This window comes from Talpa occidentalis, unplaced genomic scaffold (assembly GCF_014898055.3).
Source record: "Talpa occidentalis isolate TD23 unplaced genomic scaffold, MPIMG_talOcc4v2.1 talOcc4.7, whole genome shotgun sequence".
Lineage (NCBI taxonomy): Eukaryota > Metazoa > Chordata > Mammalia > Eulipotyphla > Talpidae > Talpa > Talpa occidentalis.
In genome coordinates this window covers 103,128,922-103,273,100 of record NW_023605083.1, presented here as the reverse complement: position 1 = coordinate 103,273,100, position 144,179 = coordinate 103,128,922, and the positions used below count along the sequence as shown (strand labels likewise).

Genomic DNA, 144,179 nt, shown 5'->3' with positions numbered 1-144,179 from the left:
GGATTGGTTTGTGTTGGGTCATCTGCTAGGATGATACGAAGAACCATTCATATATTTTTCATATATTTCTCATATTGTTCCTGCATTTTCACTGCTTAGACTTCAGGAAAGCTTGCTTCTAGTTCTTTACTTATGTACCAACTGAATAGTTATTCATGTACACACACACAAAGCAATATAAAAAAAATAGATCTGGTTTTTGAAACTAAACCTAAAGATTGAACCCTTCCTCAAAAAGAATAAAGCACTTGGGCCTCCCCGGTGGCGCAGTGGTTGAGCGCTGGGCTGCGAAGCTGCCCGCAGCCTCTGCAGTGCCGGTTCGATCCCCGGCTACTCCCCAGCCACCGGAGGAGGGTCCCGCATGGCGCGCAGACCTCTCCTGCCGCCCGCTGCTCCCCTCAGCAGTGTACTTCGGTCCTTCTGCCTGCTCTGCTCCCCGCTCTGGCTCTGGTGAATTCTCTCACCCTCCCACACTTCTGACTGTGCCCAGTGCTTGTATAAATAAATAAAAATAAATCTTTAAAAAAAAAAAGAATAAAACACTTATTTTCTTTTGATGTTTTTTTGAAAGCAAACCAGCAACAAAATGTTTCTACCTCTAGGAGTCTGTCTTACTCTAAAGGGAATAGAAGAGGCTTAAAGAAATATATTCAGCAAAATGTGTTAGAGACACAGAGAGGGGGGAAATGAAGGACCAGGCAGAGGGTCCTTCAGTTCTGGAGGTTGGAGACTGGGCTGAGGCGCGGGCAGGCTAAGTCTCTCCTGGGGTGTAGACACTGTCTTCTGCGTCCTCACACGGCCGTCCCGCTGTGTGTATCTGTGTCCTGGTCTCTTCTCATACTGACACGGGTCATGGTAGACTAAGACCCGCTCTAACGACCTCTTTTAACCTTAATCACCTCTCTAAAGACCCCAAACAGTCCATTCTGAAGTCTTGGGGATTAAGACTTTAGTACATGAATTGTGAGGACATACAACTCAGCCCTTAAAAGATGGTGCCTGTTACTCTGATGACTTTGTTCATCCTTAAAGACGACAAAAGGTGGCCATTTACAAAACAATGTATTTGAAACTGAAGAAGAGAGAATACAACAAACACCGCCCATGACTCTTGAGTGTGCACAATTTGGCATGGGGCAGATTCCAGTAGGCCCGGGGGCCAACATCTTCTCTGACGGCCTGAAGAGTTGAGAGCATGGGCTGTCAGAGAAAGGCCTGGCTCTGCTTCGGCCCTGAGCCTTGGCTGAGCCTCTCCAAGCCCTTTGCAAAGTGAGGGTGACAGCACCTTTTGAGTCATATGAAGGGACACAGGGTGCTTTTTCTCAGTCACACAGAGCCCACCTTTAGCGTTCCCTTAGGACTAATCTGCCTTTTTGTTTTCAAGGAGCTAATTCTTTTCTAAATGGTTTTGAGTGAAAACTGATATAACTGAACATCTTTTTTATTTCAGTGTGCCTCCATGGCTTTCTCCAGTTGTATGCGCGCATGCCCTGTTTCAAACAGATCATGACCTGGCTCCCTCCCTCCTTCTGGGCAGCACTTGCTGGGGGCATCAGGCAGCTGGGGGCCGAAAGTGCTGAAGGCAGCTCTGTCCAGGTGCCCACTGCACCCCTGACTCAAGACATCACTGGTCCCAGAGGCTTGGAACTGGGACAGCTTCCCAGGTTCCCAGCCAGCCTGTGGCGCTCCTGGCTCACCCTCGTCACTCACCCAGACCTCCCCATGCTGCACTGGGCATCCTGAGAAATGCTGTGAGCCAGGCTCCTAAAGCAGCCAAGGATGCAAGCACACAACCGCCTCATTCAGCTATCTCCACCCACTCTGGCACGGGGGCAAAAAGCCCCTATGTACAGAGAAAGCTTCAAGGCAATGAATTCTCTGAATGTTCACTGATGGCCCTTGGTCCCCCACCAACAAGGACCTCCATTGACAAGAAGCCACCAACCCCTCCCCGGGGACACAAGACCTTGACAGAGGCAGTCAAGTGTGGGGTGGAAAGCAGGACTTACAAGAACACACTTCAGAAGCGGATGAACGTGCTCCCAGCACTGTCACCAAGTCAACCCCATACGCAGAACCCTGACCTCACATTTCCTGGTTGTAAAGTGGGGACACTAAGCACACCTCCCTCCCAGATTTCTGGTAGAAATGAAGTGAGAAAATGCATCTGGCTGACTGTTGGAACACCAAGAGGTGGAGCACCTCATTGACCTCAGGTTCTCTGGTGAAGTGCCTTTCTCTGACAGGCCACTGGATCCTGTTGAAAGAAAAAGGAAGCCACAGGGCATTCCCTCCCCTCCTGGGCCTGAGAGCAGAGACTTGCCTGTAGGTAGAAATGGTGTGGATCTTATAGGCCCCTCACCCACACTGAGCAGCATTAGCCCTTACGACACAGTGTAATTAAAGCAAACACTGACATCTCCCCCTCTGCCACCAACCGTGTCTGTGTGTGCCTTAAGGTAAGCTGCTCCGCACACAGGGGTGGGAGGTGGCTTGGCCTTTCTGGGTGGAGGCCACCTTCTCCCCATGCTGTCTCCAGTCTAATGTCTTCTTTCTATTAAAGGGAACATTCCCCCCCCCCACACACACACACAGTTTATCACACCTGCCACAATTTGAAGCTCTACGTTTATGCAAAAAGAACAGCGATAATGGGCTTGGCAAGTTTTCTGACTGCAGATCCTAGGGATTTCTCAGACTCCCTGACTTCATGAGGCAATTCCTTATACATTTCTTAAATCAATCACTCAGCAGGGCCTGAAGGTGGAACTAACGCCACGGTGGGTCTTGAGCCCAGGAGGATTAGTCTTGAGCCTTAAGATCTAATAGAGTCTGCTTTGCTAAGTTTTGGACTATTGGTTCTGTTTCTCTGGAGAATCCAGATTAAGGCAGATTTGGTTTTTTAAAAAAAAGATTTATTTTATTTATTTATACATACAAAAGAACTGGGGTGTAAGCCAGAGGTGCGGGGAATGAGAGGATTCACCAGAGACAGAGTGGAGAGCAGAACAGGCAGATCTACTGAAATACACTGCTGAGGGGAGCAGCAGGCCAGGCAGGAGATGTTAGCTGCGCCATGTGGGTTAGCTCCCTGGCCAGGGATCAAATTCATGCTTCAGTGGCTGAAGATAGCGTCATAGCACTGAGATTTGAACCCCTGCATCACCAGGCCCCAGAATTAAGGCAGATTTTGGTACTGAGAGTGAGGTGCTGCTGTAACAAATATCTAAACATACAGCAGTGACTTTGTAACTAGATAATAGAGGCTGGAAACACTTTGACATTCATGCTAGAACTATGCATGTTAGGTGAGATTCTGGTGAGAGCTCAAAAAGAAAAGAGGAGAGTAGAGAGAAGGCCGCGATAAAAAAATAATTGTGAGTAGATGGTGGGCATTCTGGTGCAGTCTCAGACAGAATTGAAAAATGCATTATTGGAAGCTGGAGAAAAGGCTCTCCTTAAAATAAAATAGCAAAAACACAACTGAAAGTAGTTAGTGTTTGGGGGAAGGCAGAACTTACAGGTGATGAGATAGGACAATTAGCTGAAGTGATTTCTAAGCAAAGGGTTGAGAGTGAGACTTGGTTCTTCCTGAATATTCCTGGTAAATTGTAATGAGACAAATGAAGAAAAATAATAAAACAAATTAGGACTTAAGGATTTGGAAAGGTTAGTCTGTCCCTATTGAAAAAAAAAAAAAAAAAAAAAAAACCTGACAAAGCACATTAGGAAGAGAACCCAGACAGGAAGGAAGATGGGTCACTATCAGACTTCATAGCCCCTCCAGACTTGCCACCTGCATCCAGCTGGGAAGAGCGATCCGGAAGCCAATCTAGAAATCATCAGTTCTCCTCAGTTTCCAAGCGAGGTCCTTCAAGCTCATTTCAACAGCACTCAGTCCACAGCAGTTCCACATAGCTGTGCCCAACCACGCAGGACAGGCCAACCAGGGGCTCTCACCCGCTTGCCCCGTCTTAGCTGTCATGTCTCCAGGGAACCCCATTTTTGCCCTGAGATCACCTTCCTGGTGGAATCAGTTGCCTGAGGAAAATTTTTGACAATCAAGTCATGTTTTGACTGGTAAAGGACTTGAAATTTGAATGAATTCTTTAGTGAACTCTTATCTTAAAAATCTACTTAAAATATAAAAGTCACTACTGACTTTCGTATCTTTTGTAAATGTCCAGTTTTGCATAACATGTTGTGCTTGGAGCAGGCACCTTCCATCTTTTCCTCTGCAGGTAAGTGACTTAGAGGGGTTAGAAAGGCAAATGGGTTTCCATTCAAGAGTCTGATTCAGTCTGAAGCTCTGCCTTGAAGAACATTAACCTTAAACCTCTCTGCAGACTGACAGTCCTCATCTATCTCTTTAAATCAAAACTTGTTTTAACCACAGTTACCAGCAATGCATTAAATGATGCATTAACATTTGAAAACCACTCTCATCATTCCACCCCCGCACCAGGGATTCATTACCTTAGAAGCTGGACTCTTAAACAACAAATGGGGGAATGTTTACAGTAAGCACAATATCCAATATTATTATTATATAATTACCAAATAGTAATTCACAGAGAAAATCTATTACCCTATCTGGATAATTCTTCCTGTAAGTTATTCCTACACAACATCCCTACACAAGCCACTGCTGATGCGTGGACAAGACACGTGATCCTCACTGGCCCCTGCTCATCTACTTGCCCCTCAAAACTGCTTTCCCCTCCAAACCTGGGCTTCATTTCCTTTTCTGGATGCCACTTCTGGGAACTTGCTGTTTGCATAATATTGTCTGCCCCACTGGAGTCAAGAATTCCACCTAGCCCCCAAGAGACACCATTCATGATAGAATTTCAAAATGTAACTCTTGGCCAGCTTGCCTCAATCCCCCACAAAGCTGGGGGTGGACATGATTCCAGGGTTTGTAAACATATGAGCAAAGACAGTGTTCCATGAAAAAGGATCCAACCTTTTAATCATTGGGGAAATGTAAATTAAACCCACAGGAGATATCCCTACACACCCACCGGAGTGGCTAAAAATAAAACACTGACTACAGGAAACGTGAGTGAGGATGTTTTGAAGTCAAGACCCTGGAGCAATGCTGGTGGACATGTGAAATTTGCGACCACTTCAAGGAAAGTTCTGGCAGATTCATATAAACCTAAACACACACCTACCACATGACACAGCAAATTCAATCCTAGACACTAACCCAAGAGAGAAGAAAAACACGCCATCCACAGGAGACTTATACAAGAGTGTTCATAGCAGCTTTGTTCATAATAGCCAGAACCAGTCAGACATCCATCAGCAACAATGCAGAGACAAATAACTCTCAACCACAATGGAACAATCAGCCAATACACGCAACAATATGGATGAATCTCAAAAACATTATGTGAATGAAAGCAGCCAGGCACAAAAGAATACTCTGTGATTCCAAATTTGTGAATGTCTTGAACAAGCAAACCCAACCTATGCAGGAAGGAAATCAGATCAGTGGTTGCTACTGGTAGTGTGAGCCAGGACAGAATGGAGACCTTTGAGGTGATATAAATGTACAACTGATGAAGTTCCAGCCACACAGGTGAATCTATATCTCATTGAAAGGTAAAGAAGCTACAAATCAGGAGGCGTTTTAAGCTTTTCTGTTTGTCTTCCTCCCATCCAGCATCTCATTATGAAAATTTTCAAACTTGAGATTGGTACATGTTGTTGTAGGCAATTTTCCTCCAAAAAATATAAGCTATTTTGATTTTGGGGACTACAATGATGTAAGAAAAAATTAATTTAAAAATCTAAAAATAAAATAAATTTCAAAAGTTACCAAGGAAAAAATGAGCTGTACAAAATATTAAATTCTTATTAATGATGTGCATGCCAAAGCGCTTAGGGAGAAGGTATTCATGTCTGCAACTTGCTTTTGCATCACAAAAACAAGCTGGGTAGAGGGGAGAGTAGAGTATACTCATGGACTCGTAACAGTGACCAAATGTTAATGGTAGAATCTGGGTTGTGCAGGTGTTTACTGTGAACCTTTCACATTATCTACAGCTTGAAAATTTTCATAATGAGATGCTGGATGGGAGGAAGACAAGCAGAAAAGCTTAAAATGCCTTCTGATTTGTAGCTTCTTTACAGCGGGTTCAACCAGAGACGTGGGCCAGGAGGATGTGTATAAGAGGTTTGTTACAGGGAATGATTCCTGTCATGTGGGTGATGTCAGGCAGGGTTTGTGGGGTCTTAGGTGAGACCGAAGATGCTCTGTCCACAGCAGAATTTCTTCTTCCTCAGGACGCCTCCGCTCTGCGCTGGGGGCCCTTCTTCTGATTGGGTCAAGGCCACACGGAGTATCTGGTACGTGGATAGAGGTGAGCTGTGCTAACCCCCTTCACTGATAGTCTACTGGTGCGGGATTTCAGTCACAGCCTTATCATACCTTCCCAGCAGTCCTCGAAGAGTGTTTGATTGATCAGGACCATAGCTCACTTCAGCAGACACTGGAACCTGTCACAGCTGAAGGAAAGCTGAGCCGGGAGACTCTGGTCCCTGTTCCCATTTGACTGCAGGAGGCGACATGCCTGGGACATGCCCAGCAGTCTCATCTGGACTCGCCTTTCCTAATGGACTGTAGAAAGCCCAGTTCATCTTAAATAGCCTCCAACCTCCTTGGGTTTGCTTGTTTGTCTGCCTGGCCAGTTACATCATTAGCAAGCTTAGAACCTTGCTTGTAAGATGACCTCGGAAGCCCCCAGAGGCCCCAGACTGTGTCCCCCAGAGACATGAGAGCAGGATGTGGATGGGCACAAGACTGTGGTCTTGAAAGTAAACAAACCCCCTATCCTTGAAGGAGATTCACCTCAGAGGCCAGATCGCTTGTTAAGAAGCACAGAGGGAAATACTCAAAAGCATAAGGATCTTAAACGTAAATTAGAACAATGGTATGCCATTTTTGCAAACAAATCTGGAACACAAGGAGAAGGGCCAACTCCGCAAGGGGCTGGCCTGCCAGTGCAGACAGGCACAGCCCTTGAAGGCAATCTGGGCACTCACGGCAAATGCAAGGCCTGGGGAGCCCTGCACAAAGGTGTCGATGCAACATTACTTCTCATACGGAAGAATCAGCAGTGGCCTAGTAACCAGGAAAAACATAAGAAATGTACAACACGAAGGCGACACGCCTGGGACATGCCCAGCAGTCTCATCTGGACTCGCCTTTCCTAACGGACTGTACAAAGCCCAGTTCATCTTAAATAGCCTCCAGCCACCTTGGGTTTGCTTGTTTGTCTGCCTGGCCAGTTACATCATTAGCAAGTTTAGAACCTTGTTCTAAACGGAATGCACTCCATGTTCAGAGTGTGAGGCTTCCACGCTATTATCAACACGCATATTTGTACATAGGTGTAACAGCATTTCCGTTTTCCCGGGAAGAATGCTGAAAGAATGCTCGATCGAATGCATTTGGGAGTGGGATCATGACTAACTATTATTTATTTTCCAAATATTCTGAGAGGTGGTTTTTGTGCTTTTACAATATGGAAAAGAAATTAGGAAACTGTGTAGCTCATTACAGCTTCTTGTGGTTTGATGCCTTTGGGATCCCTGAAACCAAACTTCAGCTGAGGCTCTCGAAATCCAAATTGCCTTTCAAATTAACTGGCAGGAAACCTTGAATGTGTATTTTGTCTCCAATTCAGCTAATAGGAACCAGATGCAAAGTTTCAATCAAACTTTCATTGTCTGGTATCTGGTAACCATTATCCATTTGTTCGCTGAGCTAAAAATATGCGATTCATCTGCAGTTTTGCTGGTTAATACCTTGGATGCATTAGTAACTGCTAAGATATGCTCTTTCTCTGGAGTGAAAATGAACTTGCAAGCATTAATGTGCGAATGCAAGCAATATCTCATTATTTTTCCCAAAAATCCAATGAAATCTGTCGCAATTGCCATCCCACTCACTGGGGGGAAGTTCAATCTCCATCCTTCTCGGAAGTGGCCCCCATCTCTCCCCAGGCCCCACAGTGGTCCTGGGCCTACACTGAGACAATGTTCTGTAGTGTCTTGTAGATCCCCACATCTCATTGCCTGTGAATGGGTGCTATTCTCCTCCAGGGTTTGTGAGGCCCCTGGGCTGCCCCCCAAGCTTCTCCCATATACGCCTGGGCTTTCCTGAGCTGGGGGACGGCCATTCTCTGGCTTCCTCCTTTGTCCTAAGAAGTCTGTCCCCCTGTGCCTGCACCCTCCTGGGAGAGCCTAATAAACAGTGTCCCGACAGTCTGGTACACATATATAGAGATAAACAGATATACACATATCTACATACATACACACCACACACATGCATACATAGACACACAGATGAACATATATCATGCCAGAGGTGCATACAAACACACACATATATTTACACATATCTGCACTCACATATCTGCACGGACACACAGAAATACACACACACACACACACACTCTCTCTCTCTCTCTCCAGGAAGAAAAGTTTTGCAACTCATTTTCATCCTGAGAATGGCCCAGAGGTAAGGCCTTTTGGGAAGGAAGAGGAAAAATAATACCCAAACTAACATTCTGCTTTAATAACTTACCCCATCATGCTGGTAGAGCCTTTTTTTCTCATTAACATTACAAACTTGCTCATTATGCAGAATATTAAACTCTGGTGAAAATTAATAAGCCCCATGGCTAACCCTGTGGTATACTAACCTTGGGAAAGTGGGTTAACCTCTCCAGGTTCCAGTTTCTCACTGTAAGCTGAATGTCTCACCTTGTGAGACTAGATGAGAGTTAAGGAGACCATGTGAGGGCCAGGCGTCCCATGCCTGACGTGCTCCATGCAGAGGAGTCCCTGACTTCAGTGTGAAACGGAAGGTCACTCAGTGTCCCCCTGGGTGACCTTCGGCCAGTAAAGAAAGCTCTGGGGGTGATGTTATTTGTTTAAAATCACCCAATAAGCTATTAGGAAGTTCATGGAAGAAATGCAGAAGGATGATGGTGAGCAGAGAAGGTAAGTTGAAGCAAAAGGATCATTTCTCTCCAATTAGACCAGCAAGAAGGTAGATGGTTGCACCTGATAAGGCAGAGTAGCTGTTGACCCTCCCAGGCCTCCCTGGAGCAGGGCTTTATACAACACAGTGGAGGCGTTCTTCTGTGATATGTCCCCACAGAGTAAGCCCTGTTCCCCTGTCTACAGTGGATGCTCATGAGGCCTCTGATCTACAAAGGAGGTCCAAGGGAGGGCAGAGCAGCAGGATGGAAGGACCATGTCCTGGAAGACCTTCTGGGGAAGGACACCCACTGGAGGCTCCAGCCTGGGCACTGTGCCATGACAGAGAAATAATTCTGTAGTTTTTGAACCACTTTGGGGTCTCATTTTTTACAGTAACTTTGCCTGAACCCTAATTAGTACAACTTTTTTCTACTGACAAGGATTCCTATTCCTTTGCTCACAGACTGGCTCATTTCCAGGTGAAATTAGCATCTTCTCTGTGATACTGAACTTTCTATGTCAGCTTGGCTGGGCCTTGGAGTGCTCAAATGTTTGGTCAAACATCATTCTAGATATGTATATGAGGGTGTTTGGTGATAAGATTTTAACAGACAGGCTAAGCACAGCAGGTCCCCCACCCCAAGGTGGATAGGTTTCACCCAATCTGTTGAAGGCCTGGATGGAACAAAAAGAACAATCCTCCCCTCAAGTAAGAGGGGATTCTCAGCAGCCTCCCTGGTGGCACAGGACCCTATCAAGCTATCACCAGCCACTGTAGCACAAGTTCGATCTCCAGTGGGCCAGGGAGCTAACCCACATGGCACAGCAGACCTCTCCTGCCTTGCCCGCTACTCCTCTCAGCAGTGTATTTCAGTCAATCTGCCTGTTCTGTTCCCCACTCTGTCTCTGGTGAATCCTCTCACCCCTTGCACCTCTGGCCTATACCCCAGTTTTTGTAGGCATCAATAAATAAATCTTAAAAAAATAAAAATTAAAGGGGACTCTCAGTTGACAGCCTGAAGATTTAGACCTGCCAGTCTTCCTGTGTGTGAGTCAGTCCCTTATAGTCTTTCTCCTCATGGTTCTGTGTCTCTGTGGCTCCTTGACAAACACACTCCTCTTTGCTATGGCCGAAGCACAGAGAAGCTACTCCTTTGAATCAACTTGTGTGATTTGCTTCCTGCCAAACAAGACAGCACAAGCTCTTGACAAGGAATTCTCCTTTTCAATGAAAGGTCATTAGCTGTTGGCCAGAAATGATTCTTTAATTTATGTGAGGCATTTTTGTCATTGAAAATCCAAATTTTTGGCAAAACTGAGTCTCCAGAGCACATGATAAAACAGTTTATTATCTCCAGGCCTAAGAAGCATTTTCAAGCTCATAATGATCATGTGCCTTCCCTGAAAACACTAAGTATTTGAAAACGTAACGGCTCATTTGTGTTCATGACAAGAATATTTGGTCCTTCTTGGGTGAACACAGTTGCTGTGCTATTTTCCCATTGATTTGAAAAACACACTGACAACGAAGACACCAAAGGAAAAATTGCTTCATGTAGGGTGTTTCCATGCCAGCTTACGTATAACCTGCTCAGTGCCCTGGGCTCCGCAGCACTGCCGTAGCAGGATGGTGCTATGACCCCCAGGTGCACCTCACTGTGGTCAGAGCAGGAAGCCACAGGAAACATCTCCTGAGATCTTTGCCTCTGAGCCTCCAGGTTTCACTGCACACAGAAATTTTTTTTTTCAAAAAGCTCGTTTCTATTAGCTGCTGTTTATTAGCATTTGTGTGTGTGTATTCTTTACATAAACTGTGCTATATCTGTATGCTTTGTATACACTATACATACGCCTCTATATGCATTCTTGGGGGTTTTGCATTTCTTTTTGGTGGTTTATGTATATACTGAAACTTTGGGTTTGCTTTGACCACTTCACACCTCAGGTCACCAGGAGTGGCAATTGTCTATGAGGAGGGTCAGGAGAACACAGGTGTCAGAGTGTTGGCTCATTCTATGGTGTTTCCCAAGTTTACACCCAGTTTCTCCATTGTTATAAATCAGCCTGCTTCATGGGGGCAGCTGAGAATTAACTAGAGAAAGGCAGATGAGTTCAAACATTCATTGCACAGAGCCTGGTTTCTAGTAAGTGCCTCCATGTGGTGGGGGATGAGGTTCCTGCTTTCAGCATTCTCTTTTTGTTCAGATTCTGGAGCTCCATGTATTTCTCATAAATTAGGTCACATTCTCCTTGGAGGAAATCCAAGAAGTGGATCCATTCAGGTGGCTGAGAGGTCCTGGCCAGGTGCCCAAGGGCACAGTGTCACAGCTAAGGACACGTAGCTTGGACAGCTCCCACCCTTTTCTAGGAGAAGCTGGAGTCACAGCTATCTTCTCAGTGGCTGTCACAGCTCTCTTCTGGCTCACCAGACACCAGCATCTTCTGGAAGGACATGACGACTGAGGACTGCACAGATAGCTTCCTAGTCGCAAGTGCAGTGGTAATTATTAGAGAGCTTATGACTGGGGTCCACAAGGAACTTGGAAAAAGGCTGAGTTTCTTGGCAATCTCCTGGCACTACAGTTGCAGGTTTGCCTACATGGCAGATGTCCAGTTCCACTGCCATGGAACTTTCCTTCTTTAAGTATTTTCAGATTTTTATTTCTTTTGGTCATCTCTATAGTCCAGTGAGAAGATAAGCTGAAATCACAATGAATTATCAAGCAAAACATTTCTTTCCCAAATCTGTTATTTCACTTTGCTTTTACTGACAACATGCCAGTCTTTCAAAAACATGATACTGTAATTTTCCCCATTGGTTTATTGAGAATACCTGTGGTGAATACCATCTCCCCAGACCACTCCAGCTTACTGAGTTTTATGGCTTGTATCACTTTGTGCTGCTCTTATAAAGCATGTCCTTACATGTTCCATAAAGCTAGGGACTGTCCCTTTGTTTTATATCTTTATCCTTCACCTCCTACCAGAGCGCAGTAGATGCTCAATAAATGCTTGCTGAATAGTGGCTAAATTGTAGATCTATACTCCTCACTCCTGACTCTGTTGTTCTTGGCCCAGATACATTCCAAGTAGGAGGAAAGTAGTATTGGAAGAGGCTCAGGCAAAACCACTTCCCCTCCACAGACTTGTCCCCATGGCCATTCTCAGCTGTGAAGCCTCTATGAGGTAAAGGTTTACCTTTCCAGATCTACAGCAGGAAAAAATAAGCAAAAAGAGATTGAAAATCAAAATTAAAATTTCTATATCCACCTTTATCTATTCCATAGAAACAGAAACACAAGGATAAGTATGCATCCAATTCTATGACATTCTGGAAAAGACACAATGATGGAAGTGGTAGAAAGATCAGCAGTTGCCAGGAGTCATGGGGAGGGAGGGGTGAGAATATGGCACACAGAATTCTTAGGGCAGTGAAACTACTGTGTATGACACATGACGGCAGATACCTGTCGTTAAACATTTGTCAAATTCCACAGAATGTACAACACCAAGAGTGAACCTTAATGTAAATTATGGACTTTGGGTGATTTTGACCTGTCAATGTAAGTTTTCTACTTTAACAAATATACAGTCTGGGGCTTCCCCCAGTGGCGCAGCAGTTGAGCGCTGGGTGGCGAAGCTGCCTGCAGCCTCTGCAGCGCCGGTTCGATCCCCGGCCACCGGCGAGGGTCCCACATGGCGCACAGACCTCTCCTGCCGCCAGCTGCTCCCCTCAGCAGTGTACTTCGTCTGCCTGCTCTGCTCTCCCCTCTGGCTCTGGTGAATTCTCTCACCTTCCCGTGCTTCTGACTATACTCAGTGCTTATATAAATAAATAAATATTTAAAAAAAACAAATATACAGTCTGGTGGGGGATGTTAATAATAGGGAAGGCTGTATGTATGGGGGTAGGGGCATATGAGAAAGTGCTATATTTATCTCTTAATTCTGTAATGGACCAAAACATACCAAAAATAGTATTAAAGTCTTTTTTAATGTAAGGACATAAGCGTGTTTTGCAGCATTATCCATGATGACAAGAGAGAACCCAAATAAACACCAATTAACAGAGGAATGGGTAAATACATTCTGGTTCATCCACACCATAGCCATCAAAAAAGAGGAACCAGAGCCATATTTAAAGACTTTGGGAGATTTCCATGAGCAATCATGGAGTAAGACTAAGTGCAAAACATTTTATTTTACTAACCCATTTGTAAAACAATGAAAATAAGCCCTCTACCTCTGAGTACATGCATGTGGGTGTATATATGTGCAATGAACAGAATCTGTGCCCACATACATACATACATACAATAGCAAAGGCCTTGCACGTGTCCAAATGCATGTGCAATAACATGGACTTGCAAATGTGTGTGTGTGACCAACAGGACCTTGTATGTATTTGCAATGAACATGACCTAGCACACACATGTGCTCAATGAGCAGGGTCTCACACTTGTATACAACAAACATAATATTGCATGTATCCATATGTACAATGAGCAGGAACTTGAACCTGTATATATATATATATATATGTATATGTAATGAATTTGACCTTGCATGTGTACGTATGCAACAAACATGCCTTTGCACATGTACATGTGGGCAATGAATACGACCTTGTTCAGTCCATTGTGCAAGAGAAGCTTCAGTTTACTTACTGCTGTCACACCTGTGCAGGTGGCAGGGAGGGAAGAGGGGAGGAAAAAGGGGAGAAGACAAGCAAAAAACCATGTTTAAAAAAGCAACATTATGATATGGTCCATTAATGTATTAACTTAAAAATCTATGTGTGTGTTTCTACGTACAAAAGAGGGGATTTAGGGCCTCCCCGGTGGCGCAGCGGTTGAGCGCTGGGTTGCAAGGCTGCCCACAGCCTCTGCAGCGCTGGTTCAATCCCCAACTGCAAGATGAGGGTCCCGCATGGCGCGCAGACCTCTCCTGCCGCCCGCTGCTCCCCTCAGCAGTGTACTTCATCAGTCTGCCTGTTCTGCTCTCCCTCCGCTCTGGCTCTGGTGAATTCTCTCACCCTCCCGCGCTTCTGATTGTACCCAGTGCTTTTATAAATAAATAAATAAATCTTTAAAAAAAGGGGGGGGGATTTAACTTTCTATTTTCCTTCTCACATCAGGTTTAAAAGACAACAGCAAATTCCTACTTGTTTTGATTCCTCAGAAAATGCCCTCCCTCCACAAAGTGAACAGAAATTGACCAGATATCATTTCATAAATGGACTTCAGTGACCAACGTAGATAATAAACCAGAATTTGTACAGTCAAACCCTTAATTGCTTTTTGAATCTCATCAGATGAAATTTTCTTTTTCTTTCTAATTCATTCTTTTCCTTGGAGAAACTCTATAAATGTTTAAAGTCAGCATTTCTTTTCATGCTGAGTAAAATATGGTTGCATAGAAAATTGACTCCAGGAAATTAAAAATCAATGCACTTTAAGAACTAAAGCAAAGTGGAAAGGTGGTTTTTGTCTCTAACTGAGATGTCCAGGCAATACAAAACAAGAAGAGTCAGTGTTACAAAAAGAAAGTGACAATGCATGAGAAATGCAAGTGAGTGAATGGGGAAAATCAATCTTGCCTGTGTCTTTTTTTTTTAATATATAATTTTTTAATTTATATCTTTTACATCATTGTGTAGTCCCCATAAATTCCCACCACCAGTTCACCCGTGAACCATCGCCATAATCCCTTGTGCTCTTCTCTCCCCTGTTTTGATTCCTTTTGCCTGTGTCTTATTTAAGCTACAATCATGCGAGTCTGCTCTTTTGCCTCCTTTGAATTTACCGTTTGCAGTAGTAAATCATTTGTTTGTGGTCAAGCCCAAGGCGGTCTCAGCTTTGGGATATGTTTTTCTAATTAAGATCCCTCACTGAATTTCTGACTTTGACCTCATTTTAAAGTTACTTTAGTTTTACAGCTTACTTCAATATCTTCAGTCGTGTTTAAAGAGTTTAAATATGTTTTCTGTTTCTGTGACTAACTACCCAAGCTTAGGGACATTTAAAATAGCAGCTGATAATATGATTTATAAAACATTTTAAGAGACTGATTGCTTATCTCTGGCTCTCACTTCCTAAAGAAGACAGACAGAAATGCTGAAAGTGGTTTGCTTGCCCCACCTGGGGCCCCTGGATTTGATGCCAAAGTGGGGAGTTAGTTGTCCCAATTGGTAATCCCCCTTCTGTGGATAGTACAGTCTGGGCAGGAATACCAGAAGCAGAAATCTGCCCTTGCTCATTCTTAAACATGGACCTCGTTTCTAGAGCTCTCTGCTGTGCCCTTTAATCAAGACAAAGATCTGACCATGCAAGACTGCCCAGGGATAAGGAGTTGTTGCCTTAAATACACAGCAGAAAGCCGATGGCCCTGGCTGCCTTGAATTGGACCAGTGACACTCTGAGAAACTCTTGGGTGGAACCCATGGGGTGGGCTGCCCCCTGGTGGTTCACTCATCTTGGCGCACAGAGAGCAATGCTGACAAGAGTAGACACCCACTCTTGCATTTATCTTAATATCTGTGTCCCCACTAGGGGGAGCATCTTTGCCTATTTTGTTCACTGAGGTATTCCAGCACCTAGATGCTTCTGACTTATAGTGAGTGCTGAATAAATGTTTGCTGGATGAATGGTCTTTGGGACATATAGATGAGTTATGCATGTGACAGCGGACCCATGAGGGATTCTGACTGCCACCAGGGGTGGAGGCAAATAGCCAGAACACCCTGTAACCACCTTGCAGCACCCTGGGTGGCTGCACTAGCACGTGCTTTCAGAGAAATGCCAGATCCGTCCTTCTCAGAAAGACCCAGTCTGTCTGTCCATCCATGATCACAAACCTCCATCTAACTACAAGACACAATCCAAAGATTTCCTGGGATGGGCATATCCCCCAGGGAGGCTCATTAAATAGAGAAATGGATTAACAATAATGTGAATTCCCAGGGATTTCTCTCCATGATTCAGATGAACTAGTATTAAATGGTTGTCATCTTAGTCTTTATAATAGTAGATATGCTCAAATGTTTGTCTTTTGCTCAAGTCATGGGATGCTTTCGCTGAAGTCAACTTGTCTTCTGGTCCCATTTTCTGACCATCCCAATCCCTTGGGTTACTCTAAAAAACAACTAGACCCCCATGTGCAATTTTCAGTTGAAAAATATTCAAGCCATTATCCATGGAAATTTTAGAAATGGACATGTAGGTGAGTCACATGTTGCTTATTGCCAGAGGATCTGAGAACATAGAACAATGAGATGATGTCATCTCCCATGGGCTATCTCCTCCCACACCTCCTCTTGAAACACCATGATTGCTTCCTAGGCATCAGCCACAGAGGCAGTCTTTCCAGATATTTTAGATATCCCACAGCTTGTGCAACCTGGAAACGCTTGCCCATAGCTGCTTCCCAAGAGCACACTGAGTCAGCCCCCTGCCTCCCTCAACCTTCTCTCCCCAAATGTGACAACCTGTCAGAAGCAGGCACAGTGTCAAGGTCATGGGGGTCAGCAGGCAAGTATGAGGCAGATGATCATCTACTGCACAGTCCTAGTAGGAATGTACCAGAACCGAGTAGAGGTGAAGCAGAGCTGGGGCTTCCTCTAAGACATTTACCAAAGACCTGTTGTGATATCACACTTAATTTTAAATACTATTTTCCAAGAATAAACTGAAAGTGTTATCTGTCTCACTTTACACTGAGTATTGTAGCATATTCAAGGTATATAACATTTTCATAAAAACTTACCTGCATACATTGTGTGCCTGTCCTGGTGCTTTATAAACATTCCTCATTCTGGTCCTCAGCAAGACCCTGAAAGGAAAACAAAGGTACTGATAGATGAGTGACTTCCCAAGAAAGGGACAGAGCTTTGTGTCAAATCCTGGCAATTCAAATGTCTAGGCTACAGCACTTTAATTAACTTGGGGTCCTCATACTGCTCCCAGGGTTAGCAGCCTCAGCATCACCTGGGAACTTGATAGAATGAGAAATCTCAACCTCCATCCCACATTTACTGAATCAAAAACCCTGGTGGTTGGACAAAAAAATCTGTGTTTTAACAAGTTCATGAGATGATTCAGATGTGAACAATGGTTTGAGAGTTATTAAACTAAGTCTTGGCATGAGGTTTTTATGACTGAATGTTTCAGGGAATGCTCAGGCAAATAGCAGAAAAGAGTTGTAAGAGGTCTTGCCAGAACAAGTTTTAAAAAAAAGTAGCTTTCCTTTCCAGTGGATTTTGTGCAACATTCAGAACTCTGAGAAGAAAGTACATACTTAGGAACATATCAAAAAGAAATGTATTTATTCTATGGAAATAATATTCCCCTTGGAAAGGGATTTACATGAACTTGGTTATTGATCTGGCTGGCTGCAGATTAAGAAAGGTCAAGAAATCAGCCTATATCTTTTTGTGTTGGGTCAACCTGCCCCTTTCCATCCTGCTCCCATCTTAGTACGCCCCACTTTCCGTCATGCTGATGGATGACCAGAGCGTGGCTTGCAGAACTGCATTGGTAAGGAGAGGCACCAGGCAGTGCTCTTTGGAGACGGTGACTCAGGGGTCACAACTAGAAGATTGCTTGCTGCTCGGTAACAAATGTTGGTATAAAGACGCTTACAGTTTCACGCTGGACATGGTTCAGGACAGACAGTCTCCATGAGAAAGAGTATAAGTGTGCGTGGCCATTCTGCTTTGCTGTCATTCTTTCCTTCACTTTGGTTTCTCAATTATTTGTTAAGTACCTTGCATAGGTTGGATTCCATGGGCCAATACATATATTTTTGTACTTGAAGAATGTATTCATTATCTATTGCTCATAACAAATTACCCTAAAGCTTAGCAACTGAAAACAACTGAAATTGGCTAATTTGCAAAGTTTCTGAGTGTTGGAAATCTTGGAATGTCTTATTTGGGTCTTTCTGGCTCAGGATCTCCTACCAGGTTTCAATCTATGTCCAAGGAGTAATGACTTCCAAGCTCATTCACAGGACTATTAGCCAGAGGCCTCATCACATAGGCTTTTTCTCAGGACAGCTGGTGGTTTGGCTTCCCCCAGAGCAAGAGATAATGATAGAGATAGAAATGATAGAAAAACAGAGCTTCCCTTTCCCCAACTTTGCTTAATTTCAGACAATTGTTCTGCAAAGAGGAAACATCCAGCCACTTTGGAGCAACTTCAATAAGCACTCAAGTCCATGAACACAAGAAGCAGATTAGTGGTTTCCAGGGTCTAGAGGGTTGAGGTGATGGAGAATAACTAGCAATGGACACGAAAGATCTGAGGCAATGGGACTGTTCTAAAATTCAATTGTGATGATAGTTGCACAATTCTGTATACTAAAAAATCACTGAATTACTTAAAAAAAGGTACGTTCAAAACTTCATATAAAAAAACTGTTTACTTATAAAAATCTACTCTGAGGACAACTAAGGAAACAGTCACGAAAGGAAAGGCTTCATGTTGAGATAAGCAACAGGCCTATTTAAGTTCAAAGTGTCACATTATTTTAATAAAAATGATGAGCACAGTCATGTGTAAAGTAGTCTGAAACTTTCCCCCTTCTGAGGTTTCTTTCTCACATCCTGTAAACGAATTCAATTAAAAATAAAACTCCTCGGACCTCCCCTGGTGGCGCAGCGGTTGAGCGCTGGGTTGCGAGGCTGCCCGCAGCCTCTGCAGCGCCAGTTCAATCCCCGGCCACCGGCGAGGGTCCCACAAAAAAATAAAATAAAATAAAATAAAATTCCTCAACACTATCCACCTTCTAGGTACTACATATCTCCTCTGGTCCTAGCCCAGCTTCTCACATGTCTCCATTTCCAGTTCCTACTTATTTGTGCTTTGATTCATGTGCCAACTTCTCTGAGCATGTAGCACTACCAGCAAGATGGGAACACTTCTTGCCATCAGGCTATCACAGATGATTATCTTTTAAAGGGTGGTACACTGTGAGGATTCAGAGCACTTTTTGCTTAAAAAATAAAAAGCAAGTAATTTTGTCTTAAAAATGCAATAAATCCTATACAATATATTTTCACAACAGTTTCAGCTTCCCTCCAGAAATCAGCAAGGGACCACCCTCTGTTTGAGCTTAAGGAAACCACACCAAGAAGAATTCACCGATTTGCAAAAAATACATGAAAAATGCAGGTGGCAGCTCATGGCCCGTCAATGTTCTTCCACAATTCCCCTGAGGGTTTATATTTAGATGATCCGATTGAGTGTAATCGCATGTTCAAGCAAGCTCAACCCAGAATATCAGCGATGATTTACTTCCAGAGGCAATGATAAATCTCCCTGTTGAAATCGTATTGGACTGCTGCTGACTAGGGTGCTTGTCTATTTGTATTATGACTCAAAACTGTAAAGATAGAGAATTAAGTGCTGAGAGATACCTATATCTGTATCTGTACTTCTACATCCATCTCTGTATCTATCTACAACATGCATCACATCCTGTAGAAAAAGATTGATCCTTCTAAAATATTATGGTCATTTGTTCAAGGATCCATATAATGGGGAAAAAAGCAGCTTCCAGGAACAACCCACCTCACAGTGAATTTTCCACTGAGAGAAATAAATTCTGAATTTATTTCAGCTACTGCGCTGGTAGTTCCAGCGCAGAAGCAGAAATATAACCCTAATGGGTGAAGATATATAAGTTGGACTTTGGGAACACTGTGCCCTAGCCTTGAGATGAGGCTAGGAAAAATCAGCTTCCTGTCCATTTATGGTGACTAGATTTGAGTAAGATTGGGGGAAGTGGTGTGGGCAGCTTGGAAGTGGCAAAGTTAATGTTTGCTAAAGTCACAGCCTGACCTATCCCAGGGTGAGTATGAGTGATGTCCTTCCTGGTTACTAAAACTAGGTAATAATATCACAAGAAAAGAAAATTAAAGATTGATATTCTGCATGAATATGGATGCAAAAATTTTAAACAAAAGTTTAACAGATCAAAGTCAGTAATGTTTAAAGAGATAATGCATCATGACCAGGTTGTGTTTACCAGGAATATAAAGTTCCTATCTGAAAATCAATGCAAATGAATATAATGCCAAGCTTTCAAATGTAAAATATTAAAAATAAAAAGCCATATGATCATATTAACAGATATAAGAAAAGTACTTAATAAAATCCCACATCTATTCTGAATTTGAAAAAAAAGCTCCTAAAAAGATAAATGTCAGATGGTTTCACTTATATGCAGAATATAGAGAAACCAAATAAAGGATCAGGAAAAAGACAAAACTTGCAAGTTGACCATAGATCTGAGGCATCAGCAGGGTAGCAGGGAGGAGAGGAGTCAAAACAGGGGGAGAAGAGCAGAAGGGACGGTGATGATGGACCACGGATGCTGTGGTGGTGGGAGAAAAACGGGGGCCACGGCAGAGAGGAGAAATCAAATATTATACAAAAATTAACAAGATGTAAGAAAATAAGTATTTTTTTAAAACCCCCCTAGAAAATTAGGACCAGAAAGGAATGTTCTCAATCTAATAAAGAACATCTATGAAAAACCTACAATCCGGACCTTCCTGTTAGTGCAGGGGCTAAAGTCTTCTCAGCCCTATCAAGCTATCACCAGCCACTGGCATGAGTTCAATCCCCAACCAGGGAGATAACTCACATGGCGCAGCAGACCTCTCCTGTCTTGCCCTCTGCTCCCCTCAGCAGTGTATTTCAGTAGATCTGCCTGTTCTGCTCCCCACTCTGTCTCTGGTGAATCCTCTTAACCCCTGCACCTCCAGCCTACACCACCGTTCTTGTATGCATAAATAAAAACAAATCTTTAAAAAGAAAAACCTACAACAAATCTAATACTTAGTGGTGGAAAACTGAAAGTATTTCCTATGAGAGCAAGAACAAGACAAAGATGCCTGCTTTTGTGACTTCTTGTCAACACTGGAGGGCTGGCCAGTGTACACAGGCAAGAAAAAAATAGAAAAGACATTCAGACTGGAAAGGAAAAAGTAAAATTGTTTTATTCACAGATAACAAGACGATCCATGTACAGAATGTGTCAGACTCTAAAACCACTGTTGAAGCTAATAAGTGATTTCAGTAAGTTTGCAGGTTTGAGATCAATATACAGATGGCAATTCTATTTCTATGTATTAGCAATAAAAATATCAGAAAATGAAATTAAGCAATGTCATGTACAAAAGCATCAAAAATATAAAATATTTAGGAATGATTCTGACAAAAATATGCAAGACCTCTACACTGAACAACTATGAAATATTGATGAAAGAAATTAAAGAATACCTAAATAAATGAAGACATATCCCTTGCTAATGGGCCAGAATGTTCAATATCAATAAGATGTCAATTTGTTCCCAATTATTCTCTAGGTTCAAAGAAATTCCAATGAAAGCTTTATTGGTAGATCTTGACAACAGTCTTTTGGGGGGTTAGAAATTGAAATTGACAAGAAATTGATTCCAAAGTTTATAAGGAAGCCAAGTACTTAGAATGATCAAAATAACTTTGAAAAGGGACAAAGTAGGAAGGCCAGTATTGCCCGATGTCACTTTCTTATTATGCTGAAGTTATCAAGACAGAGTGAAACTGATGTCAAGATAGAAAAATTGATTAATAAATACAATAACAAACCCAGAAACAGACCTACATGTATATGGACTTTTTTTTTTTACAGAGATGCAAAGGCAATCTAGTGGAGAAAGGGTAGTCTTTTGACAAATAATACTGACATAATTGGATATCTCTATACTAAAAATAAAAAGTTTCATTGATTCCCCACACCAGTTATATAACTTAACTCAAAGCGGATGACAAACGTTCTTGTAAAATGTGTGTTCTAGGGCCTCCCTGGTGGTGCAAGGGGTAAAGTCTCAGTGCTATGATTTTATCAGCAGCTACTGTGGCATGAGTTCGATTTCCAGCCAGGGAGCTAACCCACATCGAGCAGCAGACCTCTCCTGTCTCCTCCACTGCTCTCCCCAGCAGTGTATTTCAGTAGATCTGCCTGTCCTGCTCCCACTCTGTTTCTGGTGAATCCTCTCACCCTACCCCTAACACCTCTGGCCTACATCCCAGCTCTTGTATGCATAAATAAATAAAATAAATCTTTTTTTTTTTAAAGTGTGTTCTAGAGAAGCATTTAGGATGCAGGTATTTGAGATAGAAATGATTCAGTAGGGCCTCCCTGGTGGCACAGGCGGTTGAGCGCCACTCTGGAAGCTGTCTGCAGCCTCTGCAGCCTGGGTTCGATCCCTGCAGGCCGGCAAGAGTCCCACATGGCGCAGCAGACCTCTCCTGTCTTGCCCACTGCTCCCCTCAGCAGTGTATTTCGTCAGTCTGCCTGTTCTGCTCCCCACTCTGTCTCTGGTGAATCCTCTCACCCTCCCGTGCATCTGGCCTGTACCCCGGTTCTTGTATAAAAATAAATAAATAAATCTTTAAGAAAAGAAAATAAATGATTCAGTAGCCTGGTGGTATTTCACAGACAAACTTCCTGAGGTTTTTCACAGTTCCGTCATCATGGAGTGAAAGATCAGGCATTTTCATGGTTACCAAGAGACAGTAGATTGTGGGTCCACTAAAGAATATTTGTAGGATTTCTGTTTCCCCAGATCACTAAAGAAAGAAAAGCAAAAGAGGAAAGAAAGAAGGAAAGAGGGAGGAAAGAAAGCAATCCACTATTAAAGGAAGCCACTAAAATACAGTAAGTTGACTGACACTTTATTGCAATACATTTTTTCTATAAAACATAGACCCTAATGCTCTAACTTGAAACTTTCAAACGAAAGTTTTTCATGTTATAGCCTCAAGAAATGCAAGCAATATAATCAAAAGCAAATAAAACTCACTGTTGGATCGATTTATCTTTTTGAAGCTCTGTAATCTGCCTGTGAAGTCAGAATGTGGTAATTGGATTCTGCATTAGCCTTCCATTAAATTCAAATCTTGAAGGCAGTCCAATTTGTGGAACCTGGGGTGAGCCACAGCACATGGTGGGGGTTGGTATCTGAACCAGGAAACAGCAGCTTTCACCCTGACTAAGAGCACCTAGGCGTCTGACATTTCCCCCTCGCCCATCCGGATATATGTCCTGGGGGTTAACATAGAGAATTTTTCAAAGAACAGGAACCTGGAGAAGCAGATGTCCCAAGGGTCCTGAGCAAACACACACTCCACCTCATCACTCTTATTAAACATCTTATGCTGGGTTCTGTGTAAGCAGCGGGGGGCTTCCAGAATCCTGCAGCCCCTAAATATGTGACAACAGATCTTCCCACTTTTTATGACCATAAACTTAATCCTGTCAACAGATCAGTATTCATGTAGCACCTGTGAGGTTAGATGGCCGATGACTGTAACTCTTAACAAAATTTCCATGATGTTCAGTGGGCTTTGGGGGAGAGAGAGTCAACTTTATGGAGTTGACAAAGTAACAGGAGTGTAAGAAACAGCCCTGATACTGGCAGAGAACATGGGCACCATTCACATCTGCAATCTATCTGCAACTCAATTGTTTCCCAAGTGTGAGTCTTCCCAGAACAGAAGTCAAATTTTCTTTTAATTGCATTGCTCAGCTTCCCTTGCAGCGAGGATTCAGGCATATGATGAGCCTCCGCCAGTTCCCTAATTGTAGCAGTTACAGTTTCTGCCACCCAGTACAGGGGACACCCTGGTGGACAGTGATGCTCTGACTGGAGGGGCCTGGGGCATGGTTAGACATTGCTCTTGTGCAGAGTTATGTTCTCTAACCTTACCCAGGATTCTGGGACATGCTACCTAAAACCCTACGGCTATTTTAAGTCAGCCAACCTTGGCTCAAAAAAAAAAAAAATAGCTCTACAAAACTGGCAAGTGAGAATGCTAGTGAAGCAATTCAAGGCAGTTCCTCACACCATATATCAGGACTCGATATTTTTCCTGTGGTTTCTGGGCCAGTTCAACCTCTGTACAGAGAGCATGGACGTGCCTGAGTTAGTGACCTAGTACTGTTCAAGAGCAGCCTCCAGGTTATGGAAATGTCCTACATCTGTGCTGTCCAGGGGACACTAAAGACCAATGGGAAAAGTCAAACAGACAGGTGGATAACATTTGGAGGCACTGCGGGGACCTCACAACTGAGGACCTGGATTTCCCCCTTTGATTTCATTTTAATAAATTTAGGTTTAAATAGTGATATGGTTAACAGCTACCAGCTATGAACTCTCTGGTTGCAAGGAAGGATGACACTGCAACAAATACATTGCTATCAACATTTCCTGGTGGCTGTTGGGCATCTCAGGGGCCGGTGAGACAGAGAATGATCTCCAGCTTTCCCTCTGTAACCATCTGCAGCACAGCCTAGTTCCCTGCCTCCTGGAAGTCACTCTCAGCCGACTGTCCCCTCCCCATCAGCACCTGCCTTCTTCCAGGCCAGAAAGGTCTGCATGATTGGCTGAGCCCACTGGCTGATCTCTGTAGCTTAAGGTCAATTGTGCCAAACAATATAACCCTATCACCAGAGTAAAATCCATCACATTCACTGTCCCTGGAGGTACCTTATAATTCTGAAGTTCTATAGAGGTTGATATATTTTAAAAATCACAAGCCAAAAATGCAATGGACTAATCAATATGCTACTTGGGAAATTATTTATCTCATTGGGAGAAGAGAGTCAGTTTGGAGCATGACTTCATGGTATATATCAAAGTAAGCGTTGGATTATAAAGTTAAATATAGGGCTTCCCTGTTAGTGCAGGGGTTCAATCTCAGCGCTTTCAAGCTATCACCAGCCACTGCCACAGGGACCTCACCCACAGACCTCTCCTGCTTCACCCACTGTTCCCCTCAGCAGTGTATTTCAATGGATCCACTTGTTCTGCTCCCCTTTCTGTCTCTGGTAGAGCCTTTCACCCCCCCCACACACACCCCTCTGGTTTACACTCCAGTTCTTATACACATAAATAAATCAATCTTTTAAAAAATAAAGTTAAATATAAAACTGAGGCATAAAAATATTAGAAAGTAATTGTTAGGTGAAAAATTATCTTCCCTCTGACTGAGGGTACACATAAAACACCAACATATAAGACACATAAAAAAAACAGCAAAAAAAAATGATAGAAGTGAGCACATACTGGTTGAAAAAGACCATAAATAAAATCAAATATGCAATAAGCTAGGAGAAATGTTTGCATCAAATAGGATAAAAGTTAATGGTCATAGTATTCCAAGATCTCACAAATTAAATGAGAAAAAGCTAAATGAAAAATGAAGAAGGGCCAGAATATTCAAAACGAGAAATGCAAATATGCACATAAATGTAATACCTCCAAGGGATTAGAGTGACACAGATCAGAACCACAGAGGGATGGTGGTTTACCTCCTGGATTGTAACTATTGAAAATGCTGAAGATGCAGCATGAAGCCCGTCCCCTCATCCTGTGGCACTTCTAGGACATTAAGTGAAAAAGAAACAAACCTGTATCCACAGAGATGCTACTACAGTGTTATTTGTAATAATCAAAAATCAGGAACATCCAGGCGCAAACTGTGCTTCAGCCATAAAGTATTAGGCAGCCGTGAAAAAGAGCTTGTGAGGACCATGCATGGGGAAGGACTTTTGAAAGCATAAATGGGAGAGGAACCCAAGAGGAAAAATAACTGTTATCTGGGTGTGTGGTGGGGGGTGGCAGGGAGAGGGAAGAATAGGGGGCAGGGAACACATGGGAATATGGTTTGGTTTTATTTCCCCCACAGTGTATAATGATCTACCAGGGAATTCTTAAGCTGGAGTTCTGGGCCCCCTGCTGGTCAAGGGAAATCTAAAAATCCCCCGAACTAATAAATACTGTGTGTGTCTAGTTTTCCCACTTCTGAAACAAGTTCTGAAACAATAAGATCTTAATCTTCCGCTCCAGGTCTGACCACCCGCAAAGCTGCATCATTTTTTGACAAGAAAGCAAAAACACTTTTTATCATGCTTTCCCTCCGCAGCAGACCATTCCAGGTGCAGACGGACCCTGCTGCCTGCAGCCCCACTCCAGGCCCACACACTCTGGTCCTCGGAGCCTCCACGGGGATGGTTAAGGGGTTGTCAGACCTGAGCTTGATTTGTCACAGGAGGCAGCAAGACCATTTATGCTGGACTCAATGCCATCTTGCTTGGTTGTGTACCTTTTCACTATTATTGGGTGGTTTTTCTTTTGTTTGTTTGTTTTTTGCTTTTTTCAAAAGGCAGGAGATTCCCTGGCTCTTCCCACATGCCTGGTGAAATGTGAGAAAAGACACAGGTAGGATGGGAATATGCAGGTTCAGCCCACGCTGCACATCTTCCTGCTCCTGAGTCACAAGCATCGGCGGTGTCACCTGCCTGAATGCTTCACTTTCTCAGAGTTCCGGGCAGGGTGTTCTTTGGGTCTCCTCCTGCTCTAGAAACCCTAGTGGATGGCCCCACTCCTTCCACGCAGCTGGCTCTAGATGCTGAGGAGACGGCAGGCCCCAGGGCCGCCACAGTCTCTGCACAACTCCTCCCAGGGGTACTTTTTATCATGCTTTCACCCCGAGCGCAACCGGGCGTGTAGCCTTTCTCACAGCACCAAGGGGCTCACTTTTATTCTTACCAAATCCTGCTCAGAGTTCAGAGTCCCTTAAAGTTAGAACTCTGACCTAAATTGCCAAAATCATTTTGAAACAGACCCCCAAAAATGACAGATGTCACCACCATTCCCATTTACTTGGTCATGGTTCCAGGTTTTAAATTACTTTTTGTGACTCTGTCCCTCTTGATTCCTTCCAACATCAGCCAGGCCTTGAAGGCGGGCTGTTTCCAGCCTGCAGGAGACCCCGTCCCGCAGTGTACATGAGCTCAGGGAGCCCCTGGGGGGCAGGGCCTACAGTCTACTTGACCAGCATGTGGCAGTCAATTTCCCTCCTAAAACCTACTTTTTTATTTTATAGAAATTTCATATACGATATATAATTTTGGATTTTACAAAAACCTTTAGGTGCACCACTGTATGGGTGATTTTTGTGACGACATAAAGCAAAAAGGAAAAATCCAAAGGGAAGCTGAAATCCCAGCAACACCTGGTGCACAGACACCCCTCCAGGTGGCGACACCTGCTTACACATGAAGGCAACGTCACGGGCATGGGCGCGCCATCCTCCATCAGTAACCAAGCAAGTGTTTGCTATTAATACCTAGGTGCACCCAAGTTCAGTCACTAAGGCTGAATGAATCCTGTGTTAACAATCAATAGAACCCTGCCGAAGGGGCCGTGGCCTGACCTGGGGCCTCTGTCAGACCCCACAGGTATCAGCTTCCCAAGAGCTTGGAGATTCCATAGTCAGAACGTGGTGCCCCCTGTTGAACGAAGAACATTTTAATGGAACCTTCCACGATACAGATGGTGGGTCTGCCCTGTCCTGTTGTCCTTAGCAGAGTCCTTCTGGAAGACTGGCCAGCTTATTGGTAGGCACTCCAATAATGGGAACTTCGAGAATTGCTGTCCCAGCTTGTAGTGGAAACCTTCCCAAGAGGAAGAAATCTTTTTCCAAAAAAGAACCTGTTAGTGACCAGGAAGTGGCAGGAAACAGGGTTGTCTCTAAGAAAAAGAAGAAATTTTTTTCCAAGGAGGAGCCACTCAGCCGTGGACCTGAAGAGGCTGCTGACTACAAGAGCAGCAGCTCCAAGAAAAGTAAAAAGTTGTGAAAAGTATCCCAGGAAGATTAACAGGGGCATCTTCCCCTCATGGAGTGTAGCCTATCACGACATTTCTGACCCCAGTCCCTATACCCCAATAAAAGCCAAAAAAAAAAACCACACAAGAAATAAAAGAGAACCCCTGTCCTCCTCCATCCCTGTCTCTTAACTGAACACACGTGACAAGGAAGGAGCTTCAAAGTGTCTTCAGAGGGCAGCCTTGCTGATTTCTGTCTCTTTTCTGTGTCCATTTATTCAGCGAAATGCTTTCTGGTCTCAGTGGCCATCACAGAATGTTGCATTTGTTTACATCGCTCCCATGTCATGAAGTTCCAGAAACTTCTCCACCCCTGACACTTCATATTCACATGCACAGCTCTGGGTCTGTACCTAAGATCTTTGTCTTGATTGAATGGCAGGACCACCACCCCAAGTGATACGGGTTTTCTGCTGCCAGCTCAGGCTTGCGCCTTTCCAAATTTCTCCAGCCTGGAGTGAATAAAACAGGTCCCGTGACTCTCCCTGCTCTTCCCCGCACTTTGGCACTCACTTGTGTAAAATCAAAATCTGTGCTCAGGCGCCTGGAGACTGAGTGAAATCCTGATGACCCACACAAGCCAAGAATAAATCTGCTGATGTGGGACTGAGCCACTTGCCAGCTCCACCCTCACCAGGAAACCACAGCTCCTGCCACGGTCCCTGAGGCCTTAGGAGCCCGTCCTACTGGTCCACACACCCTGGTAACCCAGGCAGCTGCAAGCCCAGACTGGAGGAGGCAGGAAGAGGACCTTGACCCAGAAAAAGAAACACAGGATCTGAGGCTGTCAAGGAACCCAGGGTCTCTCAGGTTTAATCACCCATGGCCTCAGAATTCTGGTCTAATCTGGGAGGCTCCTCCCCCGCGCCCCACAACTCCCAGTCCTGACCTTTTGGAGGCAGTAAGTCAGCACTGGGTTCTTCTAGTTAAACCTGCACCCTCTGGAGCTAACAAATGAATAATAGCGCTCATCACTGTAACAGCCAACAGGCATAGAATGTTCACTGTGTGCCAGACACTGGCCTAAGTTTGCATGTTTTAGTGATCAATTTAATCCCCAATAGCCCATGAGAAGGGAGAGCTAATGTCCCCCGTTTGATGGGAGGATCATGTAGAAATAAAGGACTCACCTGTGGCAGCATGGCTCCATCCTCTCCATCAGCTGAAAGCGAAGCACATCTTTGGAAAATGCAAAACAAACAAAAAGTACGGAGCTGGAAGGGATTATGCGCAGCGAAATAAGCCAGAAAGAAAAAGAAAAATACCGGATGGTTTCACTCATAGAAGGAATGTAGAGGAACCAAATAAGGGATGAGGGAAAAAAATAACTGTAATAAAGTAAAAATCAAAATCAACAGGTAACCACAGGCCAGAGACATTCTGCAGGGGAGGAGGAGGCAGAAGGATCAGGGCAGGGGAGAGAAGAGCACAAGGGACTATGGTGATGGTGCACGGATGAGCTGGTGGTGGGAATTTCACGGGGAAATCATACATTGTACAACAATGAAGGATGATGTAATATATATAAAAAATTTAAAAAAATATTGACACCCTGTCAATGAAAAGCCACCAAGTGCCAACTGTGCAGGTGCGTGGACGACAGGCCAGACGGGCACCGAGACCTGCATCCTGTAGAGGTCTGCAAAAGCAGCTGGCTCATCATCGGAATGGTGAGATCTGGTGCGCAAGGGCTGAAAGAAAATGCACCCAATGGGCAGCCTTATATGTGACTACCTCTGCAAATAACCTAAGTAAAATATTCACAAATTTAATTCCAAAGCTTATTAAAATAATAATAAACCATGGCCAAATGGGATTTATCCCTCAGGAATGCAAGAATAATTCAAATTAGGAGATCTATTAACGTAATTTGCCATACCTATAAGTCAAAGAAGAAAAAACACATAATTACCCGCAGAGCAGCTGAACCGACATAAAAAACCCAGGAACAATTCATGAATATATTTTAAAAAACATTTAACAGTAAGTAGATCTTTTCTTATTATAATTAACAAAAAGTATATCTTAAACCAAAAATAAGTATCAAACTCGATAGTGAAATGCCAGAAATACTCTCATTATGCACATTATGTGTGCTGGTGTGTGACTGTGTGGGTGGACCTTGGACTTCAGCCTCCAGAACCGTGGGAACAAATGCCAGAGATATCTGGTCACAGGGGCCAGAGCCGACCACACCACACGATGCCAAATCCCTCCCAAGTTCCACGGTCAGGTCCGGAAGCTTCTGCCATCCCAGGTCCACAAGAGGGACTCGAGGCTGTGGGGTGAGATGGAAATCACAAGTGCTCACAGGGCAGGATGGCGGGAGGCTGAGGGGCACTGCAAGACTAAAACTCTGATGGTGGTTTATCTCTGCATGACGCGGGGTGCAGGGAAGGAGCCTCCCAGTATAGACAAGAATCCTGAGGTCACGGGTCCCCTGCGAGACCCTTGGCAGCACCTTGGATGTGGTGTTTGTCCTCTTTTTCCACGAGAAGCACGCTTTGCTTCTGTGATGCAAGTGGCGAAGAGCACTTGGAACAGCAGACAGTTATATAGTCCTCTGGAACTAAGAAAAGTCAGTGGCTGGGGATGTTATTAAAGAAAGTGTGTTCTGGTCATAATAATAATGTGAAGAGCTGGGCCACTCTCCTAGCCTGAGTCAGCACAGGGGGAGGAGTTGTGGGCTGGCAGTATGGGAGCAGCTAGAGGGCAGCCTTTGCCCGGGTATCCAAATGCCCACCACACACCATCCTAAGAAGACCCCAGACAGGGCATTACTGCTGCAGCCCCGGGGGGACCATCGTCCCAGGTTCCTGGGGACCAACACTGAGCCTGCTTCCCAGGAGGGCATAGCTTCACCTTGTGAGAAGTCTGTGGCTGTGGTTAACACACACACACACACACACACACACACACACACACATGGTTTGTGGATCTTCCCATTACAGAAGATATCCACTCACCCACCCCAAGGATGTGTGATTTAAAATACTAGAATTAGGGGGCCTCCTTGGTGGTGCAAGGGTTAAAGACACTGCTGTCAAACTATCACCAGCCACTGCAGCACAATTCGATTCCCCACCTGGCCAGGAGCAACCCACATGGTGCAGCAGACCTCTTCTGTCTCACCTGCTCTCCCCTCAGCAGTGTATTTCAGTCAATCCACTTATTCTGTTCCCCACCCTCTCTGGTGAATCCTCTCACCCCCCGCAACCTCTGTTCTTGTATGCATAAATAAATAAATCTTTTAAAAAATAAAAATAAATACTAGAATTAGAGCTATAAAAGTGCATCAACCAAGTGAAGACCTTAAACTTGCATGCTGTGTGTCAATTATATCTCAACAAAGCTAGAAAAAAATACTAGAACTCGGTGAATTCATCACCTCTTATTTGGGGAAGAAAGTTGCATCCCTGTATGACTTAGTTCTGGGCAAACAGTGACCAGGGTAGCCCATCAAATGTGTCTTTAGTCAACCCGCTGACCCAATGACACTGATGTCAGGGTCCAGTGGAAACAAACCGACTGACTGGAGGAGGGAGACTCAGAATGACTGGGCTGGGGGGATGGTGCGGGGTGGGGGCTGTCCTTGAATGAAGCCAGTCTCAGAGTCTCAGCCGCTGGGACCCCCAGTAACTTCCTGCGCTGCATGCAGCCCTGGGTCCTCTCAGGAGAAGCTTGTTTCAAACTCTCAGTCTAGGGACCCAGCACAGCCACCGGGCACCGGGCACCGGGCACCGGGCAGTAGAAGGGTGTCTGGCATTTTAGGATTCCAGGACTGGATCAGGACACCATTGGAAAGCTGTGAGGAAGGCCTTCCTTGTTAGCCAACCAGCAAGAGGCCTTAGATTTTTATCGAAGGGATGTTATCGAGTATTCAATTTCCTCATATGGACACTTGGTTTGCAATGAGAAAGAAGGCAGGCAGAGAGCTCAACGTGGAAACAGGTTTGTTTTTTTATTAAAGCATATAGATTCTTCAAACTACGTGAATAAATACAGCTGCAAAACGTCTCATTAAAATAAATAGATCTCCAGAAATTGTATCAAAAACAAATAATAGTACCTGAAGAACCTGTATAAATATCTATTTTGCATAGATTTCCAATACTCATTATGAACATACTCAAGCTTGTATGGAGGAAATATGCTACAAATTGTAAAAGTAACTGCCAACAAGGAGACCACAGGGACAAAACAGGGTGGGCGTTCTTCCTGAGCAATCGTTTCTTCCTGCCACAATGTTGTGCTTCCACTCTGGAATAATCTGGGCCAGCGTGGACAGAGCAGGGGCTCCCTTCCCCGTGCCTGCGATGCAGCAGGCTGAGACTGCCCCGGCCCAGGTCGTGGGGAGCAGCGGGTAGGGAGACCCTGCCAGGTCAACCTGAGAAGTTCTGAAAGACGCTGGCTGCCTCCACCCAGTTCTGGAAGCAGGCCAGCCCCCGCTCCCGAATCTGCTTCCGCCCCTTGTCAGTGATGACCTCCCCATTCTGCTTCACCACCACCAGCTTGGGGATGGCTGTGATGTTGTACCTGGTCCTCAGCTCACTGCGGAGAGAAGAGGGAGATCGAGGGTCAGCAACAGACAGGAGTGACCGCCCCTCTGAAAGGAAAGGATCTCCTTTGTGCTAGCCCTACAAGGTCCCGGATGTGGCCAGGGCTACCTCCCCCCATGCAAGGAGATCCCTTCCAGACTTTCCTTCTGGCTGCTGCCCATCCTAAGCCAGAGCCATCCTGGGGAAGTGTCCACAGCAAAGGAACTGTCCTGTATCTGTGCTGTCCAGTGCCAGGCACGCAGCCACGGTCACCACTGAGCTACTGAGACGTGGTAGGTGTGCTTGAGGCACTGAATGCCTCACTGTAATTAACTTTAAGTAGCCACATGTACCTACTGGCCACTGTACTGGACAGTGTGATTCTAAACCCGAAATAACCCAATAAATGTCCCGCTCCACATCTCAAGAGAATGGAAAATGCCAAAGACATAGACAATTGTCGCTCAGTATCCGCAGGGGGGCTGGTTCCAGGACCCCTGTTGATACCAAAAGCTGAGGATGCTCAAGTTCCCAAAGGGAGCACCCCACAGTTGCCACCACTACAGCTTCTGCAGAAGGTCCAACCACTCCCCATATGAAATGATCACCCACAGTGAAAAGGACACAGAGACGGCCCTGCTCAAACTGCACTTGCAGCACCAAGACCCACACTGCAGAGCAGATGCCCTGGACTGCGCCTCAAGGCGACCAGTCAAAGGCATCTCCATACAACTGAGTGCTCCAGACCCAGGCTCCGGGTGGGGCTGCACAGGCCTGCGATTCAGGCAAGGTGGTTGACAGATGTGGCCGGGCAAGTCCCTCCCCAGGTAAGCATCCTGCACAACCCCTAAAACTTGAACACCTAAGAAATTCCCTTTCCCCTAATACTTAAAACAAAAACATGAGGACAAAGAAAACAGCCCACATCACTCTTCACAAAGGCTGCAGGGGTGTGATTAAGCTTCGCTGGCAGTTTGGGTAGAGCGATCATTTCTGAGCCTTTACACTGGGCAGTGAGGGTGAGGGGCAAGCAATGCCCACCCCACCAGAAAGAGCCACGGTCCTTCAGCTGGGACTCTGCCATGCAGGAGGCCCTGGAGGGTTTTGGGAGGGCGGTGAGGGGGTCTCCCAGCGGCACTCACACACATCCCTGAGCCCACCAGGGTCCTGAGTCAGTACCCAAACCCCTGACAGGTTCCTGACACTGTCACCACTGGCCTGAGGACCAGGTGTGAGCAGTGGTGTAAAGCAGCAGGGTCTTCGAGTGTGGGGACCCGGGCCAGTAACAGCAGCAGCAGGTGTATCCCCAGAACTCGTCAGAAATGCAGCCTCTCCTTCCCAACAGTGGGAGTGGAACAGGAGACGCCTCTGGATTGATGCTTGCTCGAGTGTGCCACCCCACTCTCCCAGACTTTCTGCACCCCTCCAGGGATGGGGAGCGGAGAGAGCAGGCCAGAAGGGAAACTCTCCAGACAGCTCGGGCAATGAGGCCTGGGGCTGCTGCTCAGCATCCATAACCCTCCTTGCTAACCTGCCCCCCGCCCCCACTTGCTGGTGTTAACTAGCGGTGTGACTTGTTAACCTCCCCACCAGTTCCTGCATCTGCACCTGTACCTGAGAGGACCTCCTGCGATTAATGTAAGAAATAACTAATAAGCTTAGCTAAGAGCTTGGCAACAAGAAGTCATCAAAAACACTGGCTTTCTTGTTAGTCGGAAGGATCCACCCCAAATCCAGTCATCACAGTTTTTGACCCATGGCTGTACTAACCAGCACAGGTCCTACAAGACTCCATGGGGAGCCTGCCTCTGTGCCAGGAAGGAAGGGGTGAGGATGCACAGCCCGAGACATAGCAACCACACTGCCACCATGAGGGAGATGGATGTGCCAGGCAGCCTGCCAGGGCTGCAGCCTGAGCATGAAGCAGACATGGCAGAATGCAGGGCCAAGAAACTGTGTCTCCTTGTCCCCCTCAAAACCAGCTCCTGGCCATGGGGTGTGTCTGCTAAGCCTATCAGTAACCTTTATTGTTTACATGATGAGCTGCTGTTGTTTTCATCACTGGCAGCATTAAATCAAGCTCTGACTGGTAGGGAGATGACAGGCAAGGGCATTGAGAGGGGAGGAGGTTCAGCACATTTCTTTGCTCCAGTGGCTCTTCAAAGAGTCGCACCATAGGGGAGCGCAATTCCCCACCCTGGCAGCCTCTGCCTGGGGACTCCTGTAGCCTTGGAGCTGCAGGTTCCCCGAAGTCATCTCCATCCCCTCTGGGTGCTGTGCTGTGTCCAGAGAGAGCGGCACACCTTGCAAAGGAGAGGGCCTTGTCTCTGAGCACAATGACAGTTGCCGGAACTCCAGTCCTCTTGACCATTTCTCGGAAGTCTGAGGGCTCACTCCCCTCACACACTACCCTTGGTGCTGCGTGATGCTGGCGCCTCCCTGCATTTCAGGCAGCAAGTCCTTGTCCTTGGTACAGTCTCTTCTGGGTTGCCATGGCAACTTCTGGCTCCAATTTTTCCATCTCGGCCAAGGCTGCTCCTGAGCAACTCTTCCTACTTGTGTCACCCATCCGTCAGGCCTCCTGCAGGTGCCCAAACCCTGAACAATGTTTGTTCCAAACTTAAGGACTGTCAACTTAACACACATTCCTACTCTGGGGGGTTGGCGGGGCACTTGGGCTGTGGCTATGATGGGTCAGAAATGCACTCAGCATCCCAGGGGCATGGAGGAGGAGGAGGTGGAGGAGGAGCTGCCCAGCAGAGAGGCAGGGCTCCGGGGCAGGGGCTGGAGCACGTGTGTGCTCACCCTTCAGACACATGGAAAAGCATGGAGTGCACTGGAACATGAGTTGTCCGGTCTGTTTAGAACGATGGAAAGGGGCCAGCCAGAGACTGGGATGGGAGGCAAGTGTGGGCCAAACCCTGGCTTGGGAGGTGGAGGCAGATGGGGACCGAACCCTGGGTACAGCGGTGACCACTGGAGAGTTGGGGACCTGGGGAGAAAGGCTTGTCCTTGATGAGAAGGGGAGAGTTCAGGAACGAGAGTCCAGGGGTGGTGGCTCCAAGGCCCAGGCATCTGCTAGACTATGCTAGTGGTCCATGGCGCACATGAAGGAGGTAATCATGAGTAGGAGATTGGAGGGCCAGACTCAGAGGTTCCTCCACCTGACCGGGACTGTCAGGTCATGAGGCCCCAGGTGGGACATGAACCGGAGAAAGGGAGGGAATAGGGGGAGAGTGGGGAAGCTTAGCACACACAGGACTCGGCACTCCAGGGACCCTTCTCTACACAAGAAAGGAAGACGTGCCAGTTCTTTGCCATCAATTGAACCTGCCACCCAGAGGTTGAGGAGCTCCATCCAGAGGGTGCTTGGGGGTGGGGGTCATCAGAGCCAGGCAGGCAGGAGGGGGGCTCATGCCAGGCATCCTTGGGCTCTGCCAAGGTTCCAGAGCCCAAGCGGGTACCAGCGTTGTTAAGAAGCAACCACAATATCATGTATATTGTCACCCCGAGGGCTCACAAGCCCAGCAGCAGCACAGAAATTCCTTGATTCTGGGCCTTGTAACAGAGGAAGGGAAGATGGGCAGGATGGGAGCTCAGGCCCCCCACACCCCACGGCACCTGGACAGGGACCTGGGAGCTGGTCGTGTGCCCACTCCACCGCCAGCTTCAGGGGTCAGCAAACACCTGCCTCCCCAGGCAGAAAAGCACCCTTGTCACTGCCTTGCATGGGGGAGGCACTGGAAACTCAAGATCTCTGCAACCTGGAAGACAAGGTGAGAGGTTCTGGGCATTTCCTTCCCACCACTGCCTCTAGCCTTGCCCAGGGAATCCCTGGGAGACTCCGTGGGGTACCTCCCACAGCATCCCTGTTTCTCCTCTCCAGGCTCAGGCAGGTCAGCAGGAATCCAGTGGAGAGTGGATGATGGGAAGGTGCATTCCAGTCACTGCAGAGGGAAGGCAGCAGGGGTCCCCCACCATGAAGGACAAAGCAGGGCTGGCCTCCCAAGGCACCAAGCAGAGTCAGCTTCCAGGCACAGGAGGAGTCACCTAAAGGCCACCTGGGCGCTTCCTATATCCCGTGGCTCTTGGTGGCCACTATTTCTCATTTATTCATGTCCTAGTCCACAGATCTAGGCTGGGGTAAGCAGAATCTAGGGCATAGCTCCAAGAATTCCCACAGAGGAGCCCATTTCCTAACTTGCGAATAGCAATGACAGGGTCAAGGGGGAGGGACAATGAACTTCCCCAAAGAAACCGCCACAATGGATTCCTCAACAGAACAGATGGTCCTGAGCCAGGAGGCTTGGCCTCTGCACCTCTGTGGCACATCTGGGAAAGAGGACACAGACAAAACCCCGACCCACAGCTCGAGCTCCTAGTCAGTGCCATCCTCACCCAGTTTACACTCAGTATTAATTACCTACGTAACCGCTGAGTAAATTCCAGAGTGAACCCCAGTGTGGGCTCTGCCCAGGGCTGAGATCTGTGCCCGATTAAAACAGGGCCACGCCTTTTCACTTTCAAAACTAACTGCTCCCATTCAAAAGCTGTGTGTCACGAGTGCTAAGGAAATCAAAACTCATTTTTCAGCCACCACTGGCCATGACACTCTAAGGAGTCCTGTGGCCCCTTAAGCCGTGGCCACTCAGATTAGCCCCGTCCAGGGCCCAGACAACCAGGGAAACAGGCGCCCTCCCCCGGGCCTGGCCTCTCCTCCCTCAGCATCACCCAGAGTAGAAGAGCTCACGCTGGGAAGACTTACTCTTCATGGAACTCCCCCAAATTAGCTTCTATTCTTAATTGTCTAGAAGGAAAGTTGTGTCCAGATAATGCATTGGGGAGAGGGGGTGGAGAACAGAGGCCACAATTCTCCCTGGAGAAATGCAGTGCTCGCACCCTATAAAGCAGACCCAGAAATTCGCCTCTGAAACGTTAGGGGTGCGGCAGAATAACGTGCTTGTGCGGTGTAACTTAGACTGAAGCCTAAACACTTCCGCCCAGGAGACCTGAGATGCCCACACTCAGCACCAGCGCCCTCCTGCCCTGCCAGCCTTCCCTGGAGTCTTCCACACGCCCCCTCCCCCGCACGTGCTCCTGCTCTTCCTCTTCCCATCCCTCCTCACACCGTCTCCCTCCCCATCCCCATGCCCCCCTCCTCCTCTCCCCTCTCCTCCTTACCCGGTGCCCCCTCCCTTCCCCTCCTTCCCAAATGCTCCCCCTTCTTACCTTCTCCCTCCTCTCCCCACCCTCCCACCTCCCTCAACCTCCTCCTGGTCCCTCCCCAGTCCTCCCTCACCCTCCCATTTCCCTTCTGCTTCCCACCTTCTCCCCCCCCCTCTTGAACCCCGGCAGTTAGTAAAACACTCGGGCCAATTTCTAATACATTCACAATCTCCAAGATCCAACCAAGCCAAGAGCCCTGCAACGCCATGTCTTTGCTAAGGTAAGGGGAGGAGACCCTCAGAGAGAAAGGATTTTTGTCTCTGCAAGAGCCCAGGAACCTGGTTCTTGCTACATGTGCAGGAGCACAGAGTGATCTCACAGTTAGGAAATTCCAGTCATTGGCAGCATAAATTAAGCTGCGGTGGTGGCCAACCAGAGCCCGGGACCCACCCGCACTGGGGACCTGACCCTTCCTCCCAGGGTATAACCCCAGCTCCTCACCTGCTGGCCCAGGTCAGCACTCAGACTCTCCTGAGTCTCCCTCGCCTGCTTGGCAGACTCAAGGTTGAGGCCGCCCCTGTGCCTGTGCCTCACCCCACACACCAAACTCAAAGGAGGAAACCAAGGGGTGGACCCCCCAGTCTAGAGGTCCTCGGCTCGGTCCACAGACGGCAGCATCAGCATCACCAGAGCTGCTTGGAAATGCAGATTCCTGCAGTCAGAGATCCACCCGTGCAGGGGCCAGTGCGGGGCTCACCAGCGGGCCCGGAGATGCCCTGGGAGCGCAGATGCCCCTCGCCCGCGCACTCCCAGAGCCTGCCCAGGAGGCTGAAGCGGACACTACACTGTGCCTGCGCGGGTGGGCCACCTCCGGGGCCAGGGCCCTCCCGGAGAGGCGCAGGGACACGGGCCGCCCCCCGTCCCCACTCACTGCCGGCAGGGGTCGTGGAAGGGCAGCGCCAGCCAGGCGCCGTGCAGCTCGCTCATGAAGCCCCGCATCTCCTGCGCGCTGCCGTCGGCCGACACGAAGACCACCTCGAAGGGCGCGGGCGGCCGCGCCTCGTCCACCAGAGCCGTGTAGAAGTCGCAGAGCAGCGGCGTGAAGTCGCGAGACGGCGCGCACCGGCCGGCCGCGAAGTACAGCGCCACCACCTTGTTCTGCAGCGCCGCCTCGGCCTCCACCGCCCGGCCGTCCCGGGTCACCAGGAGCCGCCCGCCCAGCACGTCCACCATGGCCGGCGGAGCACCAGGACACCTGCGGGGGACGGCGGCCTGCGGGGAGAGTGGGTGGGAGGGTGTGGCGGGCGCGGCCGCAGGGACACCTGGAGAGCGGGGGAGCCGGGGGGGAGTGGCCGAGCGCGGCACCTGGAAACCTGCGGGGGAGGGACACCTGCGGGGTGACAAGGCAGCGGCGAAGGCGGGCGCGGGCCGCTTGTGAAGGACGGGCACCTGCCCGAGATGCACCCCTAAGGCTCCCCTGCAGGCAGCGCTGGGCGCCGGGGAGCTGCAGGACTTGCGCCGCAGCTTGCGCCAGGGTGTCCGCGTGGGGGTCGGGAGACGCTCACAGGCACCGGTGAGCCCAGGCGCAGCGGCGGCGGAGAAAGCGCAGCCACCGCCCCGCCCCGGCGCCAGCCCCCGGCGCCGCGCCCCGCCCCGCCCGCCCGCCCGCCTCGGGGACCCTCGCCGCGCGCCCCCACCCGCGCCGCCGCCGCGCCGCTCCCCCCGCCCGGCCGCGCACCCCCGTCGGCCAGGCTCTCCCGCTCGCTCTAAGGCCTGGGCTTGCCCTTCGCCCCTGAGCTTCGCCCCGGGCGCCACGCCCGGAAACCTCGCCCCGCTCCGAGCCTTCACCAGCGCTCCTCCGACAGCGGCCTCGGCTCCCAGTTTACCCCCAAGTTCCTCCCACCCCGTCCCGCGTCCGGCCATCCTGCCCCGGGGTCTTGCCGCCAACTCCCCAGTGCGCTGGAACCTGAACCCCCGCTGGGAACTCTAGGGGAATTAAGAGAGGAGGAGGGGCTGGTAAGGGAGGTTCTAGCGGGAGGGGCATCTGAAGGCGATGGGGGACCTGAGCTCCACCCAGGCTGGGGAAGTCTTTGGAATTTGGGGGGAAATTGAAGGTGGTTCTTGAAGAACGCTTAATTTGGAGAGCCAGAATATTCGTGTGCCAAAAGTATTCAGAGGACCTGGATTCAATTCTAGTTCAGGTCCCTGCCTCCCTGCAAGGGGAGTTGGGGGTGCGGCAGCTGAGCACCGCGTGGGGTGCAGAATTTAAGGGAAGTAGCGCTCAAAAAATCAAGAACTAATATTCGGAATGCAATATTTTATTTTTTTAAGATTTATTTATGTATACAAGAACTAGGGTACAGGCCAGAGGTGTGGGGGGTAAGAAGATTCACCAGACAGAGTGGGGTACAGAACAGGCAGATTGTCAGAAATACACTGCTGTGGGGAGCAGCGGGAGAGACAGGAGAGGTCTGCTGCGGCATGTGGGCTACTCGGCTGAGGGCAACTTCATAGTGAGACACAGGGCAAGCTAGAAATTAGGCAGTTTTAGGGACAGTGCAGGAGGGGACCTCTGAAGAATTTAGGGAGGCTTCAGAGATAAGGACAAGCAAGGGAAAGTAACCCATTCCACTAGGAAAAACAAACATCCCAGCACCAAGGACAACATTGTTAACGCTGGTCCTGGTTTCCTTCAGGTGGTAAAGGGAGGCGGAGATTGGAGAAATAGAGAGTAGTTTAATTTATGGTCACATTAGAAGGGCAGCTGTTTAACCTCATCGCAGGGATGCCCATCCAGAGGACTGGGCCATAAATTTAAAGATGCAACAAATGGGGAAAGAGAAAGCTGTTAGATAAGGAATGTGAAGATCCCCCACTCAGTAGCAAATTGAGTGAGACAGCCGAGAACTAACCAATCACAGAGAGACTGGTGGAGCTTTAGAATAATTAGGGAAAGAAGGTCTATATTCCCTGAGACACGACTCCACTTTGGCTTCCTTGCCCCTCCCTGGCCTGGTTCCCTGGCCTGGGAGTCCCACTTTATTTCTGCTCCTTTACTCCTCAATAAAATTTTTCTTTCTCTAAACAAACTGCCTCTTCTCGTTGCTCGCCTGAGCGTCTGCGAAGTTCCTGCTGCGGCTTCGTGAGACACCAACCCGTGGGGGTCTAGTGGCTGGGGCTCAGCGCTGCCCTGCAGCCTGGGATCCGTTCCTGGCTGGGAGACTAGGCCTGACAATTCCGGTATCAATAGGTTGTGTCTTAACCCCTTGCGCCACCAGGGAGGCCCTCGAATGCAGTATTTAAAAAATTCCAAATTAATGAAAAAGAGTTAATGAACAAAGCAACAAAATACGCACATGAGGAAAAAGAGGACAGGGCCCACACTGTCCTCAGACGCCCACCACATTCACCTCTCCCTGCGTCCCTACCTCCTGGCCTGGGCAGGCTATGTTCCAGGGAGGACAGACCCGTGGATGAGGAAATAGAGCCTGCATGCCGTGGGGAGGAAGGAAAGTTGCAGGGGGTGGCGCCACTTAAATTGGGGTAGGAGGTGCGAAAGCAGGAGCGTCTGGGAGGTGGCTGCACGCCTGCTGGTCCCCGGCCCATCTTTCCCCTTACAGGAAATGCACGCGCTGACAAGGGTCGTTAGCCGCTCTACCTGTCCTGGCAATGGTGGGGGCATGCCCAGCCGCGCCAGAGCTAGGTGCAAATTCTGTTGCAGGAGTAATGCTGCTCCAGGGAGCCTGCTGCCAGAGCTTCAATTTACTGTCCTCTTCAAAGTTTAGGGGAATTTGTAGAACTAGAGAAGAATGAGTTGTGAAAGCAGTATAAATCTTACATGCAGAGAGACCCCTGATTTGTCAAATGTCAGAAATAAGATGAACAGAATGTAGCTGAACTCTGAATATCATCAAGACTGTATTTCGAACTGTTTTGACCTTTTTTTCTTTTATCACAACAGTGAATGGAGTCGAGAATATTCCTTTGGGGGACAATGCCACACTATCACAGAATTCCCAATGATTTTTTAAAGATTTATTTATGTATACAAGAACAGGGGTGTAGGCGGCGAGAGGATTCACCAGAGACAGAGTAGGGAGCAAAACAGGCAGATCTACTCTCATACACTGCAGAGTGGAGCAGCAGGCCAGGCAGGAGAGATCTGCTGTGCCATGTGGGTAGCTCCTGGCCAGGGATCGAACTCCAGGATAACTTCATAGTGCTGATGTTGCAGAAATAAATTCTAGCCTTTTACCCAGGCCGGGGAAGAACAAGCGGTACTTTCGGAATGGTGAGGCCAGGAAAGCTCTATTACTCATGCATGAGGTCTCAGACCTGGGTAGTCCCATTAGGTCTGAGCACTGGTCTAGAGACAAAGAATTTCTTTGTCATCAACACATAAACCACCTTACATTGATAAAGTTGGTTAGTTAGCATACAAATTCTTGACTCAGGAAAAGGGGAATGATGCAGATCTTCCAGGATGACCTGGGAGATTAATCAGCCTAGCAGGCTGCCAGACCTTGTTTAGATATGCTTATTAAGGAAGCAAACTTGTTATTTACTTTACATTTCCAGGTCAATGACTCTTTAACAGGGAAAGATTTCTTTTTCTTAGCAGTTCCCTTTCACTGAGACTTAATCCCTTATCCCCAGGGAGGCTCTCCCAATGATTTCTAGCAACACTACCTGCCGCATTGTGCAGAGGAGTGGGGAGGGGAAAGGTGTCTGTTCTGAAACAGCAGCTCACTCAGGGAGATGGTGAAACCAGGGCTCTCCAGGGAGCAGGCAGGAGTAAGCACAGTGGAGGTGAGGCACGTGGGGCATAGTGGGGGTGGGCTGGGTAGGCATCCTCCTCACTAGGGACCCTCCTCCTGGGGCCTCCTTCCTGAATGGAAGGAAGGGGACCTTGCCCTCAGGGAGCTCTCATGCTGCACCAGCATTCTCAAGCAGTCTTCAAAGCCCTTTCTGCTGCCTGGGTGCTGTCATTCCCCTCCAACCTCATTCCACTGGTGGCACCTTAAGGAGAGGGGGACAAATGTCACAGAGGCAGAGGAAGCCCAGCACCCTGTCCTGCTTCTGCTGGAACCAGGTCTGCATGTTTCCCTCACAGGAACAGGTGCAGGTAGAGCCTCAGAAACAGGGTAAGGTGAGTCCCGGGGGGTGGACACCATCCATGCAACTTCCTTCTTGGGCATCAGCTAATCAGCTTTATACCAGGGCTAATGATGGCTTATTTGGACAGAGCTGGGCCCATGAGGGTCTCCCAAGACCTGCCCTCCTTCCCCGAGACTCCTCTCCTTAAGCCCTATGAAGTCTGTAGTGACATTTATTCTACCCTGGCACCCATTCCCCACCTCAATTAAGGGCAGTGGCTTCTGCCTTTCCTTCTAGAATTACGGTTCTGGCAGACTCTCCTTGACCAAACTTTAGACAGGCCCATTAGTCCTGTGGGTTCCTATGAGATGGCCACTCATGGGCAACTGTGACCTATTTGCTATCTGCAAATCACATCAGAGCATTCCTTGACTGCCTACAGAGAATAGCCCGTGTCACGAGACAGGCCTGGGGACACCTAGGCCACCGCTGACCTGATTACGTGACTATCTCCATGGTGGTCTCAGGATAACTCTGCCTGTGATAACATCAACACATAAATTTTCCTGACACGAATGTTTCTTGATGTATAGTCACAATGTCCCCTTCTGTTCCTCGTAACCCCTTGTCCCCCGGACCTTATTCCTCATACCATTGTCGCATGATCAGCTTATACTAGCTTGTGTGCGCTCAATAAACGGCACAGGAACTTAAGCCCAAGTAGCAGAATAGCCTCGCAAACCTGCTCCACGACTGCTGTGTCCCTCTTCACATTCCTGTTGCCACAAGTCCTCCTGGGGCTTGTCCTTGTGTTAGGGAGAAAAGGATGTCCTAGAGCTAATTCCATCCAGGCTTTGTGGACTCCACCCCCACCCCAGGCCAAAGCCAAAGACACTGGGAACTCCAAATCCCATCACCACCAAAGGGAAGGTGGCTGGGACCTGAGGGTGGGGTTAAGCAGCCAGGTTGGTATAAAGCCAGACATGTGGGCTTTGGAGGGGTCCCCCATTTTGGCTCTCCGCCAGCTCCCAGCGTCCGGCCAGCTCTGAGAGTGCCTTTGGGTTTCCAGGTCGGCGGATCGGGTAGGACGCATTAAAGACTTGATTTCCCTATTTTCTCCCTGAGTTGTACATTTTCCTTATTTCCTTTTCCCTTGTAAATAAACCTGTTATTAACCTTTTGTGTGTTCCTGTAGTGGAGCATTAATAATCCCTTTTAAGCGCGCGGGTGAGGACCCACAGCTAGGCAACCCGTTCAATATCGGAGCTGCCCTATAACAGCTGGCGCCCAACGTGGTTTCCAAGCTTCACCCGTGGTTGACCAGCCCAAAGTAATTTTTCTTGCGTTGGTCACCATAAAGCGCACTAGGTCTGCAGGACTCGCAGTGAAAATCTTTGGTTCACGTCTTGAAAAGTCTGTTTTTTTCCCCCCACGCATACGGCTCTTGTGGGTGTGGTTTTGACCCAAACGTGGCCTCAACCATAAGTCCCTTGTAAGCGCGCGGGTGAGGACCCACAGCCAGGCAACCCATTCAATATCGGGGCTGCCCTAGAACACTTGGACCCCATCTTCAGCCTCTAAAGAACCCTGCGAAGTTATTCCCCTCCCTTGAAGAGATGCCCATGGCCTGCCCTCAGCAAAACTCCTGTTAAATTGGTTTAGCAGAATCCCTACCTTGATGTCTCCTCTTAGTGGTTTTCCAGCTGCACACCCGTGGCCAGGAATCACAGATTTTCTTGAGTTAGGAGTTGAGGTCAGCTTTGTCCTACTGCAACAGCACTAATAAAATCTATCACCTTAAATGAGTGTCATGCTTTATTTCTCTTGAGCATTTGGCTGACACCCACAGGTAAACCTTATCTGGTCTCAAGGTTTACCTCCTCTCACTACGAGGGCAAGGGCATCCAGTTGGTGAGGTTTTTCTTCCTGGTTTGTAGAGGCCAACTTTCTCTGTCCTCACATGGGGCAGGGAGGGTGGGGGGACAGATCACCTGCAGGTGGGAGAGTGCTTTGTCCCCTTCTTACAAGGGCCTCGGTCCTACTGGATTAGGGCCCCACCATAATGATCTATATGATCTCGGGGCATATGATCTATAATTAAGATATTTGGTCTTCATCTTGGTTCTGGCACAGAGATGCTAAAACCCTTCGAATTTCCTGTGATGAAATAAAGGAGTTAATGAGTAACTTTTGGAAGCACCTGAGGCTGGGGCTGGGCGCCAGAGAACCAACCATGTGGCTAGGGAGCTGGAACTTCAGTCCCACCCCCAGCCTCCCAGGAGAGGAGAGGGGCTAGCTCCCAAAGCTAAAACTTAAGCACGATTTAAGATTCATGCGATGTAATGAAGCCTCCATGAGAACCCAAAAGGACATGGTGCAGAGTTTCCCGTTTGGCTAACACAAGGAGATTCAGGGAGAATGGGGCAGCTGGAGGGGGCATGGAAGCTCCCTGCCCTGTCTCACCCTCCTTGCCCTGTGCATCTCCCTCTGGCTGTTCCTGAATTATATCCCTTACAATAAACTGGCAATCCACCCAATTCTCTGGGCTTGATGAAGAAGGAGCTCTGGGAGAGGCAGGAGAAAGGATTGTTGGAACAGCAGCTGCACAGTCAAAGCCACATGCCCCAGCAGGACAGGAAAGAGAACTGCTCACTTGATAGAGTGGCCAGCAACTCACAGGAAGGGGGACCCTGGTCTCTAGGCCAACAAGTCCTGGGCCCTGGAACTCCCACCTGTGGCCCACGCCCTTAAGTCAGGAAGACTTTTTTTCTATCCTTTTTATAAAAAGATTTATTTATTTATGCATACAATAACTGTGGTGTAGGCCAGCGGTGCAGGGGGTGACAGGATTCACCAGAGATAGAGTGGGGAACAGAACAGGCAGACTGACTGAAACACAATGCTGAGGGGAGCAGCGGGTGAGACAGGAGAGGTCTGCTGTGCCATGTGGGTCAGCTCCCTGGCTGGACATCGAACTCTTGCTGCTGTGGCTGGCGACGGCTTGACAGCGCTGAAACTTTAACCCCCTGTGCCACCAGAAAGGCCCCTAGAAACACTTGATTCATTCTTTTTCCAAATCCCAAAGTTGGTGTTTCTCAAAGACATGACAAGCCCTTTCAATGGATAAGCTGTCCACATTATTACAGCTGTTGTAAACTGCTCATCATTTTCTTTCTTACAGAAAAGCACATTTATCTGCCTGTGGCTAAGCCTGAAGTTGCTACATCTGAAGACAGTGTCCCTCGATGGACAGGACAGAGGCATCCACTAGGACCTCAGCCTCCATGGGGACAGTTCTCCGGCTGATCCACACTTATACACACTTGCCCGAACACACTTCTTTATGGCACGGCCACTCCCTAGGGGCTTCACGGGCTTCTACGCCACTTCAAGGGACACTGATGAAGCCTGGTCCGCCCCGTATAAACTTCTCCCCCAAGTTTTCACTGAACCATTTTGACAGCCACTCATTACTCTCTTGATCCTTCACTTCATCATGTTGTAAATGACAATTTCTAATTCTATCCTCTGTGCTGGGATTTTCCTTTAGATGGTCATTCCCTCCTCCTTTGTTTCCCAGAGGGCAGTTCATGAAGAAAAAGTGGACACAATGGTGAATATTACTGATTCTCAAGATGAGTTGGTGTCCAGCAACCTGAGCCAGTGCATTTTATTAAGTGTTAATATGACCTAATATTATGTTTTAATCCATTACAGTATTTTTTTTCTAGGACTCAAACTAATTCTTGAACCAGTGGAACCCCTTTCCAGTGGCTGCTATGTCATTTTCAAGTGACCCTGTTTTCTAGCACAAAAGGTGGCCCAGGTTCATCAGGAAGAGTTCATATTATAGGTGTTACCACTCAAGTTAATGGTGTTGAAGGTGTCCCCGGCTCTGGGGGACCCATGTTCCCAAGTGTTCCCATGCACAGAGCTAGGAAACATAGACACTGTAAGAGAAAAATCAATCCAGAGCTTGTTCTGATATTCCTAAGTGCAGACTTTAGAGGCTTTAAGATTTTTTATTTCATCTGTTCCAACTTCTTTTGTGAAATAAAATTTTGTTCCAGTAAAGAATTAACCATTTACTTTATTATGCAGTATAAATTTAGTTGTTTAAAAAGAACTACTAGTATTACTACTAAGTCACCTGAATGGTTTTATGAGTTTCCCACCCAATTAAAATGATTTTAGTAACCCTTCACTCACCTCCTGTTCCCCACACCTTCCCTCAGTCTGGGGTAAGCCCCAGTCATGCAGCAGCATGGAACAGAAACAGGCAGCACAGCAGGTGTCCACAGCTACCATGAGAGAATCCCCCAGGCCACCCCTGCTCAGGAGCAGCCTCACCTTATGAGACTGGACTCGGAGACAGTCTGCTCATTGTTTTCCAGACCAATTCTATCATATAGAGATGGCCTATCCCTGAAGGCTTGTTATACATGCCTACAAAACTATCTTGGCCAGCCTTTTTAATTTCAGTTCTTTAACTAGGCTGTTAACTATAAATTCTACTTGTTTAATAGCAAGAGGTCTATTCAGGTTTATTTCTTTTTTTTTTTTTTTAGAATTATTTTATTTATTCATACAAACACTGGGTACAGTCAGAAGCGCAGGAGGGTGAAAGAATTCACCAGAGCCAGAGCGGGGAACAGAACAGGCAGACTGACAAAATATACCGCTGAGGGGAGCAGCGGGCACTGCAGGAGAGGTCTGTCGCGCCATGTGGGACCCTTGCCGGCAGCTGGGAATTGAACCAGCGCTGCAGAGGCTGCGGGCAGCTTCGCAGCCTCGCACTCAACCGCTGCGCCACCGGGGAGGCCCCAGGTTTATTTCATTTTGATCACTTCTCTTCCCAGGAAGACTGTCCATTTTGTCTAAGGGCTTAGTTCAGCTGCATCAAATTGTTTAGTGTTATATCTTTAAAAATATGGATTCTGTCTATATCAGGTCACCGTCTTTATTTGTTATCAGCTTTCTCCTATCAACCCTACCTGATTCTTATGTTAACCAGTGTTTGCCTTGTTCCTCTTTTTAGTTCACTATTACCTGTCCATATCCCCAATACCTTGTCTGCATCCATCTCTGCCTTTCTTTGGGTTTATTTTCTTAGGTTGAAAGTTTACCAATTTTCAATCATTAATCCCCAATATATGAATGGAAGGCTACGAATTTCCATTAAAATACACCTTTGAGAGCACATAAATGCTGTTGGGAATTTTTTTTTTTCTTACTTCAAAATTGGTAATGTTTATAATGAATTCTTTTATTCATGCTTAAGTAGCAAAAAATCGGATTTGGTGTTACGGCTGCTGATTCCTAATTTTGTCACACTGTGACAAAATGTGGTTGTATGATCTCTTTCATGTGATGCCTGAGATTTACCTGGGGACCAGATACATGTTTAGTGTTTCTGTTTCAAGTGTACTGGGAGGAGGCAGAATATACTATTTAAGGCCATAGGTGCAAGAATCCAAGATCATTAACTGCATTGTTCAAATTAACTTCCTTTATTATTGTCTTAATTTCCATCTGACAAATCTCTCAAATTCCCATTGAGGCAGGCTGCATTTTCCCACTGCAATAGTTGACATGTCAGTCTCCTTATATCTTGTACATCTTGTTTGGAGGGAGTGTTATATGCACATTAAAATCACCATAGTCTTTACAAGGTTCTCCTTCTCATCACCAAATAATAAAGTCATCACTTTAGTTCCTAATTTTATCTCTATGATTTCTACCTTATGGTATTAATCTGATGTTCTAAGAGCTGTGCCATTTCTTCTTGGATAGTATTTGAGTCTTTTGCTTTTAATAATTTTGTGACATGGCTTAGCTGCTTATTTTGCAACAGAATGGAACATGAATGTCTCATCCAACCTTAGAATTTCCCTCTTTTGAATGAGTTTCCTCTTCGGATACCCTTACTGATCAGGGTGTACTAGGTTTATTTCCCTCGTCTTATTCTGTGCCATGTGCTGTCACCACACAGTGGTGACACAGTGGTCCAGCCTGTGAGTGCACTACCACTTTCAGCCGCTGTTTGGGCAATTGGGGAGCTCCCTTGCTTTTCTGTAAGCGATGCTGTGTATTTTTTGTTATTCGATTTTATCTAGCAATTAGTTGTTAATTAATGCTTTCAAGGATGGGTTTCTACATGATAGGGAAATGCTGTTTTTTTTTCTGAAAATGTCTTTTCTCCCTCCTCATAAAAGAGGTAGTATTTTTCAAGTAGTGGTTCCCACCAAGTTACGCTGCTCATCATTACAGGCCCTCAGAGGAAGCATTACCCCTCAGGAGTCCCCCTCCGAGGTCAGAACACTGGCGGCCCTCGAAGCCTGGGGTATGTTCGATACCGTGGCCCCCAATGACAACAGACACTGGATGCTGCCATCTCCCTCCTGACAACACCATTCACTCCTCCAACATATAAAAAACCCTGGATTTTATTAAAAGTACTTAAAAGACCTACTTGCACATTACTATTGGTTTTTCTCTTGAAAGGTAGCTCTGGTTATTTCATTATTTCACATGCCAATCAGAATGTCAAGTGTCACTGTCATTCTTGATAATTAAGACTTATATTACCAGCTTATACTACCTATCAATTTTCCTGTCGTTTAACTTCTTGAGTTCTTGTGTACAATTATTTCCTACATGGGAGAGTCCTCCTTCAGCAAGGTTCTTCTGTTGGATAAGCATTGCGTCTCCATGACTCACACCTTTCTGTGCCAACACCCAAATGTTCAGGTCAATAGGGGACATGTGCACTGCAGGCATAGCACAGAATTAAGAGAAACAAGTCCTTGATTGTCACCTAACAGGCAAAGCCAGCAGCAGTTGGGCTGTGCACTGCATGGGCCAGAGGGAACATGGCCACATACATGCACGGGGACATGACATCACAAAGTGCAACCACAGCCCCTGGCGCAAAGGCCCTGGCAAGTGGGTATGTTTCCAATGTCACACCGCTGTCCCCAATCCTCTCCCACTATCCCACTGCCTCACCCTGTCCTCCCCGGGCCCCTCAGAAAGACTGGAGTTGGGCAGTTCCAGCAGGACCTTGCCTGTTCTAATCATGGTGCTCAGATTACTCAGTCATTCCTGGAGGAAGGCCTGTGAGTCCTGGCCACCCCACCCCTTCTATGGACTCTGTTATGGGAGGTCATCCATTCTTTCTTCAGCCACTTTTCAGCTACTTGCCTAGCAAGGCATCTAATGTGACATCCTGCCTGAATTTTCCAAAACATGCCAGGTTCTTCTACTGATGTGTCTTGGCTGGCAGGATGAAGACACAGGGACAGTAACTGATGGTAGGTGTAATGTCACATCTATTGGGTCAGCCCCTCCTGATCTGCCTGGGGTGTCATGCACTCCCCTCAGCAGTCCCGCTGATAGCACCTCAGGAGGCCCCTATGTGGGCTGTCAACCCGTTGTACACAAGAAATCTGGCCTGACCGCCCACCCTCGTGACAGCTCCAACCACAGAGGTGCTAAAGCAGAGACGCCTCCTCTTCCTCCAGAGCCTAAAGCACTGTCCTCTCTTTCTAGACTTAGTCCTGATGAGAGTGGAGTTCCTCAGATACACACCATAACTGGGGGCTGGGGGCCTATGTCCGCTCCACACATGTTCCCACATCAGGGCCTTCATCAGAGGGGCATGCTGGGGGGGCTGTGATAACACCAGGAGGCCTGAGCGTTTTCTGTGATACCCCCCTACCCCCACCCCCAGAGTTGGGTCTCTCTCTTCCTGTACACACCAAACCACTCCACCAATGCCTGACAGCAGGGCTAATTCTCTTCAGCAGCCATCTTGCTTAGAGGATCAGACATTAAAGTGCCCACACCCACGCAGGCCTCCCCCAGGAAAGTGGCCACAGGCGCCACCATCAGCTGGGCTATTTTCAGAAGCAGCAAATGGCCCACCAACAGACTATGCACCAACTAGAAATGCCAATTCTTGTAATGCCATGAGGTCACAGATGCGTAAGGATTCTGACAGGTCATGGATACATGGCCGAAGTGATTGAAAGGCTTTTATCAATGGGAGTTGACATCACAAGTATAAGGGAATTAGAACAGAGAAGTACATGGGGGAGGGGTGTGAGAGGACACGTGATACAAGCAGGGGTGGCCCTCATGGACCTCGTGCCAGCACAATGCACATGACATTGACCACACCGCTTAGATGCTGAAGAATCCCACCTTCACCTTCCCTCTTCTCCCGTCTGTGCACCTCACTTCCCCTGCAGTTTTGTGTGCTGCTTCCTCTGCCCTCTCCAAGAACCCTCAACTAAGCCCTTCAGCCCTCCTGAGTGCCTCTCCCTGGGGGGCCCACCATGAGTCACCCCCAGGTCATCAGGCCAGGTTAGCTTAAAGGACACCTGTACTATGGAGTGGGCATGGCTCCACAACTGCAGCCCACCGGCATAATTCTGCATGTAACTACAAAATGTCACAGAACAGGTAGCATAACCAGGACTTTTGTTCATCCTCCCCTGAAGACTGTGAGCTTCAAGAGGGTTCAGGGCCCAGAGGGACTGGAAAGGCCCCTTCTGATGAAAATGTAGGGCTGAGCAGCAGACCCTGCGGTGACCCAATGCAGTGTGAGCAGGAAGGCCAGCTCTAACTGCCCTCACGAATCCATGCAAGTCTTCTGTGAGGTCTTCTCTCGCCTAACAAGCAGCTGGATCTGGAAAACAGCAGCCTGTTAGAAACTTACTGTTAGCAGCTAAGCTGTCTCTGCCTTGGGGGTGCAACCTGGGGCCGGCCAGGTGCAGCGTCAGGTGCTGGACAGGCCTGCAGGAGGCAAACAGGCTCTGCAGTCCCCGCCAGCCACCTCGTGCCTGTCCACACACAGCTTCCTTCAAACGTCACCTTAAACCTATCCTTCCAGATTCTAGAGTTGCCCATTTCTTATTTTGGCATGATGCCCAAAGATCCCTTTGGTGAGCCAACTCTACCATGGCTGCTGGTCAATGAATTGGAGGCGGGTTTTGTTAGGAGTCGTAGACTGAGTGCCTGAGATTTTCAGGTTGAGGGAGACAAGGGCGAAGGCCTCTCATGGGTCTGACACATGGAGCCAGCACCCCACACTGTCCTTTATATTACCCGTCTCCTGCAGATGAGCAGCTCAGGGCCAAGGCACCAGGGACCAGGGCTGTAAACATTGAGATGGGGCTGACGTGCCATAAAACCCACCCTTTAAGGTAGTGGCTTTTAGTACATCGACAGGTAACACAACCATCACCTCTACCTATGCCCACATTTTCAAATCTCAAGAAAGGCCAGACCCATCAAACAGTCACTCCCCACAACTCTCCCTGCGTGGGCACCGATCTGCTGTGTCTGTGGATTTGCTGTTGTGGGCAGTTCACAGAAGTGGAGCCCAAGGAGATATGCTCTTCGCATCTGGCGTCTCTCACTCAGTGTAATGCTTTTAGGGTTCATCCACGTGCAGCGTGTCAGTGCTTCATTACTTCAGGACTGAGAGATGTCCCGTGTGGGTGTCCCACACTGTTTGCTGATCAGTTTATGGAAGTTTGAGTGGGCTTTACCTTGGGCTACGATGAAAAGCTGCTATGAACATGTGTAACCAGGTATCTGCGTGAATACTTTCCGTTCTCAGCTATACTGCAAGCAGCAGAACTTTACCCTTCTGAGGCTATTTTCCCCAGCGGTGGCCCCATTCTGAATCCCCACCAGCAGGAAGTGAGGGTCGGCTCTATCCCCTTGCACCAACACTTGTGGGTGGGAAATGTGTGACTCATTTTTAAGTAAGTTTCCCATCTTTCATCACACTACAGAATGTCCCCACAAAGAGACATGCAGCAAGCAGCACTAGGAACTGTGGTCAGAGCATTGTGCCTACTGTGTGGAAGCAAAGAAAATCAGCCAGGCCTTGGCAAGTAATTTACCATCTGTCTCAGTCTCCCCATGGGTAAAATGGAGACAGAGGGGACAATTTAATGAGATTAAAGTGCTTTGCAAAACTACTGTTTTCTTTTATTTACTTTGATATAAATCGATGCTACTGAGCTCTCATCAGCAACACGGTGACTATTTGTTACAGCAACCAGAGACGTTATAGTGATGAGGATAGGCGACCAGGTAACAGGAACAATCTCTGGACAGCCGACGGGATGCAGAGACCTCAGTCACGAGCAGACTGTTGCAAGTGCTGCAGATTCTGCCCGCTGAAAGGATGGGCCATTGACTACTTACAATGAGGTCCAAAGAATAATAACATTCCCTCTTCTGCACCCCCATGACTCCCTGTCACTTTCAGTAGCCTCTGTCTAGCGCCTCCCGGGGGAGCCTTGAGGACTGTCCAGGAAACACACTCACACAAGTCAGGTTTGCCACAGGCCTGCAAGTAACTCAGCCCTGATTCCTCCCCTGGTGATTTCTCTTAAGCCATAGCCGGTCAGACCTCCTTGTGGAGGTAAAGCAGTCTTTCTTGGAAGCAGCCCAGGGATATCCCGGTCCTATGGGTCCTGGGCTCCCAGAACTTGGCCTGGACCAGGAGTGTGCACACCTCTACCATCTCACAGCCGATGAGGTCTGTGAGTCTTACATGACTAAAGCTCTAGGTCAGAAGACATCTCCAGGGGTCAGGTGCAGCACAAGCAAAATGGGGTGTCTTCTCCACACAGGTACTCCAGGGTGGCAGCCCCTGAAGCTGGAGAGAAATGAAAGCTCAGGACTCCTCCCACCCTCCAGAAGCCTACACATGACCCACTTGTTTTCAACCTGGGGTAGCTGCTGTCTAGACAGAGGTCCCATCGGGAGCTTTCTGCTCTCAGCTACCTGGACCCCCACCAGCTGCTGCAGCCTGGCTCATGTCCCTCAGTGTACCTTTTCCCTCCCATCTGTGCTCTCACCAGGCCTCAGAGACAGGCCCACTGCGTGTGCATGTGTACACTCACACGCATGCACCCACATGTGTTCGTGCACATGCACTCACACACATATACACATGTGCAGACACACTTGAACATGCCTGCACACCCAACAGCACACTCGCCTATACATGTGTACTCATGCATTCACACGTTAGTGTACATGCACACTTACACATGGACATGTACAGACACAGATACTCACACTTAGGCACTCGTACAACCACATGCACATGCAGACACACTTAAACATGCCCAACCACACACACACATCTATCTTCCATCTCTGAGACTGGTAAAGAAGGAAAAACAAGATTGATTTCAGCACACAGAGACGCCATAACTCAAGGGCAGATACTTCACCTTGGGCCTCACACTTTTCCAACTGGAAGAGCAGACTAGCCCCCCTAATTCAGTCTCCTTAAACTGTGAACACAGTGTGATGCGCTGCAGGGCACGTGCCTAAGAGAGGCTGCGGGGCAGCAGTTCTCATAGGGAGAATGGAGCTCAGGCTGGGCTGCTGTTCTCTTGACCCAAGAGTGCCATCAGAGGACCACAAGGTAGGCAGGCCCTGCCCTGGCAACCTTACCCTGAAGGTGAAAGTCGGAGCATGACATGTAAAGTATAAGCAGCAAAAAGAAAAAATAAAGTGGATCTGTAGCAAAGTCTGTACAGCGAGGGACACCATCAACAAAGTGAAGACAACCTACGGATGAGCATTTGCAAAACATACATCTGAGAAGGGGTTAATGTTCGAAATACATAAAGTCATACAATCCAAGAAAAAATAACAAGTAACCCAATTTGAAAAATGGGCAAAGGACCTGAACAGACATCTCTCCAAGACAGATGGCGAGCAGGCACATGAAGATTGTCAACATCACCGACCTCGAGGAAACAAAACGAAACCACAACGAGGTGTCACCTCACACCTGTGAAGATGGCTGTTATCAAAAGGACAAGAGGAAACAAGCATCAGTGAGAATGTGGAGAAAAGGGAACAAACCCTTGTGCACTGCTGGTGGGACTGTTAGTATAGCCACTGTAGATAGCAGCATGGCGGTCCCTCAAAAAATTAAAAATAGAACCACCATATGATCTAGTCACCCCACTTCTGGAAATATATCCAAAGGAAACAAACACACGAACTTGAAAAGAAACTTGCACCCCCACGTTCACTGCAGCATTATTTACAAAAGGCATGAGAGCAACCAAGATGTCCATCGATGATGAATAAAGAAAACGCGGAATACAGATGTAATGAAATGTTATTCAGTCTCAACAATAAGGAAATCCTGTCATCTGTGACAACACGGCTGGAGCTTGGGGGCACCTGCTGAGTGAGAGAAGTCAGACAGAAAAAGATACATACAGTATGATCTCATCATATGTGGAATCTAAAATGAACAAAACAAAAAGCCAAAACCCAACTCGCAGGAGAGATGAGACTTGTGGTCACCAGAGGTGGGAAGTAGGGCATGGGGGAACTGAGGAAGGGGCTCAAGAGGCTCAAACATCAGTCCCACTGATGGGCAGCGAGATGAGACGGGGAGCGCGGCTGCAGCTGAGCCGCCACGTGCTGTACTGGAAAGCGGTGAGAACAGAGCCCAAGCGTCCTCAGCACAAGCAGCACAAGGAGCACGTTTTTCCCTTTTCTTTTTATTGTCTCTTTTTTTATTTATGAGAAGGTAGATGTTAGCTGAACCTCTGTGGTCATCATTTCACACACACACATCAGACCCTCATACTGGATGACGCCTGCAACTGACAGCGATGTTGTCAATTCTCGAAGACAGCTTTTATGATATATAACACTTTCAGTGAGAGAAATATTTAAGTATTACTCATGTTTACGAAGAGATTATTTTGTAACTGACAAAGTTTAGGAAATATAGGTAGAGAATAGTTTTAAAAAACACCAGCCAGGGGTCTCCATGGTGGCACAGGGGTTGTTAAGCCTCAGTGTTATCCAGTTATTGCCAGCCACTGTGGCATGAGTTCGATCCCCAGCCAGGAAGCTAACCCACATGGCACAGCAGACCTCGCCTGTCTCACCCACTGCTCCCCTCAGCAGTGTATTTCAGTCAATTCGCCTGTTCTGCTCCCCACTATGTCTCTGGTGAATCCTCTCACCCCCTATACCTCTGGCCTGTACCCCAGTTCTTGTATGCATAAATAAGTAAATCTTTTTTTTTTTTTTAAAAGAAACAAACCACTAGCCAGGATCACACTTAGGCAAGCGCATCACTGATATTCAGAGAGACTAGCATATGACACAGACAGGAAATCACACCCAAGCAGGTATGACCCTGCTACCACCCTGAGGTCTGAGACGTGGGGTACGAAGTCAGAAGCAGAGACGCAGATGTTGCCCCACTGCCTCTTCCCTTAATCTCGAGATCTTATTATATTGTCCAACTATGCACAGAAATGACTAGTTCCCAAGTAGGAATGACGCTGCCCCAACCCCCTTCATTTCAGTACAGGTATTCATTTTAGGATTTGTGTTTTATGGAACATACATGCAGAGCAGACAGGGAAAACAGCTCTCACAACAGAACACGAGGCTGGTGTGCTCTTTGAGTCAACCTCTCGAGTTAACATAGCCACGTAAGAAGAGAAAGTGAGTCTCATCAGAGCCCAGGATACTGCTTTTCCTTTTTACCTTGGGCCCTGTCATTCTTGGCTGGATCTCAAAGGAGCATGCACATCCCCACCTGAGAGGAGACAGGGTGCTGGCAGTCACCACCCACAGGGTCATGGCCGGAGCAGGCACTGGATTCACAGCTAACTCCTTCACAGAACATTCAGTCCACAGAAACTGCCGAACGGTGGGGTGGCTGGCAGAGCACACACACACACCCTCATGGAAACAGCAGGGTGCTCCCAGGGACTGCTGCACAGAGAACAGTCTTTCATTGACAGCACCAGGAACCTGCCAGAGAAACCTTGTAAAGCAACAATGCACTTCCCTCCAGCAAGGGAATTGGACAGAAGAGATGTTGGCAGCTGTGCAAATTCTTATCCCAAACAGGCTCCTAACATCTTGTCTCTGACCCGTACCTACAGCGCTCACGCCTAGCTTGCTCTCTCAGCCTTAAGTGATAGGGCTCTGAATCATTCCAAGTGAGCTCCCAGACTCCAGGGCCGCAGGCTGGAAAGGACTACATATCCCACCCTCATCTGCAGGTGCAGCACTCCTGGGAAGTGGGCAGCAAGTGGTTGTGCAGTCTCTGGAGGGGGCGCACCACTACCCACCCAGCCTGTAGGACTTCAACGAAACATCTTCCAACTGCAATGTGCGTCGGTGTGGGTGACCTGTAGGATCGCCCCACAGCTGACTTTCCTCAAATAATATTCCACAAAACCCTTCAAGGTGTAACGCGTTTGTGTTTATTAGCCACTGGTGAATCCTCTTTAGAGAAATGTCTATTCAAATCCTTTGCACATATTTTAGCTGGGTTGTCTTCTTAAGAGTTCTTTATATATTCTGGGTATCAATCCTTTGTCAACATGACTTGCAAATATTTTCTTCCAACCTGTGCCTTGTTTTCTCATTTCCTTAGTAGAGGTTTATGACAATTTTTTATTTAACTTTGAGAAATCCTATAATTTCTTCTAAGTTTTCTCTCTTATATTTAGGTATATGATCCAGTTTAATTTTTATATATGACAAAAAGACCAAAATGACCTTTCTGCACATGGAGGTTTCGTCCGTTGAAAGGGCAATCTTTACTCCATTAAATCGCTGTGGTGCCTCTGAAGAACCCCAAATGAATGTGAGGTGGCTGCAAGGACTCTCTGAGGCCCATCACTTCATCGACCAATACCCTTATACCAGATCATGCTATGCTGATTACTGTAGATTTGGAATGAATTTTGATATCAGGGATTATACGTTCTCTACATTTGTTTCTATTGATTCCTCTGGTTGAGTCCTTTAAATTTCCACAAAAATTCTAGGAACAGCTTATTTATACCTGAAAATCTGCTTGGGACTATAATAGGAACTGCCCTATGAATGTCTTTCAGTCCATGAACACAGAATGTATCTGGTGATTTAGATCTTTAATTTCTCTTTGCAGTCTTTCGTAGTTTTCTGTACACAATCAGACTCTTTTATTTAATTCATTCCTAAGTATTCTACCATTACGCTATTTCTGAATAGTTCATTGCTTATACTGACTGTATACACCATTTTTATACACAGGTCTTGTTGAATTTTTTAGTTGTGTGTGTCTGTCCTGCAAGATTTTCAACATAGAATCAAGTCATCTGCAAATAAAGACAATTTTATTTCTTCCTTTCCCACCTAGATCTTTTTCCATTTCTTGTTTGAGTGCAAGGACGTCAGTGAACACCAGTGACATTCCCGACCTTAGGGAGAAAAGTCATCCTTTACCATTAACTATGTTAGCTATTGACTTTTTTATGAATAACCTTCCTTCATTTGGTCAAGAAAATGCCCTTCTATTGCACGTTTTTGAGTTTTAATCAAAAACAGGTGTTGCAGGGGCCTCCCCGGTGGCGCAGCGGTTGAGCGCTGGGTTGCGAAGCTGCCTGCGGACTTTGCGGCGCCGGTTCGATCCCTGGCTGCTCCCCGGCCACTGGAGGAGGGTCCCACATGGCGCGCAGACCTCTCCTGCCACCCGCTGCTCCCCTCAGCAGTGTACTTCGATCCTTCTGCCTGCTCTGCTCCCCGCTCTGGCTCTGGTGAATTCTCTCACCCTCCCGCGCTTCTGACTGTACCCAATGCATGTACAAAACAAACAAATGAATACATAAATAAATAAATAAAAATACATGCCTCTCTTTAAAAAAAAAAAAAAAAACAGGTGTTGCATTTTGTCTTGAGATAATTTGTACATTTTGTCTACTTACTAATATTGCAGAATATACTCAACGGAGTTTTCTAATACTAAATCTCACTTGGTCCTATTCCTAACGCTAAATCTCACTTGGTCTGAAGTCTGTGCAGTCTCCGCAGCTGGCTCTCAAAAGGTGGTCATCTTCACCGGGCACCACAACTCCACTGGCCATCAGGCCTGGCTGCTATCTCGGAGGCTGACAAACCTTCTGACAAACATTGGATTTGTTGAAGACTTTCGTTATCTATACTCACAAAGGACACTGATCTGGATTGTTCCTGTGATGATTCTGACTGACTCTGGTATCAAGGTAAGAGAGGTTAACAGCTTAGAGCCGGCAAATAGACCATCCTCTTCTATTTCGTGAGTTTGTGCAAGGCTGGTGTTATTTTTTTCAAATGTTTGGCAGCATCCACCAGTGAAGCTTTAAATCTGTGAAAGGGTCTAGTTTCTAGTTCAACTTCTTTACTTATTCTAGGTCTCTTGAGATTTTCCATTTGACTTGAATTGTCCAACATGTTGGCATAAAATTACTTACTTCTTTACAATTCTTTTAATTTTGTGCAGTTGGTGGAATATCCCCTCTTTCATTTCTGATGTTGGCAATCTGTTTTCCCTTTCTTCTTGGTCAGTGTAGCTAGAAGTAGCTAGAAGTTTGCCAAATTTGTTATCTTTTCAAAGGCCCAATTATTGGCTTCACTGACTGTTCTCTATTGTTTTTGTTTTCCATATCACTGATTTCCATACTAATCTATATTATTTCTTTGCTTAAGCTTGCTTTTTATTTATTTTACTCTTCTTTTTCTAGTTTATAAGGCAGACAATTAAGACTTTTTGAGATCTTTTTAGTAGAGGTATTTAGAATTATAAATCTCTAAGTAGTTTCGCCACATCCCTTAAATTCTATGTTATGTTGTGATTACCAAGTGATATTTATTTTACAGATACCTCTTTAATGCTCACCTTAAAGTTTCTGTAAAAGTCAAACTCCTTTCCAGGAAAGTAACAAGAATCTTCTATAAAATATAGGTTTTTAGTTCACCTCTTGAAGCTCCTACCTTGGACTTTGAAGTATCTATTAGGTACAGATCTCTCTAAGCACAGAGTCCTGAGCTGATCTGAGCTACCTGCAAAGTAATTATGTATGCATTTGGTATCAAGCCACTGAGTACACACCCCCATATCATAACTCAGATGGTTTACAGACTGAGTTCCAGTCTCTTAAAGACAAACATTATTCTGTAAAACACATGACTATTATTCACAGAAAACTCCAAGTGTACATGACAAATGAAATGCTGTTATTTTGTTCTTCTCATAAAATAGTTGTTTTTTGTAATAAATAATAAGTATCTTTCAGTTCTTAGAGGACATCAATCCATTTTCCAAAGCTAAGTCGATATAGGAGAGGATGAAAGAGCCTCCTGCAGGTGAAATTCGTTTTGGTATAAGGTATTTTCCTGTCTAGCAGGATCCTTTTTTTGTTTCAAGACGATTACCAGGCATCCTTTTCAGGAAAGGAATAAACACACAAGCTCTCCCGCTATCTGAAAATGGAATGTTCCTTTTTGGTATTGACTTTACACTGGAAACTACAGAAACACTCTTCCATATAAATGAAAGGTAATAGCGTTACCAGGCCTTTTCTTCAGGGGCCTTCTGACCATGTACAACACGAGTGTAAGACACAAGGGACCTAACCAAGCACTGTTCCTCCCATGAAGTCACCTATGGGGAGACTGACAGTAGGGTTCACTCACCAGGGCAGGTGGGAAGACACCCTGACTTCTGAAGTCTGTGCAGTCTCAGCATGTGGCTCTCAAAAGGTAGTCATCTTCACCAGGGACCACACTCCACTGGCCATCAGACCTGGCTGCTAGCCTGGCTGCTATCTCGGAGGCTGTGACAGGTGACAGCAGCAACATTCAGATGGCATGCGACACCTGTCACAACGTTATGGGAAGCCTGTTGGGCAAAGCCCAGAGTAAGGCAGTCAGCACAGCTGGGGTTCTCACCCAATTTCTCAGTAGGCCTCTGCTCAGTGCCGCTCCCTGGACATTTTGTGGGCACTGGGAGTTGCCAGACGGCCTGACGTGGAGTGAGCCTGAGCTCAACCTGCTCAAAGAATTTCTTGTGCTTAAAGACACCTGAAGCACCATGTGAACCAACTGACTTCTTCAAGTAATGTTCTTTCCTGTATTTTCCTTTTAGGGGGTTTTCTTTCTCAAAAACTCTCTCAAACCTAGAACGTTTTTGGAAGAGAGCACTGAGTGAAGTAAGGCTCAACCATCTGAACAAAATCTTAAAATCTTGCCTTTAAAGATCATAAAAAGTAAATAAATCAAGCATAATCATATTAACATGATGCTTAATAATAATGCCTCATAAAGGTATGACTATTTTACTTTTGTAGAATTTGTGGATCTCAAAAATAAAAAGAAACGTTAGTAATATGGTTAATTTAGAAAAGGAACTTAATTTTCTTGGCAAAATTAATGATTAATTTCAGAATAAATCACTTTGATCATAAAGCCCTCTCAAATCAATGCTGACAAATTTCTACTTTTAAAGTCAAATAAAGGATTCTTCCCACAATACAAGATAAAAATACTTCAGTTTACAAGAGGCCCATTTTGAAATATTTTTCTCCCCAAAATTCTTAAAACTTCTGAAATTTAAATCATACAACATCCCCATCAGTTGGGTAACAAGAAGGTAGAGATCCAAATACAGTGCCTGTCTACATGAGTAACTCACCTAGCCAGCACTAGGATAGGCGTACACACTTTCAGAAGCTCCCCACACTCCAGCATGACACAACAGTTAGAACTGTCTTCAAAGGTCAGGAAACAGGACAATACAGGAAATTTTAAATTATGAAGACAGATTTTGGGTTTTTCTGAGTAAAAGGAAACAAAACTTCACCTTGCAGTTCCTAATAAAATCATAGGACAATGTGCTTTCCAGAAAGCTGAAAGCAGCAGCTATAATGCCCAAACAGGCCAGCCTCATGCCCAGCCAAGGAGACTTGCTCCCACTCTGAATACAAGTCTGAGTTGCTACCTTGCTCTCTGGAGGAGAATGGGCAGAACCCTGCATGGATCCCAAAGTATTCATGCTCTGCCACATGAACATCAGCGAGGAAGAGCAGGACTTAAATGGGAGAATATGCTGCAAATTATATTTTACTTTGTTTCCTTGTTCTACAGACACCATACTACTCTCTGTTTGCAGAGAATTGAAATGCCTGAATGGCCGTTGGCAGGGCTGAGTCCTGGATGGCATGTGCAAGGAACAGGACACTGGCCGACAACCACTGCAGTCCTGGTGTTCTAAGGCACTAGGTGCAAGTGTGTGTGCACAGCATGCAAAGCTGTAGCACTAAGATCAGGCAGACACCTGCTTGCCTTCCAATCATCCTGTGGCTTTATGTGCAACATGAATTGCGACTACTGAGGCATTTTTGCAAAAACAAGTTAATCTTTCCAAAGCATATTAGAGACATAGGAAGCCATAATGTTCTGCATAAACAAATCAGAAGTTCAGAAAAAAAAAAAAAAATCATGTAACAAGAGAAACTGAGGCCCAGAGAAGAACAAACTCTGCAGGGCTAATTCTATCAGGCTTTGTGAATTCATCCAGTCAAGTCCAGCTGCCACCAAGAGCACAGTCCCCCAAACTCCCCAAGTCACAGCCACCATGTAACTTCATGTCCTAGTGAATTTTAACCACTTAACACTGACTGCAAGTTTTCAGGCTCAGTTCAATCTCTGAAGTCACAGATCTGAGTGGCAGTACCTCATACCAACTTACATATACCTGGAAAGAAAGTATAATCTTCCACACAAGACTGAAAAATCCATAATTAATAAAGGAACACTTTCAATGAGAAATCAACAGTATCTACTTTGTTAAAAAAAAAGTTGGTGGCTTATGAAATTATTTGTTTATACCCACATTTATAAAATATGCAAGATAAATGGACACTTTCATTAAAATGTGTCTAGCATAAAAACTGAGGTTATTGTTTTGTTTATACATTATAATAAAGACTTGGAACTCATCAACATATGAAATTCCACTCTTGAGAAATTTAGTAATTATACCTTCAACTCCAATTATATTTTCTAGACTGGAGGCCTAGAATGCCACAAAACTCTAATTTCCTTCTAAGGAGACCCACTACCATCACTTTCCCAGAAAGTTGAAAACACATGAGTCTGCCCCCTTGCCCCCCTGCTATTTTTGAGACGTGAAGAAAGAACAGGTCACCATTTTCTGGCAGTCTTGATAGTTTTTTCTCTTGCACACACATTAAAACAGAGTGAGATTCTACTGTAATTTAAATAAAGCAGCTAGCTTCAATTAGAGTTTAGGGACACGTGTTAAATACTGAGACCAGAAATTTAATTAATGATGGAGTATCAAAAACTAAAGTGAATTTTAACAACTGAAATTTTTCACCCCTAGAAAAACAATCAACTTTTAAAACTCTTCCAAAAAAGAACCAATTTCAAATTATATTAGAAAAGAAGAGGGAGTAATTGCATGCACAGTACATCAAGGTGCAATGGTGGAAATGATGAGTGAGAATTACTTTCATGTTCTACACAACAGCTACATTTCATTGCACACAAGCCTCCTTTGGTTTAAGGAGCACAGCCTCCCTCTCCAGCAGCTTGGAACACCGTCTGGCCACTTGAATACCGCTCATCAGGCTGTGGGCTGACACTGCAAGTTCCATCACCAGGTTTCACAAAATCACTGAGAAGGTAATTTAGGGATCATGATCCCTATGACAATGTGAAAACAAACAAAACAGAAGTGCACCTCTCTTTACAAACGTCAAACTCAAAGTCTACTTCTCACAGTTAAACTGTGAAACAGCCACTGACTCGTCAACACTCAACATGGCTGTTGCAGTTTTTATATATGCTGGGAGACACCAGGGTGCTGAAACACACAATCACCTCTCCAGATGCTGCTGAATGATAAATGAAACTGACAATGGCAGAACTTAGAATGTGATCTCAAAGCTCAGCAAGTCTAAGGAGAACATGGCAAGGCCTGGATGGCAAAGGTGCTCTCTGTAGGAACAATGCCGAGGACACCAGCACGGAGGTGAGAGGTTCCAGGGCAAGGCAGAGGCAAACTATGCCCCCAGTCTCTTGCAGGTTGATGGCCCCACTTTGCAGATGAGGAAAGTACGTCAGAAAGACAAAATCACTTGCCTACGATTGCACCAGCAGGTAACAAACTGGACAAAGGCAACACTCTTTTTGGCGCCCTAATTCAAACAGAACATCAGCATTATTTTAATAGTAATTAGACTGTGTCTATAATAATGCCCTGCCATGTTAACATGTTGTTAGGAACTCAATGGTGGGTCTAAGATCCATGTGTTGGAGCCCTAATTCCCAGGCTGTCAGAATGGGACTATGTTTACAGGTAGGGCCTTTAAAGAGATGATTACAGTTAATTAAATGCGGTCATTAGGGTGGTCCTAATCCAAATGACTGTCCTAACAGGAGGAGATCAGGTCATGGACCAGTTAAGACACAGGAACAAGACAAGGAGGGCCTCAGAAGAAACCAGCCTTGCTGACAGCCTTATGTGGGCTGCCCAGCCTCCAAGACTGGGATAAAGAAGTGTTGGGTTATTTAGGCTGCCTGACTGTGCTATTTGCTTCTCAGTTCAAGCAGGACAGTAACATAGTAGCAGAGGATTAAAGTAACAACCACCCAGTGCTATAGCATCTGATTAATCAGAGCATAACCCCTTTCAGAAATATAATTATCAATTATTTAAAAAAGGACAGTGACAATGGCTGAGTTATGTCTGCATTTTTTACAAACGTGTGTTAACTGAACAAACAGATGTCCAGTACAGGACGTGATTTTTACCCAGAAAAGTGTTTTCTGAGCACTGATATGATATGCCCCCCTGTGAACCAAACTGCAGCAGAAATTCCAATTGTGAAACCAACTGGACTGTGGATTCTACCTCCTCAGACACATTTTTAGCTCTCCCCTGTAAGACTGTTCTGAAAATGACCACAATCTTGTCCCTCCTAGTGTGACAAATCAGATTCGGAAAAATTTAGCAGCAAACCCTAAGGTTAAAACTATTTACACAGCATTACAGGGCAACTCAAAGCAACATTTTGCTAAAAGGAGGTCTCCAGTAAAAGAACAGACATATACAGTTAACAGAGCACTGGACACAGAACTACTTTTGGGATCAGAAATCACTGCCTCTTGTTCTTCTAGTGGGGTCATCCTCAGCCCCTCATAGGTGAGTACTTGTATGGCACATGGGTGATAAACATTAAATTTCATGTCAATCCTTCAAGTGATAAATTTAAGGCAGAAGTTTTAATGCTATTTTCAAAATCTACAGCAAAAACAATTCCAAACACCAAATTTCAACCCTGAATTGTGCTGACTCTCTGTATCAACATCAAGGTTTCTCAAAGGCCTTCCTTCTGTCCCTTTGCATCATAAAGCACTTTGGTGGTTCCCACATAAAGCACACAGAATTTTAAAGCATGTGTACTGGTTCTATCCTACAAAGGATTTTAGGTAGCTCACAGGTTACCTCAATCTCTTATGCTCCCACAGAGCATGAATTTCCAAAGCATATGCTGAAAGTAATGAAGGAGGAGGATGAAAGCGGAGGCAAGGATTCACCTACATCACAGAGTCCAGGCTACTCACCCACCATCACCGCTGTAGTAGAAAGACACTTGAAAAGGGCCTGCACTGCATGCCACCAACACCAGAGCTGGCAGGATCACCACACTGCCTGGTAGCCTGGCCTCAAATAAAAACTAAGCAAGAAAAATATAATACCATTTTAGACAAAAATGACGTGCCGAGGCAATATTAAAAACCATCTGTCACTTAGGCTATCAAAACTTAATTTTCTGGCCAATATAAGGGCAGAATGTCTCAGAAATAATTAAATGACTTGTCTAATTCTCTGAAATTTGGCAGCCTAAACACTTACAAAGTACAGCGTAGGCCAAATCAATTATTGTACAAATTAGATGTGACATTGTATGCCATGGGCATAAGAAACCCAGGTTCTTAAGAAATGTAAATTTAATGACATGTTTAGATGTCTTTGAGATATAAAATAGTATCTATTCTTGTAATGGAAGATCACTTAAATTTCTTCAGCATATTTTCTCTCCAAAATACATTATTTTTCCAGAAAAAAGATAATTCTGGATTCTAATTCCTACTACACAGACATATGATTCCTACATTCAAAGGAACTTTTATTAGGCAGTATAGAAATAAGAACAATTTTTGCTATCAAGTTATGAAATGATCTTACAAAAAAGATGCCTGGAAATTACTAGATTACTCTGTTCCTCATTGAAGTAAATGAATCCTGCAATGTTACCTTACCACAGCAGCTGGGAACCTGCTATGGACCCAATTCCCCGCCCCCTACAATCCTGGACACTCACCACACTGCTTTGCACTGTTAACTGAGCTGTATCTTCGATGCCTTAGGAAAAAGATGGTAAGACGAAGCCTGGGGTGTGCCTGTGCGACCACAGGTTTATCTCCGGGACTTGGTCTCCCTCCTCCCAACAGAGTTGGGAGGCTCCCCAGCTTCGCCTCCTATCACCTGGGTCTTTGCAGCAACCCCAGAACACATCTGCCTCAGCTACCCCCTGGCCTGACTACGAGATCATTAGCCTATCTCAACAGGAAACATACAACAAGTCTAATTAAAAGACACATAATAATCTCTCCTAATTAAAATGACCAGGAAGCAGCAGCAGCACACATAGGTCACGACAGCCTCTATATCTCCGCCCTGACACCAAGGGGAGTGGAGACTTTTCAAAAACAGAACCTCAATGACGAGCAATGAAGCATTAAGAGAAGCATCACAGACAACATACAAAGTGAGAATTGATGCAAAGTATAAAATACACATATTTAATTCTATTTAAAACAAAGTTTAGAGTTTTGTAAATTAGTATTTCCTATTAAAGGCAAATCACAAACTTTAATATTTTGGATGATATATTTGGCTATTGATTTCTTGCCCCTCTCCTTCACGGTATTACATTATCATTCAAATAAAAGTTCCATTTCTTTCTGTTCCTACCTATATCTGACATTTACATGCGGTGGAAAAAAAGGGGGGGGGTAGATAACTTAAAATAGTAAAATAAAACTTTAAAAATTTTTTCCAGAAACTTAACACATCACATTTTGCTCATGAGCACAAAATTTACAGTCAAAAGTTGCACATAAAGGGTTTATTTTAAATGTTTTAAGGATAGGATAGAGTTACATCATAATTATAAAAATTACTTACAGAATTAACAGATTTATATTGTTTATACTTCTAAATGCAGAGAACAGGGAACTGTCTACACATTGTATAAAATAAAATTAAAATCAAAAATGAATTCAAGCTTGAAAGATGAGGTCATTTACCTAATTTTAAATGCGAACACGAAGACCTCTGAAGTCTACACATTCATTCAAACTGCACTAAAGATGGAAAATACAAAGAGCGCAGCATTTCCAAGGAACCACAGACATTTTGACCAAAATTGTTTTCTGTTATAAGAATTGTTCCTGTTTTGTCTTTGGAGAACTTTCTTTTTTGTTTGTTTTTTTTAAGACAATCAGCTTAAGAATGTTTCAGGCACTACAATTTGTGACAATCAAAACAGTCTTCTAATGGGTCCGCAGCGTTCAGAGATTCAAGCCCAATGCACTTTGGGGTTTGGCACAAAAAAGGACAATAGAAATGAAATCTGGTTCAGAACTGTGATTGTTTAAGAATGCACAGTCCCTTCGAATGCTGCGAGACATACACAACTGGAAATCACCTTCTGCCAGCACTACATTTGCTTCACCAGTGCATTTTTTTATCCTACAACCACTAAAACAGCACAGTAAGCAAATATACAGAAAACTGAAAACAAATAAAAACAAAGATAGAAAACAAAAAACCTAAATACCTTTCACATGCAGTTTTAATTAGTTACATTGAACATTCTACTTAGAATATAGCATGCAAAAAAGGATGGTCTGCTTTTAAGGTTTTCCTTTGAAGCTTCCCGTGGCAGCCAGACGTCACACACACACACACACACACACACACACATACACACACATACACACACACGACACGATAATACTATAGCAGGTCAATGAGGAAGGCCGATACATTTTATACAGAGTCATGTCTTGTGTTGTCACAAGTCCCATGATAATTTTGGAAATTAATGTTGGATTCCTAGAACAAGGACCCAACATTCAGATACCAGGAAGAGGCAAGCAGTGCATGCAGATCTGAAATATGAGCCTAAAACGAAGTCTGAAATACTTGGCTAGGGAGCAGAAAAGTCACAAGTGCCACTAAATGTGGTTTAAGTCACCGAAAAAAAAAAAAAGGCAAAAAAAAAAAAGGAAGAACAACCTCCCCCAAAAAAACCCTTCCCCTTCCTTCAGCCCTGAAGGCAATAAATGGAACAATGGTTAAAATAATGAAATAATAATAATCACGTCACATTCAGAGAGTGGCATATTGTGTGGTATTAAAGTTGCTAAATTTACTTGCAAAAAGACCACAATGTAAGTTGCTAAGTAATGCTGGAAATTTATCAGCTGACCCAACCCTCAGGATGATTCCAAAGGACTTTGATTTTTGGCCCGACGTCACTGTGCAGTGTCTGTGCGCTCACACTGGACACACTCACGCTCAGGGCACGTGTTCACTGGGGCAATAGTGTGGGCTCGGCCTTGAGATTCACATGCAGGGAGGGATTCCTACATGAGCCACTAGGACAACAGGTGCAGCACCTGTGGGTGTGGGGTGAAGGTGCCTAGAACTGGATACCATCGTACAGAGCAACTTGTCTGCCTGCGCAATACAGAGAACAGAGGGTGTGTATTAGAGGTCACCTTCCAACCATACAAGGTACACACCTTCTTGAAGGCAAAATAGGTAGCCAGTCAACCACAGGGAGGCAAGGTCTTGAAAACACAGCTGTAACAGTGGGTTAGCCATGCCAGGTCGCACAGACCTCTGACCCAAACTTTGGAGTTTCTGACAGTCTTCTGCCCAAATCTGGGGAAAGATTGCTATCTCCACAAGAGACGAGTTCCACATATTGCTTTTGCCCTAGCCTCAAACTGCCAGGGCGCATCCAAAACAGTGTTCAAAGGTCATTTAATTGCTAAACCAACCATGTTTGCAGTTGTGTTTCAGTTAAAACCACCTTGTGGGCAGGGATAAGCCAGGACAGGATTCTGTGGCTAAGGGCTGCTGTATGTTATACCCACAAACTAGCTGGGGTAACAGACCCTGGCGGTAGTGTCCACTGATGCAATGATTCATGTCAATAGCAAACCAGAAGAACAGACAGCACCGCAAAAGGTGTTGAGCGATTTCAGCTGTTATTTGTCCAGATATTCTTTGTGGACAAAGTCTGAGGTGGGAGTTGGGAGGGTGGAGGGCGGAGTGAGGCATGGGAGATAATAGGGGAGGTTCTTCTGACCATAATCATGTCGATGATGATGAAAACAAAAGTATCCCAGAAAACGCGTTAGAAGGCAACAATGCCATTCTTGAAATTACATACCTAACATAAAAGAATAATGTTCTTCCAGGAACTTACCACATGCACACAAACCACTGATGTACAGTTGCCTTTGAAATCCATGTACTAAAATCCAGATGGCCGATTTGTACAAATAATGGACCAATGTGCCGTCCAAAATACACCTGCATTACACTGTGTGGACCAAGTACCTGGGCTTTGCAAAAAAAAAAAAAAAAAAGATGATAAAAAAAAAAAAGTAAACAAAAAAAATTTACAAAGTGTAAAACTAAAGGCAGCCTTTTATCCAGATTTCCAGCTGTTTCTGTAAAATTTTGATGTGGGTTATTAACTGTTCACAAGTGATTCATATTTGGACCTATGGTTTAAAGTCTCCAGGTTGAAAAGGTGCTCTGAACTTGACTTTCAAAACAAGCTGACCGTCACTATGTGCCCAAACTTAATTTTTTAATAAACAGCAGTAGTAATAGCAAATATGACTAACTTGGGTAAAGCACTCCTGTTAAACTGGAGATAATTATTTAACCCCTGTTCCAATCCACAAAGAAAGGACTGCCAATGGTGTGTGCTTGTGTGTGTGTACACACAGATCTGTGTGTGTATAGATATATTACATATGTATACACACAGACCTATAGATAAGATAGGTAGATATAGATACATATATATCTCAAAAAAGGCAGTAACAAAAATACCAAACTATGCTTGCATTGTGGCAGCAGAGTAAGAGTGTTAAAGTGAAGGGGAAGATGGACAAGATCTATTAGATTTAAATGTATGATAGATACTAGCTGAACTTTTACCAAACTTGCCTGTAACTCCCCTCCAAACAGACTTCTTTTAAGAGGAAGGAGTTCCTTACACAAAATGCTCTGTGTTCACATAAATCTGTACTAGTCAGAACCAAACCAGTTCTGCTGCAGAGATTGTGGGTTCGCAGGGACATTTAAGCTTTCATTAAACTGGAAAGCAATCAAGTCTTTATGTCTACAAATTATACATTTAATAGTTCCACAAATTTGGCAAAGTTCGTGATGACATCTAGGATGTTTTCACCAAATCGTAGACATAGATATGGAAATCATCATCAAACTTGATGAAGTAGACAGACGGTTTGGCTTCCACTTGATGGATGACCATGCCAGTCCTTTTAGAGCCGTCTTCTTTGGCATATTCCACTTGTTTGCCTACCAGGCTGTCCACAACTTCTCCTGGTTCCCTTTCTGCTGGAGGTGAATCATCTGTATTAAAAGGGGGGAAATAATAATTTAAAGTCAATTTTTAAATAAATGCCAACTTGCATGTCTATTTGAATAACTTAAAAAATTTTCTTATCCTGAATTCATCTTGATTTAAACCAAAAGCCAGAAGCTTTTTATTCAATGGTCAGACAATAAACACGTCAGGTTTGCAGGCCTCTGTCCTAATGACTTGGCTCTGCCAGGACAGCAGGAACAGCGGAGACCTGCACAGAGGAATGGGTGGGGCTGTGTGCCAATAAAACTCTATTTACAAAAGTAGCTTGCTGACACCCTAGATCTAGACATGTAAAACATTTTAAAAATGATAACCTAAAATATCTTTGGCTCACATTTAATAATAGCTGCAATTACCCAAGGAGAAAAATGTAGACAATCATATAACGTCTAAAAAATTAAGTCTGAGTTACTTTGACGATTTCAAAGCTGACAACCCACAGGGATTATTGAGAATATGCTACACTTACAATGCCTACATATTCTTGGTCTTACTTTGTGAATCCTGAAAGTTTCCTTTTCCTCAACTTCATTGCATTACACACCGTCTTCCTAATTCAATTTCAATTTAAAAGAGGTTTCAATTCACCATGCTTTAGAAACAGGTGCTCAGTGAACTGCACCCCAGATGGATCACACAGATCCTGAAGAGGCTTAGGCACCTGCGTCCTGGAAGCCCTGAGTCCTAGAAAGCACTGTCTGATATCCTACAAGTTCTGTAAGTTCTAGGAATACACATGAAGTGACACAAAACCACTGTAATCAATGACAGGGAGAAGTGAAGAGAACGGGGAAGAGAGAGGCAACTATAATCCTATCTGGAGAAGCCATTACAGTTCTGAAGGCCTTCAGCTTTTTCCCCAGGACAGGAGAGGGGGGCATGAGGCAGGGCAACCGAGTCCAGGTGCCTGATGTGCCCAAGACAGTTCAGCTCATTTATGACAACTGTTAACTATACACCACTTCACATTCCCACATGTGTCCAAGTTTGGACCATGTTTAATATTTATGTTACAATAAATTCTCTCACTGAAGGACACAATTCGAACCCTACAGTCTGATGTCTGTACAACAGTCACAGCCGACACAAACAAAACACCCAAGCGTGATGGAATTCCTCTCTCTATGGGAAATGAAGAGGAAACCTGACCGCAATTCTTTTTCTTCAAAGCTCCCCTTCCCTCAGCAGCAGCAACAGCACACTGCCAAGTTTTTGTGGCACTTTACCATTTCCAAGGAATTCCAAACACAAGATAGCACTTCCTATTGCCTTATCGACTTATTTTGAGTACTCCTCTCATTAAATCCCATTTATATAATTCCCATTATGCAAATACATATATTTAAAAAACATTCTAACAAGGTTTAAGAAAGTCAGGCTCCGAAAAGTACATCGGCATATCCATAGTGACTGGCTTATTCACAGGAAAATCTTTTAAAGAAAAGAACAGCAAAGTGTCTGTAATATCAAGTGTCCACAAGATCACACCTGTCCAAAGTGAGGCATCCACGTGTTAGAGGAAAGGTTATGAGAACTGATTTGGAAAAGAACAGACTCACCCAAAGATGAATTTTGAAAAGGAATACTATTCACAAGAACATCAAAAAGAATAAAATACTTAGTAATAAAATATCAATAAATGGACACATATCCCATGCTCATGGATCTGAAGATACTTCTTAAACTGATATGAAGATTCAATACAGTCCCTCCCAGAGTATCAGCTGACTGCTTTCCAGAAAGTGACAAGCTGATTCCAAAATGCATGTGGAACTGCCAGGGACACAGAACTGCCAAACAATTCTAAAAAAAGAACAAAGCAGGAAGGTTCATACTTACCAATTTCAAAACTTACTACAAAGCAATGTACCGCCAATGCACTGTGGCACTGGCATGACCACAAACAGAAGGACAGTCCTTCTACAGTCACATGCCTACAGTCAACTGGTTTTCAACAGAGGTGCCAAAAACCACTCGAGAGGGCAAAGAACAGTCTTTTCAACAAATGATGCGCAGACAACTGACTGTCAGGTACAAAATAATAAAGGTGAATCCTTACCCCACATCATAAAGATCTAAGTGTAAGAACTAAGAGTATATGACAAGTAAATATCTTCATAACCTTGGCTGTGGCAAGAAATTATTAGAAGTTATACCAAAACCACAAGCAACAACAACAACAAAAACCACAGATAAATTGGGCTCATCAAAATTAAATACTTTTGTAGTTTAATGGACACTGTCAAGAAAGTGACGACAACTTACAAATGAATGTGATCTACATATCACAGAATTGACAAGGACTTGTACTAGAATACGGACTCTTGATATCTTAGTGATGAAGACAACCCAACTGAAAAGCAAGGAAAGAATCTGGATAGACACCTCCCAAGAAGACATACAAAGTTACTAACACAGGAAAAGGTGCCCGACATCTTTAGTCACCAGGGCAATGCACATTGAAAACACACTGAGACATGACCTCACACCCAACAACAGGTGCTGGTGGGAATGTGGAGCAATCAGAACCTTCAGAATAACACTGATGATGACTGAAATTGGTCTGGCGGTAGTTCCCTAAATGATTAAAGCCAGAGTGACCACTACGACCCATCCATTTCACTCCTAGGTATATACCCAAGAGAAATGAAAACAAATGTCCACCCAGAAATGTGCGCTTTAAAAGGTTCACAGCAGCATTATTCATATAAAATGGTAGAAACCACCTAATATCCATCAACACGAGTAGATAAACATAACGTGGTCTATCTTTGCCATCAAAAGGGAATGAACCCCAGACACACGCTATGACAGACAAACCTTGAAAAATATGATGCTCCATTATGCCACGTGAAAGAACAGTCACAAAGGACTTCATGTTAGAAAGTCCATTCGTGTGAGATCAAAGTTCAGCTGTGCAGGGACATCTGCACAGAAATTAAATTATTCTTGGGAAAGGGGTGAAAATTTTCACAGCCTACTTTTGGCACATGCCTAAAATAATTACATATGCCAAACAAAAAGTTTAAGTGTCTCTGATACAAAATAGTTAATGAAATTAATCTTGTCCTAAAATTTGACTTCCTTTTTAAATCATCTAAAAAAAAGTTGTCAATATATACTTACTGGAATCAGGCATAATGCGAAGGTCGCCTTCTTTATAATCATCTAAGAGCTGGTACATGTACAAGACAGGATCTTTCTCATAGGTAATGTAAAACCACGTGTTCATTATCGGTGCACGTGCTAACACCATTCCCCTCCACTCGTCTTTAGAACCATCCTCCGTCTCAAACATGTGCTCCACAGCCTTACCAATCATCGTGTCTGCTAGGTGTGCATCGCTGATTCGAGATGTTGCTGGATATAAAAATAAACAATGGTTTCTGAAGTGTTCTAGAAAATGCTTACTGTGATGAACTCAACTTACTAAGGGAACTATCAGGAGTTGTATCCACCTGACATACTAGCAAGGCAACAGAGTCAACTGAATGGCTTTGAGAAGTACAACCACCTAACACACACATGTTGGGTCAAGACCAGATTTGATTTCATTTAAAGTCAATAAGACAAATTCTGGTTTTTATTTCTATTTTTCCAAACTTATCTGCTCTTGGTACTATATCTAAATTAGAACTCTTAATTATTCCATCAAGGTATAAAGCGTTTGTTGCTATTATTTAATAGCTAATTATTTTTAATTTGGAGATAATTTTAGACTTGCAAAGGAAATGTGAAAATAGTAGCATTCCCATACCTTTCACTCACCTTCCCCTTTGTATCAACATCTTATGGAACCATAGACTGTTTTATAAAAACTAAGAAATTCAGCTATTTGAGACACAAATTTTCACTCCTGCTCTGACCATATATTTTTCTCAGTGACCAGTGTGACCTGGGGCAGTCACACAGATTGGGTTGGCTGCTTGCTTACAGTGCTCCAGGGCTTCCTTTCAACAAACTGCCCACAGAACATGAGGTCCTCCTGTTGTGTCCCTCCTTAGACACACAGTCTCTCTGCTCTTGGAACTCTTCTGCTTCTCTCCATCATGCCTAGACCCACATCTTCATGGCTGGCTCTGCCAGGCTCTCTGTGATCATCAGGTCAAAGTGGAGTCACCAACCACAGAGGCCTCACAGTATTTCTTACTGATATTTACCATTACCAGCTAAGCTACTTACTTGCTTTTAGCCTGTGATGAAAGCAGAGACCTTTCCTGCCTAGTTTCTAAAACTTAAATAGTTCAATATTTGCTGTATGAATAAGTAATTTCAGAGCAAAGAGGTCTGCCCAGAGCCCTCATCCATTGCAACCTGACTCTATTCTTCAAGTAGTAAGTGGAAAATTACAAGCTTCATTTAGTGTTTTGTTTTTGTTTTTTTTAAAATACTGGGGAAATTATGGAGGATCCTACCAATTTTTTAAACAGATTTATTTATTCATTCATTCATTCATTCAAGCACTGGGGACAGTCAGAAGCATGGGAGGATGAGAGAATTCACCAGAGCCAGAGCTGGGAGCAGAAGAGGCAGAAGGACTGAAGTACAATGCTGAGGGGAGGCGGCAGGTGAGGTCTGCGCGCCATGTGGGACCCTCGCCAGGTGGCCAGGGATGGAACCGGCACTGCAGAGGCTGCGGGCAGCTTTGCAGTCCAGTGCTCAACCGCTGCGCCACCGGGGAGGCCCAAATCCTACCAATTTTAAGGTTTCTCTAGTCCTCAACTTTTAGGTACTTGACAAAAAATTAGCACTTCTATTTTACTCATTCATAAGTGTTTCTATTTCTGCTTTAAAAAATTCAAAGCGAGAAAGATTAAAATTTCTTGGTAAAGAAACTGCTTTCCAATTTAAACATTAGCAGACTTCATACACATATGATACTTTACTTTGCCTAAGTATGCAATTATTGTCAAAAAAAAAAAAAACATGTAGACCTTCCCATAGTGCATGACAATAAAACAAAATCCCACTGGTTTTTTTCATACCAGAAGTTCTCAAACTTTCTGATCTCAGGACTCCTTTACATCATTAAAAATTTTAGAGAACTTAAAAGAGCTTTTAGGTTGGATTCTAACTATTATTTCAGAAACTCTAAGTGATAAAACTAAAAATATGTATTTTAAAATGCCTATATAAACAATGTATTATTAGTGAAAAATACCTTTATCTTGTAAGAAAAATTTAGTCGAGGATTGGCATAATTTTACATTTTTATAATTGTCTTAATGTCTTAAGTTGTCTTAAAAAGGACAACTAGATTCCCCTATGTATTTCAGCATTAGATGTGCTCTATGTACTTTTGGTCAGTGTGTAAAATCTAGCCTCACAAACTACATGGTATTGAAAAGGAGTATTAAATTCATCTTTTAAAATCTTTCTAGATATTCTGACACTACATCAAAACTGAACAAATGGCAACTGCCCTGAAAGTTTAACAGCAATGTTGCATCTGAAGCCATTAATAGTAAAAGTGTCATATTGTTAAAAATAAAATTTGTCTCTGGAATACACAAAAAACAAACTGTTATAACTCAGTAAAAATAAGATAAAATAATTCAATCAAAAAATAAGAAAAGGACTTGAATAGACATTTCTGCTACTATGACATACAAATAGCCAAAAGGCACACGCTAAGGTACTCAATACCCCCAGTCACAAGGGAAATGCAAATCAAAACCACAATGACATATAACCTTACACCCATTAGGAAGGCCACTATGAAAAACAAAAGGAAAAAAAAAAAAAACCACACAACAAAAGAAAGGAAGAGTATTGGTGAGAATGCAGAGAAATTGGAGCCCTTGTACACCACTGGGAGGATTGTAAAATGATACATTCACTACAGAAAACAGTATGGAGGCTCCTCAGAAAATTAAAAACAGAACTTCACAAGATAAGTGATTCTACTGGTTGGCATAAACCCAAAAGAACTGAAAGCAGGGTCCGGAGGAGTTAGCTGCTGCTTAATTGCAGCACTGCTCATTAGCACCAAAGATATAATGAAAGATGGAACAAGTCAAGTGCCCATGGAAGGATGAATGGATAAACAAAATGTGGTCTACACATACAATAGAATATTTTCAGTCTTAAAAAAGAAGGAAATTCTGACACATGCTACAACGTGGATGAATCTTGAGGCCACAATATTAAGAGAAAGAAGCCATTAACAAAAATATTCCCCTTATGGAGGGAGGAGAAATCAGGGAGTTTTATGGGGATAGAGTTATACATTTGCAAAATGAAAAAGTTCTGGAGATTTGTTTCATACCAATATGAACATACTTAACATTACTGAAATGTACACTTAAAAAAATGGCTAAGTTAATATGTTTTCTGTTATGTGTTTTTACCACTTTAAAACAAAAACTCAGTCTTTAAAAAAAAAAAATGTCAGTCTATGAATGGATCTAATACCAATTCATGATTTGGAAACACCAGGTACTGCTCATACGAGAATACTGTATTCACTACGTTATGCAGATTTTCCAAACAGTGAACTCCAGTGTAAGAGTGAACAAAGAAATCCCATCTTAATCAGGAAAATAATGTTGACCTCCACAAACCTCTTGAAGACAAATGGGCTTGAGGAATCTCAAGGGTTCCTAGACCACACTTTGGGAACCATCACATGCTTTCAGGGTGACTGACTTTTCCCCACCTTTAGCTTAACTACAACAAAATTATAACTATTACTGCATGAAACAAATTAGGAAAGACTTTTCTTCCTACATGGAACATAAATGAACGCCAAATACTCTTTCAGACACAAGCATCACAGGGAGTCATAAAATTAACTACTCATGAAATTAGGTGCATGACATACTGGAGGTCTGCAGAAGCCTTTGGGTTTCCTTTTTTAAGTTGCTCCACTGTTTACAGCAGCAGTCTATGCCTACGGTTGGAAATGAGATGACCCAAAACCAGAAAGAAAAACACTAAGTAATCTTTAATCCTACCACCAAAGAAACTTCTGTATTTCTAAATTATTTTGGTTTGGTCAAATCATTTCTCTATCAGCACAAAAAAAATTTTTTTTTCTTTCCTAGGATAATGAAAGAATGGACTAAAACAGGTCCTGGAGCAAAATTTCCAAATGAGCTTACAGTTTTACCCTAGAAAGAATGGAGACCAAAATTCAGGGCCTGAACGAGAATGCAGAATTATTTAGCATAAACACTGATAAAAAGGTTTGGACGGTATTTTTTTCAGCCCTTAAAGTAGGACTCTCCAACACTAGTTTCCTACGTGGGAAACAGACTGCAGGTCTGAACAAGCTGTTTTAGACACTCAGAATGGATAAAAGAACTATGTTTATTACAGGATGAATACAGACTTAATACTTGATATCTAAAGGGAAGACAGATCAAAAAAATGTGGTGCCCTGGCAAAGAATTACCTGCTAAGAAGCACATGTGTCTCAAGAACACGGGACAAAAACAAGGTGAGGAGGGGAGCCTGACAAGAGCTTCTTCCCCTGGCAAGGAGACGCCACATCTCTACCCTTCTCCATTCTCCATTCTACTGAGACTGCATTTTTTACTTTCATAAACCAGAATTCAAGCCAATAACACTGTAATTATAACACTAAAACATTTCAGAGTAAACACTTTAAAGATGAAAAAACACTAATTTGGGTGTATCCTACTGATCTTGATTTTATTTTATTCTTAAAGATAAAATCAGTCATAATTAAACAGAAACATTATGCCTTAAGGCATGTAAGTTATGCAAGTACCTTATGACATTTGATAAAAAGAGGCACTCATTTTTACAAACATTGTGCAAACAAACCCTAAGGAATGGATAACAAAGTTCACACATTTTGGTTGCTTAAATTATGGCTGAAAGTATAATTTATGTAATAATACACAATAAAAGATACACTTCACATAAAGATTCTAAACTAAATAACTACAATTTTCCTTAATCATTATAAACTGATGGACTAAAATTAAGTATAGGATACATGAACTAGTAATGTTCTTACCCATAAGACTCCAAATAAATAGTTCTCAAAATGTTAGAAATTATGTTAGCATTTATTAGATTGTAATCTTCTTGAGAAATAACTTTATACATCTTTATATCCAGGACAGTACCTTAGATTGTGATTTTAGAAGGTCTGCTGATCAATTTTTGTGACTAGAGGTAACAAATTTAAATGTGTATCAGGACTGCTTACACACCAATAAAAACAAATATACCAATAATACAGAAGAAAAATCAAAAAGCATCCATTTCAATAATCATTTATAAAGCATGTAACACACAAGTAGTAAAAAGAACTTACCAACTCTATCAGGGAGGACTTCAAGCGCAGAAACTCTTTCATCTTTATTAAGTTCTAGTCCATAAACACAGTCAAATCCATCGTATTTTATAAGATACAAAGAAGGATTTACAGGCACCTGGTCCAGAACGGTTCCTTTCCACTGTGTAACAGGGCCATTCCCCTCTTTCCACCCATGCTGAATCCTGCAGCCTACGATGTTCCGCCGGGGCTGGGAAACAGGTTTGCTTGGCCCCACACTGCTCCGATGTTTTCTGTATTCACACATACACACACGTAAGGTATCATCTCAAAGTATGCACACTCCTAGATCCAACACAACCATTGCTAGCTCAAGTCTCACTACAGGTCATCCAGAGTCCCATGCTAGCTAACTCTGCCTCCCTCCAGACCCAGGTGGCTCTGGGTATGCTTTCTATTCCCATAGGCGTGCAACAGGGGCACACAGTGGGCCCCTTCTCTATCACTGTGGTATGTACACTTTTAGCAGCAGAAGCTTCCTGTGTACCCCAACTATGGACAGGCAGAAAAACACCATGGGTCAATAACGACAGAAACCCTAATATTTAAGCATCAGTTTTTTGCAGCTGAGTTTCCTTTAATTTAATTCACAATTATCCAGGATAATGAAAGTAATGCTCTGACCGTAGGAATCTTCACACATGCACAGACCTTTATATAATATGAATGCTTTTCAGTCAAAATGAAATGTGCAACTATTGATTTCACCCATTCTGATGCCCACATAATTCTGCCCCCATGGGTTTTAATAAGTATCAACTAGACATTTACCTTTTCTTAACCTGTAGTCCAGGCTGGGTTATATCTATGTATTATACCATTGTTACTATTCTAAAAACACAACACCTTAGTTAACCAATTAAATCTGTGGCAAATACTTAATGTAACACTAAAAAATAACACCAAACTATATTCTTTCTGGATTGTTAACAATTGGAAAATCGACATACAATATTTACAAGTAATAAACCGGGCTCTTAATGTCAGGAAAAAAAACTTTGTTTTACCTAGAAATGTAAAGACAAGGGACAAGACCTAGATTGACAGCAAACCAGAGGCCAAAGCCAAGCTGGCATGTGAAAACTGCTATAAGCCAAGAATGAAAAACTAAGAGAGCAGAAAAGAATTCCTTCTCAGTTTCATGGACATAAAGCTCTCAATTGGTACAACACGAATAGAAGTAACGAACATAAACTAAAAAAAAAAACCAATTTATTGTAGGTTCTTATATTTTAACTATAGTCGTACATATTTTAAATACAGCGGTTGGTAAACTGAGTGGGCAAAGGCACAGGTTAATACAAAGCACAAGGGCAACTGCAGGAAGCCGTGAGTTAGCTAGGTAGGTCCTTGCCTTTGCTTAAGGGAGGTGGAGACACCACATGGAGAAAAACAAGTCAGTGAAAGTTCAGGCAGGAAAACAGGGAAAGACCATCAGGAGAGCAGGAACCCCTCCTGAGGACACACTGCTAAGAATAAAGTCCGACTTAAGTGGTGACCCGTGGGATGAAAGAAGATGAGCATCAGACAGTGCCAGGCTGATTGTGGAAAAGTGTGATGGAAGGTACGTTCAAATATGTCACAGGAAAAGTGTGGAGCTGCCTTACACAGAGAGGCCTCCAGTGGAGCAGGGGGCGGTCATGACACAAAACATCAAGGTGACCCTCAGAAGGATGCTGTCGTTGGTTGGTGGGGGGCTGACCCCAAGCATGCTCTTGAGGTGGATAGAACCAGTGCCCAACACTGCTCAGCGACCACAAAAGAGGATTCACAACAGAAACACGAACAGGATGAGCCCAAGAGAAAAGTCAGGAAACAAGGAACAAGGGGAATCCTTTTCAGAAATGAAGACTGAAGTAGAGGAATGTGAGGAGCCACGCAGGAAATAGATGGTGAGGAGACAGCAGGGCAGAATTAATGAAGAGGTGGTGATGGAGAGAAAATTCCAATTACTTTCTGACAGAATTACCTAAAAATAAAATTCAAAGCAACAGAAAAGAACACTAAAATAATTCCAAAAAACCTTCCTGAAAGACTTAAACATACAAATGCATCCCTGGGAAAACTGACTCAGACTGATGCCACTAAGACACATATCTTGGGCATCTGGGTGAAAGGACTACATCACGTCTAAGATCAGGATGTGATGTGCCACAGACAATGGAGGGGAAGTTTCTCAGAAAACAAAGTGAGAGTCAAGTAAAAGGCACAGATAAGACTGGCAGCATGTAAGACTCAGAGAATGCTGTTCTCACAGGCACTTCTTAAAGAAGTTACAGAACAAGTTTCAAAAAAGGCCTTAAGGAAAACCGGGCTCTCCCCTCAGGAAGAGGGAAGTCTGCCTTCTGACTGCACTGCAGGAGTTCATTCCTGTCTGCAATCCTCCCCTCAGTCTCCCCAATCCCATGCACACACACAGACGTGTGCACACGCAAACACACAGATACACACAAATACTGACTCTGTTCCTCTGGAGAATACTGCCTACAGCCAGAAAACGTCTATCCCAGATTCGCAAGCATGACAGTGGCTTCGATTCTCATCAAAACCAGCATCAACTCAGCCAATGATAGCAGAAGGGGTACCTACGACTCAGAGTTGCCATCTTCATGCTTCTGACACCGCTGAGTGTCGCTGTTCTGTACCACGTCTCTGTGGGGGGGGGGTGCCCCACTTTTCTTCCTAGTCACTCCAGGGGTACACAGGATTCCTCCCACTTCTGAATGGCCCAAGAGTCTACAGCTGGTCAGTCCCTTTTCAAGTGCTTCCTGCATCCTTTAATTCTGAAGACATGCAATCCTTCCTGCTATGTGGGTACATTCTCACCTTCTTTAAGAGAATTTTAATGATTCCCAGGTACCCTTCCCCAGTCTTATTCTTTTTTTTTTTTAATATCTATTTAATCTCCCCATTTCTTTTCTTTTTTTTAAAGATTAATTTATTCATACAAGAACCAGGATACAAGCCAGATGTGCGGGAGGATGAGAGGATTCACCAGAGACAGCGGGGAACACAACAGGCAGACTGACGAAATACACTGCTGAGGGGAGCAGCGGGCACAGGAGAGGTCTGCTGCGCCACAACCAGCTCTGCAGAGGCTGTGGGCAGCTTCACAGCTGCCATGCTCAACCGCTGACACCACCAGGGAGGCCCCCCATTCTTATTCTAAAAACTGTTTCTACTTGCAACACTTTTGTTTCACTTCTCACCTTCTTCTTTCATCTGTGTGGCCAGGATGAATGAGCTTTCTTTGTACCAAATAAAGCTTCTAATAGAGACTATGTGTCTGATTTCTACCCTGACAGCAATCACCTCTGACTTTCAAATCATACTTGAACTTATTTTTTTCTACTAAACCTACAACTAGTAAAAAACCTATACTTTGCATTCCCCAAACCAAGCAAGAATAAAAACAAATTCTTGAACAAGAAATGTTTTAAAAGCAGCCCATGATAACCCCTTATGGCCACTTTCAACTTACAGCTGAATTTCAAAGTTCTTGTTCCAAATTGTTATTTTTCATTTTGCTACTAGTTTTAAGACATTCCTTTAACACTGCCTTATTCAGAAACAAACAAGAATTTTTGCTGGTTCTTGCTTAACATTTTATCTTTTCATGTACATTTTGCCTTTCAAGCTACATCCTTTGGTGAATCACAAAGGGTACAGAAATGCAAACTCGAAATTCATGCAAGCCTAAAACATTACTTTGCCCTCATTTCTGAATTGCTTACATATGCAAATTAGGTCTAAACCTTTTTCCTATGTTATTGGGGTAAAGTATTTTCATTTTCTTCTACTTTACGGGAGTTACAGCTATCAGATGCCAATCTGATCCTTGTTCCTTGGAGGATATAACCCAACTTTCCTTTCTCTCCTTTATTTTAAAAGTGCAGTACTTTTTTAATTTTGAGGTAACATTGGTTTGCCACACTGTATGTAATTCAAAGTATAGGATCACCCCCACTTCAAATGTATGGTATGACACCCATCACGAAGGGAGCCAAATCCTCCACCATAGTCTATTGGGTCCCTGCCACATTTTGTTTTCCATTCTTCCCCATCCCTCTGGTAGTCTTAATTCTACACAGAGATTTCTAGGGTTTGTTACAGGCTTGGCTTTGACTACCCCATGTTTTTTTCTTCTATATACTACATATAAGTGAAACCAGGCAATACTGGCCTTTTTCTTTCTGACTTGTTTGCTTAGCATTATCCCTTCCAGCTCCATCCACATTGTTGACCATGTCAAGAAATCATCTTTTCATTTTTTTATCGCTGAGTAGTATTCCAATAAATGTATATACCATATTCTTAATCCACTCATCTTGTACCTAAGTACCTCGGTACTTACGTTGTTTCCATAATTTAGCTATTGCAAATTGTGCTGCAATGAACATAGGATTGCATATATCCCTTCTAATTAGAGTTCTTGCATTCTTTGGGTAGATGTCTAGGAGTGGAATTGCTGGGTCATACATACAGTAGATCTTTTTTTTAGTATCTTGAGAAACCCCCACATTGTTTTCTATAAAGGCTGTACCAGTTTGCATTCCCACTGAGGGCAACACAGTTTTCCTTTTCAAGTTGCTTTTAAAATATTACTTGTTTTTTGGATTCTGAAATGTCACTTAGACTTGTGACGTGTTAATTACCCTTCACCAACTGGCTGGCATCCTTTAGTTGATCAATCTAAAGACAGCTATGCGAAATTATTTTCCATACTATTTCTTAGTGTGTCCTCCCATCCATACTGAAACTTGCACTGGAGGAATGCTAGCATGCCTAGACACACCCTCCATGACACCCTCCTCATCCTGTGCTTCTTGAAGACATTCCAGCTCAACTTTGCTTGAATTAAGTTAAATCCTAAGTCTGAATTTCAATCTTTCCACGAAATGTCTTACACATAGTATTTTTAATTTCTATGAACTGTTTATCTTATCTTGTATATCTTTTAAGAACCTGCCTCTGGCACAGGAGGGTTAACGCTCATCTCCTTTCCTGATCCCTCTCTGAATGCTTTGGGGCTCGTCTTCTCTGTGCCAGATTTAGTGCCACCTGTCTGCTAATTCAGTGGATCTTCTCATTCTAATGACTTTCTGCCATGCTGTTGAAAATCCTCAGGTTACCTTGGTGTTCACAATTAGATGCAAGTCAAGATTAAAGGTTATTTGTAGCTGTAAAGTATTTCTTCAGCTCAAGTTGCTGACACTCAAGTAGTAAGTTCTGGAGAAGCAGGGAGTTGTGTAGAACAGCTGGAGTGTTCTCCAGCTGTAAGGCAGGAGTATTGGAGAAAAGGAGACTTTTCATCCACCTGGAAGGAATTTAAATTTACAGCCAGCTTTCGCTGTCTCTGACCCAGAGAGATTCTACGCAGCTGGTTTGAATATTAACTTTTTTTTTTTTTTGGTGGGACCCTCGCCGAGGCCCGGGGAACGAACCAGCTCTGCAGAGGCTGCGGGCAGCCTCGCAGCCCAGCGCTCAACCGCTGCGCCACCAGGGAAGGCCCTGAATATTAACTTTAGGGAGGTCTTCGTTTTCAGCTCCAAATAGCTAAGATTTCTTCAGCTCAGCTCAGGTTTTACATAAATCTGTTTTTCCTTTATTTTTTTCAGAAATTTCTAAGTGCTCTGGTGTGAGAGGAGGGCTTCTATAACTAACAAAAACTTCAAATCTTGAGGAACCCTCAAAATGAAAACACACTACCTTCTCTATTTTCTCAGGAAGGAGCCTAAACGTTGTGGATCATTTACCAGGTAGTAAATAAACACTTAAAGGAGGATATCCAGAATTACAGCCAGATGCAAATAAAAAGCTGCATTGTATCAGGATCCAAACAACGTGAGCATAAAAGCAAATAAATCAGAATTAAATATCTCTTTCCTTATATCGTGTCTCCAGAAGCTATTTCTTGAAACAAACAGCTCAAAAAAAGAAGTCTAATGTGATTCAAAAACATTTGGCTTCATTAGGAATGAACTAGTATCTGTCCTGAGGGCTAAGAATATCTCTTCTTGTAGTTCCAACATGAAAAATAAGTGTCCAACTGCACACGAACCACCTTTTCATAGCTTCTACACAAGGTGACTAAGACATCACAATAGTTCAGAGCAGTGATGCTTAAACCCGGAAGGCCTGTGAAGAGAGATCCCTACACCCTATCCATCATGCGGGTCTGGAGAGGAGCAAAGGCTCTAATAAGCTCCCTGTGGCACTGATTCCCAGGACACCGCCCCAAGGAGCACTGAGAGCACACTCACTTATGTTCCAAGAAAAGTCAACTGAGGTTTCAGGGGTGGACACCTACATATTTTACTCAATACTTCAGTAAATTCTAAAAGTATGATTCTAGTTATTCTACCACCTAAATACCTTAATGACATGAAATGACGAACTATTATTCCTCATCAGTAAACCTCACTGTTTTGACTGCCAATATTAGCAGGCACCATAGCTGCTAAATTAAATTTCAACTATCACAATTCTACCGTGAATGAGTAAACATATGTCACTAACTGTGTAGTTTGTTGTATGATTAATTACTGACACTCTCCTTATTCTTACTTAGTAGTGTGGTATAAAAGTGCTCCCTTATTCTTCTGTTAGGACAGATTCCCAAAGAAAGCACTGATTAAATCAAAACAATTGGGTTTTTTTGGCAAGATGCATGCCCATAAGTAAAGAGAGAAAAAACTTTTTCTGGTACTTGTTGTTTGATAAAAGTTTCACAATGCTCTGCCAACTTAAGTAACAAAATACAAGCAGGATGGAGAAAAAGTCAGCTTTCCGTCAGCTCATTATGGTCTCTTTCATGACTTCTATACTACTGTGCCCTGAGAATACCAGAGATGGCCACAGTAACATCAAAATGCCTCCAGGATCTTCTTCCAACTTCCTGTTCCTCTCACTGATGTGAATAACAGTTGCTACAAGTTGTTAGACAGTATTACATTTTCATCAATAAAACTGTCCACACCCTGCTTCAATGGAAGTCTGCTCTAACAGTTATCCAGTATGTGTGTTTATAGTGGAAATATGCCATTTTTCAGAGGAGACAGCAATGCATGTAATTCAGAAAATTTGATGGTGGTGTTACTATGGTTCTAGGACCACTTTCCTGTTTCTGAATCTAAGCTCCATCACTTCCTCTGTGACTCCCAGGGCAAGTTACCTAACCTCTGAGCACAGAGAGCTCATGTTCCTACTGAACAAGAGGGCAATGAAAATGACACAGATCCACATCAGGGAGAGGAGGCAGTAATGATAGTTTCTGGCACTGCCTAGCACTTCTGTCTGATTAATGAAAGGAAAAAGTTTCTGGAAATACCAGCACTTAAGTGTGACCACCACTCATTTCTAACTTTGCTTTAGGGAGAAACATACCAGTAAGCCCAGTTACCCTCCATGGAAATCTGTTACTACTCAAACTACGAAAGAAAAAAATTGACCAACATTTGAAAACTTTTGAAAGGAAGAACCATGAAACCTAAATTCATCCTCTCATTTTGACTTCTCCCTTTTATAACATGTTCAAGGCTTCTGGTCTGTAGAGCAAAGTAGGCTTCCTGCTAAAGCACTAGGTCAAGTTCCATGTGGCCCAACGAACAGGATGAGATCTCCTTTTAGCTAATACATACACGAACTTTGAAAATTGAATAAGTAGTCATTTATTCCTTGTGCTTTAGGAAAAAAAGATAATACATCAAAGCCTTGTGGTAAGAATCAATATTGCTTAGGATGAAGACATGAAATCTTTCTCAAGAGCTTAAACCCAAGAATGCCTGAAATCCAACTTAAACAAACTATTAATCATAGTTGGAAATATATAAAAATGGATGAAACAATGCACATTACATTCTTAAGGTCATTTATCTTAAACTAATCAGCAAAAATCTAGTTTGCATGATCATTCTGTTCTTGCATAGTTAACTTATACCTCACTTTTATTCACCACTGTATTTAACTTTATCACCACATAACATTTATGGCTTATATTTGTTATTATTGTTACCTTCTATTTGTAGCAAGATATGGCTTACCATTTATGGTAATGACATGGTAATAAGTGAGATGCTTTACAGAAGTTATTAGATCACTTAGCAAGGAAGAAAAGTAAAAGTAATGGGCAAATGAATGAAATTTGAAAGTTATTTCATCAAACCTTAGGAACACAAGAGCATACTTACCAACCTTCACACATTAATTTTCCAGGTAATTTCTTAAACTGAAAATTGCAAATATTTACATTATGTCCCATGTATTCATTTAAATGGGAGACATGTTTGGTTTCATCACTAACAATTATGAAAGGGCATTGTTATTTCTGTTCACCTTTGCCAGCAACAAGGAAATTTTCCCGATTCAACCACTACAGAACAGTGACCAAGGGGCATTAAGTCTCTCACCAGAAATAATTTGGAGAGAACTGCCTCAGGAGTGCAAGTCAAGAGGAGCTTGTCTACATTAACAATTTATGACTAAGGCTCAGAATCAGAACTAATCTTGTCAAAACAGCTTCCATGCTGAAGTAGCAGCCGAAATGTATGACAGCACAAATGGGATAGTATTATGTAAGATGGCATCTCGATTTTCTTTTTGTACAGAGCAATATCACACACCAAAAGTTTTCAAGGAGGAAAACGATACTCTAGTATCCATAAAATTTAAGATTTATGACAAATTTGTCACTTAAGAATACATGGCTATTTATCATTCAACATGCATAAGCATTCTCTAAAGTTTTTCAATCATTTGAAAGTGTCATAAAGCAGTGGGTGTGCGCTGGGCCACATGTCAGTCAGGTCTCCCAGCATAAGCCACAGTGTCCATCCACAGGAGCTCCTTATCCAGCAGTGGAGTCAAGGATGGGGGAAGATGTTGCATGCAGGAGCTGTGCGACCTCTCTGAGGGGAGAAGCAGGAGGAGTGCACCTAGCCCCTCACCTCCCACCAGTCCAGGCTTATAAAGGCTGAAGAATGAGGCCAGGATACTCGGGCCAGGTGACCAGGAAGTGGGCAGGAACAAGACTTCACACCAGTATTCAACAGAGGGCACAACCACAAACTTGCTATGTGTGCCAAGGCTTCTTCCATACCAGGGGACAGGGCACCACCCAGGTGACCTCATATTCCACCAATAACAGCCACAGCCCACTATCTCAAAGCAAACTTCAGAAGAGCTTACTTGTGGGATGTCCTTTTCTTCATCATGCTTGCAGACACACCAGCATGGCCTAAAAAAGAAGAGAGTACCAATCACTGAAAACTGTACATTATCTCAGAACTTGGGAAAAAAATTAACTTTTGAAAAATTGCCATATAAAGCATAAAATGAAGGAAAACCATGAACAGCCAACATGATAAAAAAAAAAAAAAAGGCCATCTGTTTGTTTAACTTTTATAAGGAAGGGTTTCTGGGAAAATAAAATGATAGGGAAAATAGTTCATCTACCCAAATCAGCCATAAAACAGAAAATCAAAATCATGTGGGAAAAGACTACAACAAAAATAAATGACAATCTTAACTACAAATTTACTGAAAGTTGCAGGATTTGTCTTCCTGACACACACAAGTAGAAAACAAAATATATGAAAGAAACATCTGGACCCAGACAGGAGATGGGCAGGCAGCATAGGAGTCTGGGCCCAAAGAGCAGAAGGTACATCTGGGGCCCCTGCTGCATCCGAAGAGCAATGCAGATAATGGTAGCTGATGGAGAAACGAAGAATACTGTTTATTTTTATGCTGACAGGCAGGCTGCAACTGGAAAGGTAAGGTGGATGGGGCTTGTAGAACAGAGCTGAAGGTAGAAGTTTCCCAGATGGACTATCTAGGAGATGAGTCCAAAGTCTTTGACTAGATACTAACCTGCAAGGCATGAAAGCTTTCAAAGTCCACCTAGCCACCTCCCTGAACAACTGGTAGAGTCCGTAAAATCACAAAAAGGTGACCCCCTACGCAGGAAGACTGAAACAGCCCTAAAAATAGACATTACCACAGATCCATCCTACTACCTCCTTGCCCAAACAAAAGCCAACACTTCTCAAATGTCCCATACCCCTAGAAAAATTACCAAACACACAAAAATAGCAAAAGATCTATAACCAAGCAAATTTTAACCAAAACTTCATAATAAAACAGGCAAAGATATTCAAAGCACTATAAATATGCTCAAATATTTAAGACAAAAATAGAAAAATGGAAAGAAAAGGAAATAGAAATTGGCAAAAAACAAAAAAAAAACACCACATATGATCCAAAGTGGAAAAATGAAGTTCATTGGATGTGATTAACAGTATGTTAAATTCCACTGAGAAAGAGATCTGTGAGCTGAGACACTGTAATACAAAGTGCCCAATATGGCTCAGCAGAGATAAAGAAATGGCTCAGGGACCTGCAAGACAATTTCAAGTGTTCTAACTTAAATGAAACTAGGCTCCACTAGAGAGAGAGCTGTGAGGGGTGAAAGAAGAAACAAACCTAAGATATACAATGGCAGAAAGGTTTCCAGGTGTGATTACAAAAAAAAAAAAAAAAATTTGACACAGCCAACAATAACAATGATGTTAAAGTCAGACCAAAACAAAAAAAGTGACACCAAGGCACACCCTGCTGACATTTCTGAAAACCACAAAGCACTTTTAAAACAATAAAAGACATTAAATATAAATTTAATGTCAGGAACAATGTAAGCCAGAGGACAGTAGAATAAATCTTCAAGGTATAACAAGTATAAATCAACACAACAACTTACTTGTGGACTTAGAATACAATATTCAGCAAAATTATCTTTCAAACCCAACAACAAATATATTAAATGCAAATAGCGTATAGGTACCAATTAAGATTTTCTAAGAAAACAATTATTAATGTAAGACAAATTGACTTAAAAAGTAATCAAAAAGAACATTCCAAAATTACAAAAGGGTTAATTATTTAAGAAGCTGTAACAATCTCAAATATTTATGAACCTATTTTCAGAATGCTGAAATACATGAAGCAAAAACTGACAGATCTGATAAGAAAAACCAACATATCCACAGTGATACTTAAGAGATGTGAACTCTTCTGAGTAACTGATATAACAAGTGGGTAGTCAATCAGGTTACAGAAGTCCTGAATGTCACAGCAGCCAACTTGACATTTATAGAATACTAATCTAATAAGTTCCAAAATACACATTCTTTCCAAGTTTACAATATTAAGATACACCATATGCTACTTATTTTTGGGAAAGATTTATTTATGCATACGAGAACTGGGGTACAGGACAGAGACACGGGGGGTGAGAGGATTCACCAGAGACAGAGTGGGGACGAGAACAGGCAGATGGACCGAAATACACTGCTGAGGGGAGCAGAGGACAAATCAGGAGAGGTCTGTTGTGCCATGTGGGAAGCTCCCTGTCCGGGGATCAAACTCGTGCTACAGTGGCTGCAGATAGCTTCATAGCTTGCATGTTAACCCCTTGTATCACCAGGGAGGCCCCTACCACATGTTACTTATAATGAAAGTCTCAATACACTAAAAACAACTTAAATACATGTAGAATGTTGCTCTGACCACATCAGACTTTTCAGAATTAAACTAGAATAGTAAGATACTTGTAAATATTTGAAAGTCAAACAACAATCTTCTAAACCATCCACAGTTCAAAAACAGAATCACAACAAAAATTCAACTATTTTAAACAAAACCAAAATATACCAAAATCTACAGGATGCAGTAAAAGCAGCACCCACTATATTAAAATTAACATTAGAGAGTAAAAATAAAAAGAAAACAACTTTTTACCATAAACTCAGAAAAATGTTCTACTGAGTAGAAGAGGAAGGTTTCTGGGTTACCTACAAAGTTCTCTGTCCTTGGCTTTACATTAATGCATGCATTGTTTTAAATACAAATTCATGTACTAACATTACAATTACAATTTTATTCTCTTTATGTTTTACAAACATCATTTTAAAAAAGATTTAATTTATTTATGCATACAAGAACTGGGGTGTAGGCAAAGGTGTGGGGGGAGCAAGAGAATTCACCAGAGACAGAGTGGGGAGCAGAACAGGCAGATCCACTGATACGGCTGAGGGGAGCAGCAGGTGAGACAGGAGAGGTCTGCTGTGACATGTGGGTTAGCTCCCTGCCCAGGGGTCAAATTCATGCCACAGTGGCTGATGATAGCTTGATAGTGCTGAGACTTTAACCCCTGTGCCACCAGGGAGGCCCTACAATTACAATTTTAAATAGTTAACTGAAAAAGGAGATATATGGCCAACTGGTCCATTTTAAGATCATCCATTCTTACTGATGAAGAGAATGAGGCATGGCCCTGAATGTTAAGAATCATTGCCCCATCATCACCCAACAAGTTTACATGCATTAGAGAAGTGAGCAGCTTATGTACAAAGGTAAGATACAAATTAGAAAAACAGTTTATCTACCTTTAGCATCCCTGAAACACCTGACTTGGTGTAAACAGTGAAGAGTTAATAAATGAAAAACACAGACACTAAATTACGGATCAGGGAGCTTACAACTAACCCACTACTTCAGCCAAAACCAATGGTCACTGACCTTCTTCACACCCTGGAAAGGCAAGAGTACCTAGGACAGAAATTCAAGAAAAACTAGCTAAAATGCTTGAGATGATCCTTGATGTCAGCTTTGTATTTGGATTCAGAATCCACTGTGGAAATGGCAAGACAACTGTTTTTGGCATGATTTAAGATACCTTGGATTATGCAAAGAAAAATGAACCCAAACATAGACTATGCTAAGTTCATGAGGCCCCACTCATCATCACATGATCCCACAAGCTGACTTTTCCACCCAAAAGAGTACCATGAAAGAAATGACTCTAATATTTACCACCTATGAAAAGGTAAGATTTGTCATCAAACAATACTTCTTAAAAATGTATGCAAACATTGAAAGTTAAAAAAAAAATTGGTATGACAGGGAAAGATGAAAACAAGCAACATAGTTATCTCAAGATCCAAGAACCACCAAGATTAAATAAAAGACCCTTCTTCTATATTGTAATACCAACCTGAAGGAAACAGATATTTTAGTCACAAAATGGGACAAGAGGCTTGAAAAGTGAAAACAAAAGCTCTTATAAACTTAAAAAAAAGGTTCCCATTTTCATGTCAGCATGTAAGGGCTTAGGAAGTCATCACACTGTCCTAAGAAGCTGAACGAGTTAAAAAAATCAACAGTATCTCTTAGATTGGCCAGAGTATTGAGGTTACAAAGGTTAATAACTTCTGCCCCTAAAACTGGAGAGACAGGCAGATACAGAAAATCACAAGTCATTAAACAGAAGCCTCTCAGGCACGCATGCTGGGTGGGAGCACGGAACTGTGACTGACCACCTGCTGGAGGCTCTAGGTACACAAGTCTTAAGAGAGAAAAACTAATAGGACATAGTCATGGGGGCAGGGGGTGGGGAGAGGGTCTGAGACCTCCACATTTATATGAATTTTACTTCCAAAAGCCCTACCAGGTCCACAGGGCGAAGATCAGAGAAAAGGTCATTCAGCAGTACAGAGTCATTAAAAGATTGTGGCCTGGTCACAGACTACAGAATGCTCCCTCCCCAGCACCTCACCATACTACAAGAGGCTCTTTTACTGGAGTTCTTTTTACCCAATGTATTACGACTGCTTTCACTAAAAAACAAAACTTTCAAACATATCCCGGAAAAAAGGTAACCATGTTACCTCAATAAACGTATTTTTAAAAAATTATAAGGTATCCTGAAAGGCAAAAAAAAGTTTGAAAAGTCAGAGAAAGTATCAGAGTCAGACTTTACATACAACAGAGATACTGGAAATCTGATAAAGAATTTAAAGTAACTGTGCATAATGTGTTTAGGGTTCTAATAGAAAATGTAGACAGATGCCAAGAACAGACAGATAATGTAAACAGATATGGAAATTCTAAAAAAAAAAAAAAAAAGGTAAAATAAAAAATATTGTAACAAAAATGAAAAGTGTCTTCACTCAGCACTATGAAGCTATCTGCAGCCACCGCAGCATGAGTTCAATCCAAGGCCAAGGAGATGACCCACATAGTGCAGCAGACCTCTCCTGACTCCCCACTGCTGCCCTCAGCAGTGTATTTCAGTGGGTCTGCCTGTTCTGCTCCCCACTCTGTCTCTGGTGAATCCGCTCACCCCCCACATCTCTGGCCCGCACACCAGCTCTTGTATGCATAAATAAATAAATCTTTTTTAGGAAAGGAGCCAAAAATCTTAATAGACATATGTCATCAGGAAAATGCAAATTAACAAGATACCACTACTTACCCATTAGGATGGTAAAAATACAAACTGAAAACAGCAAATGGTGATGATAATGTGGAGCAACAGGAACTCTCAGTCATTGCTGGTGGGAATGCAAGTCAGTCTAGCTGCTTTGGATAGTTTGGCAGTTTTTCACAAAACTAATTTATGTTTACCACATGGCCTAGCAATTATAATCTTTGGCAATTACCCAAAGGAGTTGAAACCTTACTTCCACACACAAACCTGCACATGGATGTTTATACAGCTGTATTCATAACTGCCAAAACTTGGAAGCAACCAAGATGCTCTTTAGTAGGTGAATGAATAAACTGTGGCACATCCACACAGGAGGTTGTTATTGAGTACCAAAAAGAAATGAACTCTCAAGCCATGAAAAGACAGGGAATTGCCTTTAAATGAGCATCACTAAGTGAAACAAACATTCTGAATAGGCTATATACTATATGATTCCAACTACATGACATTCCGGAAGATGAAAAACTATGGTGACCATAAAAGGATCTGTTGTTAAGTTTTAGGGGAAAGGAGTGGATAAACAGGTGGGGGCACAAAGGGTTTTTAGGGCAGTGAAAATTATTCTATACCATACCATAACGGTGCATACATATCATTACACGTTTGTCAAACCCCAAAGAACGTACCATACCAAGAATGAACCCTAAGGTAAACTGTGGACTTGGGGTGATGATGATGTGTCAATGTAGGCTCATCAATTGTAACAAATGTACAATCTGGTGAGGGGTATTAATAGTGGTGAGGTGGGGGGACAGCATGGGGTATATGAGAAATTGAACATTCAAATTTTGTTCTGAACTTTAAAACTGCAAAAATATAAAGCCTGTTTTTTAAAAAAATTCCTTTAAAGAAAATAAAGAGCTTTTTCCTCACACCTCAACACCAGATTAGGTGAGACTGGCCTTCAAAGCTGAGGTAAACAGATTTTGAATCCTGAATTCCTTACCTAACCAAATTGTCAACTGAGGATGTGGACATTTACATCTCACACAAATCTTCCATGGAAGACTGGAGGACACTCCTCAGAAAAGAGAGAAAAGCATCATAAACACAGTGGATCCAAGAAACCACAGATGTGACTAGGAATGCAGAAGTCTAGCAGGACTTCAAGAAGAGACAAGAACTAGCACAAATGCTGTGAGAGGACCAGGGATCAGGAAAGGGAACTCCACACATACTAAGAATGAGATTAATAACACGCATCACAAACAAGCATTAGGAATTCTGATGTTAAAAGAGTTTCTAAAAGTAGAGATGAAAAATGCATGCATCAATAAGTTAGGATATTTGGTCTCACACATAAAATTACATTGGTATTTCTCATCCATCAGAGAGACAAAAATCCACACACCTAGCAACAAATTATACTGTAGGAGAGAAAAACAGATATTCTTGCTGACAGAAATACAAAATAACACAGAGCCCATGAAAAGAAATCTAGTGACACTGCACAGGATTCCATATGCATGTAAAATATGACTCAATTCCACATTTACAAATCTATCCCAATGACATACCAGCAAGACAAACAGGTAAGTGTACTAGTTGTGGTTATTATTTCTAATAGCAGAAGAGTAGAAATAACCTGAAAGTCCAAATAACTGACCACTTAATAAACTGATATGGCACATCCATGGAAAGGGAAAGTAAGTCTTCTGTTGTAGAATCATAAGGGAAATGATAGACTGTAAGTGTATAGTTACCTATCCACACTGCTAAGTGGAAGAAACAGTAGCAGGAGAGCAGACATGTGTACATGCATTCACAGAGCACTGATGTAAGCATGTCAAGTAAGTGGATGACATCACCCATCGGAGGATCACAGCTTCATCCAAGATCCTTACTAGGGGGCTACAGCTACATCTATTTATTGGTTGAAGTGGGGAAAGAAAGAAAAACCATAATTTACAAAATAAACTGTCCTAAGACTCACAAAACCAGTTACTTAAACTGTACTAAACCACAATGGGCAAGAAAAACCATACATCTCAAACTGTTCTAAAAGCTCACTGAAACACATGTTCCAAAATAACCAACTTTCAAATTTTGTGTGGAATTGGAAATTCCAAAAATAAAGATCAGTGTCTTTTAAGCAACTCATTTGATTACAAACCCAACCCCATATACGCCACATTTCCTGCCTCCAATCCCGGGTGCTCTTTACCCTCCCTGGGGATCCCTTTTCCTCTGGGGAAGTATCCCTGAGACTGTTATAAGGATGCTCCCTGCCACTCAGAAAATTTCCAAGCTCAAATTAATGTGACAAGCAGTAAGCGACTCCACTTGAATGGACTACTGAGACATATGACTGCATGACTTCGAGATCAGGATATATGAAAGATGACAAATATTCTCATCATACAGGAAACCCAAAACTCCATCTCTAGAGAACACTCCACACCCCAATATTCATACTGAAGCACCCAAGGGTAAGTGACATCCACCAGGCCACAAGGCCCACTTTCATATATATGGTGCCAATCAACTATTTTATGCCTTGCTAGATGATCTGAATGAGATTACAAGAGATTTAGGGAAAATTTCACGATCATAAAGAATGAAAGCAGAGACACAAAACACATAAAACAAGCAGAGCTAATTCAAGAAACCATTTTTAAAAATGTAACTTAGAGCCTCAGAAGTATAAGCTACTGCATCTATGATATAATGCAATATGAAAATAAAGTAAGAAATATAAAGTTATTCGAAATTTTAAATATTTACTGAACTTTTTTTTAAAGGTTGAAAAATAAAAGATAATAAGAGGAAGAAATGAAGAATTAGGGGAGGGAGAAAGGCAAGTCTAAGAGGCATAACATCCAAAATGCATGTACCCCAGAAAGAGGGTATGGAATATGATCAGAAAAGTGACACGAAACTCCACAGTTTCAAGGTGAATCTGAAGACCTTAAATTCTGGAACAACAAATGAAAATATCTGCACTGTCATAAAGTTTCAGAATACATAAAAAGGTAATTATACAAGTTTTTAGAGAATGGAAGAAAACCAGCACAGGTTCAGAAATGAAAACAGGGGCCTCCCCAGTGGCGCAACGGTTGAGTACTGACTGGACTGCAAAGCTGCCCACAGCATCTGCAATGCCGGTTCGATCCCCGGCCACTGGCGAGAGTCCCACATGGCGCGCAGACCTCTCCTGCTGCGCCCGCTGCTCCCCTCAGCAGTGTATTTCGTTGGTCTGCCTATTCTGTTGCCCACTCTGACTCTGGTGAATTCTCTCACCCTCCCGCGCTTCTGACTGTACCCAGTGCTTGTGTAAATAAATAAATAAATAAATCTTTATTAAAAAAAAAAAAAAAAAAAAGAAATGAAAGAAAGAAATGAAAACAGCATCCAACTTCCCCAAAGAGCAACAATGGAACCTCAATGACAAAGAAGAAGCAAGACCTAGAAAATTCTGAAACAAAGTTATTCAAGCCTAGAATTTTTTGCCCTCAAATGACTAAGCATGGGAGTATAATAAAAATGTCAATGCAAGGCTTCAAAAAACTTTTATCTTCTATGAAAAATTGTTATGAGAGGTAACTTCACACATACGCAAAAGTGGAAAGAAAGAGAACATTAGTGAATCACCATATATTCCATTTATGGCTTTAACAATCACGCACTCACTGCCTACCCCTGAGGAGTCTGGAAGATATGCATGCTTCTAGGAAGAGCACACAACACACACAAAACTAAGGTCTCCCAAGGAAGCAAGGTGACTCCAACCTAAACAGAAGAAAAAGGACCTCCAGGGACAGCAGTGCTGCAGCAGGGTAGAGGACAGTAACAGACTGAAAAGGACAGAAGGCACTAGAAAAAAGCCTCTAAAGAAACAGATTTGAATTATCTATCCCACTGGGCTGTGCAGGAAATTATACTAAGAGGAGTTTTATAAAGCTATGTTAGGAGGTTTAAGAGACTTCAAGTTGCAAATAAATTTGAGCAATCATTTAACAGTGATTTAAATCATTTAAATGCCAGGAAAAAATACCGTACCAAAAAAAAAAAAAAAAAATCACACCATATTACATAGCTCACAAGTATTCAGTATTTATATAGTAGTTATAATGGAAACAATAAATATACAATTTTAGCCAAAACCAGTATTGGGAAGCTAGTGGGAGAACAAGAAAGCAAAAGAAAGTTAAATCCCTACACCCACAACAGAAGTCAATACATAATATCTAAAATCATAACATCCAGAGAAATTAATATACTCACAATTTTGGCTAGTGTTAAAGTCAGAAAGAATTAAAAGTATTAGCTCTATAGCACCTAGTTTTTGTTAAAAATCTTTGGCATTATATAACATTTTCAACTATGATTTTTTTATTAATTTGATGAAAGTAAAATCAAGGTTTTTAAAAGATTTGAATTAAATATAGCAAAAATACTTGAATCTAAATAGTAGATACATGGATTCTATTATGTATTAAACCACAATGGGCAGACCATTGTGACCATTCCCTGTACCTGTCAGCATGACTAAGGGATGTCACAAAGGAGAAATATTCTCTGGTAAACCAGCAGAAATGAAGATTAAGAATAGGGATACAGGGTCCTTCCCTGGTGGCACAGGCGGTTGAGTGCCGCGTTGTGAAGCTGTCCGCAGCCTCTGTAGTGCTGGTTTGATCCCGGCCGATCCCACATGGTGCAGCAGACCTCTTCTGTCTCGCTCGCTGCTCCCCTCAGCAGTGTGTTTCATCAGCCTGCCTGTTCTGTTCCCCATTCTGTCTCTGGTGAATCCTCTCACCCTCCTGCATGTCTGACCTGTAGCCCAGTTCTTGTATGTATGAATAAATAAATCTTTAAAAAAAAAAGAAAAGGGAAAAAAAAAAACAAAACAGGGAAACAAGGCCTCCCTGGTGAAGCAGCAGGTTGTGCGCAACCCTGTGAAGCTGTCCGCAGCCTCTGCAGCACGGACGTGATTCCCAGCCTGAGATTCCCACATGGCACTGCGGCAGACCTCTCCTGTTGCGCCCGCTGCTCCCCTCAGCAATGCTTTCAGTCTGTCTGCCTGTTCTGCTCCCCGCTCTGTCTCTGGTGAATCCTCTCACCCTCCCGCACCTCCAGCCTGTACCCTGTACCCCAACTATTGAATAAATTTAAAAAAAAAAAATCTTAAAAAAAAAAAAAGGGAAACATGTTCATTCTGCCCAGTGTCACTAGGTATATATAAACCACTACTTTAGTGACCAATTAAATCCCAGCCTAATTACATAAACAAATTATTTTTTAAATAGAAATTTTAGAAATTTTTTAAAATTGAATTAAACCATTGGTATACATCTTTATTAGTGTTTTGGAAGTATAGTATTTCCCCTTCCAGGTGTAGTCACCAATAAATTCTTAATATGTTGAGCTAAATATATAAATAAAAATTCCATCTTCTAATTTGGATTGATCACACTTTATCAAAACACATTGTCAGGTTGTGGCACACACTGAGGATTGCCCACACTCAACTGGGTTGTCAGAGAAGTCATGACATTATCTTCTTAGTTTTTCAAGCGAAAATGAGTCATGACTTCTCCAGCAACCCAATATTTACCACTGCGGTGGTTCTTCAGAAAAGAGCTGGGGCTCCATGCTCCTCCCTCACCCCAGGTGGCTGTATCTGTCAAAACCCCAAGGACAGGATGCAGCAAGGGTGAAGATGTTTGATTCCCAGGCTCCAAGAGGAGAGGCCACACAGCTGTGCCTGCTTCTCTGTGGACAGTCACTCTGGGAGCCTCCAAAATTCCAGCCAGCCAAAGACCCACACAGGCAGAGGTGACCTAAGAGCGCTAACTGTGGAAGCCTTCAGCTTCATTCCAACTCCAAGGTATGCCCAGTTGGGCTTCTAAATGTATGAGGGGGGAAAAATACCTCCTTTTGGGCCCCTTATAAATGGGCACATCTGTAACTGACAGGGATTTAAAAGAACAAAACCATTTGTCTATGCTAACAAGATAAATGATTGATTTAATTTTACAAATAATACTGATCAAGGGGTTTTGTCAGCAATCTTTCCAAAATAGTGCATTATTACAGATAGTGAAAAACAATAATGACCCCAAGGTCTCATAAATTAAAATATCAAACATCAGGCCAATCAGAATTCAAAGAGTACTTTGTCTTTAGCCCTATGCTATGTGCTCTAACAAATATTGACATATAAGAAAATGTAAGATGAAAGTACCGGGTTAAGATCAACAGTTTCCCTAAAAATAGTAATTTGTCAGTTTGGCTCTTTCAGCTATTTTACCAAACTACAGAGCAATTCAGTCAGCTTGCTGTTCTAACAAGATGGCAACTTCAGAATCAATGAAGAATATTGCAGTGTTGAATTTGCAATGATGCGCAAAAAAAAAGAACTCTGGAAAATGAATTACTAGTTCAATGATACTTGTAAGGTTTCACTGGGCAACAAAAACCTGACAGCACTTTTTGCAATTATAAGATGAAATTAAAAAAAAAAAAAATGTTTATTGCAGAGTTTGATCAACATACTTGCTCTTTTTGTAGAGCAGCTATAATATGCCAGATAAATAGCTAGGCACCTAACATAGCTAAGCTCATTTATTCTTCAATATAATCCCAGTATGTACACACTACACAGTCCCATGAGGACTATAAAACACTGAAGTTTACAGGGCTAATAAGGGAGCTAGACAAGAAAAAACCCTGAAGCAGCCAAAGTGAGAGCAAAACTGAAGGAATCACAAAGCCCTAGTAATCAAAACAGTATACTATTGGCACAAAGTAGAGGCACAGATCAACTGAATAGAATCAAAAGCCAAGAAATAAAACCCAAATATATGGTCAATTAATTTATGAGAAAACAGCCAAGAATATACAATGGGAAAAGGACAATCTCTTCAATAAGTAATGTTGGGAAAACCAGACAGCCACACACAAAATAATGAAACTGGACCCGTATCTTATATCATAAACAAAAATTAAGTCAAAGTGGACTGAAGACATGGATACATGGACCTTAAACCATAACTCCCAGAGAAAAACACAGTCAGTAAACTCTGTGACAACAAAAGCAAAAATAAACCAATAGGACTACATCAAATGTTAAATCATGATGTTATACACCTGAAACCAATATAATCTTGTATGTCACAATTACACTTGAGCTTACAAAAATCACATTTTTTTTAATCCAATAGAGCACACTTAAAGGTACTTAAAAATAAGTGTGCATTTAAAGGGAAATGAGTGGGACTGAGCTAAGGAGAGGGCTGGGTTTAACAATAAACCCTCAGATGAGGTACCCTTCACTACTATCACCGTGCCAAATTAATCTTACTATACACATTAAACAATTATATCAATATTATCTTTACATTGCAGGAATTAAAATCAAGAGTTACAGTATACTTAAAATCTTAGTCCCTGAGGGTTCTTCTACAAAGGAGTTCCAAATACCACAAAATATAAACAGTAATGCTAAATTATGTAATAATCACTGTTGTGAGATTAATAATTTTGCTAACTTAATTCTCAGATTCACTTACCAAAGAACCTTACAATGTTATGACAGGCATTTTTCAATGTTTGAATGTATTCCTGGAATGAAGAAGAACCTACATGCTACCTAAAGTAAATGTCACTTACCCATTTTATACAGTGTAACCAGTAACATTTGATCTTTGTTTCAAAGGTGGATAAAACTCAGGCAAAGTCTAAGATTCTATTCTAAATTTTTTTTTTTTTTTAGATTTATTTATTTATGCATACAAGAGCTGGGGTACAGGCCAGAGATGTGGTGGGTGAGAGGATTCACCAGAGACAGAGTGGAGTACAGAACAGGCAGACTGACTGAAATGTACTGCTGAGGGGAGCAGCGGGTGAGACAGGAGAGGTCTGCTGCGCCATGTGGGTAGCCCCCTCACCGGCTGAGGACCAAACTTGTGCTGCAGAGGCTGTGGATTGCTTCATAGTGCGGTGCTTAACCCCTTGCACCACCAGTGAGGCCTGATTCTATTCTAAAATCTAATCTAAGTATTAGCTGTATGCCATAAAAATAGAATTAATATAAGTTCTATTATTCATTTCATTTCCATCAGTAAAATTCCTTCAAATAAAATATAAAAACTGAGTTTATCTTTTCCCCTTGAAATGGCTATGAATTTCCTAAATCTCAACCTAATATTTAGTCTCCTCACATTTCTTTTCCAAAAAAACCCAAAGAGAGACAAATTCTTTATTATAATCTTAAATCCTCACTTGCTGAATTTACTTGATATCTATAACTCTGCCAAAAGGTAGGGTCCCTGGCTTTCAAAAACCTAACCACCTGGGTTTTTTGACACTCTATGAAAACATATCTGAAATCAAAGCTTTAAGAATAGCAAACCACTAGGTATATATAGAAGTGTTCCACAATCTTGTTACTGTTTAAATTTATTATACTAGAACAAGCTGCCTACCTGCATCAGCTCTGGACCGCTGGCCAGGGGTCTTCCCGAATGGGGTCTTCATTCATCTGTATTTAAGTGAGCAGCAGCGCTGCTGTACTAGGGTGAAAATTCTGTATTCTTCAGCTTGAAACTTTTCACAGAATTGCAATGTTTCTTGTTAATCCATTATCCAAGTGCCTCCTTTACAAGTTCAGCAAAAACACATGAAATTATAAGAACTCTGTAAAACAGTGAAATACAGTTCATCATTAGAGCAAAGTGAACACTGACCACAACAAAACATTTTAAACATAGTATTAGCTAAAGTGCACATGTCCCCAAAGCAATCACTTCACTTTGTGACGCCTGGGTTCTCAGGACAGTACAAAGTGCTGGGAGAAAAGACAACACCAGCTTGGACACCTGGGACACTTGCAAGCCTCCAAAGTAAAGCTCCTAGGAGGTTCCAGACACGTCCAAGCATCTGGTTTCCCATATATCCCAACCCTAGTTAGATAGGAGCAGATGCTGGAGTGGAGGCAGGGCCCATCCTTGATAGACACAAAGCCCATAAGCTCAGGGGTGGCAAGGAGGTGGGAGTCACTAAAGAGTACCAATCACTAAAACCCTGATTTTGTTGTTTCAATATTTGCTATATAATGCTTTGAAAATACAGATAAATTGGAGCTCTCCTACAAAAAAACCTCACTCTCCTTTGACAGGAAAGAGCAAAATTGAAAAAGTTTGTTCAATTAAAAAATAGTACTATCTACTAGGTGGTTAATTGAAAAAAATACTTAAACTTTAAATGCTGAGATAGCAAAATCTCTTTTCTAGGATGGCAGGAATTATTAGTTTTCCTCACATGTTACAGAAACACTGTCAAGTGGAACTTAATTTCAATGCCCATGTAAACAACTGTTCTACGTTTATACAGACAAAACATGCTGAAACCATGACTGAAAGTCACGGGAACACAATGTTGCACAGCACCAAAGGGTCCCACAGATGACAGCTAACTACGACCATGGCCACTTTCCCACTGAAGGGATGTCCCACCAACTGCATATCGCCAATAGTGAGTCACCTACACTTACAGGCTGCCACTGTGACATGCTGTACCACATGTAAAGCAATGCTTTTCCTGAATTTCATACAGCTTCTATACCTAAATCCAGTTTATCAGAGTAACAGGTGATATAGGAGCAAGTGAGACATCGCCACCAGGAAACAGATTTAGAAATGAGGAATTTCTGTAGGACAGGCCACACCCTTCAAAAATCCATGTCATCCCGAAGGAATAAAGTAAGCACAGTGCTCTAGATTACAAGAGACTTAAAGACATCAACCGACCACAACAGACACCCCCTGAATGGATGGTATGGAGGGGGAAAGCTCTGTAGAAGAGATTAAGACAAAAGAAAACTTTAAGTAGGGGCTAAATAATAGATCTCATTAACTTTTTTTAAATTAACTTATTTATTTATTTTTACTTATTTATACAAGCACTGGGTACAGTCAGAAGCACGGGAGGGTGAGAGAATTCACCAGAGCCAGAGCGGGGAGCAGAGCAGAGCAGGCGGGGAGCAGAGCAGAGCAGGCGGGGAGCAGAGCGGGCGGCAGGAGAGGTCTGCGCACCATGTGGGACCCTCCTCCAGTGGCCGGGGAGCAGCCGGGGATCGAACTGGCGCTGCAGAGGCTGCGGGCAGCTTCGCAACCCAGCGCTCAACCGCTGCGCCACCGGGGAGGCCCGATCTCATTAACTTTTAAAGGCACAATGATACTGTGGATATGTATGAGAATACATTTTTTTCTTACTGCATGCTGAAATTTCTAGAGGTAAACTACTATAATGTTGTCAAGTAAATCAAACGGTTCAGATAATAAAAGCGAGAACACAAAGAATGACAATGGCAAAGAAATTAATTTTTAAATGTCCATGAAGAGCATATTAGTGCTATCCATCAAATGTTTGTTTCAATTTGTAATTTTTCTTAGTAAAAAAAGGGGGGGAATCCTGAATTTTCTTTTGCTAAATCCATTCTTATGAAATATAACTAAATTTTACTAGTCTTTTAAATTTTGCTGTAATTTTGCTACAGTCTTTTAAATATGTCATGAACTTAAGTTTTGAACTCAAAATTCTCCTTCTGTTATGATCTCCAAGAAAATCACAAGATTCCCATAAACCATTTCACAGAAAAACACATGCTCCCAAGATGACACTTCCTCCTGTACCCCCCATCAACTCAGAACCTACAGTCTCCAACAGACACATTCTATCTTAGAAACTGAAAATTAGGCACAAAAGTTTAAATACGGTCATACAGATTTCAAGTAGCACTGAAGAGATAAATCTGTTGTAAAAACAGACACTTATAGATTGTTCCCCTAAAGGAAGATGGTGTCACAAAATTCAATGACATTAGAGTCTGTCTCCAAAAAGATTAAGAAATAAGTGTTCCAACGTTTCAGATATAAAAGTAGTAAAACAACACGAAGTAGAAATTATGCATCAAAATACTTGCTGCCAGCTGCCATTCCCCCCTCCCCCCAAAAAAGAAACCTCTAAAACTGTTCAAGCAAAAGTGCCAAGTTCCAAAGAAGCACCAGCCCTGTGTCACTAAAGGCAAAGTGCACAGGCGCACTAAAGACCATACTGAAGTGGCTGCTGGAGTCTGGACTGCCAACACTTTGTCTTAAAGTTGTTACAAAGAATTCAACATGGTGGGAGGGACAGTATGTGATCATAAATATTTGTGGAAAAGGGCATAGCTAAAATCTGGAGAAGGCCTAAATGTGAGACAGGAAATCATTTTCTTAAGTATACTATTGTAGTTATAAGGAATATCCTCATTTTGAATGAGGAATATCATTTTAATTGAGGAATATCATCATTTAAAATGATGTCCACAATTTTCAAAAGGCTGAACAAAAAGTATCAGTAAGGAAATGTTAGCAAATGAATCTTAATAGAGGATGTACAGTGTAACTCAGCTGTAGTTTTAAATGTAATACATGCAGGAAATTACATTTACAAGTTGGGGGGGGGGGGACAGCAGAGGGAGGCGAGTAGCCAAATCTGGAGTTGGTGTCAATGTGTTTACTTAAGGCACTGAAAAAATTTACTTAAGGCACTGAAAAAATTTGTAACTTATTTTCTAAGATACTATTTTTAAAGACAGAGTCTTTTTTAAAAAGCTCATAAATAAAGACTGGTGGATATAGTGAAAATGGATTAAGGTGGTAAAAAGTTACAAGTATCCAGTTGTAAGATAAATAAGTCCTGGGGATGTGATGCACAGGACTGAAGTTAATAATACTGTATTGTATATATGCAAGTTGCTGAGTGGACAAAAATAATTAAAACAAAGAAGATGGCAAAATATTTGTTGTTCCTCACTCAGCTTACTTCAACTTTTCTATATACTTGAGAATTTTCATGATAAAAAGTTAAAGAGTAAAAAGGCCAATGGTTTCCAATTTTGCAAATGTGGAAAGAGAAAGCACAGGAATTGAACTGAGAACCATTCTAGGTACATAAAAGAATTTGCTAGAAAGTCAAATCACAAATCTATCAATGGATGGCACCGAAATAAACATTCCAGAGAAGAGACTGGCTGGGTTAGGTTGTCTTTTTAACTAAAACTTCGATATTAAAATGAAGGGCTCAGTCTTTAACAAAGCATTGTTGATTACCCAATGTTTGGCTGCAACACATACAATTTAAATATCTAAAGGCCTTCAGAGTCCCAAACTCTCTTTTCAAAATAAAATAATTAAACAGACTGAATCACTACACATCTAACACCAGATTCCAATTAGGAGCTCTTAAATAAGGACAAAATGTATAGGGCCATGAATCTGAATAGGGGGAAATTTCTACCTTCATGTGGTGTATATTCATTTACATCCTAAAAGTAGGAAACAACTCCAGTCTTGTCACCAGATCCTCTGACTTTCTCAACAATATAAATCAAGGTCTTCCCATCCCACTGTGCTTGTTTCATATCTTAAAATATCCTGCAAGTTGGTCAGTACTTTCAAGTTCAAGTTCCTAGGCCAGTCACAAAACAGTCAAAGTGGGTCAGCCTCAGGCTACCAGTCATGAAACTATACAAGTAAAATCAGTGACTGCCATAAACAGAGCCTGGCAGGCCCTGGTCCTACTTCCTGGCAAGTACTCTAAATCCTTGAATTCCATGAGACATGGGTTTTTGCTATTCAGAGGTGCCCCTACACAGTTTGGGCTAACAAGATGACCTAGAACAGGTAATGGCCGCCAAAAGACCAACTTTGGGATTAAAGGATGGGGCTTCGAGCCCCTTGATAGCAACCTGACCCCGGGGAGGGGAGAGGACAAAAAAACAAGGTGTCTGAATGCAATGGTCCAAGCAACCTTGCTTACACACTGAGGCCACAATTACAACTTTGGGCATGAGGTTGGAGTGAGTGTCCCTGGTCACCACTCCAATTCCACGTGGGAGGAGACTATCCTGACTGTGCTGGAGAGGACAAAGAGCTCCCTATCTATTGTGCCTTGCTTCTTTAAGGATTTGAATCCTGATTTGCTATAATGAAAGAATAATCACAAGGATAGCACTTTCTAAAGTCATTTTAAGTGAAATGTTGAAACCAGTCCTCAAGTTTGTATTCTGGGGTCTGCAGGAAGGGCCTTAGGCAGAGAACTGTGACTCAGAGGTGAAACCTGACCTGTTCTTGAGAAGACCTGTCAGGGTTGCATCTAAGATGTTCCCTAGTATTGTTCCCTGTCACCATTTATCTACTGATCAAAGAGCGGAAAGAACTAAGTCAAAATCCACCTCATCATTTAGTCTTTAAACATCAAACTCTTCATTTTAGTATCTTAAAAATAAAATTTTAATTACCTATATGTCAACCACATTATCTCATCAATTAAAGGATTACTAAAGAAGCCATAATACTACACTAATATTGTTTTCTGTTTCATCACTACTTAAATATAAATAGTTTCTTTTGTGATCCCATGTATTTTACTTTACTGTTTTCAGAAACATTCTGGAGAAGTACCCATAGGTGTCACCAGATTACTAAAAGATTCATGGCACAACCACCTCTGCCTAAAAACACCCACAAAAACTCTGAAGCCTTATGGGTCTACAAAGGCTACTTCCAGTAACCAATGTAGAGAATGGCCAACTCCCAGCAGAATGAATGGCAATCTAGACAACTCCCTTGAAAGCTAGAAAAATCAAAATAAAATGTTCAAGAACTACCCTAACAACTATCAGGATCCAGGGTTTCCTATAGGAATGGTTAATTCCAGGCTGGGCAGGTAATACAAGGATCCTAGATCGTCAGTCATACCAGAAGCCAGAAAGCTACCACAGACTACTGGAGTGGTGTCAAAGAGAGAGAGGTTCGTTCACACTCTCTTCTTAGTTTTTATTTATGTTTGTAAATTTTCATGATAAAAACTTGAATATACTAAGCTGATACACTAAACATAAGTTTAAAGCATCAAAGAGGGCCTGCCCAGTGGCGCAGCGGTTGAGCGCTGGCTTGCGAAGCTGCCCGCAGCCTCTGCAGTGCTGGTTTGATCCCAGGCCACCGGGTGAGGGTCCCACATGGCGTGCAGACCTCTCCTGCCGCCCGCTGCTCCCCTCAGCAGTGAACTTCATCAGTCTGCCTGCTCTGCTCTCTGCTGACTCTGGCAAATTCTCTCACCCTCCCGCACTTCTGACTGTACCCAGTGTTTGTATAAATAAAGTATAAACAAATAAATCTTTAAAAAAAAATAAAGTATCAAAGAACTGAAGACAAAAGCACACCAGAGGCAGGATCTAAAGCGGTAATCCTATGCTGAAACACACAAGAACTACTTCTATCCCTGAAAGAACCTGTCAAGTGCTAAGGAGGCGGCTGAAAAGCCAACAGCTTTGCAAGGCCAGGGGCCAGAGACTGGAATCTACTGACTACCAGTGGGAGAAGGGATTGGAGAACCCACTTATATGAACTATATCCCAAGGTTCTCTCAGGAGCAGGGGATGGTAAGAAGCAGGCAAAAAACCACATCCCATCTCGACTCATACCTTGACACCCCCCAAACCAACTTGAGGTGAATCCACTGCCAACACCTCAGATGCATGGGAAACAAAGCATAAGCTGTCTTCAGGAGTATATTCCTAGATCCTAAATTATTTTGTCATTTTTAAATGCAGTCTACTGCAAGTGCACATGTGCACACACAAACCAGCCCACAAGGAGAAAAACAAAAACGAGCAGAAATAACAAGTACTAAACAAACCAAAGAAAGTACAGGGCTTTTGAGACATTAGTGCTGCAAAATCAACTCTAAGTTGGGGAAAGAAACATATAGGAATAAACAAAATTATTAAATGAAAAATAAAAATTACAAATATTATATTCAAAGACATATGAAACAAAACTTTGGTAGAAAACTATCAAAGAACCAGATTTTTCCAGAGGTAAAAAAAAAAAATAAACTCAATGAAATTAACAGCAGGCAAATCTTGTCTAAAAATTACCATTAGCCTACTATGAAAAGGACAGATGAAAAGAAAATAAGCAAAATGAATCATGGAAGGAAGAGACTGAGTAGGTTTAAGAGTTTGAATGAATTCTCAGAAACAAGAAAGAAACAAAAACAGGGTAGCAGAAAAAGTTAAAAATATTAACACCTACAAACTTCAAAAGAACGAAAGATGCTAGGATTCAATGAGACCTGTAAAAACAAAATGAAAAAAAAAAAAAAAACCACATCAGGGCCTCCCTGGAAGCTCAGGGGTTAAAGTCTCAGCACTTTCAAGCTGTTGCCAGACACTGTGGCGTAAATTTGATCCCCAGACAGGGAGCTAACCCACATGGCACAGCAGAGCTCTCCTATCTTGCCTGCTGCTCCCCTCAGCAGTATATTTCAGTAGATCTTCCTGTTCTGCTCCCCACTGTCTCTGGTGAATCCTCTCACACACACCCCACCTCTGGCCTACACTCCAGTTCCTGTATGCATAAATAAATCTAAAAATAAAAATCTTTAAAAAGACACACACATTATAGTAACATCAATCACATCATAGTAAAAATATTGAAAACCAAAGACCAAAAAAAGAAAAAAAGTCATAAAATCCTGGGAAAAAAGACAAATTCCAAATTTGTCTGACAAATTTAATTTGTGGAAAATTAAAGTGACAGTATACTTCTTATAAACAGAATGGAAGCTGATGTTAATTCATAACTTCCTTCAACACCTTGGAAGAAAACTGACAAGTTAGGATTCCATATACACCAAAAACATCCTTCAAAAAAGGAAAATTAATTTGCGCATACCCAGACTAACATTCAGGTCATGATTAGCACTCACACAACAGGCAGGAAACATCAAGAGTGTTCTTCAGGCAATAGGAAAATCTATGTGATTGTTGATAATGGGAGATTTAAGAGGAATAGGGGACAGAGGGGAAATTTTGTAATCACTGCTGAATTTTGCTGCGAAACTAAAACTGCTCTTAAAAATACAGAACTGAGGTTACCAGAATTGAGGTTACCAGAAGGGAATGGAGGGGTGGAATAAAGGGGGCAGGGGGTCTAACAGACTATGGCGGAGGATTCACTGGGGCTGTGGCGGTGAATGTGGCAGTGAATGTGGCGGTACGATAACAAACATTTGTAGAGGTGTGAACCTCTAACCCCTAAAACATACACAGTTCTGTAAGCCAACATTGCCTCAAGCATAATTTTAAAAGAAATATACAGGCAAAACTCAAATACTTTGGGTTTGGTTCCATACCACCCCAACAGAGCATATATTGCAAGAAAGTAGTCACATGAGTTTTCCGGTCTCAGTGCATATATGTAAGTTGTGTTTACCTTATACTGCAGTCTATTAAATGGGTACTACCACTGCCTAAAAAAAAAGTACTTAATAACCATAATTAAAATAACTTCATTGCTGAAAAAATGCTAACTATTACCTGAGCCCTTTGGCAAGTCACAATCTTTTTGCTGGTGGAAGGTTTGGCCTCAATGCTGATGCTGCCAACTCCTCAGGACAGTGTTGCTGAAGGTTAGGATGGCTGTGGTAACATATTAAAATAAGACATGAAAGAAGCTTGCCATGCGGACTGACTTCCTTTCATGACAGACTTTGACTTCGCTGTATGTGACTCTGTACAGTAACATTTTTTCAACAGCCGAACTTTAGAATTTGGAGTCCACCTTCTTATAAACCCTGCTGCTCCTTTACCAACCAGGTTTGTGTAATATTCTAAGTCCTTTGTTGTCACTTCAACAATGTTCACAGCATCTTTATCAATGGATTCCATCTCAAGAAACCACTTTCTTTTTTTGTTCATCTATAAGAAGCAACTACTTGCTCCTGCTTAAAAAGTTTTATCATGAGACTGCAGGATTCAGTCACACCGTCAGGCTCCACTTCTAATTCTCTTGCTATTTTCACCACGTCTACAGTTACTATATAGTTTTGAACTCCTCAGTCACCCATGAGGGTTAGAAGAAACTCCTGTTAATGTTGAAACCTCCTTCCTTCCACAAATGTCTCTAATGGGTTCTAGAATGGTGAATCCTCTCCAGGAGTTTTTCAAACGACTGCCCAGATCCATCAGAGGAATATATGGCCACGATAGCATTACAAAATGAATTTCTTATATGAGACTCAAAAGTCCAAATTACTCTTTGTTCCATGGGCTACAGAATGGGTGCTGTATTAGCAGGCATGAAAACATAACCTTCTAGTACACCTCCATTAGAGCTCTTGGGTGGGGTCTCCCCCCTGGCGGCACAGCGGTTGAGCGCTGGGCTGCGAAGCTGCCCACAGCCTCTGCAGAGCCGGTTTGATCCCCAGCCTCCGGTTCGGGTCCCACATGGCTAGGGTCCCACATGGCGCGCAGACCTCTCCTTCTGTGCCCGCTGCTCCCCTCAGCAGTGAATTTCATCGGTCTGTCTGTTCTGTTCCCCACTCTGGCTCTGGTGAATTCTCTCACCCTCCCGCGCTTCTGACTGTACCCAGTGCTTGAATGAATGAATGAATGAATGAATGAATGAATGAATAAATAAATAAATAAAGAGAGCTCTTGGGTGGTCACATGTGCTGTCAATGAGCAGTAATATTTTGAAAGGCATCTTTCTTTCTGAGCAGTAGATCTCAACAGTGGCTTAGAAGATCATGTTTAAAAAAAAAAAGAAACCAAATTAAGAATCTATTGTCTCATTTACAGGACACAGGCAGGAAAGCTCAAGTATAATTTTTAATGGCCTTGGGATTTTTCAGAATTGTAGACATATATTGGCTTCAACTTGAAAGTCACCAGCTGCATTAGCTCCTAGCAAACATCAGTCTGTCCTGTGAAGTTTGAAATCAATCAGACTTTTCCTCTGTAGCTATGGAAGTTCTAGATGGCATCATCTTCGATCAGAAGGCTATTTTTTCCTAAGCTGAAATCTGTTGTTGGTACAGCCACCTTCAACATCAATCTTTAGTTAGATCTTCTGGATTTCCTGCTGCTTCACCTTGTACTTGTATGTTATGGGGCTGGTTACCTTCCTTAAAGCTCATGAACCAACCTCTTCTAGCTTCAAACTTCTCTTCTGCAGTTTCCTCCCCTCTCTCAGCCTTCACTGAATTGAAGAAAGTTAGGACTCTGCTCAGGATTAGGATCTGGTTTAATGGAGTTTTGTTACTGGTTTGATCATCTGTCCAAATCACTTAAACGTTCTCCAAATCAGCAAGAAGGCTGGTCTGCTTTCTAATCATTTATGTAGTCACTAGGAGTAACATTTTTAATATTCTTTTAGAATTTTTCCTTTGTATTCACAACCTGGCTGTTTGGGGCAAGAAGCCTCATTTAAAAAAAAAAAAGATTTATTTATTATATAAGCATTGGGTACAGTCAGAAGCGCGGAAGGGCGAGAGAATTCACCAGAGCCAGAGCGGGGAACAGAACAGGCAGACTGATGAAATACACCGCTGAGGGGAGCAGCGGGTGACAGGAGAGGTCTGCTCACCATGTGGGACCCTCACCCAGCGGCTAGGGATAGAACTGGCGCTGCAGAGGCTGCAGGCAGCTTCGCAGCCCAGCGCTCAACCGCTGCGCCACCTATGCAGGTGCTCTACTTGCCTTCCCCATTAAGCTCAATCATTCCTAGCTTTAATTTAAAGTGAGACACATGGCTCGTCGTTTTGCATCAACACTGAGAGGCCACTGAAGGATTAACTGATCTAATTTCAGCATCTCTTGTTTCAGAGAATAGGGAGGCCCAAGGATAGGGAGAGAGATGGGGAAAGAGAGAGTCAGTGGAGCAGCCAGAACACACACAACATTTACCTACTAAGCCCACCATCTCACAGGGGCACAGTCTGTGGAGCTCCAAAACAATTACAACAGTAACACTGATCACCAATCACCCGAACAGATATAATGATGTCTGAAACATTGTGAGAACTACCAAAATGCATCACAGAAACACAAAGTGAGTAGATGCTTTTGGGGGAAAAGGCCCTCTGTGCTGTTTTTTTTCTCTTTAGCTTAGGTCCTTAGCAATGGCAGAATGGGCTAGAGCTTCAGTCTTTGTACTGCCGGGAAACTCAGAAGCCAAGGATGATCAACAGTGTCATGATAAACAGTACAAGAAAGCCCATGCAGGCACTGCCCTAAAGGCAACCCTCTGGAAGGCACTTCCCATGGAAAGGGAATTGTGCTGGAAAAAGTAAGAGTTGAAGCCAAACAGCCAGATTCAGCTAGTATGTCAGAGTCCAGCTGACCAAGAATGGGGGGGGGGGGGGGTACGGGACACGACGACACAGCCTTTGTACCTAACGATGGCTGTTTGAATTTTATTGAGGAAAATGATGAATTTCTGGTTGCTGGATTTGGTTACAAAGGTAATACTGCTGGTGACATTCCCAGAGTCTGCTTTAAGGCTGTCAAAGCAGCCAATCTCTCTCTTTTGGCCTCATACAAAGGCAAGAAGGAAAGACCAAGATTCTAAGTTTTGGTGGTGAAAACACAGCAGCAATAAATTTTCACATGCCACCAAAAAACAGAAAAAATGGCACCCATATTTGTTTGTCTCAGGATTGTCATACTTTCACTTGGTAAAAAAACACAGTAAGGGAAGCACAATTAGTGAAACACAATAAAATAAGGTATGCCCGTAAAGTCTATTTTTAAATAATATGCTCGTCAGGATAGGTTAACAAGTGAAACTATGGTTTCAAATTCCTACTCCCCACCCTACCCAATCCTTTTCTCTATTTTCCTTCCTTTCCCCCTCCCTCTGATCACTGTAGAATAGTGAAAGACATGGCCCACCAGGAAGCTCCCTCTGGAGACTGAGTCCAGGCAGGAGGACAGGCATGCAACAAGCCTCACCACTCAAAGTCTGCGGGACAAGTCTCTTCTGCTCACATTTCACAGACCAAGGCAATCAGAAGTCCACAGGTAACTTAGGAGGCAGGAACCAGAATGGATCTTACCACAAACACACCAGGATGACTAAAATCAAAACCCCAATACCAACTGGTAGGGTGAGGATTTGGATCCTAAAGAATCCACTCACTATTGTTAAGAATAAAAATGAGCTTATCCACAGTGGAAAAGCTTGACATTATCCTCTAACACTGGTCACCACCCAGCAACTCTCCTCCTAACACAAGCATCTAAGAAAATAAGTACCTAAATGTTCATGGCACACAAGTTCTGTGATGGCCGTGACAATGTGTCTCCTGGGTGGCCCCACCATGAAGAGCTGAACTGACAGCAGCTGCACCACTGTGAAAGCTCCAAAACCACCACCCTGTGTCCCACCCCACACATCCAACAGGCTCTTTCTAGCCAATGTCTGGCCATAGAAAGATGCCATAGTAAGCAGGCCCATTCCTTCAGGACTAGGTACTTCTGTGTCCCCGACTTTGGCTGGGCAACCCCTCACTGGCCTGGATTACACTTTCTCCAAACTGACTTCATTCAGACATTTCCTAACAGTTATTTCCTCCATCTCTTTCTCCCCCCACACATCAGACCTGCAAGTGGCTGAAGACTACCTCCCACAGTTCCGCAATAAATCTAAATCTAATTCCAACTTGATGTTGTCTTGTTCCTCGAGACCTGATCCCACAGTATCACACTGGAACCAATCCAACATTTGTCAACAGGAGAATGAATAGTCAGGTGATGATACATGATCAAACACACCTCAAGTACATGTTAAGTGAGTGAAATTTATCATTTCTGAAACGAATGGTAATAATTGCTTCTCAGCCTTTTGGCTAAAGTCAAGTGCAATATGAAATGAATGATAGTAACACAGTTGCTGTGTCACCAACCAAACTTTGTAACTACTTCAACTGGGCCAATTTCACAATAAAAAAAAGAGAAAGCAAGATTCTGAGAAGTCAGTAGTCCTCAAACCAAATGGAAATTTGTTACTATAAACTCAGATTAAGAAGCTATTAGGCCTCCCCAGTGGCCCAGTGGTTAAGCGCTGGGTTGCGAAGCTGCCCGCAGCCTCTGCGGCGCCGGTTCAATCCCTGGCTGCTCCCCGGCCACTGGGGGGAAGGTCCCGCATGGTGCGCAGACCTCTCCTGCCGCCCGCTGCTCCCCTCAGCAGTGTACTTCGGTCCTTCTGCCTGCTCTGCTCCCCGCTCTGGCTCTGGTGAATTCTCTCACCCTCCCGGGCTTCTGACTGTACCCAGCGCTTGTATAAACAAATAAAAATAAATCTTAAAAAAAAAAAAAAAAAGAAGCTATTAGGAGACAACAAATTGTTACCATCTCGTACACAGCCCTCTTCCCCATTGTTCAAAGACTGCTGTGAATCCAACGGATTTTAATGCAAGTACACAGGCATTGTAAACTCACACAAACATCTTAGCATACATAAGACGGAGAATATAGTCCTATAACTTACTTATCTTACTAAATGATATGTCTTCCACACCGTAGAAAAAGCTTTTTCCTATCAGCCTCTTGTTTTTAATAGTGACAGAATAATCTAATGTGTAAAGATCACTTATTTTATCCTGTTAACTGCAATACTGCACAGGTTTTTCTAATTTTTCACTATCATACACAGCACCACCATGAAAAACTTTACACAAATCTATTTTGCAAGTACAATACAATATACAATAATTTCTGGTTGTTGAATTGCTAGGTAAGAGTATGTACAAACTAAACTGTTTAAGTGCAATGAAGCTACCTTTCACACAGGCTCCATGTAACCTAAGTCATACCACAGACATAAGTTAGTTTTTTAAAGATTACATATTTTAGCTGACCCTTTCTGGACCATTATTTTAAAAGTTATGAAGACTACTTATTAACGAAAAACACATAGGCTTACTTTTACCTCTCACAAGTCATTTTAATGGACAAACTGATAGAGATCTAAGCAACAATACCAGAGTAAACCAGAAAAAGGAAAAAAAAAAAAACCTAAACAACAGTAGTCACAATCAGAAGTTAACTCTGAATGAAGACCATTCAGAACTGCTGCCTTGACCCAAAACCCCCACTGCAGGTGGTGTCCCAGTTCAATGCAGCAGTCCCCTGTGATTTCTAACCCTGGGAGGTCAAGGATGCGTAAGGATGCTGGAGCTCACTCCAAGTTTCTTACAGTGATGGGAGAAGATAGGAGAGCTAATGCTCCCAGGGCACTAAGCAGGCATTTTGTGACAGATCCCCTCTAGCACTCAGTTCCCTGAGTCCTGGAGACCAGCTTAGTTTTGAGACCCTCCTCTGCAACATTCAATGCAACTACAGCACCTCAACCTCACATGACCCATTTGGTCTGTTTCAGGCCACAACCAGGCAGAATTCTGCTTAGTGGGTCCATACCAATAAATTCAGCCCGATACAACTTAATTTTACTCCCACCATGACCCCACACCCTCAACATCCATTCCTCAAAACACTCCCCAAGCTCCTATCTTTATAAAGGTACACCACGTTTTATCCACTTCCAGTTATCACACTCTGCAGATAATCACACTGTTCATAAGCTGAAGGTTTATAACAAGCCTACATTAAGCAAATCTGTCAGCACCATTTTTCCAACCACATGTGCTCACTTCATGTCTCTGTGTCAGACTAATAAATGTTGGGTTTTTACACATAATGCTATTGTACACTTAATAGACTACAGTGTAAATGTAACTTTCTATGCATTGGGAAACCAAAAATTCCTCATGACTTGTTTGACTGAGATATTTATTAGCTTTAGTGCAGTGGTCTGGAACCAATGCCCAGCATCTCTCCAAGGTGTGCCTGCAGGCCAAGCCAGATGATCTTTTGGAGTGCAGCACACCTCCTCAGGGATCACACTTTGCACCTCACCCACTGAACCTGCTGGAACTCTCCTAGGGGAGGCCAATCACAGGTTTCCGAGCAGAGATTAAGTTCCTCAGGCAGGGGTAGGAAAGACTGCTTCTTCTGGCAAAGGCCCAGCAGAACTCAGGAGGGTCAAGCTCTCCAGCTTAACAGGACTCTGAAATATGCCCCTAATTCAGTTTTCCAGATTCCATTCCTTACCAATCAATTTTCTCACTTACAACCTGAGAATGCAATTTATACTGTCCTTTAAGGACAGTCATAGGAACTTTCAGGTCCTGTATATGGAACCTGGGCCAGGAATTTAACACCCTGAGCACATTGTTTTGCTGGGTAAATTTTTAACTTGGCTGAACCACACTCTCCAGTCCATTTCTAGGCAGAACATTTCTCAGGCAGCAGGTGAAGGGTGCAAGTGAACGGGTACACCTGGTAGCCCGCAACAGGGATCTCACCCTCCAACACACTGATGGAGCTGTGGGTATGTGCCATACCTACCACACTACTCTACTTTCCCAGGCTCTGTAAGCATCTTAGCCTCTGGGCCAAAAGTGGGTGTTTGGCTCCACGAAAGAGTACAGTCCTGCACGATGCCCATACAACCATAATAATCAGAGTAACAGACCTGACAGCTTTCAATCTGTCCCACAGTGATGACCAACTTGACTGTTGTTCTCCACTTCACATCTATATTCTTTCCCAATCGCCTGCCCTATCTACTTCATGCCTTGATACCTCCAGCAACAGGTCAAAGACAATAGTCTTATCTACATACTGCTTAGACAGCCCAGCACAGTGTTAACTCAGATACCCAAAGAACCAGTCAGACGGCTTCCTGTACAGCATACGGGACAATTAACTGCATGTCTCAGTCTCCTCATTGGGCACTCTAGCTCCTGCCCCAGGGAGTCTGAACATTCACCACCCAAGTACTGAGCTAAGTACTAGAAAGGCAATTATGGACAAGAATGGAACCAGTCTCTGTTTCTATGAAACTCACAGCCCATTTGGGAAAAACAAATGTTAACACTGACTTTAACAAGCATCTGGAAAGAGCACAGAGCCTCAAGGAGAACTTAACTTCAAAGAAGTCAAAAAGAAACATTAAAAAACTTCAGAAAATTGATGGCTGTAGTGGTTAATAATTACACGGGGGTTCCCTGAACTAGCATCTCTACCTTTATTATGAAAATCTGGCAATTCACACAAAAAGAAATTTCATGACAAAGTGATGCTTGAATCAAATCAGCCTTAAAAGAAGACGAAAGAGGAGGAATTAGAGTCAAAATAAGAGGGGTGCAATTGTATGGGGAATATAACCAAAATGAAAATGCATACATTATGCAAAAATGAAAAATGATATAAGAATTATATAAAACAAAATATATTTAAAAAAATAAAAGAAGACAAGGAGAATAATTGAACAAGGGAAAGCATTTCACATTAGAGGAAATGAACAGGTGCCAAGCTCACTGGTGAAGATGGCAGCATAAGAAACTGAAGGATTAGCAAGGCTGCAGCAAGGAAAGCAGAAGAGAGGTGGTAGGGGTGAGGTAAAGGCACCAACACAAGAAAAGTATACCTACAGTAAGTCCTCACTTAACAATGTTCATAGGTTCTTGGACATTAAGCAAAAGAAGTGGAACAAATCCAATCTGACCATAGGCTAATTGATAGAAACAAGAGTTCAGTTCGTATGGCATATTATTGGTCACAAAACATCACCAAATTTCTAAATAAAGACCAAAAAATACTTGTAATATTCTTCAATCATTTGTATTTGCTCATTCATTTTCCAAACCACTTACTCCAGTTCAGTGGCCAGAGACTATCCTAGTAGCTCAGGGCACAAGACAAAACCCAACCCTGGACAGGACAACCTTCCACTGCAGGGCACACTCACACACACCCCCACACTCATTCAGAGTGGGAGGGGCCACTGAGACACACCAATGAACCTCACATAAGCACATCTTTGAGATGTGAGGGAAAACTGGTAAGAATGTGCACATTCCATAGATAATGGCCCCAACCAGTAGATTATTTTTCACAACAACAATAAAATGAAACCGTATTATTCAAGGGCCTGCTGTACCTCTGAGGTCATGTTATGAAGTTTTTGCCATTAAAGCAATGGGTAGACGGAGAGTTTGAAATGAAAAGATGTCATAATCAAATCTATCTTTTTAAAATGTAACTTTTTATAATTTTTTTAATTTACCTTTTATCCAACAACCTATCTCAAGTTTATACCAGCACAAATACAATATGTGCACAAGACTAATTCGACTAATATAAACAATCCATATGCTCATTAGGAGATGAAGTGCAACCACAACTTGAAAAGAGATTAAACGAAGTGACCTTCAGACTACATTAACTAAAAATGAAGAAACAGAACAGTGTAATGATTTCTATCTTTTAAGAGAGCAATGGAAATAAAAACATACCAATGTACTTACATTTGCAAAAATGAAACACTTGAATAATCCAGAAACTGCTACAAATGGGCAGGAGATCCAGACTGTAAACCCGCCTTTTCAGTGTATCTTTGACTTTTGAATTACATGAAATGTTTTACATATTAACATTAAGGTAGAAAAAAGCCCACATTAAATAAAAAATTAAAGTAATCTTAAAACTTAAGGATTTCAGGGCCTCCCTGGTGGTACAAGGGTTAAAGTCTCAGCACTATCAAGCTGTTGCCAGCCACTGGGGCATGAGTTCTATCCCCAGCCAGGGAGCAACCCACATGGTACAGCATACATCTCCTGTCTCCCCCGCTGCTCCCCTCAACAGTGTATTTCAGTAGAGCCACCTGTTCTGCTCCCCACTCTGTCTATGGTGAATCCTCTCAACCCTCCACCCCCCACCCCCACATCTCTGGTCTACATCCCAGTTCTCGTATGCATAAGTAAATAAAAATAAAAGTTAAAAAAAACCCAAAAACTCAAGGATTTCACATAAAGAAACCAAAGAATCAAAGTGGTAACATCATCTGTGGGGAAATAATTGCAAGTGATTTTATAATTCAGAATGTCAATTGTATATCCTTATGTGATATACAGGAAAAAAACTAAGACAATGTAAACCCACAATCATTTTATTGCTATTAAGGATTTCAAACTATTACATTTATATTATAACTTATAAGAGAAGGTAATGTTGCTAAGAATGCAAATTTTCAACTTCAGAGAAAAACAACAAACTCAGTGAAAAAACGTCTATAGTGCTGGATTTTAATTTGAAATATCAATACAACATTAAAGTTTACATATTTTGCACAATGAAAGCATGGACACCCCAGCAGCGATAAGGACACACAGCATCAGATTATGGTGTCTAAATCCCACTCCCCAATGGAAGGTATGAAAAGAACGGGGTGATAGAAACTGGACAGGAGGGCCTCCCCTGGTGGTGCAGTGGTTAAGCGCTGGGCTGCGAAGCTGCCTGTAGCCTCTGCAGCGCCAGTTCAATCCCCAGCCGCCGGCAAGGGTCCCACATGGCGTGCAGACCTCTCCTGCCGCGCCTGCTGCTCCCCTCAGCAGTGTATTTCATCCGCCTGCCTGTTCTGTTCCCGGCTCTGGCTCTGGTGAATTCTCTAGCCCTCCCGTGCTTCTGACTGTACCCAGTGCTTGAATGAATGAATGAATGAATGAATGAATAAATCTTTAAAAAACAAAAAAAAAAGAAAGAAACTGGACAGGAAAAGCACATAGTGAATCTCAGACATTCTGTGTCAGAAAGCAAGAAAGGCCCCCAGAGATTAACTAGGCTGCATCCCAACTAGCTTGAAAGCACCACACGAGGCCCAAATCTGGACAAGCAGAGGAAAAAGAAAAATGACTACTTGATTAAAATATACTGAACCCTGGGCCTCCCCTGGTGGCGCAGCGGTTGAGCGTTGGGCAGCGCTGGTTCAATCCCCGGCCACCAGGCAAGGGTCCCACATGGCGCGCAGACCTCTCCTGCCTCCCGCTGCTCCCCTCAGCAGTGTACTTCATCAGTCTGCCTGCTCTGCTCTCCCCTCTGGATCTGGTGAATTCTCTCACCTTTCCGCGCTTCTGACTGTACCCAGTACTTGCATAAAAAACAAAATAAATCTTTTAAAAAACAAATAAAATATACTGAACCCATAAAAATCCATGGGTTCAGTGATTTACCAGAGAAAGCAGAAAGAAAACAATTCAAATCATCACCCAATTCTGTACACAGGAAAAAACATATTCTGATCCAGTCAGAACCTGAAACTTAAGCGGGTAACGATTATTCAAATATATGATTAGTGTACACACAAACACGGTAAATAAGTATGTTCAGAACTACATAGATCCCTTATAGTAAATAAATATGCAGATTCTTTGCAGAACTTAGGTTATAAGGACCTAACTACGAGCAAATTGAATTTACCATAAACAAATGTAATATAAGCTTTAAAAAAAACTTTTTAAAGGCATTACTATAACCTAAAAACATCTAAATGTTTTACTAGTAAATATCTTCATTTGCTCTCAATATTTAGATATAATATCCATGTTGAATGGAGCCTTCCTCCCCTCCATCCTTAAAAAAAGTGAACACATTTAACATTCTAGTAACTCTAGACTGACACACCCCTCATCTGTCTTCTCTAATGAACTGGATGCTGGGCACTATAACACCTACACTGCCCACCTTCCAAGTGTTCTAAACACAGCACAGCCTTGCAGTGGCATCCCCCATGGGATGTTGATATAAAGAATATTTCATAATTGTTGATATACAGAATTATTTCAAATCTGGCCCCCAAAACCATGCCTAGACAGACTGGCCATGCCAAGCTACATGTGGCAATGAATTGGGCTTGGAGTCCCAGGGCCAGACCCCAAGGGGTTCTTGGTTCTCACTTCAATGAAGAAAGAATTCAACTTCAAGACCAGAGTTAGAAAAGAAGCAATTTATTGTCAGAGAAGGACAAGAAAGCTCTCTGAGCAGAGGAGTCCCCAGGGGGTTGCCACTGAGGGGACAAGAAGCAGGAGTTTTTGTGAGTATGGAGAGCATGGGGTGGAGGTTCAGACTGGTTGTCTGGGTGTTGCATCTCTGTTGACTGGTTTCAGCCCACTGGGTCTCCCAAGGTGCTCGGTCTAGTCTCCCCAGTATGAGCTCTGGCACTTTGTGAGTTTTCTGAGCAATCAGTTTTTACCGGGTTGGGGCACCCTGACCCTACCTGACGGCCTATACTCAGCCTAAATTCCTCATTCAGCATCCGGAGTGGTAACATCATCTTCACCAATAGCAACAGGGCACATGCTACCTGCAGGAGCCCTAGGAATGGCTGTAACCTCACCAGAGCCTACCTTGTCATCAGGGCCCTCTTCACTTTTCACAGATGAATACACAGGTAGATTCAAATCCAGGATGATCTCAAACACTTCCCTCCTCTGCTCCTGCTGCCCCTGCACAGAGGCTTTTTCCACATCTCTAGATTCTTGACCCTCTGGAGGAGTACTTTCCTTCCCAGAAGCCCCAGCACAGAATCTCCTCACTATGTGCATGTTCCCTACCAGACTGCAAGGTCTCCAGGGACACATCCTATGTAGGATGTGCATATATAACTTGCTGCTGCAGAAAGGATTCTGGAAATTTTAATGTCATAAAATAAGCACCCAATAAAGATTTGATTATGAATTAAATTGAACACTGGGGCACAACTAAGCAACCTGTTTGTTTCAACATAAAAAAATCTTGCTCATAACCATTGCAAGTAGGGGAAGAAGGAGAAGGCAATCAATAGCCACTGGCACCAGAGATGCTGTCTTTCAGGAACTGTACTGGGAACTCTAGAAATCCATTTCATTTAGTTGTAGCAGCTCTATATCATAAGTTTCATCCCGGGTTACAACTGAGTAAGAGAAAGTTTAAAAAGGGTACATGATTAATCTAAGTGACTTTGGACAAGTGAGGAGTGGAAGTGGGGTTTCAACCCAGAAGTTTGATTTGAAAGGACATGCTACCTCCATGTTCAAGTCAAGAGCTCACATTCTTTCACAACACTTAGGTAAAATAGTTCATTCCCTTCCTCCAATCTCTTTTCATTCAAGAAAAAGAAAAGAAAATACAATTATCTAATAAATACAAATAAGAATTTACATTGAGGTGTGTATGCATCTATAAACTGCTCTTTATCAACAAATATTCTAACAGCGAAATAAAAAGAAACACCCAAGGCATCAGTTTTAATCTGTAAATAATCCACATAATTGACTTCAGAAAAAGCAGTATCCTTCTCATTTCTAGCATAACAGGAAAAAACGCTATTAAAGTGATACCAGTGACGGTGTAATTGTGTACAACAGGGTAAGTGACTGGGAAGTTAAATGAATTCTCATGATTCTCAACATAGCAAGAACCAAATTTGAGGTACTGCCCATAAGATGCATAAATATGCAAAACCCTATCCATCTCGCAATATACAATTAGGGAAAGGGATCCATTATTGAAGACACACTGAAGGACACCAATGACTAACATTTATTTCACCATTACCTGGATTTCTTAGGTGATGCTAAATAGATAATACACTAAAAACCAAGCAGAGAGGAATCGGGCCAAACATGGAAAATTCTACTGCAATATTGTGATGTGAACTGTGACCTTAAGAGAGAAGACCCTGAATACCACTGATTTCTAAACTTAGGTGACCAAGAACCCTTTGTTTCTCATGTAACAGCTTTTAGAACTGGAATCACAAAGAACTCCACCAAAAGCAACAATTAATCCAGATGTTCCAAAACTAAGTAAAAAGGGTTACTGTATTCTAAATAAGATTATTAGGGTGCTTTCAGAAACAGGACTAAATAAAACTGCAGAATGAACTGAAATCTTTAAAAAAAATTTTAAGTTAAACATAAAGAGATGACCAAAGGCCCTTCTGCCTTACCCATTTCACAGTATTTTAACAGGAACCATTTCACTACTCAAAAGATAACAAGAATTTCCATTCTATTTACTCACAATACCTACCACCCATAATTCTGACAGAGTGCAACCTTTATATGTAATTATCAAGCCTGATAATGAACGTTCTGTAAATTAGTAGCTACAACAATTTCGGGGGCTTGCCCACCGGTGTGGGGGAGGGGAACTGGGCAGTCTCCCCATTTCACCGCCTCTAGGGTGTCCAGAACCCGTCAGTGCGGGCTCAAGCTCCATCCGTCCTGGCAACCCTCGGGGTGGGTTTGACCTCCACTTCCTGACAAGCTATATGGAAGGCAATTACTATGTCTCCATCCACCCTGTCAGACTGCAGAGCTGCTTCCAGAAGATTCCAGCAGAAGGAAGTTGTCAGGTCTTGGCATGTGGGCATGTCTGCCGTCCTTGGCTCAGGGCACGTCACAGCTAAAACGCTGACCCTATCTCTGCTTGCTTTTGGATGCTCACGCTCTAACGGCCAAAAAAATCACTGTCTGCACTTCCCCATGCGCAGATCATCTCCTCCAAATCCATAAAGGAACCATGAAGGCGAGTGCAGGTAAACCGGCTGCGGGAGAGGACCGCTCGCCTTCGGGGCGTGCACCGGACTCTGGATACAGCAGGAGCATCCCCGGTGAAAGGCCGCGGCGCTGCGCAGTTCCCGCCGGGAGCGTCCCCGCGCACTCGGGGCCAAGGTCACCGTCCCCGGGGCAGAGCGCCGGCCCCGCGAGGGACCGGCACGCTGACACCTACCGGACCGCGCCCGCTCCCATCCCACCGCCCGCGCCGCGAGGAACCCGGTGCCAGGCCACCCGCCCCCATCCCCCCGCCCGTCCCCAGGGCCCGTCCCTCCCTCCCCTCCCCCGCCCCGGGGTCCCGTCTCCCCCTCCCCCCTACCTAGGGAGCCCCTCCCCTGACCTCTCCCGCCCCCCCCGTTATGCAACACCCCCCGGCAGCCGGGAACAAAGCGCAGGCGGCGGGGGCCGCCATGTTGGCGGGGGCGCGAACAAAGGCGCGGGGCCGAGCCCCCCCGCAGCCCAGCCGGCAGGGGGCGCTGTGCGGGCGCCGTTGCCGGACAATGCGCGCCGGGGCCGCCACTCCCCGGGCGCCACCGCCCCGCCGCCTCTCCGCCGTAACTCTTCGCCGCGCACCGCCTTACCTGTCGGCCGCCGGCCACCGTCCGCAGCCCCGCGGGCCCGCCGTCCCGCGCCGTGCTCCCGTCCCGGCCCGACCGAGCCAGACGGCGCCGCCCCGCCCCCGCTCCCGCGCCGCGGCGCCGCCCGCCCCCGCCGCACGGCGCACGCGCACTGCGCCCGCCCCGCTGCGCTGGCCGCGCCGCTCGGCCCCGGCCCACGGCCCTCACTGCGCAACCGCGGAAGGCGGTGGGGCGGAGCCTAGGGGACGGCGGGACGGGACCTGTGGGCGGTGCCGGGCCTGGCGTAGCGCTCACCTGGCAGCTAGACGGCCGGGCGGGACCTAGCGGGGCCGGCCGGCGGGTGGGGCGGGGCCTGGCGGCGGCGTGGTACAAAGCCGAAAGGAGGCGGGGGGCGGGGTCTGACGGGCGGCGGGCGGGGCCTGACGGCGCTCACCTGGAGGCGGGAGGGCGGGGCCCAGTCCCGCAAAGCCCCAGGTGCGCGCTGGGAGCGGTGGCGCTGCCAGCGCCGGGAGCCGGGGGCGGCGCGGCTAGTGCCGGAAGTCGGGCATCCTGGGAAGTTTCGTTTCACGCAGTGAAAGACGGGCCCTCCCTGTCCTTGGGCTCAAGTAGCCAGTCGTCCTGCCGCGGTGCTTCAAGCGGGGCGCGATGGCCGGGACGCCCGCGGCCCAGGGAGGTCCAAGCCCCTGCTCTCTGAAGGCGGAGCGCCCGTCCCCACGCCCGGTCCGCTGCCTGCGCGCGTGACCCCAGCCGCCGCACTGCACCACCCCCTCCCGACCGTTGTCAGCCCACTCCCCGCCCGACCTGGGGGGAGGGGACGGAGTCCACGAGGCCGGGTCCTGGTGCCCACCCCACCCCCCCACCCCACCTCCCAACCCCTCCCCCCACGAACAATAAGTCACCCAGTTTTAAGAGCTCGGGAGCCAGGCGTTCCCACGATCACGCGTGAATTTGACTTGTTTCACCCAAGATGCCCTTTGAATGTTGGGTTCGTTATTTGCAGGAGAGGGAGAGAGAGTAAAGAGAGAAAAGTTCACTGACCTCCAATCTGTGTCTAACACCCCTCCTCCTCGGCCCTGTGTCCAAGCAGGTTACTGGGCTGACCTGATTCCTCGAGTGCAGAAGCGCAAAGTGTCGTCAGGTCAGATTTCAGAATATATTACTGGAAAGCACTGTGTACACTCAACTGCCACGCAATTGTTAGTTCTCAGCGCTCTCTGGGATTTTAGTGGCACTTTTTCACCCAAATAGGATTGATGCGTGCCTGTTCAAACAAATTAATGTGCTCATCTCAAATAACACAATTGGCAGGCCCGGGGCAGTTCATAGGCTGTTGCTTCCATTTCTGACACACACAACTAGCTAGAGGCCTAGCACAGCAGGAACAAGGGTTCGCCGGAAAGAAGACAGTGTGTCCCCGGCAGCAGGTGGACTCAAAAAATGGGGTCAGACCGTGGGTTTCTCCACCTCCCATTATTGATGTTTGGGACAGGATCGTGCTGTGAAAACAGGATATTTGGCAGCATCCCTGGCCTCTACCCGCTAGATGCCCTCCCCCAGCATTATGACAACCAAAACTTTTTCCAGAGCCCTAAGCGCTGTGCACCTGCTCCCTGACGGGGAAGCTGTGGTTTATATTTTGACCCAGCCCACCCTGGGTCACGCTGCCAGGACTCAGTGACCAACACTGCTGTAGTTATCTCTGCTGCCATCCCAGCCTTGCTCACTAGTGTGTTGAATGTCAAAAATGGGTTTTTACCTCAGTCATATATAGCTGCCAAAAATGCTTAAAATGAACTTAGTCAGCAGGGGGAAAAGATCAGACTTGGAGACAAAACAAGTCCACTGGGTTCTTCGAAAAGTCTGTACCAAGAAATGCACAGAAAAAGGTATGGAATCAGTTCAGAAAGAGAGACCACACCAAATCCATGGCATGAGCCTTGATCCTACATCAGGTTAAAGGAAAGATGTGAGGAACTGTTGTCTCACACTTTGTGTGAGAAATATATGTTAGAGAATATTTTTGAATCATTTTTTCAGTGTGACAATGACTACTTATGAGAACATCCTCATTCTAGGATATGTGTAACTGTACTTAAATGGCTCAGAAACATTTTATTTATATACAGATGTATACAGAGTATTTACATAGAAATATAGAGAGATAAAGTAAATGTAGTGGTAACAGTTGGTGAATCTAGGTGATGGGTATGTGTGCACTCATTGAGCAAAGCTTCAACTTTTATGGAAAACCAAAAACTTTCCAAATAAAAAGCTGAAGAAGTAAATTCAAATTATTTCATGAATAATAATACTAAGCCACATTAATTCAGCCTCCCAGCCTACTAACCAAGCATTTTCAGAAACTTGGATATATACTTAATTTCCTTACAGTTTCTCAACCACATTCAATCCGTAGTGATTAGGTCAGAAAGACCTACAGATAGATAGATAGATAGATAGATAGATAGATAGATAGATAGATAGATAGATAGATAATCAATATCATTCAGGAAGCTTATTGCTGCAAAAGATAAATTGACAGGTTAAAAGGTTTGACCATACTGGGTCTGGGTCCCTGGGCTCCTACTTGGGCAGAAAGAAATTTCTGAATCCTGGGTGAACGCATTGTGATGTAGGAGTGAGGGGTGTTTGGGCCCACTGTGAATCCCAGTGGCATTGATGTGATCAGCCTCAAAGCCTTTCAAATTAGCTACATGTTATAGGCTTGTTAAGCTATTCAAAAGAGCAAAAAGTATTCTGCATGGAGCACATACCCCACACAAACAGAAATGACTCTTTACATTAGTTTAGCCTTTAGGTGGGTGAGCTTAGCAGCCACCCATCACCTTGTAGGAAGGATTTCCTCTCTCTCCAGTGGGGACAACAGCCATGAAATTGGGCGACTCAGATTCTTAAGCTGTGAATGGTAACATATGGATATGATTCTGCTGGCTCTCCCACCTAAGCCCAACCAGGCTAGAGGTTTATGGTTCACCCTCACAGAGAATCCTGATAAAATGGTAGACTCCTAATAAGGGCCCCATGTCTCTGATGGAAAGCCACCTTGATCCATACTCTGCAGGAGGAAGTAAAACACAGGGCAAGCTAGAAATTAGGCAGTTTTAGGGACAGTGCAGGAGGGGACCTCTGAAGAATTTAGGGAGGCTTCAGAGATAAGGACAACCAAGGGAAAGTAACCCATTCCACTAGAAAAAACAAACATCCCAGGACCAAGGACAACATTGTTAACGCTAGTCCTGGTTTCCTTCAGGTGGTAAAGGGAGGCGGAGATTGGAGAAATGGAGAGTGGTTTAATTTATGGACAACTTAGAAGGGCAGCTGTTTAACTTCAATGCAGGGATGCCCATCCAGAGGACTGGGCCATAAATTTAAAGATGCAACAAATGGGGAAAGAGAAAGCTGTTAGATAAGGAATGTGAAGATCCCCCACTCAGTAGCAAATTAAGTGAGACAGCCAAGAACTAACCAATCACAGAGAGACTGGTGGAGCTTTAGAATAATGAGGGGAAAAAGGTCTATATTCCCTGAGACACGACTCCACTTTGGCTTCCTTGCCCCTCCCTGGCCTGGTTCCCTGGCCTGGGAGTCCCATTTTATTTCTGTTCTTTTTCTCCTCAATAAACTTTTTCTTCTAAACAAACCTGCGCTTCTCGCTTGCTTGCCTGAGCGTCTGCGGAGTTCCTGCTGCGGCTTCGTGAGACACCAACCCGTGGGGGTCTAGTGGCTGGGGATCCGCGCTGCCCTGCAGCCTGGGATCCATTCCTGGCTGGCAGACTAGGCCTGACAATTCTGGTATCAGAAGCATGAAATACAGGACAAGCATCCAGAGCAGAGTGACCAGAGCCTTTCTGAATGGCCAGAGTGAGACCAGAAGGTGGGAGGATAGGAGGGAGAAAGCGCAGAGAGGGACAGCTCTGCCTGAATCTTCTCCAACAATCTACCCTGCTAGGGGCTACCAGAGGATGAATGGACTCTCCAAGCTTCTTATCACCCTCTGTTATTTCTTTGTGTGAGCTCCCTAAGGGCAGGCCCTCTGTCCTACTACCACTGGTCAGAGAAAGGGTTTATTAAAGCCTCTGTAATAAACCTTTTGCTCCGTAACTTCAATGCAGATCTTATTCTTCCATGGGGGAAAGCATATTGGGGGAAAACCAAGGTTCTCAAGATGCTAACCCAGTCAACCCCTACCTTTGCATCACCTCCCCAATCTCTCTTCAGGGTCAACTTCAACCAGGAGGGTATGAGTCCCCTGTCTTTCCAATGGAATGGAGGGTCTGTTGACTTTCTTTCCCAGGAAGCCCAGGTAGACCTCACATTACAGCATCTTTCTATTGAAGGGGCAGGAAATTGGCCTGTCCCTGACCTCTGTTTGAAAGTCATGGGAGTAAAAGGGCCAAAGAGGACCGCTTTCCTCTCTCCACACACATTTTTTGACTCCATAACTTGCTTCTGGAAGCTCAAAAAAAAACTCATAAAGTAGACCACTATCCTCTTCTCAAACAATTGAAACTGTCACAACACTGCCAAATGAAGCGAATAAGTGACAAGAAAAGTCTTGTCACTCCCTGAAATGACCCTGATGGTCACAAGTTCCTGCATTTGCCTCTAGAAGGGATCCTGCCTACATACTCATGCTTACACTTCATGGAGAGAACATCACACACAGCAAAAGCCAAATTCAGTCATCGGATCAACTACCTAAGCTTCCTCAAGGTCATTTTCTGTATAGCAGAGAGATAAATATATTTAAAAGTCAACTCCTCATGTTAAGGGGAAAATGTTCATCTGAGACTGCATCCCAACATCCATATATTCAATCTTCATCACCATGGAAATGGTGGCATAAAGTGAAAGGGGGGAATTGTTAGGGGGAAAAGGATGTCCTAAAGCTAATTCCATACAGGCTTCGTGGACTCCACCCCCACCCCAGGCCAAAGCCAAAGACACTGGGAACTCCAAATCCCATCACCACCAAAGGGAAGGTGGCTGGGACCTGAGGGTGGGGTTAAGCAGCCAGGTTGGTATAAAGTCAGACACGTGGGCTTTGGAGGGGTCCCCCATTTTGACTCTCCGCCAGCTCGCAGCATCCGGCCGGCCAGCTCGGAGAGTGCTTTTTGGGTTTCCAGGTCTGCGGATCGGGTAGGACGCATTAAAGACTTTATTTCCCTGTTTTCTCCCTGAGTTGTACATTTTCCTTATTTCCTTTTCCCTTATAAATAAACTTTTTATTAACCTTTTGTGTGTGCCTGTAGTGGAGTATTAATAAGTCCCATGTAAGCATGAGGGTGATGACCCACAGCCAGGCAACCCATTCAATATCAGTGCTGCCCTATAACACTCAGAGAAGCCTTCCCTGACAACCTACCAAGTAGATTACCCTCTCTGTTCTTTTACTTATATCCTAGCACTGATTCTCTTTGTAATTACACAGAATTGACTTGTTTTCTGGTGTATTGTATGTTCCCCAAACTATTATAATGTCCAAAGGGCAAAGACAAGACTGTTTTCCTTATCACTATACCTACTAGAGGACAGTAAAGTCTCATCAACTATTAATTAGAAGTGATGGCATGACCTGTTCTAGGAGTATAAGTCACCAAGCGCTCTCTTTCCCTTGTTGCCCAAAAAGCCAAACTCTGAGAATATCTTTTCACAGAGAAGTTTATTCAAGGTGGCCACCAAGGAAGTTATCAGAATTGGCACCCTAAAGAAAACAGCTCCCCAAATGCCAGGAGCCCTGTGATTATTCAAGAGGTGGGAGGAAAGTGAGGGGGTGCAGGATGTGAAGAAAGTAGGAGGGACTTTGAATTTCCAGATCCAGGGAGGTGCAGGACAGTCTAAGCATCGTGAGTCAAGGTGTTTGGCTTTCTTGGTAGGCAGTGTCTCCTCCAGTCAACCATCTGGCAACAATCAGCAGACATTGTTTTTGATGTTACTCTCAACCTCAAAGGAGCACCAAGAATTTTTGTTAGGAATGCAGCAATCAATTTTCCAAGTTTCCAGGAATGCAGTTAGAGAGAAATGCGTTAGTTTCAAGTTAAAGGTTAATCTCAAGGAGGGAGTGTTGGGAAGAGAGAACAAAGAATAGTTAGAGCTTGATTCTGCTTAGTCCTAATTTTTAGTCCAGGGGAGGGGCTCAGGTTCTAGGAACTCTGGATCACATGGACTTATTACCACATAGAGCTTATGAAGGGCCTCAAATACCAGGATATTGGGAAATTTCATGTCTCCTTACCTACTCTTACTGGGTTATGTCAGAAATCAATATAACTGTGTGAAAGGGAGGGCCAGCAAGATGGTGGCAGAGTGAAACACTGCACTTGCCTCCTCCATATACTCAGAACTTGATTGCAACAGAACAAAACCAAAAACCACTAAAGGAAAAACACATGGCCATAGCACACACCAGGAGCAACAGTCCAGGAGAAAGGATAGGAAAAAAACTGAATGCACTATGTTTTCAGTAAAATGGGGGCAATACATCCCACAGGAAAGATTTTGTGTAGAATCCCCTACAGTTGCTGACTCAGGGGGTACATGCCAGTATCTGAGACTCTTGGGTCTGGGCACTATACTGGATACACACAAAGTTGGTGCCTGGGACAGAGGGTGTACTGTTCTCGATTGCAGGGATGGGAGTGCAGAGTAAGAATTACTGACTTGAGCCTGAGACTCTCAATATAGAACAGATGTAGCCTGTACTGGTGCGTGGAGGGTGGGAGCGGTGGAGGAGACAGGTCAAATCACTTGTGTCTCTTCATTGCAGAGCCTGCTACTTGAAAGCCAAGACTCAAAACCAGGGAATTCAAAACACCTGCCACCACAACCCCTCCCCAAGCCCTCCTTCCCTGACTTAAACAAAACAACAAATGAACACTTGTATAAACTGTGTAAGTGCCTGCAAATAACAGGAGCAAACACCCCAGGATAGAGCTCTGTACTGGAAAAGTAAAATGTGTAACTCCTGGCCTGTGACCCATTTCAACTACAATCTGTGTCCAGTGTCACATTTGGTGCTCAGTAATGGCCTAGAGGTGGAAACCTACACTACACTGTGGGAGATATTAAGACTAAGAAGCTGACCTGGAGGATGGGATAATTATGGGTCCACACCACCCAACTCTGGTACCCAGAGCACAGCAAGATGCTTGAATCCCTGACACTCACTTGGTACCCTAATGCCCCGGTCCTCTTTTAGAGCTGCTACCCCTCACTGGTTCTCTAATTACTTCAACAGGTACAAAAGTAAAAGTATGAAGTCTATCTCTATTATAACCCATAAAGCTAAAAATGAGATAGAAGAACATACCACAAACACTGGTGCAAAAAATCATGACAGAAGTCTCAATCCAGCAGGACTGTAGATATGACTAAAGAGGAGTTTAAGGTGATAGTCACAGCAATATATATGGAACTCAAAGAACAAAGAGAGAATATAAATCGGCAACAGACTAAATATAGAAAAAATATGAGGCAGCTATAATTAGAACAGTGCTAAGAACTACAACTGAATTAAAAAATGCAACTGAAGACCTCAACAACAGACAATGAGAAGCAGGGGGATTAATAAGCTTGATGCCTGATGTCAGAAAACACACAAGTAGAATGAAGGGAAAAAAGAAGAAAAAATTAAAGTAATGTAAGAGTTTTATGGGATAATTTAAAGAGAAATAATGTCAGTGTCCTGGGAGTCCAAGGAGAACAACAAAGGTATAGAAATTGTATTTAAAGTATTAATTGCTGAAAACTATCTCAGACATACACATTCTAATGAAGTTGTTGAAAGCCAACAACAAAGATGTACTTTTAAAGCATCAAGACTCCACAAACAAAAATTCATACAAGTAAAACATAAGAAAACAGACATGGAACCTAAGTAAAACCTGTAAGGAAGTCATCAAAATGGCAACAAGCATTTATGTCTCAATAATCACCTTAAATATAATGGTCTGAATACACTTGTCAATAGATATAGAGTAGCTGAACGGATTTTAAAACAAATCCCAATCTCTTGCTGTTTACAAGAAGCCCATCTTACCAACAAATACATAGACTTAAGAGTAAAAAGCTGGAAAACAATTATATAAGTAAAAGACAACCCCCACAAGAAAAAAGAAATCAAGAATAGCTATATTTATATCAGATGACATAGAATTCCAATTTTAATTAAAAAAAAACAAACACTAAATTATTATTAAGGGCCTAATGCAAGAAGAGAAATAATATTTGTAAATATATGTGCACTGATTGATAGAGCACAGAGATAAATAAGACAATAATAACAAAAAGTAAAGTGAGAAATTGATAGCAGCACAATAATACTAGGGGATTTTTATATCCCAGTTATAATAATGGACAGTCAACAACACAAACAATAAGCAAAGAAACAACAGCCTCAAATGAGAAGCTAAATTAAATAGATCTAACAGACATCTGTAGAGCATCCACCTCAAAATCACTGCATATAACTCTTTTTTCAAGTGCAAATAGAACATTTTCAAGATAGCTCATATGTTGGAGCACATGTCAATTGTCAATAAAACTACAAAGATCAACATTATACCTAGTACTCTCGTTCTCTCTGACCACAAAATTAGAAATCAATCCTAAGGAAAAACTATGAATACATGGAGACTTAACAAGATGCTTCTCAATTATTACTGGATATAAGAGGAAATTAAAGCATAAATCAAAAAAATATCTTGAGATTAATGAAAATGCTGATACAAGTTACCAGAATCTATGGAATCTGGCAAAAGCAGTCTTAAGTGGGGAGATAACTGCAACACAGACTCACAGTAAGAAGAAAGAAAAATCCCAAATGAACTATTTAATAGTACACCCACAGCAACTTGAAAAAGGAGAAAGAATTAGACCCAATGCCAGTACAAGAAAAAACATAGTAAAAATAAAAGTGGAGATAAATGAAATAGAGATATAAAAACAAAAACTACGCAAAAGAATCAATGAAACTGAGAGTAGTTACTTCTAGAAGGCAGACAAAGAAAAGAAAAATAGAGAAGCCTCTAGCTAGGCTAACAAAGAAAAGAGGAGAGAAAACATTAATTAACAGAATCACAAATAAAAGAGGAGAAATCACCATACATAGAACAGTAACACAAAGGATCATAATACTATGAACAACTACATGCCAATAAATCTGATAACCTTGAAGAAATAGGACAAATTTCTAGGTCAATCTAATCTACCAAAATTAACCCAAAAAGAAACAGATGAGCTGAACAAAATGATCAGAAGCATGGAAATTGAAGCAGTATAAAAAAAACTTCTGAAAAACAAAAGCCCAGCACCAGATGGCTTCACAAATAATTTTATCAAACCTTTAAAGAAGAACTAAAACCAATCTTCCTGAAATTATTTTTTAAAATATAAGAAGAGGAAATGCTCCCTAAAATGTTTTACCATGCCAAAATTACCATTATATTGACAACAGATAGACAGCACAAGAAAAGCATACAACACTATCCCTGATGACCATCAATGCAAAACTCTTCCACAAAATAGCAGCAAATTGAATTCAACAATATATCACAATGATTATAACTATGATTAACTGGGATCATTCCTATGGATTCATGGATGGTTTAGTATACATAAATCCATCCATGTAACACATTGTATTAGCAAAAAATCAAAATCACATTATAATATATCAATACATGCAGGGAAAGCATTTGATAAAATTCTGCACCCATTTATGACAAAAACTCTAAACAACATGAGAGAAGGAGGAACCTAAATCAATGTGATAAAGGCTTGTATTACAAACCAACAGGCAATATAATACTTAATACTGAAATTCTGAAAGTCGCTCTTAAGATAAGAAACAAGACAAGGATGCCCATATTCATCACTTCTGTTTAGCATAGTATTAGAGGTTTTAGCCAGAGCTATCAGACAAAAGCAGGAAATAAATGAAATCCAATTTAGAAAAGGTGAAATGAAACTACCACCACTCACAGATTATATAACATAGACAGACAGACAGACAGACAGATAAAAAGATCCTATAAAGACTCCACAGAAACAATAATGAAAACAGCTATGTAGGGCCTCCCTGGTAGTACAGGAGTTAAAGACAGCACTATGAAGCTATCACCAGCCACTGCAGCACAAGTTCTATGCCCAGCCAGCTAGGAAGCAACCCACATGGCGCAGCAGACCTCTCCTCCTCACCCACTGCTCCCCTCAGCAGTGTGTTTCAGTAGATCTGCCTGTTCCACTACCCACTCTCTCTGGTGAATCCTCTCACACCGACCACCCCCACCCCCTGCTCCCCCCCACCCCCGGTCTACACCCCAGCTCTTGTATGTATAAATAAATAAATCTTTAAAAAAAAAACAAAAACAGCTATGTAGCAGGTTGCAAAATTAACATGAAAATTCTGTAACTTTTTTTATATACAAACAATGAACAAGAAGAAAAAGTAATTAGGAAAACATCTCCATTTCTAATTGCTTCAAAAAGAATTAAATACCTTGGAACTAACCTAACCACAAAAGACCTTGAATAGCAAAGCAAATCTGAAAAAAAAAAAAAAAAAAAAAGAGAACTGGAAGTATCATGTTACCCAATTTCAAAATCTAATACAAAGTAACAATAGGGGAGGTTGTGGAAAAAAAGGAACTCTCCTGCACTGCTGGTGGGAGTGCAAACTGGTCCAACCACTATGGAGAGCTGTGTGGAGACTTCTTGACCTACTAAACATAGAACTTCCATATGATCCAGCAATTCCACTCCTAGGTATTTACCCAAAGGAGACAGAAACATCAATTCCAAAGAACACCTGCACCCCTATGTTTATAGCAGCACTGTTTACAATAGCTGAGCTTTGAAAACAACCCAGATGCCCAAAAATAGATGACTGGATCAAAAAAATGTGGTACATATACACCATGGAATATTACTCAGCATTCAAAAAAGATAAACACATGCAATTTGCAGCAACATGGATGGCGTTGGAAGGGATCATGCTCAGCAAAATAAGTCAGAAAGAAAAAGAAAAATACCGGATGGTCTCACTCATAGCAGGAATCTAGAAAACTTAAATAAGGGACCAGGAAAAAGAATAACTATAAGAAAGAAAATATCAAAATCAACAAACAACTATGAACCAGAGACACTCTGTGGGGGGTGGGAGGTGGGGAAAGGAGGGCTTGGGGTCAAAATAAGGGGGTTGTAATTGTAAGGGGAATATAAAAATAAAATTTAAATAATGAAAAAAAAGAAAATAGATACGGAGATCAATGAGCTAGGATTGAAAATTCAGAAATAAATCCTTGCACATTTCAGTACTAAATCTATGATATGACTACATAATGGTGAAAGAACAGTATTTTTAATAAATGTTACTTGAAAAATTGGAAAACCACACATTAGAGAATGAAGTTGGTGGGCCTCCCTGGTGGCGCAAGGGGTTAAGCACTGCACTATGAAGCAATCTGCAGCCTCTGCAACATGAGTTCAATCCCTGGCTGGCCAGGGAGCTACCCACATGGCGAAGCCGACCTCTCCTGTCTTGCCCACTGCTCCCCTCAGCAGTGTATTTCAGTCAGTCTACCCCTCTGTTCCCCACTCCGTCTGTGGTGAATCCTCTTACCCCCAGGATCTCTGACCTGTCCCAGCTCTTGAATGCATAAATAAATAAATCTTAAAAAAAAAAATGAAGTTGGAATACTTATTCACTAACTCCATACATAAAAATAAATGCAAAATGGATTAAAAATTTAGATATAAGACCTGAAACAATAAAACACAAAGAAGAAAACATTCGTGACACACTCCATGACTTCAATGATAAAGATGTTTTTGGCGACTCAATCCCTATGACAAGGAAAATAAAAGCAAAATAAATGGGATTACCTCAAATTACAAAGCTTTTGTATATCAAAGGAAAATAAAAGAAGATAAAAAACACCCAATATTGAATGTGAGATAATATCCATGTAATATTTAATTACTAAGGAATTAATATCCAAGATATATGAAAAAGTTATACTAATAAACAACAGAAAAAATAGCCCAATTATTAAGTGGGCAACAGAAATGAACAGACAATTCACCAAAAGAAGATATCCAGAAGGTCAATAGACCTATGAAAAAATGTTCATCATCACTTTCAATAAGAGAGACACAGGTTTAAGCATCAATGAAATACTATCACACCTATAAGAAAGGCATATATTAAAAAAAACTTCAGCACAAGTACTGGAGAGGATGTGGAGAAAGAGGAACACTATTACACTGTTGGTGGAAATGTAAACTGGTTCAACCTTATGGGAAGCAATCTGGATTTACGTTAAAAACTAAAAATGGAAATACTTTATGACCTAGCAATCCCATTCTCAGACATCTATCCAAAGAATATGAAACCATCAACACAAAAAAACCCTACTCGCTACAATCTTCATAGCAACATTATTCACAGTAACCATGACATGGAAGCACCCTAAATGGCTATCAGCAGATAATTACATCAAGAGATGTGCTATAGCCATAGCATGGAGCACAATTCAGTCATAAGAAAGGATGAACTGCAATCATGTTCAACAAGATATGGATATTTACAAAACAGGCAATTTGATACTGTAAAATACTTTCACAAACCAGTGGACATCAACAAACACCATGAGGACTCTCAGGTGAAGAGGAGGGGAGAGGGAAAGGGATAAAGGAATAGAAGGGTTGTGGAAGGGAAAGCACAAATATAAATTTGGGGGAGAAAAAAAACTACACCACCTACAAACATGGAAGGGAATTTCACCAACCAGTAGGAAACAACTAAAGATATTCAGTCAGGTCTGTAGTGTGTTGAATCAATTTGGAGTTTGAAATATAGGAGACCATATATAAGGCTTCCATAATAACTTTTGGGAGGAGATTTGAGCTAGGTAGAGTGCTTATGAAAAAGAGAACATAATAATCGTTTTCTAACAGCAAACAAACTGGGTACTTGATGTTAGTAAGGAGTTATTTTATTAGGGAAGGGGTTGATGGTGTCATGGTTAGGCTGAGAAGATGGTCTCATTTAAAGCATTCTGAAGGATTTTTTTTTTTTAAAGATTTATTTATTTATTTATTTATTTATTTGTTTGTTTGTTTGTTTGTTTGTTTGTTTATTATTTATACAAGCACTGGGTACAGCCAGAAGCGCGGGAGGGTGAGAGAATTCACCAGAGCCAGAGCGGGGAGCAGAGCAGGCAGAAGGACCGAAGTACACTGCTGAGGGGAGCAGCGGGCGGCAGGAGAGGTCTGCGCGCCATATGGGACCCTCCTCCTGTGGCCGTGGCCGTGGCCGGGGAGCAGCGGGGGATTGAACCGGCGCCACAGAGGCTACGGGCAGCTTCGCAACCCAGCGCTCAACCGCTGCGCCACCACGGAGGCCCGCATTCTGAAGGATTTTGATTAAATGATATGATGATACCATGATTCTGATTTCTCTTTCTAGATTAATGTTGCCTGTCTTTGAACTGTATGTAAAAACGGAATCAAACAGTGACATTCCTACACATCACACATCCCTTCAGTACTGTTTCTGCTTCCCCAGGTACACAGCATCTGAACTGAAAGACAGCTGCTGAGGGATATATTTTTAGAAATGGTGCTGCTGAGTAAAGAGCATGAGCATTTGTAATAATAGATACAAAACTCACACAATGATTTCAAAATTTTAGATCTTTTCTAATTTAGTAGGGAAAAAACTTATCCCATAATGGTTATTTTTTTTCCCAAGAAGAAACCACATTTTATTTCCAGCTAGCCTCCTCTTGCAGTGTGGATCAGGAGGGGATAGTTTGGGAGTGGAGCTGTCACGGGGTGGTGAGAAGGTGTAGTAGCTCGTTGTCTTTATCTGATGAACACAAATATTAATACTTAATGCAGAAATAATAATACTTCACATTTGATTTATTTCATTGGGTCTATTCCTATTTTTGAGTCTTCCTGGGTTAAAAAAACACAAGACACAAGTCTGAGGTGAGGAATTCTTCCCAAGCCAGGTTCATGCCATCAGCTCCTCAAAATTCAGGGTGATTCTTCTCAAAATGGGGGAACACACTTTGGATCAAAGGATCTTCTAGCTGATGTTCCAATGACAAGTTGTATATGACCTAGTTCTCCTGTCTGGTGATTCTGCAGCCTAATTCTTCAGCCTGGATTACTCTACAGAGACCACCCTCTGGGGTGCTCTACTCTGTTACTTCTAGCTAACTGGGTCTCCCACCCTATCACAAACCCTGCAGAATGTGTTGGTCCAGAGATCCTCTTGGACCACTAGAGAGTTTGGGCTAAGCCAGTCAAGACTTTATTAGAGACTCATGCAGAAGGGACCCTGTGCTAGAAAAATAGAATTTTAGCCTGCCTCCTCTTGGTGCACTAGGAGGAAATTTTTAAGGGGTCGGATAATGAGGCAGGCCAGAAGGGAGCCATGTCATTGCTTGTTCTGGGTTGGGCTATGCCTGGGCATTCACAGATGGGTCACATTCCAACTGTGCATGTGGGATCTTGGTCATCCCTTCCAGGAAACTGTAAGATAATCACTAGTCAGGACCTAAATTTTTTGTCTAATATGACACCTTTGGTGAGCTGGTGGACCAACTTATTTGGACAGGATGTTGGGACAAGGCCCACTACTCACTGATTTGGTCCACCTGCTCAAACAGGTATTAGGCAACTTAGCCTAACTTAGCCTGCAATTCAGTTCCCTTGTTCAAACAGGATGTTGGGCAACTCTTACCCTACCAGCTTGCAATTTCTTTTACCTTGGCCGTCTTAACCCCATAGCCTCATGCCAGGAACATCTGGCAGCCCCTTACTTTATGACCAGCAGACTTCACACTGTAATTCGGAGATCACTCACTGTCCTGCCTGCCTTTGTCCAGTGGCTGTTTCTTTTGCTTTTCATCTTTTCTTTTTCAAATGGGTAGGATGGGAGATCAACTCTGTCCCTATTACCCCACTCAGGTGAAAGTTAAATCACTCCCTTTGGGATCCTGAAGAGCCAGTTTGCAGGACCTTGACGCTTAATGGACTTGGGGCTCACAGGTCAGTAGCAGGGACTCTTGGGAGCCCCACCAAGTCAGAGACTTCCTTTTAATCGTTTAATCGCTTCATACATAAGTTCTGCACCACCCTAGGAAATAAGCACAACAACAACAAAAAATTCACCTTCTAGTTTAAATAATACTCTGAAAACTAGCAGAATGTCAGTAGTATAACTCCAATTACGCATGATGCGAAAATGTTGTCTTGTCTAGTGCTGGCCTGTGCTCCAAAACAGATACTGCAGGCTTATTACGCAGGAAACCTGGATCATGTGTTTATTTTATTTCACTCTTTAACTCAAACTCAAGTCAACAAAAGATTTCCCCTCTTTCTTGGTTTCATTTGGTTGGAATAGGTAGCTATCCTTACTTGTAATGCATTTGTAGCCTTCGAATAAACTCAAACCTGAGCCTCAAACATCTCTTTGCTCAGCTAATATAGACAGTGTCTGCAGCCAGATTGTTCACCTCACTCTGAAAAATCATGTGATAAATGTGTCCATTACACATGTGGTATTTTAATTAAACCAAAGGGGAGTTCATTTTTGGCAAAATGATTTAAAATGACTTGGTTTCTACTTCCTGGCTGACAAGCAAATGGAGGGTAAGGTAGGATGGAAGAGTCATTTGAATGTGTTTCAGCAACAAATATGTTTTTATGTGGGTAAGTAAGCATACTTTCCTCCACAAAGCATCCTATTAAGTAGGTCAAAATAATATCAAAACAATAGGAGTGCATAAATGCTGGGAGGCCATGATTCATCCTTTTAATCATTTTCTAAACACAGCAATGCTTCTGCTGTGACCAGCTCACACCTGTCCCTGCCTGGTCTCTGGTTTCTTTAATCTTTCACAACTGTTTCCCCTACACCCTGCCACATTTTAGGTGATCAAATTCTTTGGGCCACAGATTCACCATGGTGGTGAGATTTTTTTATATGTCCATTGAGCATAAATGTGACACATTTTATGTGTCCATTGTGTTATATTATATTTTATTCTGATAAACTCACATCTTATATCCAGATTCAGAGGCTCAGAAGCAGCAGGCAATAACCAAATAAGTTAGTGTTCATCCAGGCATAAGAAAAAACTTCTCAAAGCTAATGAGTTTCCAGGTTTAACAAAAGACTGGACTATATATATATCCCATTTCCACGCCATCATGGGTAATGCTATTTCACAGACTTTATAGTGATAACTGTAAAACTTTGTTCATAAAGTATTTTAAGTAACATTAGTAAAATACTTTACATGACTTAAATATCTACAGGCACTGCAGCTGGAGAAGGGAAACAATCTTGCACTAAACTGAAGGGAACAAATATAGCAATGGAAATAGAAATTATTTAATGGGGCAAACACCACTCTGGTAAATCCCACTCAGCATGGAACAGCAAACAAAATATTAAGATTCAAAAAAGTAAAAAAATCCACAAACATCATCCCTTGAAATAGACAGTCCTATAAAATGTTACCATTTTTCTGTTGTCTTTTAAGACAAAGGTACAGAATTAACAGTCTGCAATTTACATTTGCAGATATCAGGCTTCATTCTCTGACCTGCTCTTGTTCATTCAACAAATATGTATTGGCTATGCATGGAGTTTTTAGTACTGTTAGGTAGACGCTGAGGATAAAGATAATAAACCTGAATAGTGCCTTTAAAATAAATGCAAGTAAAACACCAAAAAGTAAAGTCAGCTCTCCATGAATGAAACAGTGGAATAATTGTGTTCTTTGACCCCTGGAAGAACATCTCTTCAGTTGAGACACGTGAGACCTCAGGGGTTTGTCATCTGAGTCACAGAAGTAGAAACCTTCCAAGAGCAAGTTCCCAGAAATCAAGAGCATGCGTCGTGAAAATAAACACAGCGTAGTATAGATGGAACACTTTTGTTTGTGCTAAAAGTATTTGGCTAGGTTTAGATAAACTAGATTGAATGCTTTTCTAGAATGATTTCACTGTATTTTGAAGTTTGAGGAGGTCTGACCTTTTGAAAATGGAATGATATGTGCTCAATGTCTAATAGGACATCTCAGGACACCCTAAGGGGTCTGGATTGCAGGATAAATAAGAAAAGGACAAGTCCCAAAATACACTTATATTAAGTTCTCCAAGCAAGACTTAATACCTAACCTAACTGAAACTACAGTTTCAGTGTGGGAATATAGCCTTAAGTGGTCAGAATGAAATTTTCTGGTCAGCACCGGTAAGGTCTTCTTTTTCATTCTCGAGGAAAGATGAGATAATCTGCCACAAGACCTTTTTTTTATTCCCCAAAGTTAGGTTACCTAAGCCTGAAATAATTCCCTTTTCCCTTATCTTGCCCTCTCTCTGCTTTTCCGAAGTCTCTTTGCTAGAAGGCAAAGAATCCTCTTTGTCTCTTCTAGTTTCTAAAGACAGTCACTAAAGACAGCTTCTTGTGGTTGCCATCAAGCCTTGACTTGTCAATTCTCTACCTCTCTGTTCACATGGTGTTGTCCCCAGTATCTCTGTATCTCTGTGTCTCTCTCTCCTCTAAACACACCAGTCATTGGATTTAGGTTCCATCCTAATGCTGTGTGATTTCATCTTAGTTTGATAACATCTGTAGAGACCCTATTTGGGGTCACATTCACAGCAGTGACGACTGCAGTGTATCTTTGGGGGGGACATAATTCAATTGGATTAAGTCAAGTTAAAAACCTTTGCTCTGTGACTCTGATAAGAGAATGAAAAGTCAAGCTACAGAGTGGGAAGAGGTATTTGCAAATCACATTTGATAAGAAGTCTACAATGAAACAATGTGGCCCTATTTCCACCGTGCATATATATCACATCTGCTTGATCCAGTCATCTCTTTGGGGGCATTTGGTTTATTTCCATAGCTTACCCATTGTAAATAGTGCTGTAATAAACATAGGAGTGCAGGTGTCCTTTTGAATTAATGTTTTTGTATCCTTTGGGTAGATTTCTAGGAGTGGAATTGCTGGGTCATATGGAAGCTCCATTTTTGTAGTTTGAGGGACCTCACACAGCTTTCCACAGTGGTTGAAATAGTTTGCATTCCCACCAGCAGTGTAGGAGAGTTCCTTTTTCTCCACATCCTTGCCAACATTTGTTGTTTCATGGTTTTTTAATATGAGCCATTCTCACTGGTGTAAGGTGGTATCTCATGTGGTTTTGATTTGCATTTTCCTGATTGCAAGTGATGTTGAACATGTTTTCATGTCTGTTGGCCATTTGCATTTTCTCTTTGGAGAAGTGTCTTTTTAACTCTTCTGCCCATTTTTTGACTGGATTGTTTTTCTTGTTTTTGTTGAGTTGAGTCAGCTCTTTGCAGATCTTTGTGATCAGTCCCTTATTAGAAGTATTGTGCACAAAAATTTTCTCCCAAACAGTAGGTTAGCTCTTTGTTTTCATTAATGTTTCTTTTGCTGTACAGAAGCTCTTTATTTGATGTAGTCCCAGCTGATCATCTTTTCCTTCACTTTCTTTGTTTTGGAGGATGTGTCTTTAAAGACGTTACTGAGATGTATGCCATGTAGTGTTTTGCCTATATTTTCTTCTACATATTTTATGGTTTCAGGTCTTATGTCCAATTCCTTTATCCATTTTGAGTTGGTTTTTGTGCATCGTGTGAGGTATTAGTCTAGCTTCATTCTTTGGCATGTAGCAGTCCAGTTTTCCCAGCATCATTTATTGAACAAACTGTCCTTGTGGATCCCTTTATTCTTAATTTGTTGAGCTTTTTATAAAGAAGACTTGTTAGCATCTATCAATATATATTCTGCATTCATTGAAATAACCATTTGGTTTTCTTCCTTTTAATGTAATGTACATGAATTGATTTTTGTGAATGTTTGACTGTTCTTGTATTTCTAGCATAAATTCCACTTGGCCATGATAAGCTGCAATTCTTTACATAGTACAAAAAACAGGTTTATTAATATTTTGCTAAGAATTTTTGCATCTAGGTACATGAGGGCAGTACTTTTCTTTTAAATTAGTTCATATTCATTGATATGGCTGAATATAAATCTACCATTTTAAATTGTTTTCTGTTGGGTCTACCTGTCCTTTTTTACTTTCATTCCTCTTTTTCTGCCTTTCTTTTTATTAAATGGGCATCTTTTATTATTTCCTCCTTATCTCTATAGTTGGCTCATTATTTATTCTTATTTTAAGTAAATCACTGCTGTAAGGTTTAAAATATACATCAACAGTCTTTCATGTGTAGTAAAAAGAAAACCTTACTATTCCCAATTTATCAGTACCATTTTTTGAACTATTTTCATGCCTTCCTGTTTTTTCTACTGTGAAAGGAATAATTTCACTCCATTATATTTATTAAGTAGCAACAACAGTGATAATTAATTTATGAACAAACATTAACAAAATACTTTGCTAATTCATGAGTCATGCCATTTAGTATACCTAATTCTACAAAGTAAAAATGATTATTATCTTCATTTAGTGCTTCAGGAAATTGCAGCATAAAGTAAGTGACTTATCCCAAATCACACATCTTTGTGATATTTGAAATTAGCCAGTCTAACTCTAGCATTTGTAATCTCAAAAATCAGTACTTCGTAGATGTTGGCACACAATAAATTTATGAAGTTTAGAAATTGTTAATATTTTTAGGTTTTTTTCCTGAAGGTCATTATGGAAAAATATATTTTGTCTGCAAACAGCAATTTGTTCATTGCCTGTCACTCACTAACCAGTTCAAATTTTTGTTCATATTTTACTGCCAGTACCTCCAAAAAATAAGAAAAAGGTAAAAATAAATGTTTTTAATTTTTTTCTTTTTACCTTTGGACCCCCTTCACTTGTGTTCACCAGACCTATAAATTTCCTTTAATTGCAATATCTTAGTCAAGTTTTGATGTTGTCAGGATAAAAGCAAATCATTCTAATCCCACTGGGATCTTTTAGATTGGCAAATAATCAAATAATCACCAGAGAGACTGCTAAGAGAAAAAGCCAAAAAGAAGTTTACTAATAACACACAAACCCTCCATATACATGGGTGAGACCAGTATGGCTTAGTAATTTACCTGTGTAGCTTCAGATGTCATCTTAAATAGCTTAGCCCAGACAAGAGCAGTTGGGACAAAGCAAAGGGAAAGTCAATTAGGGAGTTAATTGGGAAAGACATATTAGACAAAAGGTGTGCAAATTTAAGTTCTACCTCTTGAAAAGACATAGCAGTTTAGATTTTCTTGTCCATGTCCTTACAAGACATATAGATGTCTTTTTCAAAATCAACTTCTACTTAGTCTTTGGAGGCCTTCTCATGAAAACAACCTTTTGCTATTGACATACTTAGGGGTGGCAAAAATATGTATCAGGGTCACACAGAGCTCATAAAACAAATTGGGAATTAGTCCTGCCTCTGCTATTTTTTGGAAGAGTTTGTAAAGTATCATATAATCTCTTTCTTAAATGTTTGATGCAATTCACCA

At 43.1% G+C, this 144,179-nt stretch overlaps 2 protein-coding genes, 1 long non-coding RNA gene and 1 pseudogene across 8 annotated transcripts; all 4 read right to left on the bottom strand.

Annotated features, from left to right (window-relative positions):
* Positions 1-10,260: 10,260 nt before the first annotated feature.
* LOC119231847 (uncharacterized) lies at positions 10,261-27,979 on the bottom strand. Its single transcript, XR_005121956.2, has 4 exons — positions 27,858-27,979; positions 22,856-22,977; positions 16,768-16,833; positions 10,261-12,211 (listed from the first exon to the last, which is right to left on the bottom strand). It is a non-coding gene; the product is annotated as an uncharacterized LOC119231847 (long non-coding RNA).
* A 4,127-nt stretch (positions 27,980-32,106) lies between these two features.
* NXNL2 (nucleoredoxin like 2) lies at positions 32,107-38,661 on the bottom strand. Its single transcript, XM_037494542.2, has 2 exons — positions 38,360-38,661; positions 32,107-32,275 (listed from the first exon to the last, which is right to left on the bottom strand). The coding sequence occupies exons 1-2, from the start codon at positions 38,659-38,661 to the stop codon at positions 32,107-32,109; spliced, it is 471 nt and encodes a 156-aa protein (XP_037350439.1).
* Positions 38,662-66,549: 27,888 nt separating this feature from the next.
* On the bottom strand, positions 66,550-124,150 carry SPIN1 (spindlin 1). Of its 6 annotated transcripts, none has more exons than XM_037494786.2 (6): positions 124,076-124,150; positions 101,218-101,428; positions 87,652-87,700; positions 78,445-78,698; positions 73,281-73,514; positions 66,550-70,138 (listed from the first exon to the last, which is right to left on the bottom strand). In XM_037494786.2, the coding sequence occupies exons 2-6, from the start codon at positions 101,267-101,269 to the stop codon at positions 69,939-69,941; spliced, it is 789 nt and encodes a 262-aa protein (XP_037350683.1). In that variant the 5' UTR covers positions 101,270-101,428; positions 124,076-124,150; the 3' UTR covers positions 66,550-69,938. The 6 variants fall into 6 exon arrangements, with proteins under 6 accessions (XP_037350683.1, XP_054545455.1, XP_054545453.1 ...); XM_054689480.1 differs by lacking the exon at positions 124,076-124,150 and adding an exon at positions 123,937-123,961; XM_054689478.1 differs by lacking the exon at positions 124,076-124,150 and adding an exon at positions 123,646-123,698.
* On the bottom strand, positions 109,254-111,035 carry LOC119231535 (tigger transposable element-derived protein 1-like; annotated as a pseudogene).
* Positions 124,151-144,179: the final 20,029 nt, after the last annotated feature.

Coding starts and splice junctions, on each gene's coding strand:
- NXNL2 (XM_037494542.2), bottom strand. CDS start 38,661: ATGGTGGACGTGCTGGGCGGGCGGCTCCTGGTGACCCGGGACGGCCGG. Junction 32,276..38,359: donor TTCCACGACCCCTGCCGGCA/GTGAGTGGGGAC, acceptor TTCTCTCCGCAG/TGAGCTGAGGACCAGGTACA.
- SPIN1 (XM_037494786.2), bottom strand. CDS start 101,269: ATGAAGACCCCATTCGGGAAGACCCCTGGCCAGCGGTCCAGAGCTGAT. Junction 87,701..101,217: donor GCGGTCCAGAGCTGATGCAG/GTAGGCAGCTTG, acceptor CTTCTTTTTTAG/GCCATGCTGGTGTGTCTGCA. Junction 70,139..73,280: donor TCGCATTATGCCTGATTCCA/GTAAGTATATAT, acceptor CTTTTAATACAG/ATGATTCACCTCCAGCAGAA.